Source organism: Dasypus novemcinctus, chromosome 2 (assembly GCF_030445035.2).
Source record: "Dasypus novemcinctus isolate mDasNov1 chromosome 2, mDasNov1.1.hap2, whole genome shotgun sequence".
Taxonomy (NCBI): domain Eukaryota; kingdom Metazoa; phylum Chordata; class Mammalia; order Cingulata; family Dasypodidae; genus Dasypus; species Dasypus novemcinctus.
Genome location: NC_080674.1, coordinates 125676133 through 125820311, shown reverse-complemented (window position 1 = coordinate 125820311; position 144179 = coordinate 125676133). Strand labels below are relative to the sequence as shown.

The 144179-nt window shown below is 41.0% G+C and overlaps 1 protein-coding gene across 5 annotated transcripts; it reads right to left on the bottom strand.

The window, feature by feature from the left end:
• Positions 1 to 25708: 25708 nt before the first annotated feature.
• On the bottom strand, positions 25709 to 143482 carry TNFAIP8 (TNF alpha induced protein 8). Of its 5 annotated transcripts, XM_071209655.1 has the most exons (4): positions 143207 to 143482; positions 87312 to 87396; positions 87103 to 87155; positions 25709 to 27372 (listed from the first exon to the last, which is right to left on the bottom strand). In XM_071209655.1, the coding sequence occupies exons 3-4, from the start codon at positions 87113 to 87115 to the stop codon at positions 26807 to 26809; spliced, it is 579 nt and encodes a 192-aa protein (XP_071065756.1). In that variant the 5' UTR covers positions 87116 to 87155; positions 87312 to 87396; positions 143207 to 143482; the 3' UTR covers positions 25709 to 26806. The 5 variants fall into 5 exon arrangements, with proteins under 5 accessions (XP_071065756.1, XP_023440204.1, XP_004477757.1 ...); XM_023584436.3 differs by lacking the exon at positions 87312 to 87396; XM_004477700.5 differs by lacking the exons at positions 87103 to 87155; positions 87312 to 87396 and having other exon boundaries at positions 143207 to 143477.
• Between the last annotated feature and the right edge of the window lie 697 nt (positions 143483 to 144179).

Sequence of the window (144179 nt, the reverse complement as noted above, 5' to 3'; positions counted from 1 at the left end):
CCAATGCCTCCCTACATTCCTCCTCCCCTCCTTTCCTGGGCCAACTTAATTTTCCTTCCTATAACAATACCATCTGGATGGCCCCCTAGCCAGTCAAACCCTTAGGTATGTTGACTGCTTCTGCTAGAGTTTGGGTGCCAGACGTCTACTTAACCCAGTACCCCATCAATGTCACAATGCTTACCAGCACCAAAGACCCACTCAAGCCTCGACAGCCTAGGACAGGAATAATAAGGGACTCAAACACTAACCAGCACTGTTGGGGACACCCTGATAGATCTTGGGATTCTGTATTTCTAAACACAACTTATGCTGACCAAAACACCCCACCAAAGATGTCACCGGTGTGTCGTGAACTAGACTCCTATGGCCTGAGAGGAGAAATCAACCTTGTCTGGGATACCCAGAGAAGCATCCTGTTTCATGACCCAAGCCCAACAGGTGTATGTCAGTACTGTCTGCTAGCGGGTTATCCAATGAGCTGGTAACTGCATGCTCTGAAGAGGGCTCCACATCACCAATAATTAATCTCACATTTGCTGCTACTTTAAACTATCAAGATGGAATTTTCTTTCTTTGTGGAGACAAAGACCTACTGCTCCTTACCTTCCCTTTGGACCAGCTTATGCTTGCTAGCATACATCATCCCATCTATCTACTATGGTCTTGAAAACCTCACTGTCCCATTTCCTGTATTTTCTCATCATACAATAACTAAAAGGTCAGTGCCTTTCTCATCCCTCTCCTAGTTGTCCTAGGCATAACCACTGCTGGGGAAACTGGGGTTGGCAGTCTATACCAAACCAGTAGGCCTACCACAATCTCTCCTTAGAGTTAGCCAACAGCATAGAAGAAACTATCCATGCCTTAGAAGCTCTTAGACAGCAAATAGATTCTTTTGCCACTGTGATACTGCAGAATCACAGAGCCCTAAACATGCTAACTGCAACACAGGAAGGAATCTGCCTGTTCCTCAAGGAAGAATTCTGTTTCTGTGTAAATTACTCCAGAATAGTTCTAGACAGCATTTGAAACCTTTAAGATGAAACCCATCAACTTCAGGAGGATGCAGCCTCTGGAAGCACCTGGCCTTTATCATTCTCATGGTCTAGTATGTCAAGGTGGCTCCCATTTTGGGCTCACTTACTACCATCTTCTTTATCCTTTCAAAATTTATACTTTCAAAATTCTAACTAAGTTTATTTCTTCCAGAATCAATGCCTTCCAGAACAAGGTATTTCATACAGGGATTTCATCCAGTTCTAACCATGGTGCCAGACCTGCCTTCCCTCAACCTCAACAGAATAGCCAGAGAGTTTCACACCCTGTCAGGGAGGCAAGGACTACTGTCCCTAATCAACAGGAAGCAGCTACAGAAGATTGACTATCGCCCTTCAGCTCTCCCTTAAGAATAAGGATGTGAACTCTCTGAACGCGTTGTTGGGGCAGGTTAGTATAAGGAAAAAGAGAAGACTGAGTGACAGCTGGGAGCCGGCAGACAACACGGCCATGAGACCTCATGGAAATCCCCTGAGGGAAGGCTGCTACTAAGAACAAAGCCAGAAAGACCCCACCCAGACCCTGGGACCTTCTAGGCTCAAGAGGAAGTCAAATAGAAAGACTTCCCTATTGGTCCCCTGAGAGATAACAGGTAAGGGTCAAAAGGCAACCAATCACTAAAGTAAGCAGCTGGGGCCCTTCCCCGACTTTAGAAAAGAGAAGGAGGGAAGAACAGCCTTAAAAAAGGCAACCCGCTCTCTGCCTGGAGGGCACCCACACCCAGGTCAGAGGTATGTAATTTCTATTTTCCCTCACTTCTCCATAAACTCTGTTTACTGGCCTAATTAAACTGGCATGTTCTTAAATTCTTTTATGTGACATAGCCAAGAACCTAGGGGACCCAACATGTTCCAACAACACACACGTAATACTCTTTCTTGGGTATGACAATATTGTTTTGAAAATGGTTACACAAGCAGCACTACCACCAGTGTGTGAGTTCTGGCTGCACCATACCTTCGGCAACAATTGATGTCGTTAGACATCATTTAATTTTTGCCAGTTTAGGAGGGGAAATCTTTCAGTGAAATTTTATCTCACGTGTTTTTTTAAAAATCACAATATATTTTTATTTGAGTAAAAAAATACAAACATACTGACTCAAAAGATCAAAAATTATAAACCATTCATTATTCTGTGGCCAACCTCTTGACAATTTAATATATATTAATATGTTGTATGCTGAGCTGTAAGATCTGAAGCTATAATGTATATGAAATTGGTACACTGAGTTAAATTAACAAGTCAGATGCAGTATATACTGCAAACTTCGTACTGATCAATTATGCCCCAAGCAGAGCAACTGAGGAGTACTGTTTTTAAAGTAAGGATGTTGACCTGGAGAAAGGAGAAACAACACTCACAGTGATTTTACTCCTTTTAATCTGTCTGTTAACACTAACAAAATGAGTCAGCTGGAATGAGTCATGTAACAAAAACACACAGGGGGAAGAAGCAAGTCCCCACCAAGACAGAAGAGTAAAAGAAGGGAAATCGCATTCAAATGAGTCACAGTGCTCAGAAAATCAGGTGGGAAGGAGGGCTGTCTTTGAAAAGGAGCCTCTTACACTTCTCCCTCTTTGACAGACTGACAGTCTCTGCAAGATCCAAACACTAACTTGTTTAAAGAAAAGTATTTGATGATGTTCAGCACAGAAGGAAAATTCTCAAATCCCTTTGCTATGTTGTATACGAATTCCTATCCTTCAAAATCGTGTACTTGGTGCTTGAGGAAAATAACGGGGTGCTTTACTTCTAGGATTTAGCCACTACAACTTTTGAGTCATAGAATGAGAGCCTCAAACCCTATATCTCATGGTGGTTTTAATCTCCATTAACCTAATTGAAATGGGAAATGGAAAATTATCTCTATTTCCCTAGTTAGAAAATAATTTTTTATATGTTTTAAGGAACAGTTTGATGTCCTCTTCTTTGATGTTCCTGTTCAAGTCTTTTGCTCATTTTGCTATGAGATTTGCTTATTGCTTTACAGAGATTCTTTACAAATATTAAGCTCTTTTGTTACTGTACTGCAAATCTCTTCTCCCAGCTTATGGTTTGTCTTTTTACCTTCCTTGTTTCTTGATTTTAATGTAATCAAATTTATTAATCTCTTCCTTTATACTTTGTAATATGATGCCCTGATTAAAGAATGCTTCCCTCTCCTAAGATCAAAATCATATTATCCTATGTATTTCTCTAAAACTTACATCGTTTTACCAACCAAATGTAAGTATGCTATCCACCTGTAATTGGTTTTTATGTATTATGTGAGGAATGGTTCCAGTTTTATTTTTTCCTTATATAGATATCCAATGTCCCACACCACTTGTTAAAAATTCTATCCTTTGCTTTTAATCTCTAACCCAGATCTAATATAAGTCAAGTTTTGTCTTGATTTGTGTGTACATCTGTTTCTGGGCTCTCTGTTCCATTTTGTTAGCCAACTTACTTATCTCTACAAACAGTCTCAAATCATAGCTTTATAATAATTCTTAATATATTGTAAGACAAGTCTTACATTGCTCTTCTCTTTCAGGAGTGTCTTGGCTATTCTTTGCCCTTTTCTTTTCCATATATTGTTTTATAAACAACTTGTCAAGTTTCGCAATTGACAAACAAAATACCCTTTATCAGAAAAGGAAATTGTCTTCTATCCCTAGTTTAGTGAGAATTTTTCCATCATCAATTGATATTGAATTTTAGCAGATGTCTTTTCTGCATCTTTTGACATCTGTATGAACTTTTTCTTTTACTCTGTTAATGCTTTGAATCACATTAAGTGATTTTCTAGAATTAAATCAGCCTTGCATTCCTGAGATAAGCAGGGTTCAGTCTTAGTGATCTTTTTAATGTATTTCTGGATTTGGTTTACTAACATTTTGCATAATGTTTTAGGTAGTTTGAGACTGTATGTACCCCCAGAAAATCATGTTCTTGAAACTAATCCATTCCTGTAGATGTGAACCTGTTATAGGTAGGAGCTTTTAATTAGATCACTTCAGTTAAGAACTTTTGATTAGATTACTTCAGTAGTCTGTGACCTAGGGTGGGTCTTAATTCTCTTATTGAAGTCAGAAAAGACCCAGGAGCTCAGGAAGGAACCCAGAGATGCTGAGGGAGAAAGCCACGAGAGCAAGAAGCTGAAATCCATGGAACCTGGGAAAGGGAAAGCCATCAAAGAGCAGCTAGAAGTTGAAAGCAACAGAGCCTGGAGGAGAATGCAGAGACTGGCAGAGCTTCACCTGATACTTACTTGGATTTGGACATTTTTCTCAGCCTCAGAACTATAAGCCTATAAGTTAATAAATCTCCATTGTAAAAACCGCCCCATTTGGTGTATTGCCTTTGCAGCCATTAGCAAACTAAAACAATGTTGTTCCATCTATGTTCATGAGTAGGATTTAACCTGTAATTTGCCTTTCTCAATTCTACCCTTGTTAACTGTTGGTGTCAGGATTATATCTTTTCTATTTTCTATGAATTCTTTACCCCTTGACTATTTGATTGCATACACTACTAAAGCTAGCTGGGTTTTTTTCTTTTAGGGAAGATTTTTAGATACTGTTTCAATTATTTCAATACTTATAGGAATGTGATCTCTTCTTCAGGAATCCATTTTGGCAAGTTGTATTTTCTAGGAATTTTCCCATTTCATCTATGTTTTCAAATTTATTGGCATAGAGTTATTTATACTATCTTTTTTTTTTTCCAGGCGGAGAAATTTTACTATAATCAATAGCATCTACTCTGGCAGCTGCCTGTTGGGAGAAGTCAACTGGGAAGGAAGATCCTGGAGTCAGTAAGAATGAAATGAACTATTCCTTAAATAATCTAGGGATGATGTAGTGAAGACTGGACTAGGGTGTCAGCAGAGAGAATGGGCTAGGACAACCATGGAAGAGATGTTGGGAAACGAACAAAGGCAGAAAAGGAACTGGATTTGTGAGTGAGGAGGATGAGAGTGTCAAAGGTGATTCTCATGTTTCGAAATAACAGTGATGCCCATGACTGAAACAAAGAAGCTGTTTTTGGTGAGAAAATAATAAATGCAGTTTCAAGTGTGTCAACTAAAAGAATGTCTTATATTTCTTATTTACCTCGCTTGGGTTCAGAAAAGAGCTATGGTTAGAGTGGGAGCTATTCTCAAACTCTTTTATCTTGAGAAAGGAGATTTTCAGGGCTCAGAAGGCCCAAGTGCCTTTTGAAAGTAGGTGTGAAGACAGCACTCTTCTTTCCTTATTTTGATCCCCCTTTCCTGCTTTCTTCCCTTTTCAAAGTTACTGAAGCTTAAAAATGAGAAAGACTTTTAAATAAGAGAAACCACATTAGCACTATTCCTTTCTCTCTATTCTTCACAGAGTGGTGGTATATGACATTCTTGGGACGATGATAGTAAGCGTCATGCTTGTAAGTCCTTGGGTTCATCTGGAGTCAGCATCATCAGTTTGTCCACACAGAGCAGGATGAGGGTGAGAAACTAGAGACTCCAATCAACAGCAGCAGTGATCCAACCAATTTCCCCACTCCAGTGTAGCAACACTGGGCAGCTTGTGAGCTCCAGGGATTCAGGAACTGAGTGGTGGGCAGCCCAGGTTGAGGAGTTGCTGCTGCTTGTTTCTGCCAAGCAAGCCAAGTGGAGGAGGCAGTACCAGGTTGAGGGTCAGGGCAGAGCTGAGACGCTTCCATCTGGATGGGGGAACATCTGCCCACACTATCCCCAGGCTGGTGCTGAATGCCCTGGGCCATGTGTCCTCTGTGTGCCCGGGGTTGTTGGCTTTCCTAACTTTTTAATTTCTGCTGTATCTATAGTTATGTTACATTTTCAATCCTGATTTTTCAAATCTGTGATTTCTATTTTCTTACCCAATCTTGTGAGAGGTTTCTTGATCTTATCAGGTTTTCAAATAGTCAAACTTTAGCCTTGCTGATTTGTGTTGACCTGTTTGATTTGCTATTTGATTATTATTATCCTTTATTTTATTATTTCTAATTCTTTGATTTTATCCTGTCTTTCACTTTCTAATGTTTTGTGTCAGATGTTTAGCTGATTACTTTTCTTCTTCCTTTTTATCTAATATAAACATTTAAGATTATAAATTTCCTTGCAATTACCGCTTAGCTACCTTCTCAACCTTTTTATATATTGTGTTTTTATTCAGTTCAAACTATTTTCTAATTTCTGTTATTATTTTTCTTTAAAGTACTAATTATTTGGAAGTGAATTTCTTCATTTCTATAACTATGGAATTTTTACAGTGGTCCTTTTCATTCTAAAGTAATGTATTCTGGTAGGAGAACACATTCTATCAGATGTTAATCCTTTGAAATTTCTTGATGCTTACTTTGTGGTACTGTATGGGATTAATTTCTGAAAATAATTCAAATAAGCTTGAAAAGAGTGTGTTCTCTTCAGTTATTCAGGACAATGTTCCATGTATGTCCCTTAGAACAAGTGTATTAATTTTGCTGTTCAAATCTTCTGTAGTCTTACTGCTTTATTGCCAGCTAGTTCTAGCAGTTCCTGAGAAAAGTATGTTAAAATCTGCTGTGATTGTGGATTTTTCTTTTTCTCTGTAGTTCTGTCAATTTCTGCTCCATGTATTTTTAGGCAATATAAATAAGTACTGTATTATTCAGCCAAAGGGGTGCAAATACCAGAAATTGGTTGGTTCTTTTTTTTTTAAGATTTTTTATTTATTTCTCTCCCCTCCCCCCACCCCCACCCCCTACTGTCTGCTCTCTTGTGTCCATTTGCTGTGTGTTCTGTGTCCGCTTGCATTCTCAGCGGCACCAGGACTCTGTGGCTCTTTCTGTTGCATCATTTTGCTGCGTCAGTTCTCCGTGTGTGCAGTACCATTCCTGGGCAGGCTGTGCTTTTTTTCTCATGGGGTGGCTCTCCTTGCGGGACACACTCCTTGCGTATGGGGCTCCCCTATGTGGGGGACACCCCTGTGTGGCACAGCACTCCTTGCATGGCAGCACTGAAGACTCAAATCAGGACAGGACAGAGATAGAAACCTCAGTCTTTTTGTAATCTAATCCTGAAAGTGAGATCATATTACTTATGCCATATTCTATTCATTGGAAGCAAGTCAGTAAGTCCAGGGGAGATGATTACACAAAGGCTCAAGTATCAAGAGGCCAGGATCATTCCAGGCCATCTTAAAGTTTGCCAGCCACACCAGAGGGGACAAAAGGTTGCAGCCACCTTCAGCGTGCCCAAGCATCCAGGTTAGCAAGCATCCAGGTTATTTAAAAAATGCTCTTTACAGAGTCTGTGCCTGAAAAGAGTCTACTCTTGTTTTGACAGAGCATAATTTAATAAAGTACCAAAAACTATGTTTTTTTAGGAATTACTGGGGATTGAACCCAGGACCTCATACACTGAGCTACACCTACTCCCCTACCAAAAACTACTGAGGAATATAATAGATTCACTTGGCTCTATTGAGAATGATACTAAAGCAATGTCTAACACTTGAAAACTTGGCTACCAGTTCATTTTCCTTGAAAAACAGAATCTATTTCTGGCACATTTTCTTGGACAGCTGTCTGTCCTATTCAGTTTTTCAAAAAGAACCTCCCATTTAAATTGTGTCATTTGTTCCATTCCTCTCTGTGTTGCAGATTGGAGTATAAAATAGAGGATAAAATACCCAATAAATAACTCCATTCCATGGGCATCATATATATGAATATGTTACTAGAGTGTGTATATGAATTCAGATTCTTTTTACTTTTTTGGTAGGTAAAACTTACACTATTTACCCTTAACTGGAAAGGAAGAGTGAAATCTGATGATTTCTATCTTTTCACAGCCTAAAATTCCCATACTAGCCCAATATTTGGTGGGAAAAATTGTTTGTGTAGAAATCTGTCAGTGAGTACAGAGATCTACATGCTTATTTTTACTTTTTACAAACTGAATTCCTCAACTTTCTAAGAGATATATCCAAATGCAGCATAGAGCCTCTGCTCTTTGCCTTATTTGAATGTTACATCCAATCTAGATGTAATTTCAGTTTCAACAACTAGGTGATTTCTGCCTTAGGCTGAAATGTGAAGGGTAATGCTATTTAGAAAACAGTGACACCACATCACCACAGGAGGGCGCACAAAGCCACAGAAACATCTCATTCAGTGTTTTTAAGGCAAGGTTCTATCATACTGGAAAAACAGAACTTTTGCTGTTTCTATCCCTCCCTACATAAGCTTTTCTTCTTCCTGGTAATACAGAAACTTTCTTCAAGCCATTGGCACAGCCCATGTCTGCAGATCTCCTGTAAAGGGCGAGGAAAGATAGCTGGGAGCAATTTAGTTCTCCTGTTGCAGACCCAGGCTGCCTTCCCCAAGGAAATGCTTCCTGATTCTGATTTGCACAGCGGTGCGCTTTTGTCTCGGTTGCTGTAGGCAAGGGTTTAGTGCCTGTTTCTGCTCTCTGATATGCCGTCAAAGCCCCAGCATCTGGTTTATGATAATACATACTATGTTCGGTGATTCAAATACTTCTTGAATAAATTTATAATAGCACTAAAACATCTAAATAATGTAGAGGCCAATGAATACCTTCCAAAATACTCGGTGAGCAGAAAAGGACCAGATTTGAAGAAAAGGATCAGATTTCTTAGAACGACATAAATAGGAATGGCCAATTAGAATCTACTATCATTTCTGTGTCCTTTGTGCCCAGGGAAGTTCTAAAACTATGGGCCTCATTAATGGTGGCACATTATACCTAATTATCGTGGGAGTTTCTGGTGTTGTTTTTGGTGCACCACAGCCTGGACTGGATGAAGAAATGAGGCATAGAACTGAGTAAGATTGTTTTTCCTCAACAGAGGTAGTCAGCCCCTACAGACAGAATGTCAGGCAAGAAACACAGGGAGAAGTAAATGCAGTTGGCAGCAAGACGATAGAAATAGGAACCCATGTGTGCATGGCTGCTTCTTAATACACATGAACTCAACAGGACAGGTTTCCAAACTGTGATGGGGGGAAAAATGAAAATGAGTTGCAAAATGTCTGTTACAAGTATTCATTATTTTATTTGATTTCTATGATATCTCTTCTCCAAAGAGTTCAAAGTGTTGTGCTGAATGAAAACACAATGTTTTTTAAACACTATAGGGGCAAAGCAGAAGTCTTCCAAGGTGATGAGAGAAAAGATGGGAGAAGGAAAAAAAATAATAGTCAAAGTACCATAAATTCAAGGAGGGCTGCAGAAAGAACAATGGCTAAATCTTTTCGACCTGGGAATATTCAGCTGGCTGAAGGGACGAGAATATAGTCAAGACTCTGTACTATCATGATCTCAAAGGCTTGGGGGAGTTCCTTGTTACTTGGGGGATTTGTTGCATCTTGAATCTTGAAATCCTCCAGCAGATTTCATATCCAGAACATCTCATGACACAATTCCCCAAACTGCTCTCCTTAACACCCTTCTGCTATCAATACCAGTCCCTCCTACACAGCAGACTACAGAGCTGAAATGGTGCATGAAATTGAGCACCTCTCTCCCACTCTGGAAGTACCCAGGATTGGTTCCTGGTCACCTAAAAAGAAGACAAGCAGACACAGAAGAACGCACAGCAAATGGACACTGAGAGCAGACAATGAAGAGGGTAGGGGAGGAAGGAAGGAAGGAAGGAAGGAAGGAAGGAAGGAAGGAAGGAAGGAAGGAAGGAAGGGAGGAAGGAAGGAAGGAAGGAAGGAAGGAGGGAGGGAGGGAGGGAGGGAGGGAGGGAAGGAAGGAAGGAAGGAAGGAAGGGAGGGAGGGAGGGAGGAAGGAGGGGAGGAAGGAAGGAAGGAAGGAAGGAAGGGAGGGAGGGAGGGAGGGAGGGAGGGAGGGAGGGAGAGGGAGGGAGGGGGAGGGAGAGAAAAAAAAGAAAAAGAAAGGAAGAAAGAAGATCTTTTTTTAAAAAGAATATATACTTGTCACTCTCATCTGGTTCCCAAATTAACCACATGTAATCGTATCATTAGGATGGAGTTATTATTCTTCCATAATAAGACAGTTTCTCCAAATTTACAGAGCAACAGCAGATACAATGAGAACACAAACATTTTTTCCCCAGAAAGACATTCTTTTTCCTCAAAGTGATTCAGTTCTGCTCTCACTGGAAAATTCTGCCATCAACTTTGTGGGTGATCCTGGGACTACTGACTCCTGAGAACTAGGCCTCCAGGTGTACTCAGACCTACAGAGAACAAACACGAGCTGAGGGATGGAGGGCTGTGGCAAAGAACTTCCAGCCTGCCAGATTCGAGGGTACCTGGTCACGCAGGGTAGGATTAGCAGTAGATAAGAACATAGGCTCTCAGAAGTGGACTTGGCCCAGTGGTTAGGGTGTCTGTCTACCACATGGGAGGTCTGCGGTTCAAACCCTGAGCCTCCTTGACGCATGTGGAGCTGGCCCATGCGCAATGCTGATGTGCGCAAGGAGTGCCGTGCCACGCAGGGGTGTCCCCCACGTAGGGGAGCCCCACGTGCAAGGAGTGCGCCCTGTAAGGAGAGCCACCCAGCGCGAAAGAAAGTGCAGCCTCCCTAAGAATGGTGCTGCCCACACGGAGAGCTGACACAACAAGATGATGCAACAAAAAGAAACACCGATTCCTGTGCCGCTGACAACAACAGAAGTGGACAAAGAAGACGCAGCAAATAGACACAGAGAACAGACAACCGGGGGAGGGGGGGGGGAGATAAATAAATAAATAAATCTTTAAAAAAAAAAAAAAAGAACATAGGCTCTGGAGCTAGACAGACTAGGCTATAATCCCAGCTCCACAATTTACTAGTTGTGTTCTTCAGTAAGTCCTTTCTTTGTGAGCCTGTGTTTTCTTCTCTGTAAAATGGAGATAATAGTTCTTCCTTCTAGAGTTGTTATGAAGAAGAGGCAAGATAGTGCACAGAGGGTTTAACATATTGCTACGTGCATAATGCTAAATAAAGACTAGTTTTCCTTAGTTTTGTTTTGCTTTTTTAATTTGTGTTGTACTGCTTGGTTTTGTTTGTTTGTTTGTTTTTAAGTGTAAAAGCTTGGCCTGGACATATTTCTTCCATCAGGAGAGGAGCTGTCATTGGCAACCTGTAGAAGTCATAAACTGAGCAAAAGAAACACCTTTGGATAAGCTTGGCATTTTGCTGCAAATAAGAAAGCAACCACTTTTGGGTTTCCCTTTACCTACCAACTTGGAAAAGCTAGCCTTTTAACAAGTCTTAAGCAGCTTAGTAAACCCATTGTCTTAGTTTCCTAGGGCTGCCCTTCATATGCATTCATCCCTGAGTCAATCACTGTGGCCAACGGGATGACTGTGCTCTAATTGGCCACACCTAAATCATGTGCCACCCATTATGAGTGGTGACGTAAGGATAGGAAATGGAGAGTTGGGAACATTCCCTTCCCACATTATCCAGGTAATTACCATGATGAGATGACGATGACAATGAGGATGAAGATGAGGATGATAAGGATGACAGCCAAGAGTAATTAAACCCCTAACATAGTCCGGACAGTCTTCTTTAACAGTACTGCAATCATCCCCACTTAAAAGATGAAAACAACAAGGGACAGAGAGAATAAGTAACCTGCAGAAGGCTACAGCCAATAAGAGGCTGCTTCACCTGCATGTTTGACCAGATCATCCGATCTGTGCATGACAGCAGGAATCTCAGATTTCGCACTTTCACCAACAAGCTCGTTGTTACTTATAATAATAGTCAGCTTACTAGTTTGGATGTGCATGAACAAACTTCACAAACATAAAGCCAGGACCAAGGTGTTTTAGGTAGTTTTTTTAGGAGCAACTTTCTTTGGCTAACCTCAGAACATTCTGCTATTGAACATCTGAAACTAGAGAAGGAAAATTTAAGAATTCAGCACAGCCACACACTCTGGGAACAGTAGGGTGCTACACAAAAAGTACGACTATCACGGTAGTCCTAGGTTCAAGTCCTAGCTCTACCACTTACTGGTTGTATCACAGGGAAAATTTCTTAACTTCTCAGTATCAGTTTCTTTTCTGTAAAACAGGCAATGACACCATGTGCCTCATAATGAGTGAGGGCAATACACAATATCTAGCAGCTTTATGTTAGCCCAAGATAAGTACTCCATGATAACTTCATACTCCATGAGGAAGTCTGAGTCTCTAGGCAACCAACAGGAAATGTCTGCAAAAAGGACAGTAAATTCAGATAGGAAAGGATTAAATTCAGAGATATCTGTTCTCTCTCTGCAAGAAGTAATCTTGACGGAAATAACCTCAAATGTGTCACTTCTTCTTTCTGGAACCAAGAATAATTTTACCATCTGTGAGAAGTGACATCAAAGTTTCACTTGATCCACTATCGAGTGTATTCAGGAGTTTTCCAATTATAACTAGCAGCAAGAGCAGCAGCACTGCTACGTAAGGAAAGGACAGGAGGACAGGACAGGCAATTTTGCCTACACCATTACAAAAGACAATCTCAGAAAGCCTCTACTTGAGGTACCAAGAAAGTTTGGGTGAAGAAGCTGATGTTGATGGCTCATCACACCTCAGGGAAGTATGATGTAATCAACCCTGCTCCAACACATTAGTCCTCCTTCTTATTAATGTCTGCTTCCCCACCCCCAAAGCTGCCTCTGAAGCAGCTGTTCCTCCCTGAATAAGATAAATGTAGGAGGAGGTAAAGAAGATAAGGGGTTGGCTCATTAGTTTATACTTCAGACTATATTTATGCCACAACACTATCATTATCATCCTACATTATTTGGCCATTGGTATTGTTCAGGCATCAGAACTACTCTTGACTTGACTTTTGACATTAAGCCTGAGTGAGCAGGGAACAAAGACTGGTTTTGTACCCTTAGATTTAACGCCATGACATACTAGGAGGAGAGTATCATATGGTATTTGATAATCAAGTTACTAAACACTTGATTCAAAAGAATTTTTGATGACTCTTATGAATGAAAGATGCTAGACACAAAAGAGTATACACTAAATGATTCCATTTATATGAAGTTCAAAAACAGGCAAAATTCACTATTAAAAAGTCAGAAAACTGTAAATGGTGGAGGAGATGTGGAGAGATAGGAATGCTTATTCACTGTGGGTGGGAATGTAGAATGGTACAGCCACTGCAGAGGACTGTTTTACAGTTCCTAAGGAAGTTGAATATAGAGTTGCCATGGGACCCAGCAATACAATTGCTAGGTGTATACCCAGAAGAACTGAGAGCAGAGACGTAAACAGACATCTGCACACTGATGTTCATAGCAGTGTTTTCATGATAGCCAAAAGTTGAAAACAACTCAGGTGTCCATCAACTGATGAATGGATAAACAAACTGTGGTGTATACACACTCTATTAGTCAGCCAAAGGGGCTGATGCAAAATACCAGAAATTGGTTGGTTTTTATAAAGGATGTTTATTTGGGGTAGGCGCTTATAGACACCAGGCCATGAAGCATAAGTTACTTCCCTCACCAAAGTCTTGCCACGTGTTGAAGCAACATGGCTGCCGATGTCTGCCAGGGTTCAGGCTTTCTGGGTTCCTGTCTTCCCAAGTTTCATTCCTCTCTGGGCTCAGTTCCTCTGTTTTCTCCACAAGGCCAGCTGTAGACTATCAGGTGAATGGCTCTGGCTCTCTCCCTGGGGCTTCTGCTGTGTCTAAGCAGCCATCTCTATTCCTCTGTGTTCTTCTCCTGGGTGTTCACTTCCTGGGCTCCAGCTCAAAACTTCAGCATCAAAACTCAAATATAAAAACTCGACTCTGTCCTTTGCCATGTCTTTTACCTGTGAGTCCCCACACCCTATTGACATGGCCCAATCAAAGCCCTAATCATAATTTAACCATGCCTAGGTACAGACCAGCTTATAAACATAATCCAATACCTATTTTTGGAATTCATAACAATATTAAACTGCAACACACAGGATGGAATATTATGCAGCAATAAGAAAAAATGAATTTGTGAAGCATAGGACAATGTGGATGAACATGGAGGACATTATATTGACTGCAGCAAGCCAGATACAAAAGGACAAATACTGTACAATTGCACTATTATGAACTAAATATATTGTGTAAACTCATGGAGTTAATAATTAGAATATATGTCACCAGAAAATAGAGTGAATTTAGAGAACAGAAAGCTGAGGCTTAATCTGTGCAGAATTGGTAAAAATGTTGTTTGTAAATCTTTGGAAATGAATAGAAATGGTGAAAGCACATCATGGTGTTTGTAACTAGCAGTGTCACTGTATGGGTATGACAGTGGTGGAAAGAGAAAGCCTAAGGTCATATATATTACTCTAAGGAAAATTAAAAACTAGCATGGTACTGTATATGACAGTAAAACCTCATGTAAAATACAAATATGTGTGATATTGCATATATAAGACTGTTTTACAAAATACAAATACAAATATACTGAAGAGAAGGTAAAAGAATAGCAGCTAGGTATGGCAGGGGAAGCACAGAGAGATTGAGTGGTGATGAGTTTTGGGTTTTTTTGTTTTTTATTATTATTATTGGAATAATGAAAGTGCTCTAAGAATGACTGATGTGATGAATGCACAAATACGTGATTATGTCAAATACCATTGGTTGTACACTTTGGATGGATTTATGCTTTATAAATATGATCCAATAAAATTGATTTGTTTTAAAAAAACAGGCAAAACTAATCTCTCATGCTCAGGGTCAGAATAGTGGGTATCTTTGGTGGAAGATTCTGGGTGATGGAAATGTTCTGTTTCTTACTCAAAGTTCTGGATAACAGGTATGTTCACTTTGTGAAAAATTCCTTGAGCTGCACCTTATGATGTGTACACTTTTCTGTATGTATGTTCTCCTTCAATAAGTTTATTGTAAAAAAGAAAGAGGATGGGAGAGAAAGAAAAGGAAGAGAGGAAGGATGAAAGAAAGGATGGAAAAAGAGGGAATGAATGGAGATTTAAAACAAGAAAGAAAACAAAAGAATGAGAATGAAAATATGCTCAACATCATTAGCCATTAGGTAAATGCAAATTAAAATCACAATGAATATGTGCTGGTTTGGATCTTTTGTGGACCCCAGAAAATTATGTTTTTAAGCTTATCCATTCCTGTGCATGTGGGACCCTTTGATTGGATTGCTTCAGTGAGGCGTGACCCAGGGTGAGTCTTGTTCCTCTTGCTGGAGTCCTTTATAAAGAGAGAACTGAAAGCAGAGACACAGAAAAAAGTCACAGTGACACAGAGAAGCCAGGAGAGACGATCTGATGCTGCCATTAAGCCCGGCCATGTGCTGATCTCCCATAGCTGAGAGGCAGGCCCACAGAAAGACAAAGCTGAAAGCAGCAAGGCCCAGAGCAGAGGGCAGAAATGAGCAGACTGGCCTCGTGCCCCGCCATATGCCTGATCACCCACAGTTACAACATGCTGAGACAGCATCTCCTGATGATGCCCTAACTTGGGTTCTTTCACAGTCTCAGAACTGTAACCTTTTAACCTAATAAATGCCAAATTTAAAAGCCTTCTGGTACATTGCTTTGGCAGACTTTATTAAACTAAAACTATATCACTATATACCTTTTAGGACACCTAAAATAAAATAAAAATAGTGATAATACTAAATGCTGGTAAATATGCAGAGCAACTGGATTTCTGGTGGAAATGTAAACTAGTAGAGCCACTTTGGGAAATAGTCTGGTAATTCTTATCACACAATCCAACAAGTACATTCATTGGCATTTATCTCAAAGAAATGAAAATTTGTGTTCATACAAATATTCATAGCAGTTTCATTTGTAATAGGAAAACACTAGAAACAACACACACATCCTTCAATGGGTGAATGGTTGAACAAACTGCTGCATCCATGCAATGGAATACTATTTAGTAACGAAAAGGAATGCATTACTAATGCCTGCAACAGCCTGGCAGGACTTCAAGGGCAGATTATGCTTAGCGAAAAAAGTCAATCTCGAAAGTGTTATACTATATGATTCCATTAGTATAATATCCTCAAAATGGCAAAACTGTAGAGATAGAACACATGTTAGTAAATACTGGAGACAGGAACAGATTGAGGATGGGTGGAGTGGGGTGGGAGGTGGCTGTGACTACAAAGAGGTAGGCAGCATGAGGAAGTTCTTTCTTTGCCACTTAAAATATATTTATTAGACAAAGAGATCCTATAACTTGATATGAAAAGCAAAGCAATTCCAATACGTATCTCAAAGGCAAACTGAGATGGTTCTTTTGTGGTGATAGAATAGTTCTCTCTTTTTTTTTTAAGATTTTATTAAAAACTTTATTTCTCTCCCCCACCCCAGTTGTCTGCTCTCTGTGTCCATTCACTGTGTGTTCTTCTGTGACCGCTTCTATCCTTATCAGCAGCACCAGGAATCTGTTTCTTTTTGTTTCATCATCTTGCTGTGTCAGCTCTCCATGTGTGCGGCACCATTCCTGGGCAGGCTGCACTTTCTTTTGCGCTCGGCGGCTCTCCTTACGGGGTACACTCCTTGCATGTGGGGCTCCCCCATGCGGGGGACAGCCCTGCGCGGTAGGGCACTCCTTGCACGCATCAGCACTGCACGTGGGCCAGCTCCACACGGGTCAAGGAGACCCAGGGTTTGAACTGCAGACCTCCCATGTGGTAGACGGATGCCCTATCCATTGGGCCAAGTCCACTTCCCTCTCTATCTTGATTATAGTGATGATTACATCTATACCTGAAAAATTTTCGTAGAACTATACACACATGTACACACATACACACAAATGAATGCAGATTTTAAAAATGGTAAAAACTGAATAAGGTCTATAGTCTAGTTAACAGGAATGTGCCAATGTCAATTTCTTGGCGTTGACATTGTACTACACCTATATAAGAGGTCACCATTGGAGGAAGCGGGGTCAAGGATACACAGGAGTCTTTGTACTATTTTTGCAACTTCCTCTGACTCTATAAGTAATTTTTAAATAGTTTTTAAAAAAAGAAAGAAAAGAATCTTCTACCCTGCCCAGTTTGAATTACGGCCATTCATGCTTATTAATGCTGCTCCCCTCAGGCAGTGCTGTAACCCCAGAACTCCCATATCTCAGTGTTAAACACTGTTGGCTGAAAATACACGATACTTACATGGAAGTGCATCTATGAGAATAGAAATGGTAAGAGAAAGGAGCAACTAAATTCATGTTTATCCTACCCATTGGTTTTCTTGTTCCTTAGATGTACGGTAATTTGCATAACAAATTTCACAACAATGTAGATTTTAAAGCTCTTTCCTAAAATTGGGATCTACATTTATGTGTAGGAAAATTTTCTTAGATATAATGATAACTAAACTGGAGCGTTAAGTGTAAGCTATTGGGGGAAAACATCTGTATTGAAATTGGCACTATAAGGTTGAAACACTTAGATTGCCTTAAATTCCAGACACAATACTTGTTGACAGCAACGGGATGCAGGGCTTCTTACCAATATATGGGCTTTCCCTTTCCCTAAGCTAAAAGAAGTGGGGAACTGATGTCCTGTCCAAGGGACTGTGTCTCTTTTAAAGTGTAGGAGAGAGGAATATGCAAAGGCTACTTTAACATGGATTAAGAAGGGATGTCGGCTGTTTCGTGTGGTCTTTGTGAACTTCTACCATGGCTTACCGTGGCCAGGGCCAAAAAGTGCAGAAGGTGATGGTGCAGCCCATCAACCTCATCTTCAGATATTTGCAAAATAGATCCCGGATTCAGGTGTGGCTCCATGAGCAAGTAAATATGCGGATAGAAGGGTGTATTATTGGTTTTGATGAGTACATGAACCTCGTATTAGATGATGCGGAAGAAATTCATTCTAAAACAAAGTCAAGAAAACAACTGGGTCGGATCATGCTAAAAGGAGATAATATTACTCTGCTACAAAGTGTTTCCAACTAGAAATGGAGTGACAAGTTGTTGAGAAATGAATACATTTTTTTAGGTGTCAGTTGTTAGAAGTATAGTTCTAAAACAATTGTTCAAATTTTTTTTTATTACCGTTATATTATTATCATACCAAAATAAATGCTCTGGGGTTGTTTTTATTGAAAAAAAAAAAAAAAAAAAAGGGATGTCTTCTTTCTCGGCCTTCTATTAAAAGCCAAGCCAACTCAGAACATATGGGAGTTTTTTAAGAATCACCCATGTTTATATTATCATTCGTGGTTGAAGCAATGTGGTTAGTCAAGAGACAGTTACAAACAAAATAAGCAAATACTAAAAGCCCAGAACCCTATCTTTTTGTGATCATGAAAAATAAGAAATCTTTTCATGAGTTAGCAAGTATCAGGAAGAGTTATGTTTTGTCCAGAAAGGACCTGGGATACCAGCTTTCTGAATGTCACCCAGTGAAAAGAAAAAGACCACTGTCTTGTGAGCCACAGAGAAAGCCACTGGGCAAAACACAGTCAGGGTCCAATTCTCCATTTGTTTTTGTCCTCTGGGCTGTACCCCTGGGTCTGATCTCCAATCATTTGCCAGCAAGAAGACAGACTATTGCATTAATATTTCTTGTCTAAGATCCGGGGAGCTCAGGGCAGTGATGGTGACAAGAGAGCAGAGAGAAGCAAATGGTGGGCAGTACCTGCTAAGATACGGGCCAGGGGCATGGCTGGCGACAAACTTGGTCAGAGGAAAGGCCTCCTCACTGGACCAGTTCAACCAGGTCCTCCCGTGTCCTGACCTGAGGCCTCTGGGCACAGAGATACACTTTCACTGAGCACAGTGATGTAACCTCAGAGTTTATCCAAATAAACTCTTCACAAATGGAGCTGCAATCTAATTTCTGGATGAATGGTAACAATAATTTTTTAAAAATCCTTCCATATTGCTGCTTCTCAGATACTCCCGTGTATTAACATTTTATTTTTTAGGTTTCAGTTGCACTCTTCCACTCAGTAGAGTTTATGATCCATATTTTGTCACGGATTCATTTATAACAATTTTTATTTTGAATGAAAAAAAATGTTCTGTAAACATTCTTTTACTTTCTCTCTCTCTGTCTTTCTCACACACACACACACAATTACTTGTTACTGATTTCAAAAGAGAAATTGGCCACTACCTTGAACTTACTGCTTTCAAAACTTCCTTTATAAACTCAAAAACCTGAAAATTTTAAAGCCAGAGAGCCTTTCTCAGGTTCCTCCAGGGTCCTGGGGAGCCCAATTTAGCACTAAATTAACCTGTGCATTGTTGACATCCCCACCAGTCAGTAAACTCTTCAGGTTCAGGAACTTGGTGTTAATATGTAGACCCGAGGCCCATCTTAGTGTCAGACCCATAGTAGGTGTTCAATGATCATTTCTTGAATTAAATAGATTAACTTGTCAGACATAGATGTGACTCACATTTTCACATGGATGTGAATGAAGTTACTTTCAGGTTATCCCACGTTATTTCACGTACTTATTTCCAGTTAAAACCAGACTATTCCATAAAGAACTCCAGTCTCCCTACGTACTCTGCCTTCTTCACTGGAGCCATGAAGGGAAAATAGGAATATGGTGGCTAATCTTCTAAGATGGCCCACAGAACCATGTGTCCCAGAACTCACGTCCTTGCATAGTCCCACCTACACTGAATTAGGACTGGGCCTGTGTACCGTAGAGGTTTGACTCAGCGTCTGAAGTGGTCACACCCTACACATTCCAAAGAAACAACTAGCCCTTGACTGGCTCTTGGGAAGATAAGCTTTAAGCCCTTAGAATATTCTGCCTGATAAAAGTGTATTTTTTACCTGTGTCTTGGGCCACCTTAGAGTTTATACGAACAGCGAGGTTTGGGGGTTGGGCTGGGGGGCAGGTCTTGGGCCACGTAGTATCAGTTTGACCTTTGGAGGGGCAGGAGACTGAATAACAAAGGTCAGGCACACGGGTGTCGGTGCCTACATGACCACCCACCAACAAAAACCCTGGACACCAAGGCTTAGGTTAGCTACCCTGACTGGCAATACTTTGTATGTGTTGGCACCCATCCGTGCTGGGAGAATTACGTACAGACGTCACTCCCCTGGTAGAGGAACTGTAAGCCTGTGACTGGTTTCTCCTGGACTCTGCCCTGTGCACCTTTTTCCTTTGATGATTTTTTTTTTTAAGATTTATTTTTTATTTATTTCTCTCCCCTTCCCCCCCTCCAGTTGTCTGCCCTCTGTGTCCATTTGCTGCACATTCCTCTGTGACCACTTCTATCCTTATGAGCAGCATCGGGAATTTGTGTTTCTTTTTGTTGCGTCAGCTCTCCTTGTGTGCGGCGCCATTCCTGGGCACGCTGCACTTTTTTTCACGCTGGGTGGCTCTCCTTATGGGGTGCACTCCTTGCGCGTGGGGCTCCCCTACGGGGGACACCCCTTCATGGCAGGGCACTCCTTGCACACATCAGCACCGTGCATGGGCCAACTCCACAGGGATCAAGGAGGCCCAGGGTTTGAACTACGGACCTCCCATGTGGTAGACAGACACCCTAACCATTGGGCCAAGTCCGCTTCCCTCCTTGATGATTTTAATCTCTATCCTTCCCATGTATAAATCATAACCACACGCAGAGCAGCTTTTCTGAATTCTGTGAGTCTTTGTAGTGAGCGGGTCTTAGGGGCCCTGACACAGCTGTAACTTAAAGCAGCATAACGAGGCAGAAGTGACATTGCCTGTTCTGGGTCTATGTTTTTAGAATGACTGGGAACTTCTGCTCTTGAACTTTCAAACGCTTTAGTACGTAGAGACCACAGGAAGAGGCAAGGCCTAGTCATCCCAATGTCCCAGTCACATCTCCGGAATGCTCCAGTTCCAAGCATCATGTGACTGCAACTAGATGAGAGAACCCAGTCAAGCTCAGCAGAACTGCCCAGCTGAGTCAAGTCAACCTGCAGCCATGAGAAATAAAATGGCTGCTGTTTTAAGTCATTAAATTGTGGGGTTTCTTGTTATATGTAATAGATAACTAAACCAAGCAGGAATGATCCAAAATTTAATTGGCTAAAAGAAAAAGTAACAGCTTAAAACCATTACTTTCAATAACTCAACCCAAAACAATTTTCCTGAAATAAAATTTTAAAAAGACATTCTTTTAAAAGGAGATTGTGATTTAATAAAATCCTCTTGGGCTACTTTATTCTGTTGCTTAAATTATATTAGGCTCCAGGCTTATTTCATTGCTTATTTGGAAATAGTGAAAGGCTACAGGTTAACAATACTTCACACAGGAATAGTCTTCAGGAGGTTTCAAAGCCCTCTATGTTTTGTCTAATTTTATCCTTTAAGTGAGAATATGAGATGGTTGATTTTATCTGAGTTTTAGAGATAAGGACATAACCCAGAGAGCTCCCTGGCAGACAAGGAGCTGGAAACACTGGTTTTCTGACTGCTCCAGCACACGCCCTCTGTACCCTGCTGTGTTCTACCTGGCTACCCTTCAGTGAGTTCCCAAGAGGAAGAGATGCCAAACTCCCAACACATGGTGTTTGAAAACACCATGGAATGTTTTCACTCGTGGATTTCTCTGTATATTCTCCAGTGAATAGTCTGGCAAGCTGAAAAATGTGACTTCTCAGTCAGGAGAACACAAAGTCCATATGATCAGGAAACAGCAATAACACTGGCATTTTTATTTAGGCAGCAAGTCCTCTTCCAGGGTATTAAATGGCATATAAAACTTCATAATTTACTTGGCAAGTATTTATCTTGGAGGTCTTAGAAGAGAGGAGCAAAAGGTACAGATAAGTCACTTAGAATGGGTAAGTGGAACCTGGGTTTCCTATAAAACATCAATCACCCCAGATAATGGAGAAAATCGAGATATTTATACTGAGTTTTTACTTTCATGCCTTATGTTTATACCTTACACTGGGCAGTTTTAAACAACTTAATTAAGCCCATCTGTAAGCATTTAAATGGGAAACCCAAAGTACAGAGAAGCAAATTGTCTTAGATCATTCTGTGAATCAAATACATTTTTTAAAAAATTCTTTCCTTGTGTTAAGAACAAACCCCAAGTGCCTGTTCAGCCCCCTTATTTCCATAAGGAAGAAACACAGCTATGCAGCTGTTTGTGGAGAGGCAGAGAATGTCCTCATCAGCCACCCACTAAAGAAGGTGAAAGGGACTTATCCATTGGCTGGCTAGTCTTGTAAAGATATCATGGAAATTCAGTGGACACAGAACTGTTCTTTATGCTTGAAGAACATTTCCCAAAGCACAGATGTTTTTCTCTTAACTATGAGTCCTGATCGACTTGCCCACACCCTTTTGCAGTGCTCAGCAGACAGTCTGTTTCGGGGGTTAATATTATTACTAGGTAGACAACATCTTTGGCTAGACAGAAATGAATCAATTTAACACAAAAATATTTCCATTTTGGGAAATTCCCTGAGACACAAATGACCTTTGGGAGCTCTGGGTGTATAATATGACCATATGGCCAAATCCCAGAGAACATGCTTAAGTTATCAGTATGATGATACCTCAATGAGAGAAAATGAATTTTCAATACTTTGTGTTGATGGAGATATGTGGTTATAAGCTTGTAAAGATTTTTCTTGCATCATTTTGGAAACAGTTGACCTATATTTATCTGGATAGTGCCTCGGTGTGTTCATTAGGGAGTTTCTATACAGTGTTTATCTAAATATTAAAAAATAAAATTACTTGAGAGCGAGGATAAACTTTATCTGTCATAAACAGCACTGAATACTAAGACCTGCTCTGAGCTGAACAAATTACAAAGACGCTTTGTATAGATAGTACATAGAACCAGGAAGTTCAAGCAATATATTAAGTAAAACAGTGGTATTTCAAACACTGCAAAGTTAGATAATGCAAGTTTGGAAATTCAAAACTAAAAATATTTTGTCTTATTTACATGCTAATTAAGCCTCAGGTTTTATTAGAATGTTTTTATTGTCTAACAATAGCACTTTTTATTACAAATGTTTCATCCTTGGATACATTCATCTTTCATTTATTTTTTCAGCTTGTCAAGGTTGTTATGTGTGATAGTCTGAAGCTGTGTGTGCCCCTGAAAAACATGTTCTTAAATTTAATCCATCCCTGTGGTTCTGAATCCATTGTCAGTAGGACCTTTTGAAGTTACTTCAGTTAAGGCATGGCCCAGAATAAGCCTTATTCTATTACTAGAGTTCTTTATAAAATAATGAAATTCAGACAGAGAGGGAGAAAGCCCAGGAAGCAAGAACCTTAACCCGGAAGAGAAGGGAGAGCAGGAGGGGATGCCATTGTGTGCCTTGCCATGTGACAAGCTAAGCACCCCAGGATCACTGGCAGCCAGCTCCAAACACCACAGTCTTTTGGGAGAAAGCATCACCTTGATGACACCTTGATTTGGACTTTTTAACCTCAAAACCATAAGCTGATAAATTCCCTTTAAGACCACCGATTTCATAAGGTATTTGCTTGAGCAGCAAGGAAAGGAAAACAGTATGCTAATTTATAACTTAAGTTTCTATGCTCTCAGGAAGCATCTCAAGGATGAATAAAAATTCTCAGTAAAAATCCAACTGGTTTGATATGTACAGACTACTAAAAAATAGTATTTTAAACCACTGGGGGTGAAATGCAATAGAAAGTTCAAGCTTTGCATTTCTTTTAAGTGCATTTACTTGGTATGAACTTTTAAAAAAGAACTTTTTAGATAAGTGTAAATGATACACAGTTGTATAATTTTTTTTAAAAAGCAACATTTCCATACCATTAAAGTTCATAATGTATGCTTTTCTTTTACACAAATTTTGAGTTATATATGAAAGGTCTAAAATTCAGAAAAACACAATATTATTTAATTTACTTCAAATAGTTTCATCTTCCAAGCCCAGAAAATCATGTTGAAGGTTCAAATGGCTGCCACACCTGGCCTGCGGCACACAGTGGTGCACTGTTGCCTCTGTCCCTGCGTGGGCACAGAGCACCTTGCACATCCGTGGACAGGCTGCCTCCCCGTGGGTCAACGTTCAGGTTCATTGTGAGCACCCGGAACTGCAGTTCCAGAGGGGACAGAAATCTGAGCCATTAATGCCCCTAAATTAAAAGTCATATTGAAAACGTTGAAAAATGCCTTTATATAAATCATGCCCAGCTGCCAGAGAGATCTCTAGGGACTTAAATACCCTGGAAAACGATTTCAGAAGCACTCTGCCCACTCCTCTCTGAAAAAATGATGATTCTAGAAATGCCTTTAGCCATCCATCTTCTAATGAAAATAAGATTTTATTGATATCTTTGCTGTAAACTACATAGCTGTGTGACATCAGGCAAATTCCTTGGTTTCTTTTGCTTAATTTCCTCTTTTATAGAATGGTAACCGTTGTGACAGGGACTAAATGAGTTAATGTGCCTGGCACATTATAACCACTCTGTGCTGGCTGTTAACATTAGTATTATCATCCACCTATTATATTACCCCATAATTTTTGGCAAGAAACCATCAGCTTAAAATTAATACAATTATAACACAATTTTTTCAAAATGGACAAAGAGACCATTAAAAAAAAATGTCCGTAAGACCTGAAAATGACTATGGGCTTGGCCTAGAATTACCTACCCCAAGCACATTTGGAATCTTCCTAGCTTCCCCCACACAAACACACACACCTTCCCCCACACAAACACACACACTAAATCCCTGCATGACAGGAAGTCCCCTTGCATCAGAAATGAATCTGTTGATCATGGCTTTACAATCAATCCTTCTAGGGCATGCCTTCCAGGCTCAGGGTTGGTAAGAAATGACAGGAAATAGGATTCTCTTTTACAGGCTACACCCTCACTGCTGTCCCCTCTGTGTGAGGTTAAAGGGTGCTACTGTCCCAGGCCCGACTCCCTCATATACACACTGGATTGGTAGCCTGCAGGTACAACTCTATGATCCACATGTACTGAGCCTGATCTAAATGCATCCTTAGGTACTTCTTCTTTGGTTGGTCCTATGCATAGCTAGAGATAAGCAAGCAGCACCCACTAGCTGCATCTAATGAGAGCCCCTGCACTCGTTCTCCATACCTCTGCTGAGTGAGATCTGGTAGAGAACAGAATACATCAAATCAGTAACTCATGTCTGATCCCACTCTCACCTTTCCTATGTGAAGATAGCAGAGCTGGACAAGGAAGGCTGCTGGACTCAGTTTATAAATTACTTAGCAGGCTATGAAACTAGAGGGGTCATGACTGCAGTCACTACGCTGTTGTACACCTACTGGCTCTGTAAGGTGAGAATGGTACTTTTAGTTTAAAATCTTGGTGTCAGGATTTTATATCAAGCCAGGGAGAAAGTTTTTGCCTCCACTGCTTGTCTTAGCTAAGCAAAAGAGGATAACAGAGAAACTGACCACCTCCTAGGCTGCTGTGGGTTAAAACATATTTCAACCTCTGGAATTTTTAGTTCTGGGACCTTTACTGATGAACTGTTATTTTAATGTCAATATTCTAGGAGGCAGGCAAAATCAAGGCAAAAGAGCACACTAAATCATAAACACAGTGATACTGCAAGTATTTAATGCCAGTGGTTGGGTCTGTTTTTTCCTAGATGTTTTAGTAGGCTAGTAAGTTTCCATTTTTTTTTTCTACAAAATGAACAGATGCTTACTGTATCATCCACACATATAAAACTATGCAGAAACAGACAAACTACACAGAATGAAAATATTGTTTGGTTTACTCATCAAAATAGCAAATAACAAAAGGGCAAAAACCTTATCCCTTAAATAAAAAAGTGACATTCTTTATTTACCTATCAAACCTATTAAACATTTGAAATGCATTCATCTTCATATTCATGTTTTATAGCAATATCCTCTTCCCTTTTACTCCTCCTCCTCCTAAAGTAAGCTATTCTGATTGGCTCTTTTCTAAAATGGTGATGGTTTTATCTTTCTTAATACTATGTACTTTTTATTGTGATATCAAAAACAATCTAGATTTTCTCCTTGTCACTTATATCCAAAATAGATATTAAAATAGAAATTTCATCAGCATATTTTCTAGGTTACATGAAAGTTGAGGCCTAACCAAGCTTTTCAAGGGCATTCCAGTTTTCCAAATTTAAGTATCACCATTGCTATTAAAAAAACAAACAGGACTCAATTCCAGAAACATTCTTATATTAGATATCATTCAAAATGTCAAATATAGTCCATTTCCACAGTCCTGATTTCAGAGAAGCAGTTTTCTGTTTTTCTGTGGGATCAATTTGACTGTTTCAGACTTCTTTAATGTCAATGACAAAACCTTTAGCAAGAGAATCAAGGGTAGACTTGAAAATGGAATTGTTTCTGAAGGAGCCATGACAGCAGGAGAAAGTTCCTGGCTTTTAAAAAGAGGTACATATACGTAGCAAAGAATAGAAATGAATCAAAATACATAACTTTGTACATGGTAGAAATATCCAATGTGCCACCAACACAACAATTACCCTAAAAAAGATGTCTTGAGGTTTGAAGCTATACATATTTTTCTTTGTATAACTCTGTATTTGCATTGCCCAACCAGACAGCTTCCCCACGATCAGTTAACTGTAAGGAAGCTTTTAACTAAAATTTTTGGCAATATGCTTTTTTTTCAAATAAAACAAGCTCTGTAAAAGCACTATCAATAATATTTGACGATTGAATTGGGCAAAGTCTTCCTGAAATATGTGTAATGTTCAAAAAATTTTTTTCTTTTTCTTTTCCTTCATAAATCAGCAGTGCTCCATCTTCAAATAAATCATGAGCAGTCACAATCTTAATTCACATATTCATATGTTCTCTTCATCTAACATTTTGTTGATACCATCACAAAGTTTTTGTAAGTGGGGTTTAAAATTTCCAAAAGGATTATACAAGGCAGCCAAAAATTCACAATCTGAAAAATGATCAAAGACATTATTGACTCGTCCGTGTGATTTTGCAGTGAGGTGACGCTGAATGATCTGGTGGAGCAACTCTCTGCATTCATTAAGCAGCCTGGATAACACGTTCCGGTCAAAGGTGTAATCCACCTGATGGAAACTGACCACGGTCATAGCGAGCTGATGAACTTTCTTCTTAAATTTCTCCATCAGTGCCAGCTCATCTTGATTAAACTGGTTATTCCTGTAAAGAATGGCCAGTTTGATGACTGTTTTGATGAGGTTTTTGATGATTTTCTCTGCCTCCTTCTTGTTTTGGGTATACTCCTTGGTCACCCTGTACAGCTCATCTAAGACCTCGCTGCTTGTGTCGTCTATTAAGGTGGTGGCGATGGATTTGGATACCATTTTACCCAAGATCTTCTTTTGTGCCTGCACGGCCAGGTTTTTGGAATTAAAGACATCTGTGGCCACTGTAAACGAAGGAGGAGGGAAAAGAATAAAAGGTCAGTAAATACCAAAGAAGTAAATTACAAAACAGATATTAGAGAGGTTTTTTATTTCTCATTTTCTTCACTATTTGTGGTTTGTCTTCCATGTACCAACATTAGTCTCTGTTCAGAAAAGAACTTAAGAAAACGTTTTCTACATTTCTGGGCATTTGTGAAATGAAGGGGTTGATCTGTATAATTTTTTTTTAAAAGGAGGCCAAAGTCCAAGTGTAATATACACATGAATTGTATATTGAAAGCTGCCACAATATACAAAAATTTGACAGGTAATCCATTCTTTAAAAAAAAGAGTCACTTTTCTTGGTTACCTGGTCTCATCTGGCAGGATTCTGATAAGCCTGTTATAGAAAGTGGATTGCCGTCCTGCTCATAAGAAGCAGCTTGCACCTATCCATAAATTTCTTCAGATAGTATGAATCTACTTGGGACTATTGATAAGATCTGTACAATTTTTAATGTCTTTGGCAACTCAAGTATTCGATACTTTCTGCTATGCAGTCAAAACTTTCTTTAGAAATTAAAGGCAACAAACTTTGTAATAATAACTTCTTCTGATTATAAAACTGTCTCTTGAGACAATAAGCTTTTATGCAATTATTCCCTAGCTTAATTTGATAAGAAATACATTAAAAATATAAATCAATTCCACAGTTGTCCTCTGGGCAACAGTACCAAAAGCTGTTTAAAGAAATCCATTGAAATGCAAGAGGACATGGCAAATTCATGGAAGAAAATCAGTTGTGATAAGTCAAATTTCCCAAGATACTGACCAGTACCCATCCATTTGTCCATTCTAATTACCCTGAATTTCAATCCGCAAAAGTATTGGGGGAAGCGGATGTGGCTCAGGTGACAAGGCCTACCATATGCGAGGACCCAGGCTCGATCCAGAAAAAGAAGAAGAGAAAGCAGGCCTGTACAGTAAGCCAACTCCCACGCAGTGAGCAGAGTGCCCGCGTGAGTGCCCACGTGGTGAGCAAAGTGCCCCTGTGAGTGCCTGTATGGTGAGCCAGTGCCTGCACAAGCTGAGCCACAAAGCAAGACGATGATGCAACAGAAGAGAGACGAAGAGGAGAATCAAGATAAAGTGCAGCAGAGACCAGGAACTGAGGTGGCGCAATTGACAGGGAACCTCTCTCCACGTCAGAGGTCCCCAGGATCGAGTCCTGGTGAATCCTAGAGGAGAAAGATGAGAAGAGAAGACAAAAAGAAAAATAGATACAAAAGATCACACAGCAAATGGACACAGACAGCAAAAACAGCAGGGTTGAGGTAGGGGAGGGAAAAAAATAAATCGTTAAAAAAAAAAAGTCAAGTATTGGAAAGAAATATTCGTTGGAAAGCATTTGTCACTTGTGATTTCTAATGAATGGCTGTGAACCCATTTGTAACTAGGATCCTGTGAAGAGGTATGATCAGCTAAGGAGTGGACTCATTTGTGAATAGGATCATGGAAGATCCTTTTTAGGTGTGGCCAGACTGAGTCAGAGCGGGCCTTCGTGTGTATTATTACTAGAGGCCTTATAAAGATAAAGGCACAGGAGGAAGCCAGGAGTCAGCGGAAACCATAAGAGCAGACAAAAGGAGAGAGAGATCACCATGTGAAGGGAGACAAAGATGCAAGCTGAGGAACCCCAAGGACAACAGCAAGCCAGCACCAGTATGCTACAACTGAGGGAAAAGGCATGACATCACCTATGCCTCCAAAACCATGAGACAATAAAATTACTGTTTTTAAGCCAACAAGTACGGGGTATTTGTCACAGCAGCCCTGGCAAACTAACACAATGGCCACTGCTCCCTTTAAATTTGTGTATGTTTAGCCATACTTTATGAGCTAATGAAATGTGCCACGTGAACAACATATTTTGAAAGGGCTGATGTCCAGAGTTTTGGAATTATTTTAACTTTTAATTTGATGGATGTTTAGGAAACATGTAATAGCTATATGCATAAAATATTAATGCACCACTATATGTGATACACCTAGCTCACAGCTGGTGCAGTGAAAATGCTCAATAAATGTTTATTAAGCATGCCAAACCAAGTTTAGTTTTTCTACAATTTTCTTGCACTGTGTGCACATTGCAATCTGAAAGTTAATCCTGTATAGCTGGGCTCCTTCCCACTTCTTTCAGGTCCTCAGAGCTTCACTTCACTTCTGGGTCTGAAGGCATTTGTTCTCTCTGCGTATACCAACTCATGAGCCTAGCCTAGGTGTTGGGAAGAGGGCATTTGGCAGTGAGAGTCAAAAGGCTTAGACATAAAGAGACACAGGAATGAGTCAGAGCATCAGTGATAGACAATTATTTCTAGTTTGGATAGAGTAGAGACATTAGCAAACAAAAAGGCAGCTGCTCCTAAATTCAGACTGAGAAAACACATAAGAGGAGTGACTCTTTCAATATGGAACTATACATTAGATTTGAAATTGGGGCAAAAAGGAACCTTGGTCCAGAGTAGCTCATGGTATATAGTATAGGCAGCTGCAAAGAGTTTCTTAACAATCAGATCATCATTCATACACACTCAGTGCCAGCATACCACCGAAAGAACGTCTTGATTAAACCAGATTGGAATGGTGCCCTCACAAACTTCTGAAACATGAACCGAAACTGCAGAAGAAGAACTGAAATATATTTTGGGAAAGAAAAGGAAAGTGAAAAATTATGAGAAACAGCCAATTTTAGGTAGAAAGTTTCCAAGCTTTTTCATGTGTTCATCATTTAGAGAGTAGTCCATTTTGACTCCTATTCTTCAATAGTTTGCCAATGAGTACACGAGTTAATTCATGCTAAAGAGTTTTTATTAAAAGAAATGGTACAGATGTAGCTGATATTACCACATTCAGACCAGGGACCATCTTCCATTACAGAGCTTCCGATAGGGAACACAGTAAAGAAAGAAACCTAATTTAGATAGAATGGGATACTCTAAAGATTTTCATTCACATGGGGGAAAAGTAGGGGTCAGGAATTTATTTAATATATGGTTGAAAAGTTATTCTCTTTTTATTCTATCAGAATGTGGCCCAGTCCACAAATATCCCATCTGGAATTTACTATAATGTCTTTTAGATTGAAACAATGTGCATTGTGAAATTAACTAGAAGTTACCTACTTTTCTTATTAAATGTATGTGTCCCATTTAATTTCAAGCATAAAGAGAAAACAAAACAAAAACTCTACGGTGCAGCACTGTAACTTCCTGCAAGAGAAAGTGTAAAAAGCAAGCCTGCTACCAACTAAGCAAGATCATTTTCCATTTACCGGTAACCAAGTCTAAATTGGAACAGAGAAGTATCTCTGACTCTTTCATCACAATTGTCCTGGGGGAAGTTTAAAACCCTGCTCTAGAAACTCAGCAGCGGCTTCACACTTTTCATTTTTTCTCTGGATTTACATCTGGCTCAGACATCTTTCTAAATGAGGATGAAGCTCTTTCTCCTGCTCTGTGGGAAGACATACACATAGTGGATTTATTTCCCAGCATTAGAGAAGGCTTTCTGGGTGCCAACCAGGGCTTGTGGCTGAAAGTTGCTGGCCAGAGCCATGTGGTCTGTGATCATTAAGAACGATTTTTTTTTTCATGCAAATTAACTTCCTTTAGCCATTCCTGCTCAGACTCATTTGTCAGTTTCACATCTTCCACCAGATCCCTTCAAGGCCTGGTGTATCTCAGAGTTAGTCCTGGACCAAGTTCTTTGCCTTGACTCTGCCCTCACCCCTGTGTGATCTCACCCATTCCCGCGGGCGCAGATACCACCCATGTGCCAATGACTTCCACAATTATAACTCGGCCCTGACCTCTTTTCCAGATTCATTTTTGCAAATGCATTCAAGATTTTTCTTTTCCTTGTTTTTTTGCAGGCATTTGAATTGCACCATGTCCAAAACTAAGTCCTTGATTCCCTTCTGCCCTCAAAGTGCTCCTTCTTTCATTCTTTACTATCTCAATTAATAGCATCCTTTCCATTTGCTCAAGTGAGAGACCTGGAGTCATCCACCATTACATTCTCTCCCTCATAAAGTCCGTCACCAACTTTTTTCCATTCTATCTCCCTTAAATTCTCTAAATTCAGTTCCATTTCCCTCCATCTCCACTGACACCAGCCCTTTTCCAATCTCTTCCTACATAGCAGCTAGTGTTTTTTTTTTTAATGTAAATTTGAAAATGCTGCTCCCATTTTTTGCTGACCATCACACTTCCTTGTTCCTGAAATCACTGTACTTGCCTAAGTGTTTATCGTCTGCTTCTCCCTGCTGAAATCTAAGCCCTTTGAGAGAGGGGACTTTCTAGCCTCTTGTTCACTGGGTCATTGTGGGCCATTCCCTGGGCCTAGATGCACGTGGTGCTTCTGAGAGAAGCAGAAGTCAATTTCTCCCATCTCATTATACTTAAATACATCTCTAAGAAAACATGCTGGCATACAAAACCAAAGTTTTAACACTTCTCTTTGTTTTAAAAACTAGAGAAACAAGTATTTGTTTCACCTTGCTAAAAATGTGGTTTTCTCCCCTTAAATCCACTGCACAGTATGGTTTCTCTTACTGTCATCACTCAGTTCCTTTGAAGAGGAAAGATTTGTTGTGCACAATGGGGAAAGCCCAGAGGACAATACTACAAATATTTAGTTGAGTGCAAGGTTCTGACTTGAACTGCCATGAAAGACTGACCACATGCCCATCCCTACTTCTGGCTGGATGTATGTTTTAAAAATGCAACAGAGGGATGGACTGAAGGAAGCAATTAAGCTGTATAAAGGAAATGCTCTCAAAGGAGAAAGTTCTTGAAGTAATTTACGGCAAATTGTTAGCTAATTTTAAAAAAATGATGCCATATACCAGAAACATACTAAAGCTTACCATCATGTTAAAACGTCATGAAGATAATTTCAACATCATTTTATTCAAGATCATTTTAGAGTAATAGAGTACAAAGGTTATTTTTGCCTACTTATCTTACCTTCCTCCCCTATGTCTCTATATCTCCTTTCCTGGCTTAATCAATTAGCACCACTTTAACAATGTTTGCTATAAAACAAACTCACATTCAGGGAATTCTATTTTAGCATGGACAATTATAAATTTCTGAGGTAAGTATCAATGATGAAAATACACTGATTCTTCTACGCAAGAAAAAATGTGCTTGGAAGGAAAAAAAATCCTTTAATAACATTAATTAATGAAAAACTATAGTCTTCTGGAAATTAACAAAAGTGTTCCACATAACTACTCCCACTAAGAAATTACTAATACAGTAAAAGTACTTAAGTCACTTTCATTACAATTAGTCAGCAAATAGATAATTTCTTCATCCATTAAATTTCTGTTATACTTCGAACTTTTAAACAATGACTACAGATGCATATGTCATTGCTAATACTTTCCTAGTTAAAATTTGATCCAGTGGGCTCAATATTAGGAAGAATAGAAAAGGAAACAATTTGGAGAGCATGCCTGGCTGTTGTGGTCTGTTAATAAAAGTTCTTTAAACAAATTTAAAACTTTAGCTCTCTTATATCTGCATAACTCCAAATATAAATGGAGCTTAATAAAAAAGCAGCTTTGGTTTTAGCAAAGTGGCCATAGCTAACCATAAACACTGTCACAAGAAGTCAACAGGTTAAGACGTGACCTCCCTATCCTGGGATTTGGCATGCTCCAGGAGAAAAGCAAGAACACTTGGAATAGCTGATGATGTACACATCTGTGATATCAACCTCCACATGCAAGAATCCCAAAGTGGGAAATTCAACGGGGTAAAGAAACAAACAGGAATCAAACAAAAAGAAAGGAAGGAAAAAGAGCACCATGGAGGGGAGAAAGCTGCAAGCACTAGAAATAGCAGAGATAACTGTGAGGAGGGCTGCCCCAGGACAGGGTTTGAAGTAATGACCGTGGCAGTAGGCTGGAGGCAACCCTATCATCCAGAGAAAAAAGACAAGGGCCAGTACCTTAACCCCTGCAGAGGCTGCATCCCACACAGGAGGGCAGCACATAGTTTCAGAAGAATGAATATATTGGGGTCCTTAACATGAGGTCCAAAATTGCCCTGGCACTGAATGCAAATTATGGTGTGCATGATTTCCCTGACCTCAAGGAGCTAAGAACTGGTGGTACTATTTTATGCATGACTGTTTTGTAAACCACAACTTCTCTAATAGTAAAACAAAATAAAATAAAAAAGAACCAAGGTATGCACCATCACAAGGACCAGCTAAGTCATTTATTCTATGTCTCTTACCACCTCCAGCTAACTCCTATGTGCTCATTTAGGATGGCAACATAGTAAAAAGACATGTTAGGAATAATGGTCACTATGAAATGGGGGGAAAAACCACTAAGTGTCTTTGCAAGCATTTTTTAGCATTCCTTCCTTCTGGGTTAAGAATACCTTTTATTGTCCTTGACTTAGTTATTTTGCAACTCTGTAAGTTGTAGAAAACTGATGGTATTGCAAATAGCTCCTGTCCATAGAGAGGCAAATTAATCTTGTCCAGTGGAGGTACAACGATTGGTAATTTTCTTGTTTGCCTAAATATGTGTCCATTCTTAGGATTCTTCTCTAAACCAGTTATAGCTGCTACCGGTTCCCTCATTATTGTATTAAGTAAAATCATTGACAGGTGTCCATTTTGGATGAGAAAGTTTACTTTTTTTTTTTTAATCCTTTAATATATATTAGAAATTTCTTCAGCAAAAACATTAAGTTTTTAAAAAGATTAAAGAATAAACCTTTAGTGTACCATAGTATTGTTTTCCTATGGCAACTTATTTTTCTGGGGTCCTGGAAAAGTAGACTGGACTTATACTCTGCAATTAATGGTTCCGTGGACTGTTATATTGCTCAGGGAAATCACCAAGGCTCATTTTCCTCTTCTGTAAAATCAAAATAATGATCCTTACCTCTTGAAGTTGTTCTAAAGATAAAGAGACATGGCACATATAGAAATGTCTCATACAATGCCCGGCACACAACAACCTTCTCCACATGTTTGTTTAAAAAAACACATCAGGAAGCAGATGTGGCTCAAGTGGATGAGCTCCAGCTGCCCACATGGAGGTCCCGGGTTCAGTTCCCGGTGCCTCCTAAAAACAAAACAACTAGCAAACAAACAAAAAAACCAACTCAGGGAGCCAATATGGCTCAGTGGTTGAGTGCTGGCTTCCCACATACGAGGTCCTGGGCTCAATCCCCAGCCCCAGTATCTCAAAAAAAACCCCAAAACCCCAAAAATACCCCCCTACACACAACAAATTAAATGTCAAATGCTTTCTGATGCGGTTTAGTGCTGATTCACATTTGGTCAAAATAATCAATTCCTTCTGTAAATATTATGGAACTGAGAAATGCAAAATGCCAGATGGCTGTGTGAAAAGAGACCTCACATAGTTCAGATAATTAGGATTTATGTTTCTTTTTCCATGATGATATTTATAAAAATTAACATACCTTGAAACTTTCTTCACAAGGGAATTTGTCTCTTTTAAAAACAAAAATGTAAAGCATATAAAATCCAACTAAATATTTTAAACCCATGTTACTTTTTTTAAAACAACATTTCGGTTTTTAGTTTACATGAGGTAAGGGACATCAGCGTTTGAAATGAGAGGCTTGATAGCAATAGTTTTAGTACTACAGGACTCTATCAAGGCATTGTAAGGGTTTTTTCTCCAGAGAATAGAATAGAAGCTACAATGAAAAGAGAAGAGCAGAGACATCATCATCTACACAAAGATTCTGATAAAATTATGTAGATTGCAGGGATTCTTGCTCTTTTTTGTTCCACGGACCCCTTTACCAGTCAGGTGAAAACCATGGCTACACTGTACTGTGTATTATTTAATAAATATATCACACCACACCAACACGTCTCCACAAGAATAATGTTTTTTTTGAATTTCAATTCAAGGTCACAGACCCTTTGTTAAGAACCCCTAATATAGTGAAAGTCCCAAGGAGTCCCAGAGCCAAAACAAACAATCAATCAAACACATCCCCTACTTCCTCTTTGAGCTACCTCTTGAGTTTCCTTTTGATATCTTTTGAAATTTGAAATTCCCACCAAAGCAGCTGACCCAAATAGTCAATCAAGGTCCTAGTTAATTACATTTGAATCAAAATACAGTCCACCTGCCCTAAACCTGCCCCATAAGATAGACAAACCCTTGTCCAATGAATAGAAGTCAAGCTAACTTCCTTTTAATGGTCTATAAAATCATCTGCCACCCTAGAAGCTAGAAGCTGCTTCCAATTTTGCAAGAGATCCAGCTTCTTTGCTTCAGCAAAATTTGGTGTAATTTGCTGTAATCTGCAATCTCGACACCTGTGATGGTTAAATTCATGTGTCAGCTTGGTCAGGTTATGGTGGCTGGTTGTTTGGTAAAGCAAGTACTGGCCTGATTGTTACTGTGAGGATATCTCCTGGATTTAAAGCATTTATCGCTGATTACATCTACACTCAACCATCAACAGAGGAGACTGCCTTCAACAATGAGAGAAGTCTCAGGCAATCAATTGAAGACTCAAGAAGTGATGATTACAGCAGTCAGAAAAGGGGATTTCCATCTCTACTTCAGTCAGCCAACTTCTCCTGGGGAATTCATTGAAAACCTTCATCAGAGTTCCCAGCTTACGGCCTGTCCTATGGAATGTGGACTAGCCCATCCCCACAGTCATGTGAGTCAAATCCTATAATAAATCTCTTAATATTTATATAATACATATATCTCTTGTTGGATCTGTTTCCCTAGAGAACCCTGACTAACACAACTTGGAATTGTCTTTCGATAATTCTGAAGCCTCCATGAGAGCCAGAGTACCATAGGCAGAGCAGAAAGTCAAGTAAGAATAGTAAAGATGGACACAAAAGGTACCGGGGTTGTGAACTTGGATGCATTTTTAACTTCCCTGAACCTCAGTTTTCTCATCTGCTAAGCAGGGATAATTTCAGATTGGTGTGGTTTAAAGACATTTAAAGAGTTACAAATCTGCAAACACCTTGCAGTTGCCTGGCTTGTGAGAGACCATAAAGGAATAGAGAGTTCGTTAACCTTATATAAGATCTCTTGACATAGTGGAGTAGGGGTTCAAATGCAATATTTGTACATACAATGCTCTTTTTAATAATTTCCTTTTATATCCTCTATTTTCCAAATTTGTAGACAAGAAAAATCATGTTCCGAGAAAATACCGTGCAGCCGGTGTGATCTCAGTTGTTTCTGTTGCTTTAATTCTGTAATCTTGTCATCATATCTTTCAGTTCAAGTTTGTGTCCTTTATTCCTTTAACTTAACAGGGATAAGTAGTATGACTTGGGTCCACACATAGTTTATCATCCAAACAGGAAACATTTGAGAATAAAAATGGTGCTACTGAAGTGGGGCCCCACCCTGAACAAGATGGCAAAATGAGACTCTTCAGGGCTTTGTCCCCTGCAGAAGCTTTAAAGCAACCTGAGAGAACTGGCAGAAACTTCTTTCTAAAAGCCCCAAGAAAGAGTGAAGGACTGCAGTAACAAGGAACCAAGGAAAAAGCCATTTAAAAGTGGTAGGATTTTGTTGGACCATCCCCTCACCTGCTCGGCAGGGAAACAGCCCGCACTCCCAGTATGGATACCTGATCCCAGTTCTGGAAATAGCAGAATGACCCTCACGCTCACACTGGAGCATGTTTTATCTGGCCCAGTCTGTGTGGTGGTGGTTTGTGGGACCCACTGTCCCAAAATTTGTCCTGCACGTAGAAGGCAGCTCACTAAGCTCTCCTATAGAATACTGTGGGAGAGCAGTCCACGTGTGCTGCCTGTCGCAAGGAATTGCTGGCTGTAGGAGTGCACCCTGCAAGGAGAGCTGCCCTGCATGAAAAAAAGTGCAGCCTGCCCAGGAGAGGTGATGCAGCAAGATAACACAACAAAAAAAAAGAGACACAGTTTCCTGGTGCTGCCTTATAATGCAAGCGGACGCAGAAGAATACACAGAGAATGGACACAGAGAGCAGACACTTGGGGGGGGGTGGGGGGCGGGGAGGAGAGAGAAATAAATAAAATAAATCTTTAAAAAAAAAAGAACTCAACGAAATCAGGAATACAAAAAATGAACACAGAGTATCAATAGAGAGATGGGAATTATCATAAGGAATCAAAGATCACAGTAACATAAATTAAAAATTCCCTAGTAGGGTTCAAAAGCAGACTGGAGCTGGCAGAAGAATCAATGAACTTGAAGATAAGACAATTTGAATCATCCAGTCTGACAAACAGAAAGAGGAAAGTATGAAGAAAAGTGAACAGAGCCTGAGGAACCTGTGACACATCCTCAAGAGTACCAATATACACACTGTGGGAGTCCCAGGAAGAGAGATAGAAAGGAATAGAGACAATATTCAAAGAAATAATGGCTAAAAATATCCCAAATTTAACAGAAGACGTGAATATACACAATTGTGATGGTCTGAAGCTATAGGAACCCCAAAAGTATGTTTTTAAAGATAATCCATTCCTGTGCGTATAAACACATGGTATGGACTTTTGATTAGGTTACTTCAGTTAAGATATGGCCTAGGGTGGGTCTTAATCCTCTTACTGGAGTTCTTTACATGAAAATATATTCAGAGAGAAGAAAAAAGCCACAGAACACAGACGCTGAAAGAAGCCAGCAGGCGCTATCATGCGCCGTGCCACATGCCAGAGGAGCCCAGGATCGCTGGAGGCCAATCTTCAGGGAGAAAGCATCACCTGATAATGCCTTGTTTTGGGCATTTTCAGTCTCAGAACTCTATGTTTATAAGCTAATAAATCCTCACTGTAAATGCCAACCCATTTCTGATATATCGCTTTTGGCAGCCTAGCAAACTGAAACAACATCTAATATGTCCAATGAACTCCAAACCAACCCAAGCAAACCCCCACCACACCATGTTATAATCAAAGTGTCAAATATCAAAGATAAGAGAATTCTGAAAGCCGCATGAGAGAAACAACATGTCATTCAAGGGAACCTCAGGAAGATTAAATGCCAGTTTCTCATTGGAGAAAGTAAAGAACTGCCCACCAAGAATTCTGCGTCTAGCAAAACTGTCATTCAAAAACAGGGGAACGATTAAGACATACCCATATAAACAAAAGCTGAGGGACTTCATCACCACTAGACGGGCCCTACAAGAAATGCTAAAGGGATTTCTGGGGTTGAAAGGACACTGGACAGTTGACTAAAGCCACATGGAACAAAGATCTCTGGTAAAGATAATGATTTGGGGAAATACAAATACCAATACTATTGTGTTTTTGATATGTAACTCCATTTTTAAATTCCTACAGGATCTAAATGGCAAATGCCTAAATGTAATGATAAATCAATGGTTTTGGACTCAATGCAAAAGTATGTAATTTGTGGCAAGAACTACATAAAGGCAGGTGGACAGAGGGATATAGGAATATAGTTTATGCATGCTATTGAAGTTGTTAAGTCGGTATCACAACAAACGAGAATGTTAAAATTTTGGGATATTAAATTTGAGTCCTGTGGTAGCCATAAAGAAAATATCAGAGAATATACAAACTCAAAGAGACAGAAGTGCAGGATACCAAGGGTTGGGGAAGGACAGGAACAATAGGGAGTTGATGCAAAATGAGTGTAGGGTTTCTGTTTAAGGTAAAGAGAAAGTTCTAGTAATGGATGGTGGCAAGGTACCGTAACTTTGTGAACATGATTAACACCACTCAATGGTATGTTTGGGAGGAACTGGGATGGGAGGGTTTATTCTGTATATATGTTTTCACAATTAAAAAAAAAGAAAAAGAAAAAGAAACCAAAGAGAAAATGATAATTATATGTAATATGCGGTACTGGCTGGGATCTAAGAATGGAGGAGAAAAGGCTCAAAAGCACATACAGGAACATAAGAAAAAATTGGAACATACATTGTAAACTTTATATCAACTTTAAATTTCTTGAACTTGATAACTGCACTTAAGGGGATTACATAAATGAAAATCTTTGCTCTTAGGAACTGTACATGGAAATATTACATGTTCGACGAGTATGATGTGTGCAACCTGCTCTCAAATGTTCAGAAAATAAATAGAAAAATAGATAGAAAGGTGGAAAGGTAGAAAGATAGATTCAAGAGAAACATCCTGAAGACAGAGAAGATACTGCAAGGTTGTCAAGGCCCAGGAAATACTCACTACAGCTGTGCTCAGTTTTTAAGGGTTTTTGGCAGGGAGAGGACAGACAGAGAGGGTGTCGTGGGCCACCTGCCTCAGAAGTGCCTGGGCCTTCTGAGAAATGGAGAGTGCCTGACTCTAGCCCAGGCTTACTGGATCAGAAGGTCCAGGACTGAAGCCTAAGGATCGGCTTAGATAACATGCTCCCTACATGAATCTGATGCAGTCAAGTTGGAGGAGCTCTGCTCTGGTGGACTCTTAGAACACTGTACTTTACATTTTTCAAATAGACATATTTTGGGCACTATGGTATGCAATGGACAGACTATGCCCAGATTTAAGTCCATTTCAAAATTTGTTAACCAAACTATACATGTGAGCTTGTGCAAGGAACCCAGAGAAAATGTTTTAAGAATAGAGCTTACAATATTTAAGCTCCAAGAACTTTGGTAATGTAGTCAAGAGACTAGAGAAGCTAGCCTCTTTCAGATGATACTTTAACCAAATTTTGAACAGGCCCTTACTTTATCACTAGATGGGATTTATTTGGATTTAGAATGAAATAAAAGTCCCTTAAAACTGTTTATACAAAACTGACTTTAGTGAACCATTCTTCCCTTTTTAAATTAAAGAACGTTGACTTATTTATTCTGTTGGATTCGGATACATTATGTTTTTCTTTAATAATTTTCAATTAAGCAGGGCTTATTTACATATTTTCTTAAGGACATGAAGCCCTTCCACTATTGATATAATCCCATCTTCCACCAGAATGTGGAAGAAATCCTCTCAACAAACTTGGTGATTTTCTACACTTTATCATCCCCAAATTCTCCCACACTGCCAGGGACCTTAGCTCCCAATGAATATTTATATTCACGGAGTGCATAGAAAACCAATAACAGATTTTAAAATCCAGCACACTAGAGTGAAGTTTAGTTAAAGCCCTGGCCTCTAAAACTGTCATCAATGATAAATAATCAACACACCCTTTCTGGTCACATCAGGCTGCTCCTGGCTACGTAACAAAGAAAACCATGCACTAAACTACAGCTGACATTTGTGTAGGACTCTACAATTTGCAAAAGATTTTCACTAGAGCACTTTCATACACATCGAGCATTTAGTCCTCTTCGAGGCTCAGGAGTCAAGTGATCTGTCCAAGGGCACATGGTTAGTGAAAAACTGAGAGATAAGTGCCATGATAGCACAGGGTTATACTGTAAGAAAATTGAAATTAAGATAGTTTCATTGTTTATCAAATTTCTATTAAATGCCATGATGTTGCTCAGCCAGCAGAAGGATCCCACTTCTCAGAGCTTGCAGTCCCCCCAGACAAAACAATTCCTTAAACCAAAAGGAAGAGCCAGAGGAGTTAAACATGAGAAAACAGAAACCAAAGAATAGCTATGTTCTTTATCCATCCTCACTCTCTCTTTCTGCCCCTGCTCATAAAATTCCTGCCCATCCTTTAAGGATCACTTTAAATGTCCCCTCTTCAGAGAAATTTTTAAAAATTCGACAGCCAGAATAAATCTCTCCTTCTTCTAATGTGCTTTTCTGCCTTGTGAGAGTAAAATTTCTATCTTATTTTAATTGATTGTAAAGCCTAAGGTATCTACCATGTCTATTCTTCAAAGTACTTAACACGTGCCCTCCAGCTATCCTGAGTGAACTAAACCCCAGTGTCCTTTCTTATCTGCCTCATGGACCCCATCAATATCTTTTTTTGGGGGGGCAGGGGGGGAGGCGTAAATTTCCATCAATATCTTCTACAACAATACTTGAAGAAGTATCAGGAGATTAAGTCAATTTCTTATATCTAGATGTCAACAATGAATTTACTTGTACTCATGGATTAAAAATATAACCCCTACAGGTGGGATATAAAATACTTTTTATTTTAAAGGAGAGGAATCTATATAAAAGAAATGCATTTTCTTTTCTTTCCTTCCCTGCTCTTTGCCAAACATACAGAATAACCAACCACTTTTGTTTGGAGAAGTGACCATATTTAGCTAACAGCAAATGTTCTGGAATCTTCCAAGCAAATATCCCAAACCCATCTGTTTGAGTATTTTAGGATCAGTAACCTCTTGGCCTCAGCTTGGGCATCTCTCAAATATGCATCTTGGCACAATGTCCCAACATTCTTGTCACAACCTTTCCCCAATAACAGTATTAAAATACTAAGCTAGTCAAGCATTTTTTTAGTAATGTCAATGGCGTAGGAGATAAAGTCTGTTAAAGGCAAGCAAATGGTAAAACGGTATTTGCTAAACCCTAAAATGATTCCAAAATTGGGATACCCTGAAGCTCTGAATTCTAGGATAAAACCCTGAGGGAAAAAAAATCCCAGAGGTTTACAGAAGCAGAACTGCTCACCACTGGGTATTTCCAGTGTCTCACTTAAGTTCTCTGGGAAGTAGTTTAAGCTTTTCTCCCCAAATCCTAATGCTCAGTCATCTACCTGTTTTATTTAGATCAGAATGCCTTGTGGAAAGTATAACCCAGAGACCCCAATTTTGCCCTACACAATGTTGTTCTTAGAATTAGTGGTCCTGTTGGAAAATTAGGAAATTTAACTCCCAAATCTGTTTCTGACTTTCTTTGAACAATCAAAAGATCTGACCAAAATGGGCCCACATTCCCACATGGCAATGATGGTCTTGGTTAAATTGGGGCCGCCTTCCTGGGAAGGGAATGCCCTTTCCAGGTCCCTACTACCCACCACCCACCTTTACCCATTTACGTTACTTCCTGGACCCTGAGGGCATTAATGTGTGCAACTCCTGCCTTACCAAAAATAACACGAATGGAGTCCAGAGATGACCTGCAGAATTCTTACTAGCTAGTTAGAGATTTATTCAGAATTCTGCCCAGCAATGTACCTGTATTTCAGAAACCCAAGGACATGAACGAAACCTGTAGATATTAGAAATACTTTAAACACAAACTATGGGTGAGTTTCGAAGGAGGGTTCGCAGGGAGGGGGGTGGGAAGGTTAAAAGTGACAATGATTTGTTTTCATAATACTTATTTTATTTAATTAAAGACTTCAGGAAGCTACAGCAGGCACCCAAATTGCCCCTTTATTCCTGTGGAACTTATTAACTGGGGACAGAGAGATGGTAAATTTACCCACTTTATAAAGATCCTGGGAGAGAGATGAACTTAGATTTTCTGTATCAGTTTGATGCTCTATGCATTAAAGAGACTTACACCAGAAAAGCCTTTCCCCAGTCATTCATTTTTTTCATTCTCTTATGAACAGATATTTATTGAGCACCTATTGTGTGCTCAATAACATCTCTGTTCTCAGGAAGTGGAGTCTAGTAGAGAAATACTTAAGACCTAATCAAACAAGTACAAAACTGTCAAGTAGTGGAAAGGTCTAGAAAGAAAATAAAGTAATGGGCAGTGGGAGACTGTGAGGGGCTGGGGACGATAGGGGCTATGCTATTTTATCCAAATAGTCAATGAAGGCCTTTCTGCGAAGGTGACATTTGAGTAGCAACATGGAGAAAGTAGGAAGGAGCCTTCCTGGGCTGGTGAAATCCTATCCTCCTCTCCCCATGGGCCTCCTCAAATATCACTGCTACCGAGAAGTCTTTCTAGATTATCTCCTTCAGAAATGCTGTATCTATCTTAGCTCTCTTACTGCAAATTGTTTTTCATAATAGTCACCTGCTTGTGCTTGGTTACATTTTATTATTCATTCCTTACCATAATAAAGGTTCAATTAATCTTTACTATGTATCAGCTGGATAAAAAAAAACTCACAGGATTTTATTGCAGGGAGTAGAACAGGGGACAGGGGAGTGGGGAATAGAGTACTCTTATTTATAAAACACAGCAGAATAAAAGGTTATAAATAGGGAAGCGGATGTGACTCAACCGACTGAGGTCCCATCTACCATATGGGAGGCCCTGGGTTCGCTTCCCAGGGCCTCCTTGTGAAGGCAAACTGGCCCACACCCACGGAGAGCTGACGGCCGGCCCCCGCAGAGAGCTGGTACAGCAAGATGATGCAACAAGGGGAGACAAGCAGACACAGAAGAACATGCAGCGAATGGACACAGAGAGCAGACAGCAAGCAAGCTGCAAGGGGTGGGGGATAAATAAATAAAATAAATCTTAAAAAAAAAAGGTTATAAATAAATTATATATTACTATCAATTAAGGATCATACCTCAAATACTTTTACATAAGAAATGATTACTCCAATATGATACCTGGGGGAAAGTTTATTCTAAATTTCTTAAGTGATAACTAAAGACAAGCATCCAAAAAATCATCTCTTGATAATGCCTGCAACTGGTAAAAATTATTGAATAACCCAAACTCTACAGAGATAATTCTGTTTTTAAAATAGATGCTCCTTTTCTAAGATTAAAAAAAGCATATTTCTTCTTTAGGATTAGTTCTAAGAAATTGGAAACTTAAAAAAATGGCATAAACTCTATCTTTTCTACCTTGTTAACATGTTAAAGATTTAAGTTAGGATACAACGGAACATCTTAATTTGTATATGTTACCTTTCTCTAAACTGACTGATGTTCATATATTTAGAAGATTTTTTAAAAAAGACAAATAGTATTGATGCTTCTGACATATACATGGTATATTAAAACTCATTTCTCAGTTAAAAAAATAATTGAGAAGACCATTATACTTGTTCTCCGGTAAGGACTGAAAAACATTTCCCTAAATATAGTAACTTGCTGTCTTGGAGATGAATTGCTTCCCTAACGGTAGGTAGGTATTTGGGTAAAATAAACTTTGGCAAATAACATAGCCAATCAATTTTACGACTCACTGCCGAAAAACAACATAAATTATGTCTCTGAAATACCTGGGCACCTCTTGTAGCTTTGTCTTTTCACCCACTCATTCATTGCTCCAGAACTAAGGCCACCACCATTCCACCTCTCACCACTTCAATCACCAGACCTATTTTTAGAGATGGAAGAAGCCACAGAGACTATGGGCAGAAAACAGAGACCCAGAGGTTAATGCCGGGTCACAGTCTGACATGCTACCCATGAACTCGTGGTCAGTCACTGCCATGTGAAAAGGTACTTTATGCCCAGCTTCTCAAAAGTGGCTAAGAGCAAGTCCTCCATTTAAATGAGGGCTTACAAACTTTGGACAGTTAACATGTTTTGGTTGGTTGCCCATGGATGGTGGTGTTTTTTTGTTTTTTAAAACTGAGATCAAATTCACCTAACACAGAAGTCACTATTGTTAACTATTCTAAACGAGTCTAATTCCATGGTTTTTATTATATTCACAATATTGTGCAACTATCATCACTAATTTCAGAACATTTTCATTACCCCAAAAATAATGGGTACCTTTACTGTTTTGATTTTTCTTTCCTTTTTTTTTTTGTAATTCGTAGTAAATGTAGAGAAGTCAGGAGCTTTCACATAAAAATTCCAATTTCCAGCTTTGCAGGTAACACTGGGGAGCCCGAGCAGGCCCTCTCCAATTCACCACCAAGCCATTCCTCAACTTTGGTGAGTTCCCGGTCCCTGTAGGCATCCGAGTTTGCCATCCCTGATTTAAATGACCAGGGGCATCAAGCCCTTCTTAATCACCTTACAGAGAGTCTTGCGGGTGAGCCTCCAGTGAGATTCAAAGTGCTAAAAGCCCTGGGCTCCCCTGGCCGGTTGCTGGGGAGGAGTGGCGCATTTCCTAGCTTCCCAGCTCTGACTCTCCAACAGGGTCCCTGCATTGCCCCCGTCTGCTTTTACTCACCCTTTCTTCAAAACGCCTTGCCTTTTCCACCCCAGGATCTTTGCTGACATCTGTCTCTTCACCTAAAAAGGCATACTGTGTCTACCTGAGCAATACCCTAAATCCCTGTCTTTTGAGTACCACCTTCATGGCTTGCCTTGGCCTTTAACTTACTATCTATATTTTATTTCCCTATAGTTACTTAATAGTTTTATTTAAAAAGCAAATAATTTGAAAAGGAAATCATGTACACTATGTGATTGGAAACTAATACCTTTCCCCTAAATAGAAGACAATAGTAAAAACTGATTCAATAATAAACTTAAGCCCAATATTATTAGTTTCTAATCAGATCCTGTTGTCTGCCAAAAGCCATGAGCCCCATGCCTACCTCTGAGTTATAAAGGGAGGTAAGCCAGTGTGAGCAAAATGGTAAAGCACTCAGGCCCAAAGAGAGGTTCCTGGAATGCTGCAGAGGATTCCAAGGGAACTGAAAAGGGAATAATCTTCTCATACCATGATTGAAGATGATTTAATATCTTCACCCATCCTGGGGACTCCTAAAACCATTTACTGTGCCACCAGTGGCATATGCGGCATACTTGGGGAAACAACCACACACTCCTCCCTTCCAAAGCTTAACGTAAATGCCATCCATCTCAACAGTTTTGCCTCCAATATCCCAGTCTCAGCTAGCCCATCTCTAGTACCCAGGACATGGCTGGCATTCCCCTTGAGCAGTCCCCACCTGTAATTCGTGCATGTCCAACATCTCCCTTAGACTGAAAACTCCTCAGAGACAGAGATAGGTCTTCCACATTGTATATTCCTTCTCTGGTGAAACTTACTGGATTAACTTCTGCCTACTTAGATTCCTGTCTTATGCTTGTCTTGACATCCCTGGTGAAGAGAGTTTTGAAGTGACTTCTAAAAATTCCAAACCTGCCTCTAGGAAATTGAAACATGTCCTAGAGGAAGATGTGCCCAATATACTGAAAGATACAGCCATAAATATCTGTACCCCTTTGCTCCTTCTTGAATTTTGGGGTATTACAAATGATCGAATACAATTACAGCTGGAAGTCATTCTTGGTGTGCTAAGTAAAAAAGTAAGAGCTATCCTATTTAGGGCAGTTTTGTTTAAGAGGGAAGTAAGTGCACCTAGCAGGCTGAGATGGAGGGCTACAGTTTCCAGACTTGTGTGTCTAGAGGGGGCCATGCAGCTGAGCATACTCTGTGAAGATGCCAGGTGCTGCACACGTCCAAGAAGAAGCAGTTCACACTACCAGTCACGCTACACAGAGACATAAGATAAAGACTGCCATAAACAAATAAAGGCAGTGCTAACTAACACATAATGGGTATTTTAAAATATTAGGATATAATGTATAATGGTCAGCTTGTATTTTTATCGTATCTGGGTTAGTTTTCTAAATGATTGGAACCCTTATGAGATCTGTATATAGATTTAGGTTCCCCTCACAAGGCTAGGAATGTAATTTTACTGAATCCAATGATTAGTAAGGTATACAGTCGTATTTTTGTGCTTGGGAAATATTACTGAGCATATCTAGCAGTTATTTGATATAAATGCCTTGAGGAATAACACAACTCAATTAAAACTTTTTTTCTATGGTGAAAGACAACCTACTTTATTGAAATTTTCTTTTTGATATGATTTCTTATATTCTTATTGCTGTAAAAGGCAGAAAAATCTTAGAAAAGTAATATTAATTTTATCCCCAAGACATAAGACAACATATATTGTAAAGAGCACACTGCCTAGGGGAAACAAATTAATCAAGTCTTTTGAATTGCATGATTCAAGTAAGTTCCTAAATCTGAAAATTAAGTCTACTCTAAATGAACAGTTTTCCCCTTATACTAGTTGCCTGTTAATTTAAAAATTTATGCTGGTCAGTTTACCCCTGCTTTGAAAAGAATGGTGAGGGGAGTTTTAATGGATTTGCCGAAAAGAAGGGCTTCTTTGATGTTTTCACCATCCACATTTAATACCATTTGTTGGTCTTGGAATGAAGGAAACAGATGCTACTGTTGAACATGAAATGTGGTCTCAGTATTTTTACACTGTCATCTGTACTCTTAGTCTTTATATAGGCAACCAACAAGTGCTTCTCTGTACCTTTATTTCCCTGAAGCAAATACACAAATGCCAGAACTCCACCCACATTCCAGTGCGGGGCACATTCTATAGCAAATACCCAAAGTGCATTCTGCCACATTTCCTTACCCATGAATCAAAAGAAAACCTTTCTTCACTACATGCCACAAAATAAAATAAAATCATACACCACAATGCACCTGGCAAAATTTAGAAACCATGTTTAAGCAAATTTTTAGAGAAGACCTTCACTAACATCAAAGGGAACTTTATTCTTGAAAAGCAGTTGTCAAGCATCTAAGAGCAGACTCTATTCCATTAAACTGCCCTTATCACAAAACAGGGCAATCTTAAACACAGAATGTTTGGATAAGCGTCCAGATTACAAATATAGGCCTTATTAATCTCCCTGCTCTCTAGGGTTTTAATGGCATCTAAAAAGTATGGAGGACCAGGGATTGGGTCATCCGCCCCCTCCCCCCATCTCTCTTTTTATTAGAGAAACTGAAGGTTTACAGAACAGTCATGCATAAAATATAGGATGATGCACCATCTCACGGCTCAATACAGTCTTATGGAAGGTAAAGAATCTCAAACATGTTTTTCTTATGCATTTTTTTTAGGAGGTACAAGGAATTGAACCCAGCCTTGCACTCGGGAAACAGGCACTCAACCACCGAGCTACATCCGCTCCCCTGTGTATGCGTTTTTAACCCTTAGGGATAGGTAACTGATGCCTGGAACCTTGGCTGGAGGCTGGTACTGGGACAGTAGAGGGCTCTTTGCAATAGCTATTCTTTTGAGTCTGAGCTCAATGCACAGTGACTGGTTGCCCAGGGTTAGGAGGAGCCAGCACTTTGGGCTCTTCTAGTCTTAAGAGGCAAGATTTTCTTTCCAGGCACAATTTAGAACATTTTAACCAACAGCTTGCTTTTATTAGCCATTATTTGATAGAACTCCACGGCAGGTACATAGTTAAATTTGCTGTCAAAGTTGGTCTGAAAAGTTTGTTTCTCATCTTCCAGGTATAAAGCGACAATTTAAAGTTGAGATTTTAATTGTTAAAAACATTAAAGAGTGTTTCAAGGCTTCCTTTACTCAGCCCAAAGAGTTTTATGCCTGGATTGATCCACTGTTAGTCTGCTCCCTAATCAAGTAATATCTTTCTCCTAAAATTGTTTTTGCCTTGCCGTCTTGCACTGTATTAGAGCATCAGTTTTCAAAGTGTGGTCCACAGAAACTTAGGACATCAATGAGGGCAAAACTGTTTTCATAATACTGCTGAAATGCTGCTTTCTTTTTGCACTAATGGTGCAAAAGCAATGGTGGATGAACAAGTGCTGGAGCCTTAACAGGAAACAAGCGAGGCAGTAAGTAGCACAAAATTGTAATAGGAGGGAGCCAGTTTCTTTTAAGAATGTTTTTGAAGCAGTAAAAATGATTGATTTCATTTAAAAAAATGTTTTTGTTTTAAACTAGCCTTAACTTGTAGTAAGTTCCCCAGGCTGGTTTGCGTCCCAGTGGCTGGAACCCAGAAACAAGTCCACAGATACAAAATTACAAGAAGTGAAATGGACACAGGCTTTTTGGGCAACATAAATACAAAACTAGTTTTTGTATTTTTTTTTTTTTTTAAAGCAGCCGTTTCAAACACAAAGGATCCCTAGAACACTTACCATTTCCTTTTCCATTGCTCCTGCAAGATGAATCGTACATTTTCTTATAAGAAAACACATTCGACCCAAATTTGAAGGACAATTCTCATCGGTTTTCACCACATTTCGGTAGAGCAAGAAGTTACTCAGCTATGGTCCACCATGAGCCTAAACAGACCTCATCTGTTTAAGGCCCTCCAGGGGTTTCTTTGCTTTCAGCTCAGGCCTGACCACTGTGATTCAAACCCCAGAACACAGGTTAGGAGGATTGAACATTACCCAGAGGGCCCCAAAGGAAACTGGACTTCCCAAATTTTGCCCATATTACATTATACTGTAAATGTGGAGAGGAGAGTGGTTTTAGCTGAATGCCAGCACAATGGATGGTACAATTACGGACGGGGTCCTCCTGTACCTGATAGCAGAAGGTGGGGCAAGAGGCATAATAAAAAGTACCAATGTTTGGATAATCCATAAATCTCATGAAAACCAGAGGTTTTTAATTCTGCAAAATATTTTTTTTTGCAAATTTTTATAATTGCCTTGAAAAAAAAAAAAAGACATAGATCACACAAAATGTTACAATAAAAAATATAAGAGGGTCCCTATACCCACTCCCCATGCACCCCCACTCCTCCCACATCAACAACCTCTTTCATCATTGTGGCACATTCACTGCATTTGATGAATACATTTTGGAGCACTGCTACACCGCATGGATTACAGTTTACATTGTAGTTTACCCCCTGAACCATTCGTTTCTCCTTATGCTTTATCAGTCAGTCAGTTATCAAGCATTTACTTAACCTACAATATGCTCCACATCATAAAAGTTGGAAGTAAAAAAAAAAAAAAAGTTGGAAGTATCCAGCCATTCACGTCTACGTCTGAGAGCCTTCGTCATTACAAAGCTGAGGAAATTAGCATTTCATTCAATGAAAGTCTATTTCAGGTAAACAGTTCTCTTTTTCCCCTGAAAGTAATTAATGCAGGGCAGGTATAAGGAATTGGAGTACAGAATTCCTGTCTCACCCTCTAAACGGACATAGAGCAGGAGCCTGCCTTGCCATGAAAAAGGGCGAGGAGACAATGACCGGAAGCACTTCAGATCTACAGGCATGTTCTGCAAAGTAAGGTAATGGTAATGCCTTTCTTTATAAATTTATGATTTATTTCTAAACTTGGCAAAAGAAGCTTAGTTGGGTCCCTAAAGATGTCAGTACCAACGTTACTTTTATCCAAACTAAAAGTATTTGCATACATTTTGTATTTTGAATCATCATTCCCTGGCATGGTTTCTTATTTGAAAAGCAAACAGAAGCTGAGTAGACTAACACTTGTATAGAAGACAAGGACTCAACTCCGAAAGATAAATACTTTTTGTTGTTGTTATAGACTCTTCTCATCAAATAAATTTTGAATTTAATGTAGCATTTCCACAAAACATGGTGTCAAAACTTCTTAAATCATATACACACACACATACACAACCCTGCTTAGAAGAGACATAAGAAAGAAGGGAAAGAGGTATTTTTGGATGAAAGGAGGGGAAATGACATTATTTAGGAAGACAGAAAAAATAAAATATGAAATTATCTGTAAAGTCCTGAAACAATAGCTGTAGACAACAGGATGCCAAAAACCTTTCCATATTTGTCGAAACACAGATTCTTCCTGAGTTGCTAAAGGGCTACCTGACAAAAGAAATCTAAGGCTCGTTAGATTGACTGGATATAACTTTGGGGGGAGGTGGGGGAATTCTACTTCCAATGGGCCTTAGATTCAAGAGGGCAAGTCACATAGTGTATGTACATAGCTGCCCAAGCACATTCTCATTACTTTCAGTTGAATCTGCTTCATAGACACAGGAAGATTATTTCCCCCATCACTTACCTCAAGGTGGGAAAGATTTAAGAACTAAAAATAAAAGAGGTGAGAATACTGACTCTAGCTGACTCTCATAACTGTTCAAATGTTCTCTTATTTACTTAACACACACACACCAACACATAAACTAAGTTTCAATCTGCATAACAGAAAATGTCAGGTGAAGTAAGTGACTGGAAAAAATGAGAACGTGAAGGGGCTGACTTTGAACTTCACCATTTATCTGGCATGTTGAAATGAATGACAAAGACCTATTCTGTCCAGAAATCCCCCGCTTTATTTTTAAGGCTGGAAACTGGTTAGTCATATCTATACTGAACACTTCCTGTCAAGGGGCATGCTGATGGCAGCACACTGCCAAGTTTAGGAGCTGCCTACAGTTAGTCAATTGAGTCATTCACGGAATAAAAAAACATCAAACATTAAAAAAAAAATCTGGCAACAGATGCTTTGAAAGATATACAATTAAAACAGGTTTGATTATTTCACAGAAAAAAGGGATAGATATTGCCATGGGAATGAAAAAAGAGAGAAAACAACAGACAATATTAACCTAAGAGACAACTTTGCTGGTAGTTTCCATGCTGTTCTAATACCACTTCCAAATGTTAAACCCCCTACGCTTTCCGCTCCCAAACTCTGTGTTTAAGCAGTCCAAATGACATTCCATATCTTTATTTACAAAAATGCCTGAAGACTGAGAATGTCTCACAGAAATAAACAACAAAAAAACAATTTATTCCTTCTTTTCATGTATATTTTAAAGGAAGGGTCCCCAGAGAATTGTAAAGAAACAGGAAAGCAGAGGACTAAAATAGATTAGGAATGTAAACTTTACGAACTAATCTACTCTCCATAATCTTACATAAGAACCCATTTTTGGGAAAAAGAGGAAAACAATTAAGCATTTCAATAATGATCCTTTCTCCAGTAACTGTGAGGGCTGCGTCAGGCTTCAGCTAGGCTGCCTCTCCCAACAGCAATTATATTTTACCTTATTAACCCTTATACGTGTTGAAACAAGCCAGCTAAAGTTCCACTGCTGAGAAAAACAATGAACACCTCCCCTCCCCCACACTTTTATCCAATGGCAAAGAGGGGGCAACCCCAAAGCATGCTGGGATCCATGGCAAAGACACAAATGTCAAAGAATCACTCTTGTACTTCTAGGGTTATCAGCTCGATCATCAAGTCAGAGTTATGATCGAGTGTGCCAAATAATTTACAACAGTTCTGCAACCCTCCGCCTGAAATTGTTCAGTAAGCCTGTTTACCATCAGATTTGTTAATGAGTGAAACCCCCAGAATTAGGTATAGCCTCACTGTGAGGGAGTGATGGCACCTCCAACAGCCTTTGAGCTAAAGAACGGCACAATACAGCAGACAGCTTTGAAATGATTCCCACAAGTCTGGCACGATGGCTTTTCTAATTAATCATCCACTGCTTGCAAGCTTTTTGAGGAAATCATTTTTATAACCCAGTAAGAAAGTTACTGGAAATCTAAGCCAACACAACACAGACCTTGCTTTTCAATGCGCCCACTTTAGCAGCTGGAAAAGCAGCAGCATTCTTCAATGTCATATCCTTGTTTATGGGCCCTAAATTAGTTGTGCTTGAGAAGAACTAGAGTTTCTGTGTCCCCCAAATGCTACCATTTTACTGACTCAGTTCCTATAGTACTCTATAGACCGTCACCTTATCATATTTCCTTTAACTAAAAAATCAAACAAAATAAACTTCCAAAATGTCTTAATCCCAATCACAATGGTCTCTTGCCTAACTATATTGCTGCTTACTTCACAAGTTACTTTTTTCCTCCTATTTTTGAGTTATTTCCTTACCGCTCCCTTCCTTACTCTCCACACTCATACATCAGACCCAGAGCCCACTTTCTGGCTCCTACCTCCTCCCATTCCCCATCTCTCCTATTCACTGTTTCTTCCTTGTGTTGCCCTTGGAACTTGCCAAATGGCTGCTCCCCGAACTTCCTTCCCAATTCTGGTTTCCAAATACTAGTTCTTTCCCTTTCAGTAGACTACTTGCCCCTGAATTCCAACTCCTTAAAAACCCTCCTGAGAGAATCCTTCTTTAATGATCTCCTTTCTCTGAAGAACTTAAGTCCGATATTTAGAGCTGTGATACTGGGGAGGGGTGAATTAAAAATGTGCATTTTCATTCTAGCTATTTCATAACTGACTTTCTCAAATCTCACTTTAACCCTTGAAAGGTAAAAATGGTTTATAAGAGCTTTACAAAAAATAGAATGCAGTCAGTAGACTTGTATTTTACTTTCATCAAATAACTTTTTCCAAGTTTCTTGGGGCAAGCCCACCTTTCCCTGCTTTTCACAGAGCATGAAATGATGGCTTCTAAATTGGGTGAAGAGCTTAGGCAGACCACAGTGGGGTTCTGCCTTTGGGTGAGATTATACACCTCCTTATTTATGCAGCGCCTCCTAAGCGAAGCTGTCTGGGCATTGAGCTTTACATAAACATTACCTCACTGGTTCTCACAAGCAACAAGCCAGAATATTTCTGTTGGTGTGACAACCGTTTACCACCTCAAGAGCAATTAAAAATTTCTCAAAATGGCTCTGTTTACCAGTGTGGCCCAAATCCTGCTTAATATGTCATAAGACCAATGCCCTAAGAGTCCCAGATTATATGCCAAGTCTAGGATATCCCTGGCACAAGTATCAGGGGTTTTCTGTGACACTCATGTCACAGAAAGAAAAAGTATGGGGGAAGGGAAGTGAAGGAGAGAGTGACCAGAGAAAAATTCTCTAATTCTCACACTGGCCAAAGATTTTTCTCAGTATGAAGAACTGGATGAAATTTCCTATCTTTTTCATTTGTTTTCCCCATGTACCAGTACATATTTTATCTGATGTCACAGGGAGAGGCCTCTCTCTAGGCAAGCTCTTCCTAGTGGTCAGAAGTGGTGAGGGTGGAGATGAGGAAGGGTATCTGCTGGCAGCTTGGAAGGCAGGCCTACATGAACAGAAACAATGGGTCAGCTCCTGAGGAGATTGGGCCATTTGCTCAGAGCTGGGGCAATCATCTCCCGGGCCTTACCTGCCTTCCATTCCCTCAGTCACCCATCACATACTCATCTTTGAGATGTTCCAATCCCATAACAGATGAGCTTTTCAAATCCAGGCTCTGGGCCTTAGATGAGGCCCAAAAAGAAGGCAAAGCCGTCTGCTGCAGCACCTGCCTCTAGATGCAGCTGGCCACAGCCTTCAGGGGCTCTCATCCTTCTGGCTCCTACAGCCCTCTTCTATCCTTGTTTGCCTCTATCTTTTGAGGGACTCTCTTACTGGTTGCACCTACCTCTTCTCCCTCTATAAGTGGTATTCTCAGAGCTAAGTTAACAGCCCAATCCTCTCTTCTCTCCCTGAGAAATCATATAAAGGGAATCACCTCTCCCCTTATAACTGAGTATTTTTATACTTTCCTTCCCAGACTGCTGAAAGCTTGGTTCCACCTTGTCCTTCACACCAACCCGTGGCTCTCTGTTGGACTGGTCTTCCTAAAATACTACATTGCATATACCTTCTTTCAGCTGAAAACCTTCAAATTCTTCATGATAATTGTTTTTCCCTTCCAGAAGGCACTTTTTGGGCATGCTTCAGTCCGATGTCAAGTCCTGCATTGCTCAGATGAGGAAACTGAAGTTCAGAGAGATTAAGTAGCAATTGAAGACACAGAGAACCAGGGTCAAAGCCAGGGGAAGAAATGGTCTTTTGCTCCCAGTGCTCCATCTGTCACTCAGAGTGTCCCTCTGGGCAGCTGGACTCTAGCGTGGCCCCAAGGCCTGGGGAACATTGCCCACCAATGCCCTTCATGAATCTCCACTCCACACTGCTATAAACTTCAGAACTGATCCCAGCATGCAGCACATGCAAGCCCCTGCCCCTGCCTCTCACACCCGTTTCTCTCCTCCCACTTGCCTAAAGGGCCTCGATGAAGTCCAGGCTGCCCCTCTGTGAAGTCGCTGCTGACCATCATGATTTTTTGTAAACACTCCTTCCTCTAGATTCTCATAGGGCCCATTTGTCTGGTCCCTTCAGCTATCCTCATCCTAAGTTCCCCATCACGTATTTTTGTACTGTGAACACACATGTACTACATGTGATGCCCTGAACCAGTTCTTTTAGGGCAGGGTCACACACACACACACCCCACCCCACAGCTCTGCTTCCCCAGGTGCCTGGAGAGAGACTGCACACTGGAAGCAGGAGCCTGCTGGACTGTTGGAGTGCACAGAATAGTCTGTGGTTCTGGAGATACTTCTGGTCTCCAGTTCCTTAGCCTACCCCGCTGGGTCACATGACGTGAGCTGGCATCATGCACAGAGAGCATATGGAGCTCTAAGGAAAGTTCATGAATTGCTTATTCTCTTCTTGACAGTTAAACCTGCCTTAGGCAAGGGAGGTCTCAAGGCTTTAGGAGACTAAAGTTGTCAAGGTCACTTAGGCATTCTGCTGAGTAGCCTCTTTGCTTCACCATCTCCTTAGAAGAAACTTTGCTTGCTATTTATAAAAATTAAATCTTGTCTGTCATTATAAAGCCTAAGAGTGTACTTTTGTTGAAGTTCACAGATGATTCTATATATGCAAACACAAACCTTCACATAACTAAAAAACCATAAACACCTTAAGGTACCAGCCTAAGAACACAGGCCTTCCCAGAGCAGCACTCCCTCAGCTACTCACTCATTCAGTCTCTCAGGATATGCTACAGGTCTCTATCGAGCTCTTCTTCAAGGTTCTTAAACCCTCAGAACAAGATTTAAGCAATTGCTCTTTCTGACACCTTGGTCAGCGGCTGGGGGAGAAGTGTGGGCTACAGACCATAATTGCCTTCGGAAAAAAGAAATGGGTCTGACTCCAGAATGTTCCAGGCCTGCAGCGTGCTCCAGGCAAAGCAAGGCTGTGGGATGCCCATCTGCTCCTGCAACAGCACGGGAATGCTGACTCCCTGCGCCCCTCCCCCCCCACACACACACCTTCTCCCCAAAGAAGAGTGTCCCTACCCAGCTGGCACTCTCAGTTTTTCCTGACCCACGCTGTGAAAGGAATGAAAACAAGTGACCTCACTGTTTAATTACCTCTCACTTGGTCTACCATTTTCAAAACCAGAGATCTAATAAGGCCTATCGCATAGTTAAATTTTTCTTCCTAATGCCCTCAACTTTTAATCTCCTGAGTCCTAATAGGAAAGGTAAAATAGGAAATCTCCATTTGTTCAAATGTTCTGTTTAGGTTTTGCATATTCCCCAAAAGACAGTTGGAGAATACCTATACAAACAGATCAGGTGTGTTCTGCTTCCAGGGGATCTCAGGCAAAAATCCAAGATGCTAAAATCCATCTTAACAAAAATCCCAGCAAAATGTGCACTGAAAGAAGGGTAGAAAGCATCTGGTAATAACCTCTGTAGGCTATGGTTTCCTTATCTCTAAAGAGAATCCACATATGGATCTGCAAAGTTATTTTTAACTCTAAATCTTGGTGATTCTGCAGCGTTATGTGTGGGGGGAATAATTTACTTACAAAAGGCTTACTATCACAAATTTTCCCTAAATATTACAGATATACAGAATGATTTTTTTTTTTTTAAGTTCAGCTTACACTGTCTTTTTAGGAACAACCTACTAAATGAGGAGAGGTATACAACTACACTCATCTTGCTGTTTCCCAAGTTCTTATTACCTTTCTCATAAGGATGGGGATGTTGACAAATAAGTAGTTGGGGGCAAATTCAGCAACTCTGCATTATTCTGAAATGAAATTCCTGGATGCTGAGATTTGCTGGCCCTACTGCACTTCTTTTTAACCCACCCATTTTTTGGCTACTTCCTGGATTACCAACAGCCAGTGTTAGGGAAGTGAATCATCTAGGTTACCCTGGCTGTCCACTGGCATCACAATTCAGGGGCTGAAAAGTTGTGATGCATATAATGAACATTTGGGAACTGAGGAAGAAAAAGTCCCAAATGTATTAAGTTTATGTACAGAGCTGGGGGTGTTGGGCAATGCCAAGTTATCAGCAATGTGCACTGTAGAGGAGAGCATGGCACAGAGCTTTACATGCATTTTCCACTGTTAGTCCTTATTTGCACACTGTACTTCAAGGCTAATGATGACCTAAAAGGGAACAGATAATCACTTCAAGGTCCAGTGTTTAGGGCATATACTGTTCCTTTTACATTATATCACAATATTTGATATATCAAGGTCAGTTACATCAAGTGCCATACATTTCATCAGAGCAAAGCCACTGCATAACGTCCTTTCCTCTTTATTCCCTCTGCAATGCCAAGGCTAGGGAAGGGAGGGAGGAGGGAAGAGAACTGGTAAAGTAATGGTTGGCAATGCATGATATTATATAAGCTGCATGTGAGGTTAAAACAGTGCCACACAGCAGGGCAGCTTATATAATATCACTGGGTACTTTAATATGGAAAATGATATTAATAAATCCCCACACAGAACAAATGAACTTTTCTCTTCTATGATAACTATGCTGCCAAGTATTGGTCCCAGTGTTTCTAGTGGAAAGATTTCCTTTTTCTTTCCTGGGAGAGTTATAATCACCAGGAGGTGAAACGATGCTGATCGTGAGGTTCTGTAAGGCTGCCTGCTGGCTCAGTGTGCTTGGGGATCAGCCTGCAGGCATGTCCCCATCCTGGCACTTGAGTGACCTCAGTCATTTAACTGGCAAGCTGACTGACCCACAAGGGAACTAGGGACCCAGCTATGATGCAGCCCAAAGAAACTAATACAGAAGTATTGAGGAACAGGTCGGGCTCCAGTTAAATGATATTTAAAAGAGGAGGGCTACAATTCAGAGTGCAAATGCCTGTGCATAGCCCCTAAAGAATATATTAGCAGGAGTTAAAACAAAGTGAACAAGTGAAATATAATTGTGTGGAGAAGCACTCACTTCTGTACACACATCTTGCAGGATTTAAAGAAACTTGAAACTCAGTGGCTACTACGAGGTAGGCAGTTGTTATAACACGCACGCAACCGAACCTTGTCTCACATCAGTGGTCAGAGGAGTCCTGCTGTCTGTTCTCAGGCCGGCCACTGCCCCAGGAAGTGTCCCAGACGTACTGTTGAAAGCACAGGCTTTATAGTCAGTCTGCCTTGGTTCAAATCTTGATTCCTCCTTTTCTAGCTTTGTGGCTCCAGGTGCAGTTTTCAATGTCTCTGAACCTCAAGTTTTATTAATTGTTAAGTGGAATTTACTCAAAGGGCTATTATCCAAATATTAAATAAGATCATATACACAGCAAAATGCTGAGCACAGTGTCTGGCACAGAGAAGAGCTCAATACATTTTAGTTTTTAATATTATTTCTTCAGACTTCAAGGATATTTGAGCTGCTGGCAAGCCACTTTGAACCTGACCCAAGCATCCAAATACACCTGTTTATTTTGCCTCTGCCATTAAGGATACTTCAGTAGGAAAATTTAAGAAGGCCTATGACTGTACGTCTTCTAGATATGGAAGACACTATCCTATGAAGTGAGACTAAACAACTCCCAAGCAATGCTCTCAAAGGTTTTGTCATATTTATCATATCACCTCACTTTAAATTAATTAATTTGATAAAGCTTTATTAAGACCCCCTTATATGAGAGGCCCTAGATCAGGCACTGGAGATTCAGGAACAAACATGTATAATTACTTGTCAAAAAACTCATAATGAAGAAGAGAAAATGAAGAGAAACTAATAACCACAATACAGGGTAAAAACATGGTACAACTGAGGACAGTGTGGGGTGTTATGGGAGCTCCCTGGAGGAGCATCTTTCCCAATCTGCGCCTGGTTGTGGATATTACCCACTTGAGGAGGGGCTTGATCCCAACAAAAGAAACAGCACTTGTTGAGAGAACAAGGAAGTAAGTACATATGGCAACACTAGGCTGGGACAGTAGACATCTGTTGCTCTTTTGGTGACCCACTTCAAAACTCCCTTCCTATTTTTGGAGAAGCCCCGGTTTTGCAAACATGTCAGACCACCATGACATGTCACACCACCATCTCACACTACCACAGCTGACGCCTGGCGTTCCTTCTCCACACCCACCGGCAGTAAGAGGCGAGTACACATCCCACACTTGGCTTGTGGCTGGGATTTTGAATGTTGAGTATGAACAAATATTTAACAATATCTGGAGTCCCAGCAGTAACAGAATTGAAAAAAATAGCAAAGCAGTAAACGCAGTGGTGAGGCCATAACCAGACTATTCCTGGGTAGGCCCACGTCTGCATTTCCTGATACACTTTTAGTCTAGTTGTCTAGCCATTTTGTGGATTCTGTGAATTAGCTAGTAAGTTCTTCTGCTTTTGATAGCAGGAATCAATTTCTATTTCTTGTAACCAAAAACCCGGAAGACAGAGGTGGTTACAGCATAATCAGATGCTGAGGGCCTGAACCCACAGAAGCAGAGGAGATGCACTTGAGAGGTAATGAAGAAGAGGAAGTACCAGGTTTTGCTGACCAGCTAAAGGCAGAAGATAAAGGAGAGGGCAGGGTCAAGGACAGCTTCCAGGGTTATGATTTGGAAGACAAAGTGATGGCAATTACGTTCAGTGAAAATAGAGGAGGATCAAATATGTGGAGAATAGGAAATGATGGGTTCAATGAAGACCTGTTGAATTTGAAGTGCCTCTGTGACAAAGGATTTTATCTACCAGGGAGTTGGCTGTACAGGTAGCTTTTAGTAGAGTTCTGGATGGCAGTCTAGGACAATTAAGGGAAAAAGGAGAGCACAATGTCATAGGAACCCAAGAAAGGAGATTAAGATTGGAAGAGGGAAGCAGCCGTGGCTCAAGCAACTGAGCTCTTATTTACCATATGGAGGACCCAGGTTCAATCCCCGGGACCTTCTGGTAAAAAAAAGAAAAAGGCATCTCTGACCCATGCAGCAAAGACAATAACACAATCAGATAGAAAAAAAAGTAAAGAAAAGAAAAGATTAGAGGGACACTGGTCTCCTAGTATCAAACGCTGCAAAAATAAATAATTTTTTTTTAAAAAGGCGGGTAAGAGAGGGACAAAAAAGTGAATGCTAGATCACTAGTGACTTTAGCATCTGAGAAGTCACTGGTGATTTTGTAAATGCAATTTCAATGATGTGGTACAGAAAAATCTAGGCTGCAGTGAGATGAAGGATGATGGAGAGTGAAAAAGTAGGAACCATACAAAAGTTCTTGACAAAAAAAAGAGGCTCGTTTTAAAGGAGAGGAGGGTAATGCAGAAAGTAGACAAAGTGCTGAAGATTAAAGAATGGAGACAGTTCTTTCACTTATTCATTCTACAAATATTTAATGAGTGCCTCTAACTGTGTAGGTGGAGATACAGTGGGTAATAAAACAAAGAGTCCTTCCTGGTTAGAGCTTGTGGTCTAGAGGTGAAGAGAAGTTTAACAAATGAACACACATTTACAAATATTGTGAGAGTCAAAGAGGAAAAGAAGAGACCCTACAAATCATGGTGACAGGGGCCCTAGGTCAGGTGGGGGTTCAGGGAAAGCCTCTCCAAGAAGCTGGTTCGGGAACTGGGGATGGAGTAGGGAGAAGATATTTCTGTCAGGAAGACCAGCAACCTGTGAAGGCTCTGAAATAGTGAGTTCAGCACCACTGTATGCAGAAGGGAGGGAGCCGGCAAAGACAAGGGGCCAACTGGTGCCATGAAGAGCCCAAGGAGTCTGGAGGAGTGGGTGGAGGGGAGTGCCCTTCTGCAGTAGGAGAGGCACTTGTTCCACAGATGCTGGGAGGGTGGGTGTGGGTGCAGGTGAGTCTGTCAGTCTGGGTGCAGCAAGTTGAGGGAGTTGTCTAATGCCTACTGTTCTCTTTGTGAAATAGCAGGCCTGGTGAGGGAAGAGAGAACTGGGCGAGGTGGTGGCGGGAAATGGCTATTACAGGCAATGGAGGAGGGCCCTGAGCTCACTCTCCGCTCAACCAGTACTCTTCCTATCTTCCAAGTCCTCACAGAGCATCTGCCCTTGACAATGCCTTTCTCATTTCTTGATACCACAGCTATGATGGCCAGGGCACAGGAGCCCTGGATCCTTTAGTGCTGGCACTAGAAATGGCCTCAGAGATCTTAACTGCCATTCATTTGTACTACTTCATAATTAAGTATATTTATTCAACAGGAAGTAACTAAATGCAAAAAATGTGGCCCTTAGCCTACCTCCTCAGGAAGCCCCCAACTGCTGGAAACTGTACATATCCTCCTTTCAATGGTCTTCCTATTTTGTACAAAGTGGGTTTCTTCCTTCATTGCCCTTACTTGCCTATTCATTTTATGCTTGGGCATCTTAAACTCATTCAACTTTTTAAGAAAGCAGGGCCTGGATGGTTTTTCTCTGTTTAACACTCACACATAATCACCAACTTACTTGTAAGCCACCAAAATTAAATCAAATTTTTAGGCAGTAACTATAGACTAAGGAGGGAGACTCAGTATGCTTGGCACAGAGTCAAGTACTTTCAAAGGGATGATGGCTTAACAATATTCCCAGTCATTTGCTCCTACATTCACACACAAACACAAATATGTTGGCCTCCAAGGACTTCTGAATTCAACATGATTTTTTTTTCCAGATTCAACCCCAAACAAAGTATACTTATCCTCAGTGTGGTTCAGAATAATGACTTAAAAGTATCTCCCATTACAGCAAATCAGGCATGAAGCATCCAGAGGCAATTTTCTTGCAATACAGACATGTGGAGAGTTCATGGTGATCTCACTCTAAATGGGATACTTAAGCTTGCCAGAAGGAGAAAAAAACAAAGAAAAAAAAAAAGCTAACTATAAGTAGTGGGATTGCAGGAGGATTAGTAAGAATAGAGAAGATAACAAGGTTTTTACATAGCACATCTCCACTCAGAGATCTGAGTGGTGGTTGCTAAACACAGGATTCTAGATCACAGTCAATGACCCACCCATACCAGATACAACTACACACAATTGGGCACACATCCTTTATTTCCTGGCACAAGCTGCAATAATTCTAACTGGTTAATAAAATATTTGATCAGTTCTCCTCAATATCCCACCCTAAAAGATTTTAAACATTAGCATCTCAGTTTTATTGTAAAGTAAATATTTTGGGCTTTGTATTAAAAGCACACAGGCCAGTTTATTTACTCTAGTTCAGCAAAATACAAATGGAGGCAAGGTGTGTAAAAAGTGTAAGGAGGTCCTTGAAGGGGCTGTTTTACACTACAGTTTGCAGGCTGCTTCCAATCATAGAACCAGAGAGCTGGAAGAGGAGGGAAGACAGTGGATAAGAGAATATATAATACATACTTGAGTATGTTTTTTCCTACTTTCTCCCACTTCCCTTGTCCCAAATGAGAGGAAAAACACACCTGGGAGAAAATTCCAACTAAAATGTTACTTGTAATTCTTAGAAAAGTTTGACATTGAATTTTCTCAGCTTAGTTCCTAACTGCCTTTGACTATTTTTGACTTACTACAAATTGCTGGGAGAGGCAGAGGGAGAGAGGGAAGGAGAGAGGGAGGGAGGGAGGGAGGAGAGGGAGGAGCATCCATCGGCACACAGCTCCATAGGATAGAGGCTGCCGCAAAGAAACATTAATCCCCCCAAGTTCCACATCAAGCTCAAAAACAATGCTCCTGACTGTCACTTTTCATTCATGCCAGGCCCATATTTCTAATTAAACAACCTTCCTTTTTATTGACGGTTTCCTTCACACAGGAGAACAAAGTCAGGACCCAGAGACTATGTCATGAAACAGAGTCTTTACTTTCTTCCAAAGGGAAGTAAGCAAAAGACAGAAGAGGACAAGTTTCGAGAGCTCTCCCTAAAGGAGAAATGATGGAGCTCCTTGCTTCTTGCGACCAGAGCTGCTGTGACTGACTTGAAATTTACCAGTTTCCCGAGAGGTACTTGAAAAGAAATTTCACAGTCTTTAACAGTCTTCCTCTCTTGCTCTCTAATTTTCTCCAGCCATCCATACACTAACCCCACTTACAAGAAGACTTTTATGTATGTGAAATTTCCAGAAACAAAGCATACAAACACTCACACAAATAAACTCCCCCAACTAACACCAGCACATAATTGTGTTTTGGTTGGAGCCTTTCCAGCCCTGTCACCCGTTCTCTGTTAGGCGTAAATGAAACCCTTTGCTTTGGCAAAGTTAGAAACAGACAAACTTTTCTCAGTTTCAAGCTGCACAAGGCCCCCTCACAACTCTCAGGTCACCTTTAGACCCCAACGAAATAAACTCAATGCAGAAAAGTCAGCGGAGTGGGGGTGGGGGGATGGGTGGGGGGATTCCCCCACCCCCCGCCAAAAAAAGACCTTTCACTTCTCCCCCCTCACTCGGCTTCCCCTTCTAGCCGGAAACACGGTAGTTCCAACTTTTGAAACGCCTTTTCAAGAGACCCGTGTCTCTAGGGGCTCTTCGAGGGGATCCAGGTTTTGGCTGTCCAGATGCAGGCAAACAGCCCTTTCCCGAGTACATTTTGTATTCTTGGAGTCAGGCTCGGGGCTGTTTTGTTTCCAGAGAAATCTAAAAACCAGGCTCTGGTGGGCGGCTGAGCCAGGTCACACTCTTTCTCCGCTCTTCCCTAAAAGGCTGTCTGGTGGGAACCGAGCCCAGGGTGGGTTTCGGCTCCGGGCTGTGAAGGCGCAGCGAAAGAGGACCAGCAGCCACGGCTCACTTCAAAACTCCCAGCTGCGCTCCAAGGACTCTCTGGCTCCACATTCCCTCGCAGAACTTCCCCGGCCCCCCGAGAAGAGTCAAACTCATACCGTCCCTGGGGTCCTCCGCCTCCGAGCGCATGCTGTCACAGTAACCGGCTGCAGGGGCGATTACCAACGGCATGCACACGCCGGGGCTGCAAGCTCGCTCCGCAGCCGAAAGCCGCGCACGGCAGAAAATAAAAGGAAGGAAAGCTACTAAAATCAAAACCTCCCCGGGGCGGGAGGGCTGGTGCCGGTGCAGGGATTTTCACGCGGAAAGTTCTGCAACAGTGACGAATCGCGTCTCAGCTGGGCGGTGGGAGACCGCCCCCGGGTCCCGCGCGCCGGCCTGGCAGGGCGGCCGGGAGCAGGCGCGGCTGGCTCGGCCCCAGCGCGCGCAGGTGGGGCGGGGGCCCGAGGCAGCCCCCCGCTCGGCAAATGTAAAAAAAAGTCTACTCTCAGCGCGCGCTTCAGTGTTACCTAAATAATATATACCTATGCAAGTAAAAGAAATGCTCCTGCATCTTTGAGTTACATTTTTCGACACACCTCTGACTTTCCTCGCCTTGGGTTTTAGTCACCCAGAACTACACATTTTAAAGCTGCTTGGGTTTTGTACATTATATTTGAAGGAAAGTCATGTGGCTATCGATGTGGATGTAAGGACCAGCTTCACAAGGCACAGCGAGCCCACGAGCGGGTCTTTGAAGCCGGTGGGGCGGCTCCAGACCTTACCTTCCACAGGAAAAGCAGACAGGGCGGCTTACTCATTCAGCAGAGCCCCGGGGCCAGCGCTCTTACTCAAGCCTCCACCCGAGTGTGCTAACCGCCTTTCAGTCCTACCCTCTGGGAGCTACTGCAATAACTAGCTCAAATGCCAAAGGGGGAGGCTTTCAGGCTTTTGAAATGCTGATAGAATATTCTCTGAGAGCCTGAAGAACAGACCTCAATTGTGCCCCCGGGCCCAGCCCACAAGCTCCGGCAATTCGTGGAGAGCAAGTCACCTTAGGGCCTCTGTTTTCCTTTGCGAGAAGTGAGGAAAATTGCTTCCACGGACATACCTGTTTTATGAAGTTATTTTGGGGAGCAGTTGTTTTATTACTATCCTCTGGCAAAAAGTCCTCAAGTAACATGTCTGAAAGATCATTTGTAAATTATGAGCAACGTTAATATTGTCTTTTCATAAACTTATTCTCCAGGTGTTTTATTTTTCTCAAATAAGCAAAAAATAGAGGCACTATAATAAATTTATTGAAAATAATACACAAAAGATATGAATTCAAAGATTCAAGGAAAATTTCATTCTGACATTTATTAGTCAAATGACCTTGAGCAAATTATTTAAATGCTGAGCCTAGGTTTCCTCACCTGGGTAAACTGAGGATAAAAATAGTATTATTTACCTCACAAGTAAATAGTTGGTATTTATTGCATTATTAAAGGTAAATTTTTTTAAAGATACTGTTGGGTTTTATTTCAATATCAAACACAGTTGGGTTTGAACAGAAGAGAGTGTGTTTGCACTATTCATAAGCAGTGATGCTATTATAAATATTAATATAAGGCCAAGATATTAAATCACTTACTCCCGCTGAGTGAGAATGTAACCAGCCATAAATGGGACTAGAGGAGAAACATCTGGAAAATATCAATGTTGTGGAGCCTCTAGGAAATTGACCTCACCACCAAAAGGGCAACTGGCTACACCTTTAAGGATGTCTGGTCCCCTCTGCCAGACATCCTAGGTCAGGAGCTGCTAAGATGTATAGCCTGCACTCTAACCTGGGAATTATCAGGGGGAAACATGGCTCAAACGGAAATCATTCTGAACCCAAAGAAACACCTTCCTCACTAGTGAAAAGTGGCCTTTCCTGTCCTGCCCAAGGAATCATCTGAGCACTGCCACATGCCCTGTGTCCTTCCCAGCCCCGCCCCCACACCTGCCGCAGCCCAGATGTCCATCATAAGCCCTTTAGGAGGATCTGACTAGGGCAGTGAACTACACAGATAAACTAGTTCCCACTGATCTATAATTAGAGTAAGATACCTTTCAAGGTGATGATTATGCAAATTCGACCAACCCAAATTCCAGATCTGATCCAACCCAGGCAGTACTCACTTTTACTCTTCTTTCAGAAAATGCTCCCATAAGAACTGTTCATTCAATGTCCTTTTGTAAATTCACTTGTGTATAAAGCACATAAGGTGTATTAAAATGCATGCCCTTAATGTCCTTGCTTGTTTTTACACTGGGTTCACAAAAAAAAACCTTCAAGTTCTTCTCAGGTTAAGCCAAGGAGAACTGCTAAATAAGTAGTTGAAGTGCACGGCAGCCTTGTAATTGAATTTAGAGTCATTGGGCATTCATCGTGACCCTCAGGAAAACCAAAGAGAAACTTCTTTTGTATTTAAATACAATACAGCAGTCACCTTGGGGAAAATGTCTTGATGGAGCTCAAGAGCAAGGAATGCTCAGCTTATTTTTAAAGATATGTGGATAAGGATGTTCCTCGGTCATTTGTATAACTTCAAAGCCATCTGTCCTGGGCAAATTACACTGCCCAGCCTCCCACCTGGCAAAATGGTGCCAAAGGACGGTGCATTTTCTAGGGCATCCATGGTCTTCTGCTGAATTTTAGATTTATACTAGGTCAGTCACTTTATCTCTATTTTATTCATAAGGGGATTAATTATTTTTAACCCCAGTGAATAATGTTTCAGTACATCATAATGATTTGTATTTCCTGTAGATGGGAACCGTTCATCACTCTTGCATGTGTAAGAAACACTCCAGCGTCATTCACCTGGCAGTATGCTTGGAAGTTACACCAACAATCTAGTCTAGGCTGCCAGATACAAAGTAGCAAATAAATTAGCAACATTTAATATCAAATTGTATTTAAATACTAAGTTGAGCTACTACTCAATTCTAATAGATCTCTCACTTTCTGTATCAGGATGGGAGAGTTAAAATGCTGGGTAAGATTCTAAGGCTTAGTCATTCAGTCAGTCTTTATCAAATATTTGCATGTGTCACATGTAAGTGAGCCCTAGTCACCATTAAGTGGGTCCTACTCACCATTAAGTATACGTAACGGTATAATTTTGGTAATTTTGATCATATGCCTAAAGAATCCAACCTTCTAGGTCACCTTGTTTCTAATTTTGGTTTATTAATACCAACTCTCAAATGAACTTTATCACAGAGCCGCAGAAAAATAACCTAAGTTATACCCAATAAAACTGTAAAGAAGAGGAAGAGGAGGAGGAGGAGGAGGAGGAGGAGGAGAAAGAAGAAGAAGGAAGGGAGGGAGGAAGGAAGGAAAGAAAAGGGAAAAGGGAAAGAAAAAGAGAAAGAGAAAGAGAAAGAGAAAGAGAAAGAGAAAGAGAAAAAAAAAGTTGGGCCTTTCTTGCTCACAGCTGCCCAGATGTCAGCTAAGATCAGAGGAGGGCAACAAGTTTTCAAACTCGCACAAATAAGAAGACCAGCAGAATTGGAAAGCCGGGGGAGTGGGGGGAGTTATTCAGGTGGAACCATATACTCTGCTCACATTCAAAAGTGTTGTAAGCTCTCTTCAGTGAAAAACACTAAGCATCTCTTAAGCTCATCATGTGACTACAGCTTCTAGGTCCTAAGAACCTCAGATCACAAAAATGGTCATTCCCTCACCATTCTTATTTCTACTCTGCTGATATGAGACTATATATTTAAAAAATCAGGTCAGAAAAAAAAGAGTTGTTTACTTAGTATAAAGAGTGGCTTTCTTCTATTTGACTTTGAGGCTTTCCTCAACTTTTTTTGTATTATTAATAATTATATCTCTACCATTGAAAATCTTTTAAGACTTTTGTGTGCTATGAAGTTGGTTTTAGATCTGTCCTCTCATACCTGGGGAAGATCTGAGTTCTTGGTCTCATCTTGGTCATCTTCTGGGGAGGTCAAGTCCTGTACCTCAAGCAACCTTATGTTTATGCTTTGCTGGGTACCCAGAAGAGGTTGGTGAGTTTGGCGGATGGGGTGGGCAGAACTACTGTGAACCCAGGAAGCACAGCCAAGGGTAAGTGTGGAGATGAAGGAAAGGGAAGGCTGCTGGTGAGCAGCCCTGGGATTTTGAGGCTTGTTATCTGTGAACCCTCTCCTCATCTCCCTACTACAGGCTCAGTAAATTCTGCATAATCACTAATGCTTTCGATGTGAGTGGTTAATTCTGAGGGAATGAAAAGAAGAGCTGTGGTCTGAAGTAAGAGTGTACTTGGAGACAACAATACATCTGGGATATACTTGTTTTCTAGGGAAAGACTTTGATTGTTTGCTTTTATTTCTCTCTTAGGCAATCTTTCTTGTTAAAAAGATTTTAGCCGATGATTAAAGACACACAAACACACAATCAGGTCTGAAAATATTATCTGAAGAATTTCTGACCACAGGGTCTTTCTTTTACAATATTTAGCAGTAATATCTTGCATTTATATAGGTTTAATTTGGACTCCCAAATCAGTTCCCTTGGTCATTATACTCACTTTACAGATATGTAATTCAGGAAAAAGAGGTTACATCATTTGCTCAAGATCACTAAATAAAGTAATCATGTTCTTTAATCTAGGGCTCTTGACTCCTATATCCAGACTTTCTCACTCTATTAAACTACTCATGTAAAATCCAAGTTCTTTATTTTACAGAAGAACAACTCAAAGATTGCTATATGGTGAGGTTCCTAAAGAATTTAATTAAAGCTGGCCATGGTTCTTGCATAGACTGTTCAAATCGCTCTGTGAAAATGTTAAGATCAAAAGCTATTCCTTTCCTAATATCCAATGCTTAAATAAGCTATAAAGTCAATAGTTACTATTTATTCAGCTTCATGAAACTACAAACCATTTTTTACTTAAAGTTAAAAGTTCAGTCAGGACCCTAACTAAGCCTCCTCAGAGATGAGGCTGCCGGCAGCAGGGAAAAGAGCACAAGGTTGCTTTGGGAGACCGGGGCCTGCTCACTGAATCCACTGCAAGCAGAGTAAACACTGGCTGGGCCTCTTTTCCATTAGGATGATTTTTCTTTTTTTCCTATTCTTTCTTCTCTCATTTTTTCTCTAAAAATGGACAAGTTTAGAGAAAAAAAATGTTTGTACATCCGTAAAATGGGAATACGGCCGTCAATTTAACTGGGTAGTTACAATGATGAAATGAGTCAAGGATGTGACAGAACACTGAAAATTACGATGTAAAGTCATTACTTTTCCAAACAGATTTCTGAATAAGGCCAGACGGTTTGGGGTTGTGCATGGTCTGTTTGGAACCCTTAAATGCTGGCCCTGGAGATATTCCAGAGAGGCTTTGTGTGATCTAGCAATGGAAGGTGAAAATAAAGGGCTGAATGTCCTGACTGTGCCCAGATTAATGGGGTCAACATGTGATGACATGAGAGGCTTACAAAGGGAAGTTCACCAGGGAGGAGGGAGGCAGGGTTGAGACTGGGTTGGAAGGACATGGTGTCACATCTTCCCAAGGCATCCCTGGTTGTCCTTTGGAAAAGAAACTGGAGGAAAAAAGTTATCAACAGTCATAGTCACAGAAACTGAGGCTCGGAAGTAACCTTAGAGCTCGTCCACTCTAACCCTCTACATGGCTAGTGAAGCAACCTCCTAGACACATCACTGGTAAGCATCCAACCAGAATCTCCTTTATTAGCTCTACCAACAGAAGTCTCACTCTTTTAAGAGAGAGCTCCAGTTCCTTCTCAGATCATTTTAAGCATTAGAAAGTTCCTCCTTATACTGAACTGAAATTCAAGTTTAAGTACAGTAACTATCTATTTCCACTCTACCAACTGTCTTTACTCCTACCAGCAAGAAAATAATTTTGTGATGAGGTAAGCATAGGTTTTTAACTGAAGGTTCTTTTTCAACAACCTAGTGGAGACCTCCTTCATATTGGCTGACTGATTGCAATTAAATGCAATATGAGTTATGTAACTTTCTAGTGCCAGCCACACATCTGTTATTGATTATTGTAAAGCATTCAGGAGCTAGCAGTTCTGGTTGACATGGCAGCAGTGACAATCTCTTTTCTCTTCAGTGTCCTCAGTCTAAAGAGATAGAAAACAATGCCAATTACAGGTTGGGTAAGGGGCCCTACATAATTGAATCTGAGCAGTATACCACTTTATTCAGTTTCCTGAACTAAATTTGAAATCCACAAGGAAAACAAAAGTAGTGCTCCTATGTGGAATTTGGACCGTAGATTCCTGGTCTGAGATTTGTTTGAAAGTCTAACCCCACTCCCACATGTCGTAATTTGATTTTTACATTGATTTTTTGACATTAGAGTCTTTCTTACATTAACATTTGTGCCAACTTGCTATTTATCAAGAGACAGAAAAGTCCAGGAAGGGAAGCTACAGGGCTGGGACAGGCTTGCCAGGTGAGAGCAGCCAAGGCCAAAACTAAACAGACAAACTCAGCAGGTGGAGAAAATGTGAACTGAAGCAGAACTTAACCAAAACAAGGTTTCAAGGGAAGAGGAGTCTATTTTTACAGATAGCATTGAAAGGCATGGATCAGAAGTTTTCCCACTTGAATGGACCAGGATACAAAACTTCAGTTTCTCCTTAAAGAAAAGCTTTACAAATATGTAATAATTATGATTCATAAAATTGCAGACATCACCAAAATCATGCATTTTCTGAGAAAATGCTAATCTGAATAGTGCTCCTGCTTACCTAAAAAGATACTAAGTTCATGTATTGCCTATAAGAAATAGATGCAAGCTAAAAATGACTAAATTTCTAAATCTGAGATCGATTGCAACAGATCTTTTATACTGAATTCAGTGGTGTCTCATCACATGCCATTTAACTTCCTGATTTTCAGCTACAAACAATTAGCCCAAAACAGAAAGACAGAAATGGTACATCAGCCTCCATTCCACTTAAAGGTTTTATCTGCAGAGTAAATATGAGACAGAACTGGGTATTTGGTTTTCCCTCTCTCACTCTAGTTTCTGCATTGCCTCTCACCGGTGAGCATCTCACACACAGATAGTGAGTGTTGTGTTTAAGACCATGCATTTTTTAAAATATCAAAATGCCTCTAAAGACAAGCCAACTAATCCATCTGGTCCTCAACCAAAGAAACAGCAACCTCTTCCAATGGTAGAGGGAACAAGTTGTCTTTTTCTTTCTGGGAGTCAGTATGTCAACCCCCAATTTGCTAACTTCCTAAGAGATTTGAAAACAAGATTGACATCACATAGTTTTCATTTAACACATGACTCTCCTGTACTCTTAACCAAATTGGCATCTTAGATTCTCATGTGTTAGAGTGGTGTGGTCAAAATTGCTGAAAAAGACTTACAATGACTCAGGCTATCATAGCAAATTCACAGGGATGTCACAGGACCCTTCAAATTTTTGAGGGAAACATCAATACTCAGCATTGGTCAGATGTAGCATGAACAAGCTCAAGCTGGTTCACAATTTCAGCATTAGACTGTGCTATAGTCTTTTCAACCACAGTATTTCTTGGGAAGCTAGGCTGTTGGCAGTTGCTGTGATAAAAAGCAAGTATTAAAAAAAAAAAAAAAAGCAAGTGTTGTTTGAAAAGTAATGTGGAACAGGAAATTAGGATAGTGGTATCTAATCTGATTTCAAGGTTTGAGAAATTCTGAGTGACCAATTAGTTATTAATCTATTGCTTCTCAGCTCCAAATTCACCCTTCACTACCTGTAAGAAAATGGAGACCGAACTTTTAAGATATTTTTCCTTTGTCAGCTGGCCCGATGCTTTGTCAGTGGAGGATCCAGAAGAGGCACTGCAGGAAGAAAGAATGCAGGAAGAATCATCCTGCTTCTGGTGTGATCTCTCAGTAGGCTCCTGCAGTGCTGATGACACCTCCTCCAACAGCCGGCTCCTACCACACGCGGACAGCAGCTTCCTCTGGCATGAATTTCCAATAAATTCCACCAGCACAGCACCACATCAACCTCTCTGCCACCCAGTAAGCCACACCGGCCAGTCCCTCTCCAGCAAGGTCCAGAGTGGAGGAAAGGGAGACTCCTGCTTGGCCATTCTGTCCACTCAGGGGTAGTAGCTCTCCTTCTATCTGTAAGTCCTACATTCTTTACTTTCTAACAGCCAATCCCTCATTACTCCAATCCCTATCATAGTTAATATTTCATTCTATTAAACTTTCCCTGCTCGAATTACTGTGTGGTTTGTCTCCCAAATGAACCCTGACTGATCCTGACTGGTATACGCAATGCCCAACAGGTACACACATTCCATTAGTAACTGGTTCAGAATGAAATAAAATATTTCTTCTTTCAACTTCTATGTTTGAAATATGGCTACTAAGTTATTAAGACGTAGAATACTTATTAAGTTGTTTGGATTTAAACACTTAATAAATGCAACTCAGATATTTCTTTTGAGCTAAAAGTGGCATTAAAAAATTATGGAGACACTAAGGCCACCAGGAACCCAGAATGTCTGGGAGCCTTTGTTCCACTCTATGTGTTTCTGGCTGCCTTTGGGAACTGTCTTCTTGGCTGGTTCTTTAGACTCACCCTCTCGAGGGGTATCCTTATCCTTGAAGGCCTAGATAGACTCCCCTACTTGGCATCTTGTCTTCTTCATAATATTAAAAATTTCTCAGGCAATGGTGGCTAAAAACCTTAAGATTAACATTGTCTGATGCTGATCTTTCTCCCCCTTATTTTATAATCTAAGTCTCACAATCGAAATGTTTCCTGGATAGGACTTTTCCTTTCCATTTCTGCAGGTATATGTCAAGCCATCACCTCTAGCTGGCATTTCCTTAAAGGGCTTTAAGATGGCTTTCCTTAAACAAGATCATGGGTTGAAAACATAAATTGCCCAACAAGACTAGAAATACAAGTCATATCTCAGCTACTGCCCATGAAGGCAGCACAGATAAGACTGGCTGTGAGTGATGCACCATTCCCAGGATTCTAGCTGAAACAACAACCTCTCTCTCCCAAAGAAAGTAACTGCAATGCAAATCAGTGTGAGTGCCACTAATAAGAGGCAAAATCATCAATATGCATCCCCACACATGTAGATATGAATGATTTGAAAGTAGGTGAATCATTCAGAAACCTTGACACTTGGTGCCATTAATTGGAAATTACTGGAAACAAACCTTACAGTGAACCATGACACCCTGTGCAACCTCGCTGTGGGGACAGTTGCTGCCTGTCTATACCACATTTTTTCTGCTATGCTATACTCTTTTTATACCTTCCTGCCCCTAAGATCTGCTCAGGTTCCAACTCCTCTTTTGGAGCCCACAGTAAACTTCTACTTCTACAAGGAACTTCTATACTTAAAGTTGATCATCTTGATATAAGTTATCTTCAGAAGCAGATTGGTAGGCTATTTAAACCAAGAGATTATACCTTACTTTTTTTTCCTTTCTCAGGAATAAAATACATGTTGGACACTTTTAAGGCACTACATGACTAACAAAATAATCATTTAATCATTAAATAATATTGAATTATGACAACATGTAAGAATAAACTTAATTTTCCCTTACCCAAAAAAGTACAGGGAGCTATATACACGAATATTTAATGTGATGGGTAAATATACTTCTTAGTGATCTTCAAAGAAAGAAAATAAGAAAAGAAAACTTGTGTCTGGAGAGGCTAATAATCTGGAACAATCCATAAATCTATCAAGTTTACAAAAAGTTGGTCAGAAAAAGAGCCAAGAAGGAAATAATTCTGACAGCTGCAAACCTTCTGTTTTACAACAAGTACAGAATGGACACACTTCCTTTAACATTCTCATAAACAGAGAGTGCTGCTGAGCAAATGCAAACATCCCTAACAGAAGACTACCAGACCCTAGGCTTCAGCTAATGCACTGTGCTTATCTTTATAATGGCTGTCCTACTAGCCACCTACCAAACCCACCCCAACTGCCCTATGAACCAGTAATTAAGATGGAGCGAGCAAAATTCCACTGTGGTTCATAGAATTTCCAAGGCCAGCAAGGTACTAGCAGCAGCTGCTGCCCACTTTAAAAGAGCAGCAACCTCACCATCTGAGGATAGGAACTTTAGCTAAGAACTAACATCCGACACTGGACCACCTGAATACCTATACTAATACATCCCAGATGGGAATTCCAGACACCTCCCTACTCAAGACATGAAATTTTCTCAAGCACTAAATGGTTTATTCAGCAAGTCTCCTAGGAGCAAGCTTCCTTCAGAGGCTGTTTGCATTCTCAATACCAATTTGGGATCCATCATTGCACAATGTGTAATTAATTTTGTCATCTGATTTCTCACTGGATGAAATTAATCTGTGACTGAAGATTTCACACTTTGGTTGTCCTTAATATCCTATTATCTGGACCAGAGGAAGGAAAACCTGTCCCACTTGGCCACAGTCCCAAATTCTGAACAAGCAAACCAGTTCAGAAACAAATGGTTTTTGTGCCTATATTAAGCTTTGTCTTAATATCACCAACAATTAGTATAATGTATCAAGCACTTACTATGCACTAGGCATTATGCTATGCACCTTACATACTATACCTCTACTCTTACTATGACTTGGCAACGTGGTATTTTCTAGCTCTTGATGTGCTTTCATAGATATTCTCACTGATCCTCAGAACAACCTTGTAAGGAAGCAAGCAATCTTTGGTATTATTGGCTCCATTTGTATCTGTTGAGAATGGGGTGCTCAGAGAACTTAAGTGGATGACCCAAGGCCACTCAGTTAGGAAATGGCACTGAAACTGGAGTGTGAGTCTTCTTACTTCAATCCATGCTATTTTTCTCTATCTAATGGTGCCTCTGAGTAAGCCAGAACACAATTTATTATACTTTCAGTGAAACATGCCATATGCTGCAAGAGAAGAGGGATATAGAGTTATAAGGGACATCAGAGTGCAAAGCTGACTCGGAGGCTCTGAGCTTTGCTAACTTAGAGGAAGAGGGTGCCACACTTTAATAGAAAATGGGAAGTTCAGAGGAGGAATAGGCATGGCTAAGGGGGGTGGGGAAGAGCAGCACTTCACATATCAAAATCTGAGATCTGAGCAGGGCAACTGATGTGGGATATGCTCCAGACCCATTTCTCATAAAACCAGAGCACTCCCAGTGAGTACTGGAGTTTCTATAAAGCTCAATCTCTGATGATAATATTTCTAAATCAGATTACATAAAATATCTCCTCTTTACTAAATGAAGACTATAAAACATACTTTAATTTTCTGAAGTGGACTATCACTGTTAATCACACTGTTCTGTAATATAGATAATATAGACAATAAACCTATTTTTTTGCTCACTAAACTTTACCTCCTTATATACATTCAACAACTTCTGCCAAAAAGGATGCATGTGATCAGGATTTCATATTCTTTTTAAATGCTCTAGAAGGTCTGTTTTATCTTTTTTATTTACAGAAGGGATATAGTTACTTTACATTTAAATACAGTGAACTCATATTTTAACTGGAACACTGGACTCTAAAATCAGTAGTGAAATTGCATATAGTTAAATTACCTTGAAAATTCCTTAAATAGTCCATTAAGTGCAGCACTGTTTTTATACATACACAAACTGTATTGAACTCTTCTCTTAGTCAATATTTCTCTATGTTGTCAATCAGTTCTTCAATTTCTTCATCCATGAAGATGTCAGTTATCACCACCAATTTTTCTGGTCTTCTGACTTATATATTTCCTGTTCTCTTGATGGTTGAGAACCCTGTAAACTCATCCACTCATTTTGTCTGTGTTTCAACATAAGCAATGTTGAGGGTTACTGCCTGGTAAATGAAGTGGCTAAATGCAAAACAGCCAGGATTTCCTGACTGCAGTCTTCTCCCTCACGGTCAGATGTCACTTTTTAATGACAGCATCTAGCAACCTCTCTACAGTTTCTAATCTGAGATCCAACAGACCTACGGGGACCCAAAAGTTGCTAGAGGAAACCAGGGTCTGTAGACAACGCCAGCTAGGCAACGTCTTCATTTACATATGGGTAAATTACAAGTACCCACCGTGGAGAGGTACATGTATCCATAATATAGATACAACCGCTGTATTCTCTACCCTTGCTGGGGTCTACAGTAAAATCGTTGAAAGTACGGGGTGCTATGAAAGCTCACAGGAGAGGTTCCTAACTCAGACCCAGTGAAGGGAGTCATCAAGAAATGCTTTATGGAAGAAATGACACCTAAGCTAAGACTGGAGTGTCATGGAGCTAGCCAACCTCCACGGAGAGAAGAAGGAAGAAGGTTCCAGGTAGAGTTCACAGCGTTTGTTAAGGCCCAAGGGTGAAAGAATAACAGGCCAAAAAAGGAAGGCTGAAGAAAGATTAATGGATGTGTTGATAAGCAGCGGCTGGTGATTTTTGAGACAAAGGATTTAGTAACATGACTGGGGATAGATGCCAGATTGCAGGGGTTTGCAGAATAACAGGGGTTCGGAAGTTAAAAAAAAAAAAAAAAGCATTAGCAGACTATTCATTCAAGAATTTCACTCTAAGGAATAAATGAGAGAGTACCCTGAGGAGAAAGCATCAAAAGAACATGATTTTAGCACACCTTTAATTAAGAGACACTGATGAAAGAATAGTTAAACTCCCAAAACTCTCCCAGTGGCCAACACCAGACACAAAGTAACTGGGTGCCATCAATCTCTTACAAAAATATATTTGCAAAAATTTGGATGTAGGGAAACAGACTTGGCCCAGTGGTTAGGGCGTCCGTCTACCACATGGGAGGTCCGCGGTTCAAACCCCGGGCCTCCTCGACCCGTGTGGAGCTGGCCCATGCGCAGTGCTGATGTGCGCAAGGAGTGCCCTGCCACACAGGGGTGTCCCCCGCGTAGGGGAGCCCCACGCGCAAGGAGTGTGCCCGTGAGGAGAGCCACCCAGCGCGAAAGAAAATGCAGCCTGCCCAGGAATGGCGCTGCCCACACTTCCCATGCCGCTGACGACAACAGAAGCGGACAAAGAAACAAGACGCAGCAAACAGACACAGAGAACAACCAAGGGGGGAGGATTAAATAAATAAATAAATCTTTAAAAAAAAAAAATTTGGATGTACTCTTACATGAGTTTGAATAATGTAAATAAAAAAGATAAAACCCCTCCAAGTGCAGTGAGCAGGACTAATCTAGCAGGTCTGACCTGAGCAGGGACAATACATCTCTGAGGCAGTTACCAAGACCCAAAATACCCTCTAAGCAGCAGAGGAAATACTGTCATTAGAAAGGTGGTACTTTGGGTTAAGCCTTGCTCTATATTCTGATCTCCCATTAGGTTCTTTTTAAAAATACAAGCATCCTTTGAAGGAAGGGCCTGTGGTTGACTAACATCTAAATGTGAAACTGTCTTCTTTGTTCCTTCCCAGCAAAGGACAAGACTAGGGGTGTCCCAGTGGGGACAGGGGGTGCAGAAAGTAAGAGTATGTGTAAGAGGGAGTGGGAACTGGAGAAAGAGAGTGAATTTAAGCTTGTCCCACTCCCAATTCTGCCCTGGCCACTAAGCCAAGTCCACCTAACATCAGGAAAAGACTATGAGGAGTGCATACAGCCAGCAGTCAACACGCAAAGCAGGAGTGTAAGTTTCACATGCTTGCGGTTCTTATCTTCAGTGATGCAAAAATTTTAAATGATGCAAAACAGAACTCTTTTGTTTGAGATTTCCACCTCTGCTTCTCTAAATCAATTCAGCCTCCCAAGGCCACAAACCAAAAAATGACTTCCATGAGGACATGATTTCTTTTGAGGTAGTTCCAATTAGGAGGTGAAATTTATGGTGGCCTTCTTAGCTAGAGATAGTCTTCTAATCTAAGGTAAAAGCTAAAATCAGCTATAAAATCAAAATTATAAAAGGCTCACATGCACAGAATCTGATATCTGACACTGAGCAAACATATCAACTATATATAAAAACAGTTGAAGTTAATTTGTTTACACACCAAGAATTACAAACTGAATCCAGCTCGAAGATTTTTCTTTAGCCAGATAAAATATATTTGTTTCTATCTTAATTTCAAAGCTTTTGGGGGGTGGGGAGAATCTGTTCCCCCTAAGTTTGCCACAGGCCTCACTCTGCCTGATTGTTCATATAAAGCACAATCTAAACATTCATCCTGCCTGTCTGGTTCCAATAGGCATTTCCATTTGTGACAGCTGGTTTACACAGACTAACATTCAAAGCATTCTAGTGTTAACCTTGCCAGAGCAGGGTCACTGGGCAATAAGACCACTGAAAAAAGATGAACCTTGGGGAAAAGTGGGGGAGGGAGTGGGGTATATGGGAATCCTTCTATATTTTCAATGTATCATGTATGGAACCTGAAGCTTCTTTAAAAATAAAAAATAAAACATGAAACACAACGATGTGCAACACAGCTTACAATCAGATTCTCAACAAAAGGAGAGGGAACATACTAGTGGGGCTGGTCAGTCCCTGGATAAAATGTGACGATGGTGTTGAAAATACTTTTTAACAGAAATACCTGCTACCAGTTGCTCTTGGCTCTGGCCTCTTGCACTGCTCCACACGATCCTCAACATCTGGATGTCACAGAACATAAGCCTAGAAGTCAATACCCAAGCCTGGCTTGGCAAAGGAAACAATGCTTCTGTCCACTGATCTGTGGTGGTGAATGAAGTATCTGTAGTGTTCAGGTAACAATGCTAATGCTCAACTTGGAGCAATTAGTACCCAGTCTCAGCCAGTTGGGCCACTTGGTGGCTCTTCAGGACATTCGTGGCATGCAATACAGACATGGTATCATTACCTGTTTGCCCTGTGTCCTGACACAGAGGACTTAAACACCCACTGCTACCCCCAACTCAGTTACCATTTCACTCTGCGCAGACCCAAGAATCAGAAAGTGCGCAAATTAAGTCTCCAAAGTTGTCTCATTCAATCTCCTCATTCCTCAAGCTTGTTCGTGAACGAAAAAATAGGCCCAACATATGAGTGTCTTAGCAGAGGCTACAATATAAATTCGAAATAGGAGTTCAGGGTTCCCTTCTGCCACCAGCCTCCCCAGGGCACAGAATGCCTTTGGGACCCAGAGGTCCCTCAAGCAATCCAACCCAGTGGTACGGGATGTGACTTCTGTGACCCAAGTGGGCAGCCCAGTTCACTTGAGTTCCTCATTAGGGTTTGGGTTGAAGCCCACTGATATTAAGGGGTTCCTCTGCTCTGGTTGGTCCTCTCTGCACATATTTCCCTCAGGTATGTGGCACGGCTACTGACTATCTGGAGACAGGTTCTGGACTTTGGAATCTTCTTACTCTGCCATGGGTTTCATCTATAAAGATAAACTGGCACCTCTTCTACTCCAACTTACCTCAAAAGTGGTAGTTTTCCTTGGGTCACCGTGTCTCTCACTCTACCAAGAGTCCTCTGAACATTGCCCCAAACCCTTTCCTTGCCATAAGCAACCATCTGCTCTATAGCAAATTAAATGAAACTCTGTATGACCGATTGACCTATTTAATTTATTTGTATGCAGTTTCAAAAGCTTTACATTATACAGAGCCCACTTGTATCAATTAAAGTAGATAAAATAATAAGAAAATGAAATGATAGTTTTTAAAATAACATAAAATACCAAAAAATTTTTAAATAATAAAAAATTTTTTAGACATTTTGTCTTTAATCACTGTAAGATTTGTTGTCTTGTACATACAGTGACATTTTCTTCCATATATTCCCCCAGTGTCTTTTTTTTTTTTCATTTTATCTTCAAAGAAACTTTAGGTTACAGAAAAGTCACATAAAGAATATAGGGATTCCCATATACCCAACACCCTCCCCCTTTTCCCCTTTCCCCTATTAATAACACTTTTTATGTGGATGGTACAATTGTTACAATTGATGTACAAATATTGACGCTTTGCTACTTACTACAGTCACTAGTTTAACATTATGATTTACATTTTGGACTGTACACTTTTATAAATTTTGACAAAATTTAAAATGGCCTGTATCCATTATTGTAAGATCATGCAGAACAATTCCGATGCCCCTGAAATGCCCTATATTCCTTCTATTCTATTCTATTCTATTCTATTCTATTCTATTCTATTCTATTCTATTCTATTCTATTCTATTCTATTCTATTCTATTCTATTCTATTCTATTCTATTCTATTATTTTTATTTGGTTATTTTCTTGGCTTCATCTTTGGAGAGGTTTTGGATCATAGAAGGGTCACAACTGTAACAGGGAAGGATCATTGGTGCAGGGTGTTGGTGATAGGGATATGCATGGGACAGGGTTTATCTGGGGCAGGCTTCTAAGGTATATGAATGTGTTCAAGAGTTCAAGGGGCATTATCATGGTGGGTGGAGAGTCACACAATAATCGAAAGAATAATTCCTATCCTGGTGAGTTCTGCTATATTCTCTAATGGCACAGCAAGAATCCTCCGAGTATAGGGGTGGTATCTCATGAAGGAGGATAGGACATTGCGCCAGGTCCTTGATATTGATGATTGTATTTAAGATCCTTTTCTTTTGAAATTGAAACTTAGCCTAGCATTATATGGTGCCTAAGAGTTTCCTCCTGAGGGCCTCCTTATTGTTCAAATGCGGCCTTTCTCTAAGCCAAACTCAGCATATAAACATACTATCTTCCCCCCAGGATAGGACATGAATTCCAGGGATAAGCCACCCTGGCACCGAGGGATTATTACGAAGCACCAACTAGCAATGCATATGGGAAAAGATCTTGACCAAAAGGGGGAAAGGGTAAATACAAATGAGTTTTTATGGCTAAGAGATTTAAAGGTGAATCAGGTCATTCCAGAGGTTATGTTTATGCATGTCTTAGCAAGATTTTATTGACTACCACAGTAAATAGTGCCTCAAATAGTGAGGCTCCTGATGGCTCTGGAGACATCCAGACACTATAGGCAAGGCAGACAGCTGAGGAGTTTGACGCTGTGCCAGTGGGCTTTAACTTGAATTTATGCTCCTTACTGTGACAGAGTTGGACTTATTTGAGGTTTCCCTACACATGGCTCTTCTGCCCCTTCTATTTGAACCTATAGTAAGTACTCTACTTGATAGGTGTATGTCCAAGAAACTTAAATCTTTGGTCCATCCATGTGCCAGTTGGGCCCTGAATCTCAACAAAGTTGCAACACCCATTTTACAGTTCACTGGACTCACTCAGGACACCTAACAAGGAAATGATAATGGACAATGACCATCCCAAAGAACAGAGTGTCTGCAACTTCAAGCAAGATAGTTCCATCCATTTGCCCCATGGAATCTAAGACTCCTCTCAATTAGAGGCAGAGGGGGCATCACCATCCCAAAATCTTTAGGATTGGGGAATGAACAATGGACTAAATTAGATTACTATGATTCTACTATAGACATTGTTATTTTAGCAATGGAAGAACTTTTATCATTGATATGGAGGCAGTGGCCACTGGATGTTCTGTGGGGATGGAGAGGGAAATATAGGTGGAATATGGGGGCATTTTTGGGACTTTGGAAGTGTCCTGTATGATGGTGTAATGATGGATACAGGCTGTTACATATTTTGTCATAACTTACAAAATTGCATGGGACAGGGTGTAAAATATAATGCAAACTATAATCTGCAGTTAGTAGCAATGCTTCAATATGTGTTCATCAATTGTAACAAATGTACCACACTAATGAAAGGATGTTGTTAATGTGGGAAAGTATGAGTGGAGAAGAGAGTGGGGCATATGGGAATTCCCTATATTCTTTATGAAACATTTATGTAATCTGAAGTTTCTTTAAAATAAATAAATTTTAAAAAATAAAGTAGATAAAATAGTCAAATATGTTGGTTAAGGTCATATCTATAAAATATAAGACTATTCTTTGCTGGAATATATAATATAATGATTTGAAAGAAAAATTATATTGGACTTTAGTGTTTTACAGGGACATATAATTGCGATAGGTTGAAGAGCTGTCTGTAAATAATTTTCTCTAATTCTTATTCTCATTGTTCACTGCTTACAAAACCAAGAATATGCTATGGTACCCTGAGGATGCTTTAACAGCTTATGAGAATTCCCCTTTCTGTTTTCTAGTGCTGTTCTGATTCATGGAGTCTATGTCTTCCTGATAGCATCTGTGTCACTTGTCATCTGGGTTCATAATTCATACGTAGGGCACCATTCACTGTATCATATAGCCAATCACCAAATACACAACTCTCTGAAAAAAAAAAATCACTACTACTGTATAGTAGCCATCGTGGCTAACCTTCGACATCAGGTCCATCCCTCTCTCCCCATGTAGCAGTGGGGCCATTTGGGGGAAAAACTGATCCCACCCCCCAGCTCAGGTTCAACCCTGACCATTATAATCCATTGATAGTACTCCCATACCCCCGTGCTATAAAGTGACTGGTTTAGGCAACCCAAGTCTAAGCTAAGCAACACAGCACATTCCATTGCCAATAAACTCGTTTATAGGGCACCTGGCCCAATTTGGGTCAATGAGACATAAATTTGTTGGGGGCTTCTGGAAAAGGTCAATTACTCCTCTGACAGAGCTCTCTCTCCCCTGAACAGTGTATTGTGTGGATGTGAAGTCTAAAATTGCTGCAGACATTTCGTCATAATGAGGAAAGCCAGTTGAGGATGAGACTAAAGCACAGTTGGCAGATTGGGGGGGAAAGGAGGTTTGTGATAGCAAACCTTGTTGGATCTTCTGGTTATGTGAACCAATAAAAAATTCTCTTGTATGAGCACATCTAAACTGGGGTTTCTCTTATCTGATATATGAAAGATATAAAATAAGTAAGAGCCTTATTTGATAGACTATCCTGGGCAGCTAATGAAGAGAGCACTTGCAAATTTCTATTCTTGCTGTCAGCTTTATGGTACTCCCAGCGCCTGAAATACAGTGGGTAAAGGGGCATGAGGATCCAGAGCTGATCAACCCTTGCTCCTCCATCTCCTCAACTTTGCTACCTAAAAAAGGCAGCCCAGAAGGCCAGGTCTTGTCTATGGGCAGTGCGAAGAGAAAGCAGAGTCCCATGGGGTGATGCTGAGAAAGCTCAGTGTCACAGACAGGGAGGAGGGCCTGAGAGGGAGGACCTGGGTCTACAACCCTCCTCTGTAGTTCACAGCAGGGTGCTGCCCTACCAGTGCTGAAGGCGCTTCCTGATGGACCCCATGTAGGACCATCCTTGCCATATGGAGGTGGCTGCATCCCTGACAGGGTAGAAAGGGTAAGACTTGTTGGAATAGAGCACGGCAAACTGCTGGGAAAGTACGTGTGTAAAAGTGAGCAATCCCAATCTGGAGCAAGGAGATAGGAGTGAGGGTGTGCCTGCCCTGGGACAAGTGTAGTGAGAAGCTCAGGGGCACATTGGGTGAAGGGTAGGAACGTAATTATATAGTTAGCAGGAGAAGGGGCAAATCAACAATGGAGAGCACTGATCTCTATTAAAAGGTCAGGCTGGATTTTTGCCTTTAAGTCTCCTTAAGCCTGCTTTTTAACAAGGCCTAAGCACACAGCTAATTGCATTTCTGCACTTCTACTTTGCAGTGTTAGAGCCGAAATACTGAATCCCAACAGAATGACTTCCTGGAAGCTGGGGAAGTCAGTTCGGGTTTTAATCAACCTCTCTTTGGAGGTGGCTTTAACTGAACACTCTCATTCTTCATCTCCCACATGTAGCAAATACTTGTGATGCTACTGCTTAAATTGTAAGCTAGATATGTAGAAATGCTTCTTGTCTGGTTCTCATAAAGCCTCCTGTTCACAGTAGCTCCATACAAATCCCCACATTTCTGCATCTGCAGGTCCTCCAGGCCCTAGCTGTGATCATGGGATTTCTTCTAGCAAGCACACATTTCAAGTTCTCAACAAAACCAGCTCTGAGAGCCATCCCCCCAGAAGCACTACTCTTCTCTAGCCCACAACCAAAAGGTCTGGTAGACAAGTAACTTTGGTGCTGCCAAAGGATGCAAATCAATACTAACCATAATGGTTTAAGTTGGTGGGATTTCAGAGCTCATTTATAGGCAATAGATAGAAATGAAATTAACTTGATTGGCAAAAAAAAAAAAGTGCTATACAAACAAATGTAAGACGTGATGATGATACAAATCCCATATTATCTATAATCAGGGCTTTTCTTTAAGAGGAAGAGAAGGAAGGGGCAAGAACCAAGGATGAGGCCCCTCCACAAGATGGGACTGACCCTGTGCAAACACCTTAAGTGACTTTGTCCACAGAATACAAACCATGGGACGATTTAAAAAGAGAGGATGATGTAGGCGTTAGCACAAAGTCATTCTCCCCTATATTTAGCCCTGGTGTGACCATCAGAAAGTGAGATTAGACAATTTGGCCTGTGTCCAGAGGACAATGGTCATAAGAGCTACAGGAGATGGCAAGAGGAAGAAAGGCTTGGATTGTTTCAAAGTAAAGCCAGAAGGCAAAAAATGTTGGGCAAAAGTTGTCCGCGTCAAGCTGTATTTGATGATGCCCAGTTTATTCTCTTCAACTGATAGTCCTGCTTTCAAATTCGCTTTAAATTACATTTAATTCTCTATCTTACTAACTCTTGTAGTGAAGGTATGACAAACACGGACAAGAAGCAGGGGAGGCTTCATGAAACTGTAAGTTCTTGAACTTACCAGTTAATGGAAGAGTACCACTGGAAAAACCCAAAGGATTTATCTCCAAACCCAAAAGACAGCATTATTTGGCAGACCCCTTTGAGATAAGAGGTCTGATCCTCTCCTGTGTTTGTGGAGGGCCCTCTATAAGGACATGCTGGAGGAATGACCAAGACCAGCTGTGCTGAGCCCACAGCACTTTCCTTCCTCTAGACAAATGCAGTAGGGATGGAAAGAATGCTGGAGGTAGGAAACAGGTTCTCATCCCAGCTCTGCTTCAATGAAGCAGGATGACTATGGGCACCAGGCTTGATTTCTTTGGCCTAAGTTTCATTTGCTAAATGAGAAAATTAGACTACATAAAGGAGATTCTCATCTCAAGCCCAGTAAAGTCAAATTCATTACAATTACCTACAAGGCCCTGCATGATTTGGCCCCTTACCACTCCAGCTCACCAGCCTCCTTGCTGCTTCCAGAACACACTGGGTCCATTCCCACCTCCAGGTCTTTACATCTGCTTTTCCTCTGCCTGGAATGTTCTTTCCTGGGATATCCACACACCTGACCTCCTATGTCTCAGGTTAGTCTAATATCATGTTTCCAGTGAGGACCGTTAAAAAATACAACCCCCCTCCCCCCATAACCCCTATCCCATTTTTGCCTTTTTAAAAAAATTTTAAATTTTCTTCTTAGCACTTAAAAGCATCCAACCTACTATATTCTACCGTATATTTTACTTATGTGTTTTGTTTATGGTCTGTCTCCCCCAACTAGAATATCAGCTCTCACAGGCAGATACTTCTGTTTGCTTTGTTTACTGATGTATCCCCAGTACCTGGAAGAATGCCTGGTACACACTAGGAGCTCAGTAACTGCTGAATGGATGCATGCATGATAGGGAGGGTGAGGGGAAGGACCTCCACAGCTTCTTCTGGCTATGATGTCTGTATGCTGTGGTGCCAATAGTCAGAGGATTCTCTGCCACCACTGCACAGGGATGGACCCTGTAACTACAAGAAAAAATAAGCAAACCCAAGTGAAAACATAAAGGGCCTAGGCCAGATGTGGCATGCTTTCACACAACTGCAGAAATTCTCATGTTCTGCTTCCTGAATGTCCCACACCCTTCACTCTCAGCAAACAATAATTCTACAGGCTCCAAATATTATCTATGAGAAATATTTTTATGGCCATTCAGTTCCACATTACTAGCATTTCTGTGGAACATTGTTACATCCATCTCTTCTTTTTACATTCTTCATTAAAATCCCTAGGGAAAACAGCAGTGAGTTTCCCTACTGCCAGGCTATCACACTGCTCATTTAACCTGAAACAAGAGGTGGTGGGGCTTCCATGTACATTTTAGCCAGTTCCACCAGGTGGCAACAGAGTTTGAATGTGCTGATGTCTAAGGGCTAAATCTACCAGGGACAGGAAGAGAGAAGCTACAACATTCCATTGGATTCTCTTCTCCGTACTCCCTTACCTTCTCTTCACTTTTCGCCTGCTATTTTCAACCAGTCATTTAAATCTGCTCCCAAGAAAAGTTCATGTTTCCCCCCATGAATGCATATGACTTAATCTCACCAGCCTTGGAAGCTTTACATACCTGTCTTCTCTCTGCCAAAGTACATTACTTATCCTCCCTTTGGAACTCTACCCCAAACTTACTTCCTTCACAAAACCTCCTGGCTAAATCTGGCTCTCATCCCAACTTGCACAGTCGCCATAATATACAGTCACAGACACATAACTATTTTTATATATTGCATAGCATGTGCCTATCTACTTATATAAAGAGTCAGAGAATCACATGCACAGCTCCGGGCATCTGGTAGACAAATGTACTTCTAACACAAATGATGTGCAGGTGACCACTTTTCCTACAACTGAAGTCATGGCTCTAGGAAACAGCGTTGGCTGCCAAGGGCTCAATTCTTTGGCCAAGAAACTAGATATACTAATACCCACCTATGTCTTCCAAATTCCAGTATTCCATTTAAGCTCCTGAAAGTCTTTTTGAGTAGAAAACTTTTGGATAAACTTCAAATATTATGCATAAATTTGAACAAAAACGTGTAAATACCCATAAAACTTTACAGGCTACTTTAAATCCTCTCTTGCTTTCAATGCTCAAATATGTTTTCGATTTACCTTAAAAATAACATCGTCTACTTTTGGAAGCATTAGTATTGCTGAAACCAAGCCCAAAATGTTATTTTTAAAGTATAAAAGGCCTTTCATATAAGATAAAATCGCTTACTGGCAGTTAAGAGAAGATGTCAACAGTAATATTCTGACAATGATCCAACAGAAGAGCAGAAATAAGCACCGTCAGGTTTACAGGTCAACATACAGTATTACCACCATTAATAAACACATGGAAATTGTCAAAAAGAGGAACTTTTTTCAATGAAAAAGCTGCCCAATCTTTTCAGAGCCCCATTTCTGAAATACTTCAATCCTTCATTTCTTTACAAATGAAACTGTCTACATGCAAACCAGATGCCATTTTCTTCTACCCACAATAGCCATACCTTTCTCACCTAACACTGGTTTCCCACACCCAGAGCCACAGGAAAAGAAAAGCAGTGATTTGTTAAATATAACCATTTTTAAAGCCACGACCAACTATTATTCCCTCGTAGATAGCAACACCATCTTATTTCGTCACCTGAACATTCCGCCAGATTCCAACAAAGAGTATATTCAAGAGAGTCTGATGGCAGTTGTAACTCACCGAGTTTCAGCATTTTCCTCCTGTACTCAATCAGGTGGACAACTTCACAGCATCTTGGGAGAGACACACAGATTTGAGGAACAGACACAGCCACCCCACTGTTATTTTTTCTCTGACATTTGTATCTCCTTCTGGAAGAATCATTCTTCCCTGAGAATAATTTAAACTAATTTATACTGTCTTGTTGTAAAAATCCACCACAAGCTTACCAAACAACTGCACAAAAGACACTGGTCAACAACAGTCACTTTAAAAGTTGTCTTGCTCGTTATTCTGGGAGCTGGGTTTCGTCACCTGTAGTGGAAAGCATTATGTAGCCTTTAATTGTGAAGCCACAGAGGTCTCCATGTTCACAGTGGGGATGGACTGGTCGCTGCCTGCCCTTTCTACCTATAAACTACAGCTATGCAAAAAACACTCCACATGATTCCAGAGATTACCTGTGATAGGCGAACGGGAGGTATTTTCAAAATCAAGCAGAAACAGGAAATCTAACGTTTCAACGTGCTAGAAAATAAGGAGTGGCTAGTTAAAAAAAAAAAAAAGAAAAAAGAGCGGCCTCAGTCATAGACGTCTGGAAGAAAGAAAATTTAAAAAACACATTATTCCTACCTGGCCAGTGTTAACATGAGTTTCTATTAATAGTGAGTACTTCTTAGAGGTGTTCTTGCACTCAGAACTAAAAACTTTGCTACATAAAATTGTTAGCCTTTTACTTTTGAAGAGACTATAAAGTCTTTATAGAGACTATAAGTGACTATATACAGGCACACACAATACACACATATATTATCTAATGTCTCTCTAGACACATATTTACTTACTGGGACATTTGACAGTCATCACCACCCCACAACCTTTCCCTTATCCATCCTGATCCATGAGCACCCTGAACTCCTTCAAGGCCCACTACAAGGGCGCCTCGTCCATGAAATCTTTTCCTGATGACCCTAACTGCATATGGGTGACCTCAGCCTTGAACCCCCAAGACTCCTCATTTGCACTTCCTTGGTAGCACTTTTGGGTCCTTATCGCAGTTGTCCTTATATTATTTTTGACTCTATGCTATCTTACTCCCCACCACAAGGTAAACGTCTTGATTTTATTTTTATCCTCTGTAGCAATAACATCTGCCTTGAGCTTTCCCAACATGCAGCAAAAAAAAAAAAAAAAAAGATACCAATTGGAATGCAATGAACCTGACTGAAATTCCAGCTATGCCACTTTTTGGTTCTGAAGACTTGCAAGCTATGTAACCTCTCTGAGCAATTTTGTTCTTCTGAATAATGGGAATAACATCATCTACCTCATAGAATTGCTGTCAAGATGTAATGAAGACCATTTGAAGCAGATAACATATTGTCTGATGCACAGTGAATACTCAAACAGTAAATAGCATTATTATTAACTTGAATTGAAATCAAGTCACTCCTACTAATTTGGGAAGAAGACTGAAAGAGATACCATATCAATATCAATTCACAAACATATCTATACATTTCTTACTTTTGTTAGACCACCTCAACATGCAACTACCCTGTAGAAGATTGAATTTTACACCTTAGAAATGAGCAGAACTATCATTTTGTGTTCCTTTGTGTTATATCCCCAAATTCTGACTGTCCCCTTAATGTTACGACAACCTCATCAGGGACTTAATTTCAAAGAAAACGTCAAGAAAAAACTCTTCCTAGAAGTGTGGAATTCGAAATCACAAGGACTTCCCAAACTCTGATTCACTGGCAATTCCAAAGAGCTGAATGGTACATCTAAAGAGAGAAACAGGCTTCCCTAAAATGTGGCGCTGGTGTTAGTTGCCTGGCTAGGTGTCCAGGGAACCACTCTGTCCTCTCCCAGCACAGGGGAAGAATCTGACAGCCCCACAGGAAAACCTGTGACTATGGTGGCAGAGCCCTCCACATGCTCCAGGAATAGTCAAGGAGGCAACCAAGAAGGTAAGGGGCAGAGGTAAGGGCAGACACCAGGCAAGGGCAGAGAAAGCTGTAAGCATCACGTCCCGTTCATCAGCTGGGCACCTACACACCCAGCGGGATGTTTTTAATTTTGGAGAGTTCTCCAACAGTAGGAGAACGAAAAAGTAAAGCATCTGGATGGGTTAAACATCTGCAGGAATCCATTTTTCACTTAAGACATCCCTCATCTCTCACTTGAGACAAGAATGTCCAGGTCTTTCATGCTCAGATCTATCCAAAGTGTGATCCTTAAGCAATCCCAGTAGTTGGAACTACATTCGGCTCATCCTACTTTAACTGGCAAGAAAGAAGACTCACAGACCGAAGCTAAAGGACAGGGAGATTCTCACAGCTTTTGAGATGCAGATATCTATTTGTGGAGTGGCCAAGCCTCACAGAATAAACTTACATAAAGAACTACTTAACTCTTTGTGGTTGCCCCTGTAGATATGAATACAGCTCTTCAATACTCCCCTACGACTTGCAAATTAAGACACTAGCAGTAGATTCCAGGATCAACCATTGTAATGCAGAGAGTTATCACCTCTACTCTGAAGACCGGAAGAGAGGAGGTAGCTGGTCCTCTCAGTCCCAGAAACTCAGGCTGCTGGCCTTGTGGCTGAGAAATCTGTGCAGACCTGCGTTTGTTGAAGCAATTTGTGCTCAGGAATGTAGGTTGCTCTGTCTTTGTTGGTGATCAGCCAAAGAAAAGAGCCAAAGCACAGTGTTGGTTGACACCCTGGGGTGCCAGGGACACATGCCAGCTTGCAGAGCTTCACAGAGATACTAAATAAGCCATCCTTGGGGAAGTCTGTTTCCATCTTCTCTAGCATTTCTTCTCCATCTATCTGTAACCAGAAGACAATCGCTGTGGTGATTTGAAGCTGTGTGTATCCCAGAAAATTATGTTCTTAAATCCAGTCCATTCCTGTGGGTATAGACCCCTTGTAACTAGGACCTTTTGATGAGGCTACTTCAGTTAAAGTATGACCCACTTCACTCAGGATGGGACTTAATCCTATTACTGGAGTCTTTTATAAATGGAATGAATACACACAGAAAGAAAAAAAGTCATAGAAGCAAGAAGCTGAAAGCAAGGAAACCGGGAAAAGAAGGGAGACCAGCCAAGGACCAGCAGTCGGTCTTCAGGAAGAAAGCCTCACCCTGATGATGCCTTGGTTTGGACATTTTGTTAGCCTCAAACTGTAAGCTAATAAATTTCTATTGTTTAAACCAACCCATTTCATAGTAACTGCTTTAAGTAGCCTAGGAAACAAAAACAATGGCTATTAGAAAGCCAGATTCTCCTCCTCTGTGTGCATTCACTACACATTATCCAGGCATCTCAGACCAGGGCACTATCATTTAAATCATTTCACTCTCCCCACACCTAGGGAAAGTGGGTGGCAATCCCAATTTCCAAAGAGTGACAAAGCAAAAGAGGTTAAGCAGCATATTCAATGCAGCCCAATAAGACGAAGCAGGGCTGAGAAGAGAAGCCAAGTGGCCCATACCCTCCCAGGGCAATCTCCAGAACACACATGCTCTCTCTGGCCTACTTGACTGCTTTTTACTTACCCTGAGAAAAATATTTCCTTTATAGCCACCCACATCCTTATCAGCAGCACATTCAAGAAGGATAAAATTTGTGCCTGCACAAAAAAGATATTCATTTGTTTATCTAATCTGATTCTATAGCCTCAAAGACAGAACTGAAAACATCTACAAAACACAAAAACACCTCAACCTTTCTGCTGTGGCATTCTCTAGTCCCCAGAGGACGACCATGGGGCTGCCAAGAGCAATTTTGGTTTTTTCGTTTGTTTGCTTAACCCTCCCCTCTCTCCATCAGTCTCTGCAGACCCTCCTCTTCTGCCAGCTCTCAGCTACTTCATGTCTTCCTTTCAATGGCCTCCCTGAAACCACAAAGTCCCCTCCTTCATTCAACTTGCTCGTCTTTGTCCCTTTCCTCTCTTCTTCTCGGAGGAAGGAGTCATTTGGCAAAGTGGTGAGGAAGGCAGGCTGAGGGAGAATTGTTCCAGGAGCCTCAGTGCCCGCGATGGGCATGGTGCTCCGGAAGCCTTTCCAGATGTTACAAGAGATGGCAGATCATCAGACTCACCCAAGGGAGGCCTCACCTAGGCAGGAGAGTACACGGTTCACTCCGAGAGAAACTGGGAAATCACATGGGCTGAGCACCCACTAGACGCTGGACAGTGTGCACAGTGCATTATGCATGGTTCATGAAGCCTCACCCAAACCCTGGGAGGTGGGTATGTTATCCTCAGGTTACAGGTGAGGAAACTGAGCTCTGAAAGTTAACACACCTGTTCAGGGGAATGCCACAATAGGAACCTAGCTATGTTTTACTTCAAATCTGTTGGCCTTTTTCTCTTCATATCCTATCACAAAAGTACCCTTGGTTCACCAGACAGAAAGCACAAATATGGGACTGTCTGGAAAATAAAGAGAACACCTGGCAACCCACCTTTCAAGGTCAGAGAGATCAGAGAGTTAAACAGTCTGAACAGGTGCTGCTGGGAGCCAGCACAACACGGCTGGAGTGGGGTTTCTCCAACCTGTCATCACCTCAGCGGCCATGCAGTGTGGGTAGGCAGGACTGTCTATCATGCAGTGTATGTTTCTATGTTTTAAATATAAATTTTATAAAATGTTACTCTTGGAAGCAAAAGAAGATTGACTTCTCTTCTCTCTCTTAGAATCACATGAATTCAACGTCAGTGATACTCAGGCATCATCTAACCTCATTTCACAAGCAAAGAAAGTGAGGCAGCCCAAAAGGCTGAAAGGCATATCCAAAAATCACACCGCTAGCTGATTAGCAGTGCAGCTGGGGTGAGAGCCAGACCTTAGGTATGTCTTCCTGTATTTCAGGCTCCAGTGGTTCTTCACACTTGCACCACCGATAAGAACACTAACTTAGCAATTACAAAGCAAAGAAACACTGAGTACCTGCTGTAGAGAATATCCTGGCACTTGAATGTGATTTATTTTCTACTGAACTGAATATAAACAGAATGCTAAAATTTTATAGCATTCTTCCATTATAAACAACATGTAAAACAAAACACGATTCCTAGTAATAAAATATCAAACTAATTAAACTCTTAATTTGCCAAGAAAAACTCTCCAATGGTGGAATAAATTCCTCAATAAATTCCTAGAATTTTTAGTTAATAGAGCAACATATGATATTTCCCAAGCTGAAATCCTCATCCTCCCTCCATTGCCAATTCTGCTATTTTTCTCTCTTTGTTTTCACTTCTCTGGACACCATCACTACCCCATCATCCGGTAATCAACAATTTATCTTTGGTTTGGATGGTCACTCATTCACCAAGTTCTGCTGGCTTCTCATTTGTGCTTCTCCCATTCTCATTTCCTTTTGGACTATGTTAAACCCTTTCATTTAAAAGTGGCCAAAAAAATAAATGAAAATAAAAGTGGCAGAAGGTGGTTTCTTGAAAAGATGACATTTGAGAGAATGGCAGCAAAGCAGCTCTACTCCTCAGGCCCTCTTCAGAGTACACAGAGTTTTGTCATTACAAAGTTTTACCCTCGTGGCTAATATCAAACCTAAATTTTAAAAAATAATAATTTTCAGAAACTTTTTGACTCAGCCATCTGAAATTACAGCATGTTCTGAGAAAAAAATTTCCCTTTGATTTTTTTCCCCTTGAGTAAAGCACACATCATTTTTGATCATTTGCAGGGGAAGGAGTCCTGGGCCTATTCTATTTTGGACCCAGAGCCCACATACTCCTGTATCCAACAGCCAACACATGTCCTCCACCCCCATTTCCTCAGCCTAACAACAAACAAATTACCAAACAACAAGACCCACATCAACAAGCTCCTTCCAAATGGTGGCCTGGGAGCAACATTTCCAGCAAACTCTCTCTCATCCCCAGGGGAGAGGTGGGAGCCCTGTTTTCCCTTCCCTCCGATGCAGTCCTACTCTCACAGATGAGATTGGGGCCGTGGAGCCCCAGGTCCTCTGCCCTGGGTTATATATTTCTGTCTCTACTCTTCTATCTTCTTGCCATCCAAGGCATCAGTTGAAGGAGGGCACATAGGCTGGTTCAATCCGAAAAATGCTAATCACCCCAGCAAAGGGGTGGACTACGGCTAAACTTAGAAGCTTCCTCCACGCAAAGCAGCTTCCTTTCTGGGACTCCATATCTCACCTTCTCATCAGACACGAAACCTCAGGGCCATCATGGGCCCCACCCTCCCCTGCCAGCCGCCAAGTTCTGGTGCTTCCCCTCATTTCTAATGGCCCACTCCACGTCAGGCCTCATCCTCTTGCCTGAACTCCTTGCTCCTTTCATTTAATTGCTGTCATGGCACATGTGCTCACAACACAGCTCTGCTCCCCACCACATCCCCACAAGGGCTACAGCGAACAAAGTAAGCTCCTCCACATCCTCACTTAACCACGACACTCTTTGAAAAGAATATGCAATGCTTCCCTACAGCCCATGGAAAACATCCGAAATTGCAGCATAGCATTTAACGCCACCTCCAAAACTGACCCACCGCGCTGAACACTGTTCCACCTCTGGGTCCCTGCTCACCCATTTTCCTCAGCCTTTTGTCTACAGATCGTCATCTGCAAAACACAACAGTCCCCCAAGGCTCAGCTCAGACAAGGCCTTTCATGAAGCCTCTGGACAAATGCCAGCACCCACTCCTCTGGCTCCCCGTGTCAGCTGGAAACTTTCTTATATTTACCATGTTTTGCCCGAAGAGATGGACGTTGTCATATATGACATTGGACTTATTAGATTGTACTGTTTTGGATGACCAGGAGGTTTTTTCATGCATTCAATAAAATCAATGCACATTTATCTGATACCTACTGTATGCAAAGCACTAAATTGGATGCTGGGGACATGGTGGGGAATAAAACATACAGGGTTGCCTGTCCTATGAAACTGACATTCAGTGGGAGAAAGAGATGGCAGACAGCAAACATGTAAATGAATGAACTGCAGCTTGTGATCGATGCTAGGATGGAAATGAACAGAGGGCCCTGATGGAGAAACGGGGTGGGCACTGGTGCTGAGAGCCCCTGTGCCAAGGGCTAGGGGAAGAATGGTTCAGGCAGCAGGAAGGGCAGGTGCTACAGCCTGAGACAGGACAAGCTTGGCTCCTTCAGGGAAAGGAGAAGAAAGGTGGACCTGCAGTGTTGGAAACAAAGGTAAGACGGGTGCAAGATGCAGTGAAAGGTAGGCAGGGCCAGCATTTGTAGGGCCGTATAGAACATTGTAAGACAAGTATATATGATATGGAAGGAAGGTAAGACAATCAAACTTCTGAGAGGCAAAGTGGCAACAAAGATCAAAAGCCTTAAAATTCCACATGCCTTTTGAACCACTTCTAGGAATACATGCAGTGAAGCAGACAAGTGTGGAAAGCTGTGTGCAAGGAAGTTCACAGTGGTGTTTCCACAACATGAGAAGTGAAAAGAGCCCAATTCTCCCAATGGGGGCAGGATAAGTGAGTTACACCACACCCATAAAATGGCATATAATAAAGTCTTACAATGATCTTTTAGAGTAAATAATAACATGGGATTGTTATTCACAAAGGTTACAAGGCAGTATTTCTGCTTTGTTCACAAAGGTTACAAAGCACTATGTAAAATAAATGAAATTATATAAAATAGTATGAAATTTTTGTCAAGGAAAATTATAGGTATACAGAAAAAAGACTGTAGGGATATTCACAAAAATATGGTTTTCTTGGTAGTGGAATCAAGGAGAACCTTTTTTTGTGTGTGGTCAAATTGTTATTTATAAATACACTACACAGACATGTAATACTTTTGCATTAAGAAAAAAAGGTTTTTATAAAAGTCTGTGAGTTACAGACTGGTATAGTAGGATAGCTATCCTATGATACCATAGATATAAGTAGAGGTTGCTGATCAAGAGATGGCTGGGGCAATCTGTCTTTTCAAGGAATCTTCAAAGCAAAACAGAAAAACAAATCATAAAAAAAAAAAAAAAATACCCTAGAACTTAGGACAGGAAGTGTGTCATTCCTTTCTAGCTTATCCCTCTGACTCAGCACTAACTCTTAGCCTGGCCTCTCAGATCTTCCTTGTGTAGAAGTTAGTGATAGGAGCTCTGGGAGGTTGGAGACTTAGAAACCTCACCCCAGGAGCTCCTAGCCCTGAGGGGAAAGTTTGAAATACCAGACCAGGATATTTTCCAGAAAAAATTTTCCTTGTTCTTCTTTAGATTCATTACAACTGAGAACAACCGCCCCACCTATATTATTATAGGTCAAACATGATTAAATTCTATTATTTCTTTTAAATAAGATTTACTGCACAAGACCTACACACACTGTTGTTTTAAGCCTTCTTCCCAAACAGGTTTGAAAATTTAATAAACAGTTTAGACAAGTCACAACACGTCTCAGGTATTCTGATCCTGACTTACACATGCTCAAATTGAAAAAGTTCAACCACAAAAGCTCCTTCAGCCAATCTGTCCCCTTGTTCTTCACTGGCTGACAAAAGTGATTTGGTTGCTCTATCTCTGATGGCAGCCTCATAAGCTCAGCACTCAACAGTCATTCAAAGAACACTGATCTAAATGATTTGATAAGGGAATTCCACATGCTTCTTTTATTTCCATTTTTAATAACCTTCTGGAAAATACAGAGCTGAGGGAGACATACAGGACCATAAAACAAAATGGAAATTTTTGACCCAGGGAAGCCTAAAAATTAGCATTTTTAAGGCAAATTAAATCATAATTTAATTACAGTTTAAATAAATTATAATACAGAACCACTGCTTTCCAATATTCATTCAACAAATATTTTTTGAGGCCTTACTGTTCCCTATGCTAGACCATAGGATAAAATGATACACAAGGGGTGTGGATGTAGCTCAAGTGGTTGAGTGCCTGCTTCCCATGTGTGAGGTCCTGGGTTGATCCCCGGTACCTCCTAAAAACAAACAAACAACAAAACCAACACTCATTGGGGAGCAGATGTAGCTCAGTGGTTGAGCGCCTGCTTCCCATTTAAGAGTTCCTAAGTCATACCCTGGTACTTCCTAAAAAAGAAAGAAAAAAATACACACACCAGAGTTCCAGAGGAAGCGTGAAGAGGTGTATGTGTGCGTATGTGTTGGGGGTGCAGGACGGTGGGTAGAGTGGGAGGAGACAGAAACTTTAAGAAACTCCAAAAAAGAAGTACAGTCAGTCTGGGAACAGATTATTAAGAATCTTATTAGCCTTGTTAAAAAGTTGGGGCTTTACCAAAATTCCAAGAAGGAGGGGATAATACATTCTGACTGACATTTTATAAAGACCAATGGCAGCACAGGAAGCCAGACTAGAGATCAGTCAACTACCCTTAGAGTAATTTAGGTAAAAGGTAATGGTGGTATCCTGGACTTGGTTGGTGGCAGTGGACAGTAACAAGCAGTGTACAGATTCTACAGCTAATTAATGGAAGAACTGACAATTGTCTGGGCATAAGGGTGAGGTAGAAGAAGATGCCTTCCAGGTTCTGGATAATCAACTAGACAGACAGTTGAATCATTTACTGAGAAGGGAAAGACAATAAGAGAAGTTCAGATTTCTTCACAACAAATATGAGTTGCCTGTGAGATATCCAAGTACAGATGGACACTTTACACCTAGATATAAAGGTCTAGAATTTAGGTAAGAGGTTGGACTTGGAATATAATTTGGAAACCACTGACACATAGAAGAATCTGAAGCCCTATAACTGGAAGAAATCACCAAGGACAGAGCAGATTAAGAAGAGCAGAGACCCTGGGCAGAGTCCTAAGAAACATCAATGTTGAAGGGATAGGCAGAGGAAGAGGGAGAAGCCTGCAAAGGAAGCTGAGGAAAATCAGGAGAGGGGATCATCAAGGAAAAGCTTGTATAAAGAACACAGGACCTGCACGGATTTGTACAGAACAGCCATGAAGACTGACCTGAAAGGTGCCCATCTATGGTGCCCACCAGATGCTGCTCTACTTCTTCCTCAGCTCTCTAAATATCTGGAGTCATCTGTGAGAAGGCAGGGGCCAAATGAAAGGCAGCACGTCTAAGATAAACTTAGCAGTAGATCTGGCTATAGCCAGCTGGAAAGGGGGCCAGGGGCTACAGAAGTCACAAAATGCAGAAGTTCTGAGACCAGGGCTCAAAGAGAGGCACTTCATTATTCAGTCAAAAATATTAATGGTCATCTACTATGTATGGGCTCTGTTCATAGTCCTGGGGATAGAGCAAGACAAAAATTCTAGTGAAGTAGTCAGAAAAACAGGATGCCAAATAGAGATAAATGCTTTGGGGAAAAAGAATCCAGAAGAAAGGAATAAAAAATAGAGACTAATTGGGGGATGGATGGGGGAATTTTGGATGGGTGACATCTGAGCAAAAATTTGAGAAAAATGAGGGAGAGAGTCAAGGCAGGGGAAGGGTAGGTACAAAGGCTCAGAGGTACGAACAAACTTGGAAACAGCAAGATGGTCTGACTGGAGCAGCGGAAGCAGGGAGTGGTAGGAAATGAGGTAGAGAACTAGTCAGGGCCACAGGAGGAGAAGGTCCTGTAGCTCCTGGTAAGGAGTGTGGACATTTTTGAGTATCATGGGGAACCATAAGAGAGCCTGGAGTAAGGGAATTACATGATCTGGTATGTTTTCCACAATCACTGTGGGTGGAAAGTGGGCTGAGAGGGGCAGGGCAGGAGCAAAGGGGGGCATTAGGAGCCTACTGAGGGCATCGAGAGGAGAAACAGTGGTGGCAGGAGAAGTAGTGAGATGTGGGAGATATGTATTTGGAAGGAAAATGGACAGGACTTGCTGTTGGAGTGGATGTGGAGTGCAGAGGGAAAAAGGAATCAAGACGCCTCTTGGGCTTGACCTGAGGCTTGTGTAAATGGTTGCTGTTGATTGAGAAGGACAAGCCCAGGGGAGAAGCAGGTTTGGGACAGGTGGAATCAAGACCCAGATCCCTACCAGAAATGTCAAATAGACAACAATATTCAAGGCTGGTGTTTAGAAAAGTTGTTATGCTAAATACATGAATTTGGGAGGCAATAACTAGTATTTGGTATTTATCCCATGAGACTAGATGAAATCACCTGATTTCTCAATCCTGGCTGCACATTATTATAACCAGGTAACAAAATAATAAAAACATTTGGGGTGATAGAAAACTTTTGGTAATGGATGATGGTGATGGTCGCACAGCACTGTGAATGTAATTTATAGCTCTGGATTATATATTTGGATGCAGTTAAAAGGAGAAATTTGAGGTTGTATGTATGTTACCAGAATAAAAATTATTTTTAAAAAACAAACTAACCTGTAGGACTATACAACATAAACAAGGAACACTAATCGAAATCATGGACTACAGTTAATCTTACAATTATAATAATATTCTTTCATGAATTGTAACAAATATACTACACTAATGCAAGGTAAAATGGGATGGGGGGGACGGTTACTGTGAAATGGATTGTCTTAAACAATGGGACTTTATTAGCTTACAGTTTAAGGCCAACAAAATGTCCAAACCAAGGAATCATCAAGGCAATGCTTGCTTCCTGAAGATTGCCAGGGATCCTTGACTCCTCCGCCACATGGCAAAACACATTGCAGCATTTGCTGGTCCCTCCCTTCTCTTCTGGTTTTGCTTATTTCAGCTCCTTGCTTCTGTGGCTTTCTGTGTGTATGATTCCATTTATACAGGATTCCAGTAATAGGACTATGTCCCATCCTGAATGAGGTGGGTCACACCTTAACTGAAGTAGCCTCATCAAAAGATCCTACTTACAAGGGGTCTATATCCACAGGAATGGATTAGAATTAAGAACATATTTTTCTGGGATACACAGAACTTCAAACACCACAGGGGGTATATGGGAACTCTGTATTTTCTGCATGATTTTAATATCCAGGGAGGGTTTTTTAAATTCAATTATAAATTAATTTGAAAGCATAGTTTAAAAAAACCAGGATTAGACTAAAATTAAAGTACTCCTTGGATTATGGAGTCTCTACTAACACTCTAGAAGAAACAGCATATGTTATTCCAAAGCTGAAGTTTGGATACTCATGCCAAATATTACATGAGTTTCATTCTTCTAGTCTTAATTTAAAACATTCATCTACGGAGTATGAAAGGGACATAGCACACATGAGTATTGGCTTGGTGCTTCAAATCACATTAAACTTGGCTAAAATAATTTTTAAAGACATTTTAGTAATTAGTGCAACCTGTACATAGTAGGTCCTGAAGTGGGTAATGAATGAATAAACTGAATTACATTGGAGTCAAAGGGTTCATATAATGGCAAAAAAAAAAAAAAAAAAGAGAGAGGAAACTAAAACATTACTATGGCCACAGTCCCAGATTCACATATATGAATTTAGTCCTAGGACAAAAGGCCAACTGAGATCATTAAAGGTATCACTTGAAATCTCTTTAAAGGGACAAATTAGGGGAAAAAAAGTCAAGAGTTGATGATAAATCATCTGCATAAGATCAATGAATTCAAAGCAACTTCAAAAGCTGTGATCAGCAACTTAAATCCGATTTTTGAATACACAGCTTTGAGAATATTTAATGTGTTTAACTAAATTCATTCTCAATTAAATACTTTAAACTTGAAAACCACACACAGAAGGAAAAAAAACTTATTTATGACCCATGTGTCACAACCTGGAAAATAGGGTGTGTCCAGTAGAAGATTAAAGCTCATGGTATAAACTACACAATATAATAACATAGGTTAAAATTAACCTGCCATGAAAGCATTCCTGAATGTCTCAAAATTAAGAGAAAAAAACAAACTGTGCTGAAATTAAAAACGACTTTTCTAGTTTCCTGTTATCCAGCCAAAAGGAAGGAACAAGAGAAAGAATTGTCCACAACCTGTAAAATTAGATTTCTTATAGCCCACTTATAATCAGGTTTGAATGGCTCACCTCTTAATTTTAGAAAACCTTATTATCAGGCCTAGCAATTCAAAAGCTTATTTAAAAATTATTTATCTTGGCTATTTTCCATGGGTTTAGTTCTCTTACTTTTGGTCCTCCTCCAAGCCATTTAAGTGCGATAAACTTACAGAACGACAGGAAGAGATCCAGCCCAAGCAAAGGAGATACACCAGCTCCAAGGGCAGGCCAGAACTACATCATCAGGCCACCCCGATACTATGAAAGGAAGAGACTCAAGGGGTTTTCTCTCATCATCTTGTCAGGAGTCAAAAATGTAAACTTCTGCATGCTGTGATTTCCCCACAAAGGGTATAAGCATTGCTCTAGTACCTCTCATTTCTGAGGCCTGCTCATTCTAGAGCACTGTTTTTCAATCTCAGAGCCACTGACATGTGGGGCTGGATAATTCTTTGTTGTGAGAGGCTGTCCTGTGTCCTGCAGAATGTTCAGGAACACCTCCAGCTTCTACCCACTAGATACCAGTATCCCCCTCCCATCCCCAGGTATGACAACCAAAAATGTCTCCAGACATTGTCAAGTGTCAGGGCAAAGTCACTCCTGGTTGAGCTCAACTGATCTAGAACACTAGTTCTCAAAGTTGAGTATACATTGAAAGCACCTGAGGAGTATCTTGAAAATGCTGATGCCTAGGTCTCATCTCCAGAGATTTTGATTTGATTTCTTTGGGGCAGGCCCTGGGCATCTGGAAAGCCAAGAAATTCTAATGTGCAGCCAAGTGTGAGAGTCTATATATATAGCATTTCAATGACATCAAGTTAAGTTACTGAATGAATTTAACAATACAAAAATGCATTATCTTCTGACAAATTAGGATTAGAGGAAATGGGAAAAAGTAAGGGCAATGGAAAAGGCTAAATGCAGCTGTAGTCTGTAAATGCTTTTCCTTCTTGGTTTGAATGGAACTAGTGCATAAAGATGTATTCAAGTCTAGTCATTGCATCTAAAAGCACTTCACAGTTTAGGAGATTTAGAAAACAAGCATCACAGGCAGGAAAAACAGAACAATTTCCTCACGGGGTAAAAATGCCAGGTCTACAATTGTGCTCCACTAAACCCACCTTGGTAAAATGCTGAACCCATTAAAAATGATAAACACAGTGGGCTGGGCAGGTACCCAGAGGACCACATAGGAACCACAGTCCAGCCTCTCCCTAGGGGGGGTTCATCCTCCCAGCAATGGGATAACATGACCAGGGACCTGCCTGACTTGACAGCAAAGCTTCTCTCCTGTAGAGCACAAAAACTCCACAGCTATGTACAGCCCTAACCTTCCCTCCTCCCTGTTACACCTAGGAGTCCTCCACTAGTTTGCTCAGAATATACAACAACACTGGGTCTGAGGCCAACTTTTGCTGTGCACAGCATGCCACTGCCCTTGAAGGCACTGTTTCCCTAACAGCTAGTCCCTCATACAGTTTCCCCACCAGCCGCTGCCTGCCTACTGGGTGTGCTGTCAGATTGTCTGCCCCTTTAAGAAAGAAGCAAGTGTACACATACATACATACATACATACACACGTGATTCTTCTCTCACTCCAGAACTAATGATCAGTGTGCACTGAGTGCTTAGAATGGGTACTTGGCTAAGCACCTTCCATGCGTTATCTCATTAATCAGTCATCCTGACAGCACCATTGTACAGACAAAGGAACTGAAGCTTAGGTAGTTTAAGAAACTTATCCCAGGCAAAACCAGGACTTCAACTCATTTTTCTCTGACTCCAAAGCCCATGTTCTTAACCATTTTGCTATATGATCTCTCTGCTTCTCCAAAAGGAACCCAAATAGTGACTTGAACTCTGCCATGGGTGTTTCAGGTTCTCACTGATTTGGGCTAGAAATGGTAAAGTTAGGAAATGGAGAGGATGCATGATTTGCCCTGGTAACTTAAAGTAGCCTGAGTACCCAGATTTTGTTCCAGACTCCAGGGAACTGTGCGAATCTCTGAACCTGCTTAATTCTAGAGTTGAGCTTTAACTCCTCACACTGCTTTAACCTTCAGTAGCCACGCTTTATTCTTGTAAACCTTCTTTCATGTTTCTCATTTCCACTTCTATTTTCCTTGCTAGAACTCCCTCTTATATCTCATTTCTGGATTTGTAAGTGCTTCTGAGCTGGCTCAGTCCAACTCTCTTCACTGTGATCCATTTGGCCCATCGCTGCTAAATCTCTTTTCAAGACCCCTGTCAAGTTGTCCCTCTTCTACCCAAAAATCTGCAACAGGTCCCTCCTTCTGGTTGTCCCATCTCTTCTGCATAACTCGGAAATCTCTTTTTGCTCAGACACTATACTAACCATCCAGTGCTTTCCTTATTCTTTCCTATTATAAAACTTCTACTCTAGTCTGACCATTTTCCACTATTTCCCACCAAACACACTGTTCACACCAGCCTGAGATTTGCTCTGAGAATCTGACTCTTCATGCCTGCACCAGGCCCCACCTTCATCATCTTGAACCATCATTGTGTTCATTCATTCATTTAGCCAATAAAATACATACTAGGAAAAAAGAAGTCTAAGGCAAAACCATCCTGCCAAGACACCGTGATCTTCAGACCTAGGGTGTTCTCCCCCTGGTCCAAAATTTTGCTAAGCAGTACCAAGCGCTGTTTTAGGTGCCACAGATAGATCAGTTGAGTATAAGAGATAAAGATTCCTAAAAGTACTGGAGCCTGGAAGTAGTGTTCTTCCTTCTTCATTTGCCATGGGACTTTTAATGGCCAAATCAACATTTCCTAAAGATACCAGGCATGCACAGGTTTATGTTCAAGTGAGTTTACTAAATGCTACATGCTATATCCAGCACCACTCTCGAGGAATCAAAATGAGAAGTCCTATAGAACAGAGTGCTGCTTTAACCTTGTGTATTAGTCAGCCAAAGGGGTGCTGATGCAAAATACCAGAAATGATTGGTTTTTATAAAGAGTATTTATTTAGGGTAGGAGCTTACAAATACCAGGTCATAAAGCATAAGTTACTTCCCTCACCAAAGTCTATTTCCATGTGTTGGAGCAAGATGGCTGCCAATGGCTGTGAGAGTTCAGGCTTCCTGGGTTCCTCTCTTCCAGGGTCTTGCTTCTCTCTGGGTTCAAGGTTCCTTTCTTCCCAGGGCTTGCTTCTTCCTGGGGCTAGCTTCTCTTTCCTCTGTGAGCTTACTTCCCAGGGCTCCAGTTTAAGGCTTCAGCATCAAACTCCAACATCACAACTCCAGCATCGAAACCCCTCAACTCTGTCCTTTGCCATGCCTTTTATCTGTGAGTCCCCACCCCTTGGTGGGACCTCAACATCCTAATGATGTGACACAATCAAAGCCCTAATCATAACTTAATCATGCCCAGGTACAGACTAGATCACAAACATAAGCCAATATCTATTTTTAGAATTCATAACCATATCAAAACCACCTGGCGTAACCGAGCATATGCCAAAGTCATGGCATATTTTCTTTGTGTGTGCATGTGCATGAGAAAGAGAGAGAGAGAAAGAGAGAAAAGGGGGGTGGGGTAGGAGAGGAGAGAGAGTGTATGTGGGAAAAGCTGGTCTTATCACCAGTCTGTAAATTTCCAGAGGGTATGAAATATTTCTGTCAGCATTTATTCAGTCAACAGCAATTACAGAGTGGTTACTATTGGCCAGACCCTGACCCACATGCTGGAGTTTCATGAGTGAACAAAACTGACACAGGGCATTTTAATCACTAAGCTATGCTGCCTCTACTGTATTTTATGCTAGTTACATTTTGAAACAATTATTCTGTCTACGGCATGGAAAACTAAATTTTTTTCTTGACTAATCTCACACCCTAATACATGAATGCCTGATGCATCATAAGCATTCAAATACTTGTTGAATAAATGAATAAGCAATACACACAATTTAACATTTAATTTACAAGCTATACCACTTGCATGAAAAAATGTTTCATGTGCTTAAGCCTTGTCTTTCCAGCTAAAGTACAAACATCTTAAGCACAAGGACCAACTTATGTTATATGTACCAGCTAAGACCACCCATCTTTAGGCTGCTTCACGATACACCCAAATTTAAAATTAGCATACATTGTCTGTACTTTAATGAAGTTTTAAAGGTGCTGAGAATTCTATTAATAAATATTGATTGTTAATAAGATTGTTACCATCTTCCAGAGAGCAATAAACTCTAGCAAATGTTGTATCCTTCCTGGTTAGGGGGCACAGAGTAGAGCAAAATGGCAAAAACTGTGTCCATTGTGGGGTCCTCAGTGCCCATTATGGGGCCTTTTGTGACAGCCTCAGAACGCTGGCTCTGGGAGTTTGGCAGCTCTGGTAATGGTGGTATTGCTGCTGCAGAAGCAAAAGCTCTCCCCACTCCCATTTCCCGGCCAACTGCACGCTGGCCCCTAAAGCACCCACTCCAAGTTAGGTGCTAATTATAAGCTCTCATTTTGGCAACTGCCTTGAAAGTTTCTGCAAAACTTCTAGTTTGTGGATGATTTTTAAAATATGGGTCTTTGAAATAGGCAGAAAAATAATTTTCCTTGGAGCTTTAAAGTAGTCTTGAAATCAAAAATGCTTGGCTTTGAATTAATTATTTGTAACAAAAAAATGACAAAGCAGCAAAAGCTCTCCATTCTTACCCAATAGTTCTGGAAAGCTTGTGAAGCCCTGTCAACCATTTTCATCTTATATATTCTCTTTTGGGGATGGTCATCTTTTTTTTTTTCTTTATTAGAGAAGTTATGGGTTTATAGAACCATCATGCATCATAGAGGATCCCATATACCCCTCTATTATTACCACCTTGCATTGGTGTGGAACATTTGTTACAATTGATAGCACATTTTTATGATTCTACTATTAACTATATGCCATGGTTTAATTTAAGGTTCAATGTTTGTGTAGCATAGTTTCATCGATTTTTTAAAACTTTTAATTCTGTTTATGATATATATAATCAAACATTTCCCCTTTCATCAGATATATATTTCAATGCTCTTACATTCACAATGTTGTGCTATCATCACGACCATCCATTACATCTATGTAATCTACTTTATATCTCTATAAATTTGCTTATTCTAGCAATTTGATATAATTGATATCATATAATATCTATCCTTTTGTTCTGGCTTGTTTTACACAACGTGTTATCTCCATCCATGCTGCTGCATGTATCAGGACTTCATTCCTGTTTGTGGCTGAATAATATTCCATTGGAGGTATATACCACATTGTATTTATCCATTCATCTATTAATGAACGTGTGGGCTGCATCCATCTTTTGGCAATATATTATCCTTTCAATATATTTAATCCCTCTTAATATTAAGGCCAAAATAAAGATCACAATAATCAAAACATATATCTGGCCTGATTTTTATTCGATAGACTTTTTTCCATATATAGATTGTCCTAATAACTTCATTTTCTCTTTTATTGAGTATCTATAGAACTTTTAATTACCTTATCTTCTTTCTCTCTGTCATCTGAGAAGTCTCACAGGAATCTTAAATGTTACCTCTACTGTTAACATTATTCCACTTGTAGGTCTTCACATTCTTATTTCTCAAACTTTCCAAGTCCATACTCTTCCCTGTAAACAAATCTGCCAACTTTAGCAGTTATATTTTAGTCCATAAGACAGTCACAAAGTTTCTTCACTTGAACCACCACTCCCCACCCATTGAAATAGCTTTATTTTCTTATTTCCTAAAGATAAAAGACATATTTTTCGTAAAAATTAAAATATGCTGAGAACTTGCTATTTTACTACATGCCAGTCATTGAATTAATAAGTATTATGTATTTTTATCTCATTTTAATCCTCACAACATGGGATCATTGCTGGATAAGTTCCTTATTACAGATAAAAGAAGTTAATTAAATTGCCAAGGTCATAAATGCTAGGAAATAGAAGGGTCAGATTTTGAATCTAGATCTTTATTTCCAAATCCTGGCTCTTAACCTCTGTGTCAAAGCATAGAATTCTCCTCAAATTTTCCCCAGTTGGAATCACTGGTAAAAATTTTTTTTTTCTTCCAAGTTTTCAATGTCAAATAAGCATGCCTACCCCCTGCCCACACTCTTCTCTCTTAACAGGATCATATCATACACAATGCTTTGGAACTATTTTGTGAACATCTTTCAAAGTCAATCTATATAGCTCTTTTTTCTTTCTGTCACAGCTCCATATAAGTCCACCATGTGACAGTACCACAACTTAGTTAACCTATCTCTAATGGTTAAATGTGATGGCCTCTTACGCTGTTTCCAATTTTTTTACTATTACCTGCAACATTGCAATGGCTATCCTAATAGTACATTTGAACACAATATATTTGCTCATTTATCCAATTATTATCCAAGAATAAATTCCTAGAAGTCGAATTGTTGGGTCTTTAAGTTTTGATATGTATTTATATACTGTTCCTCAGAAAGACTACCAATTTACAATCTTATCAACAGTGTTTGAGACTGAAGTTCCGTTTGCCCACTTTCTCTCCAAACCCTTTGCCCTATCAAACTCTCCTTACCAGATAAGTGATAAACAATATCCCATGGCACACAGACCTAGTACTACTCTGTAGTTGCCCAGCATTTTCCATCTGACAAATTAAAATGTTCTAGACAAAAATTCTGCTTACAATGATTCTGTATTATAATTACAAGGCTGTCAGCTAATGTTATTTTTAATAGTCCATATGCTGATACTATTTTGTAAAAGCCCAACAAAAAGGGCCCAGGGGGGAAAAAGCAATAGAACAGATGCAGAAGAAAGAGAATTCAAAAGGGAGGACATAGTAGAAACTGGTGAGGAAACAACATGCTGCAGAATGGCAAAAGGGTGCAAGGAGTGCGCCCCGTAAGGAGAGCCGCCCGGTGCAAAAGAAAGTGCAGCCTGCCCAGGAGTGGCGCCGCACACGCGGAGAGCCGACACAGCAAGATGATGCAACACAAAGAAACACAGATTCCCGTGCTGCTGACAACAGAAGCGGACAAAGAAGATGCAGCAAATAGACACAGAGAACAGACAACCAGGGTTGGGGGGGAAGGGGAGAGAAATAAATAAATCTTTAAAAAAAAAAAAAAAAAGAATGGCAAAAGAACCACGTAACTGTGGATACTTTCATTTCTCTGCTCAACACCCAAATTCCACATGCCAGCACTTTGTTCCCCCTTCCTGAATGAACACTCACAAAGTTCTTTTAACACTTCATACTATTTTTTTTAAAGGTACCAAGGAATGAACTGGGGACCTCGAACATGGGAGGTAGGCACTCAACCTAACCATATTTATTATTATTATTGCTAATCACGTTACTTCCCCATCGTATTGATATAAAATGGTTAATCCATTAAGTTTGAAATATTCATTTCACCCTTCAAATTTCATGTTGCCATTTCTTCCCTTCCCTTGCCTTTAAAATGAACACAAAAATAAGGCAAGGAATGTTGAAACCTTTGGTATATAATTGTTTTGTTTGAAAACACTTAGGTGGACCTTGGGTACAAGAGAGCAAAAAGAAAAAAGAGAAAGAAAAAAGAAGCAGAAGTGAGGGAGTTGGGGGGAAGGAAAGCAAAGACAAGAAATGAAAAGGGGAGGAAAGGCGAGAAAAGATAAGGTCAACTCTGTTCTCAGGGTATTTTAATCAGCCTTAAGGCTTTGGCCCAGACCACCACCACCACCCTCACCTACCCCACCCTACTCACCCCTCACCCTCTTCCGGCTTCTAGTTTCCTGAGCACTTTCTTTCCTCCACTGTGGAGAGCGGCCTTTGCCTACAGCCTGGGACCTTACCCACACAGAGACCTAGCTGGGGCTAGATTCAGTTTCTCCAGCCAGCGCAGGTACTCCCTCCTCCCACGGGCCTCCCAGGACCACACCCTCCTCCTGTCCATCCTTGTAGCGGCCGCAGGTCACCCAGACTGCTCCTGCCAGCCTCCAGACCCCCGGTGGCATTGTGCCTTTACGGGCGGGGAGGGTCTGAAGAGTGACTATTTCCTAACCTTTCCAAAGGTGTCTGAGTTCTGAGAAAACACAACTAGCCTCAGTCCAGTTAGTGATTTCTGTCGCTATGAAATCCATCTCTTTGGGAAAGAAAACCTTACCCCACGGGATAAATCAGAGACCAACAGAAGGACGGGAAAAGAACTGCCACGTGTTGAGATCCTATTAGGTGCCAGGTGTTTTCACGAGGTTCTACCTGTTAGTCGTCCCACAGTCCTGTGTGCCTGCTATTATTTCCTCCCATTTTCAGAGGGAAAATGGAGGCTTAAAAGGCGTGAAGTGCTTTGAGCAGTCAGGCCTCAGCTGGTGAGCAGCAGAGTTGAAATTCAGGTAACGGTTTGCCTTAGGTTCCTGGGCCCTGCAGTGCTTCCATTGATCCCTAGGACAGAACTCTCCACACTGAGGCCGCAGTGCCTGGGTGGGTTTTGGGGGTGTGAGAACGCCCCGAGGCTGGACTGCTCCCCCTCTACCTCCTCTGCTCCTCCCACTAGAACCCCAATGTGTCAATCCCATGCAGAACTGCCTTCTCCTGCTCTCATGCTATTTCCTCTACTACTATCTTTTCATTATAGTCTTAAGAGCATCTTGTTAACATTATTTAAACAACTGTTGAAAAGGGCATCCTCTCAACTTCGGGAAAATATGCTGGAGTGAGCCCCGTCTGCCCCTCCTTACCAAGCCCCAGCCCCACCCAAGCCTTTATCAGATTCTCAGAAAGGTCTGTAACCAGAAAAAGGGTCAAATCAAATACGAGCAAAGTCTTTTTTCCCTTAAAAAAATAAAACAGGCTTCTGAATGGCTCATTAAGTGCCTCGTGCAAGGGAGTCCATTCAGAACTGCAGAAGGTACCACAGAAAAGCCCTCTAGTGACCACATTTCATCTCGGTCCAATAAAATTATTATCTGCCACTCAGGGTGAGAAAGTAAAATACTTTATGCATGTTGCAGAGGCTTTTAATACAGAGGAAGGAAGTTGTGGTTCAAGTAGAGGAGGAAACTCAAAAAAAGTCTTTGATCTTCCTATTACACAAAAAGCAACTGAAAATGTAAAAACTGCCTTCAATACCAGTTGACAGTTGACAAGAAACAGTTTAACAATTTTATCACACACATGCACAAGTGCTTTTGCCTTTTTAGTAAGGATATGAGAGATAACTGGAGAGATAATGCGAACTTCTGTGGGACAGAGAGGAGCAAAGTATCTCAGCCACCCTTATAGTGCAATATCAGAACAATCTTAACAAAAGACTAAAAAAAAAGTTCAGACAGCCAAAGACACTTATTAAGTATCAACTGCTTAAAACCTACTCCTGATGCAACAGAAGACTTTCGTGCCAACAGGCAAGAGAGCACAGCCTGCCTGATGGACTGTACACACAGCTGGAAAACCAAAAAAATTAAGGTTAAGGAGAGGAAAATATAAGACATTGCAAATCTAATTAAACAGAAAGGAGGAAACAGATGTGAGAGGTCAGACTTGCCAAATCAAGCTCCTGAGAAATGACTCAGAACACCATAAGAGAATTCATAGGTAGAAGATTGCCAGAATGTCAGCAAGAAAGAAGAGAATGTTGTCTTTTGCACCAAAGCTATCATTTTATAACTCAAATATGCCTTTGAGCTCTGTGATGTTCATTTAATAATATTAATTTAATATCAGTTATCAGTTGGGAAAGATGCACGAAATACCATATGTGCAGCCGTAAGAAGTTTCCTCATCTGTAAATTAAGGGGGTTGGGATGAACTTCTAAACTCTGCAACTTGAAGTGTCAAGACATGAGTATTTCTTACTATTTTGTGACTTGATTTTTTCCCTTGAAATGAGGCTCTTCAGTATATGAAGGTTTGCTTTTAAATTACATGAACAGATGACAAAGGAGAGTAGTGGCTATTGATAAACACGGGGAATCTACAAACTCTGACTTACTCTCCAGATCACTTCACTAGGAAAACAACTAAAACTATTTTTTTTCATCACTAACTTAGAATGCCTTTCAAATTAGTTTTGAAGGGTATAAATATTCATATGCACACATTTACTAAAATAGACCTTATTTATTTTATTCCAAAATATCACTGATTTTTATGTTGGAGTTCTCTACATGGGTTTTGTATTACTTTTGCAACTCTCCTGTAACTTTGAATTTTTTTTCAAGATAAAAAGTTTAAGAAAAAAATACCATTAACTGTGAGATGCACAATATAATAGCAGTTTTTTTGGGGGGGAGGGTGAGGGTAAGGACTATGTTACCTGTATACATCCATTTTACAATGTATCCCCAGTTGAAAGTTGTTTAAAAATAGAAAAGATATATCTTACAATCAAAAGAATATGATATGAATGGATTACTATAGATGCTTAACTAAAGGTTTCTTTTTTTTTTTAATTGATTTTGTAAAAATATTACATTAAAAAAACAATATGAGGTCCCATTCGACCCCACCACCCCCACCGCACCCCTCCCCGCCCCCCCCCAGCAACACTCACTCCCATCATCATGACACATCCATTGCATTTGGTAAGTACATCTCTGGGTATCTCTGCACCTCATGGTCATTGGTCCACATCATGGCCCACACTCTCCCCCATTCCATCCAGTGAGCCCTGGGAGGATTAACAATGTCCGGTGATTGCCCCTGAAGCACCATCCAGAGCAACTCCAAGTCCCAAAGGCGCCTCCACATCTCATCTCTTCCTGCCATTCCCCATACCCATCAGCCACCATGTCCACTTTTCCCACTCCAATGCCACCTTTTCTCTGACGTCCTTGGATTGGTTGTGTCCGTTGCACCTCTATGTCAAGAGGAGGCTCAGATTCCACATGGTTACTGGATGCAATCCTCCTGCTTTCAGTTGTAGGCACTCTAGGCTCCATGTTGTGGTGGTTGTCCTTCTTCAACTCCATCTTAGCTGAGTGAGGTGAGTCCAATAAATCAGATTGTAGGAGCTGGAGTCTGTTGAGGCTCAGGGCCTGGTTATCATATTGTCAGTAAAAAGATTCAATCCCCTAAATATATCTGAAACCCCAATACCAACTACAATTCCAGTAAAGTAGCATGATAGTCTTATGAAAAGAGATCCCCTCTGGGTCCAGTTTCATCACGCAGAAACACCAGCTCCAAAGAAGGGCCATCTGTCATGGCAATGAACCCTATCTGCCATGACCATAGAACCCGTGGGTCCCTTTATCCCTCAAAGGAACTAATACCTGGGGATTGTATCTACTTCATCTGTCTCTTAGATTCTGCTCAGTTGTGCATAAGGGCAATCCTTCTGACAGCCTCCAGACTCTTTTTTAGAGACTCGTAGCCATATAAACTCATTTCTCTAACTAAAGGTTTCTTACCACCTTTTCAGACATTCTTTCTACAAGGGGCCCTGGCTGAAACTATTCATCTGTATTTGGTTTCTTCCTAATGATGAAAAACACAGAATCTAGTAAAAGAGTCTTATAAAAGTTGTACCAAAAGTATATATTGTATGCATACTACTTATAAAAATTTACCTTATAAATATATTTATTCATATACAGTGACATATAACCAAGGATGTTTAGTGCAGCATTATTTGTGATATAAAAGCCATTAACATGAATGTTCAATAATAAGAGATTTCTTAAACAAATCATGGCACATTTAAATTATGGAATACCATGAAATAAAATGAATAAATTAGATGTCTCTGCAAATTGGAGTTTGAATTCGATCCTGAAAACAAGAGGTGCAATTTGGGAATTTCTTCCATTGCATCAGGGAGTAAGTCTTAAACAGCTGACACTTAGGTGTCTTTGGCTGTCTGAACTTTTTTTTTTTCATCTTTCTTTAGGATTGTTCTGTTATTGCACTAGTAGGGTAGCTGATTCAAGATATTTAACATGAAAAAAAGTGAGAAACATTCTATATTTCATTGGCTGTTAAAATCAACATTTCTTCATATCTTAAAATATTTGAAATTGGGGTGTACCATACAACTAATGATATTGTAGAGTCCATGAAAAATACTAGTATGAGTCTTTGTACATATATGTATAAAGCATACATGCTTGGATAGGTATAGAAAATTTTTCTGGAACCCTACTTCTCACTGTAGATTAGGGGAAGGGAAAGGTTTTATCTGCTTTATTTTACTTGCCCACAGGAGGCCACTCAGAAGGCCATCACCAACCACCAAGGCAACTCAGACCATGTTTCAGCAAAAAGACAACAAAGATTTTTCTTAATAATCAAGGAATGATTAGTAGAGATCACCTCAAAAACTACCAACAATGGGGAAGGAGTCAAGTTAAACAGCCAAGCCAACTCGACATGTCCCCTTTCCTGGATCAACTGGCCTCAGTGAGCTCGTGCCACATCCCTGGACAACCGCCCATCCTAGAGGCTGATGTTGGTTCATTCACCCATTCATTCACTCCCTTGAGCACAGCATGCCCATTGCACGCCCAAACCAGGGATCCAGTCTCTGCCAACAAGGCCATGGGCACTGTGGTTAAGGTTCTGGAGCCAAACTGCCTGGGATCAAATCTTACTTTTACCCACTAGTAGCAGTGAAACTTTGGATGAGTTACACAATGTCATCATTAAAATTGGGGGGGAAGAAAAGCATTTATTGTAAAACGTGTGAAGATTGAGTTAAAACAAATAAAACCTTCAGAAAAGTGCCTAGTACTTAGTAAAAGCTTGATAAATGCTAGCTAGGATGATTGTTTTTGGAAGAGATAGGCCAATAGTCCCATGAGTACAGAACAGCATACTAAGTCCTGTGATGGAGGCACTGGGGAAATCCAAAAGAGTGGCATGTAATTCATAGGGAGCAGCAGGGGTATGGCTGGAAGGAGGGCACCCTTGGAAGCATCTCAAAGAATGGGTCCAAAGGAATTAACTGGATGAAGGGAATAAGGAGCTCCAAGCAGGGGAAACTCTATATGCAAACAATTAGCAATAGTTCAGAACAGCTGAAGCACATGGTGCCTTTGGAAGAGGGGGAGGAAATGAGGCTGAAAAGCTGCGTTGGAACCAAGTAACCAGGACTTTAAAATGATAGGTGAAGGAGTTTGGACTTGATCCTGAAAGCAGGGGGTGCAGTTTGGGAATGTCAAGCCTGCAATCACATTTGTCTCCTAGAATGCTCATGCAAGCATGCAATGCTCACGCAAGCCCTAGGGAGGAAGATGACGAGGAGTGCAGCCTTGCCATTTATGCTCAGAAGGCAGAGGGAGAAAATGCTTAGAAAATTTGCACTTCAAACAGGCTAAAATACTGACACTTGGAAACCCTTACTTGGTAAATTTACTTAGGTGAAATATTTCATCCCCTAACAATAGTAGGAAACTATTGCACAAGGCTCTAGAAACTAAATGTGGCTGTTTCATATTTACTTCTTACTGTTGGGTTCACTTAAACAATGTGGCTGGCAAGAAATTCTGGGAAGTGTAAGCATCTCATAAATGGTCTTTGCTGGGGAGAAACTCTCCCTTTCTCTCCTATTGTTTCCTATTGCTACCATGGTTACCGTTTTTCCTGACCATACACTGCCTATCATTTCTTTTACTTGAACTCAAATTTGTTTTTCCTTTCTGTTCTATTTGTCCTTCCACTTTCTGTGTCATTTTAGTTCTCTCTGGATTTATTTCACCCTCTTCCATACCCCATGACAGCAGAAGAGAAAGCCTTCAGTCTTTGAGGTCTCCAAGTAAAGATGAATCATCTTAGTGGCCACTCACAGGAGGCTCAGGTGCATCTACCTAAGCCCACCCAGCACACACAGCCTTGCTTACATTGTACACGCAGGGGGAGGGAGAAGCAGGTTAAGTGTTATCTGCATAAGACCTTGTCAGTGGCAAAACATTAACTGAGACCCAATCTTCCAGCTTCCAAAAACTTTAAACAAAACACAATGCTCATTACAGTGAGCATATTCTTCATGACCTCACTGGAATGAATAATGGAAAACCACAAAGTTATCTCTAACAGAATTGGAATGTTTATTCTGGCTGCAGAGTTGTTCCCCTAAAGAAATCTATAGGAGAGCCAGGCTCTAATTTCCTAATTTCCTAGTCTGTGATTTTTGCTCTGTAGGGCACTACAGCATAGAAAGCAGGCTTTCTCAGACGGAAGAGAAGGTAAGGAGAATATGGGAGACATAACAGGTGAGTCTTTCCAAGCACAGCTCTAAAACATAATAAAATCGAATGAAAACCAAAATTGTGTTTTTAACAGCTCCAAGTATAATAATTTACAATATCAAGCCACCACCCAGAAATGGGAAATCTCAATTAGACATCCTTGAACACTGATGCAAAATTAGAGTAGGGAGAATGTCCAGGGATATTTTAAGTTTTTTCTTCTCCTTTTCTTCTCAGCATATGACAAGAAATCTGCTTTGTTTTCCTAGTTTGGGTTTTTGTTTGTTTTTACATGTGATCCATCTTAGATAATAAGCTTTAAGTGTTAATTAAGAATGGAAACTAATGCAGTGATCCAGCTATCCCTGATGAAAAGATGATGTTCAGGTGAGCAATGCTCTGTGGCTAAGCTCATAAAACACCCATGAAGAGAAGAGGAAAATCATCCATGTGGAATCTAAGCTCTGTCTTGATGTAGAGGGGGACTGGACATAACCATCCCAGGGTCCACAGGATGGAGGAATAGAGTATGGGTTAGAGTGGACTTACTGGTGTTCTGCTGGGAACTATTGTGATTAGTAAGGGAAGAAATTGTAGTAGTGATGTGGAGAGGGTGATGGTGGCTGCTGATGGTAGGGAGATGGAAGAAGAGATATGGTGTGGGGGGCATTTTCAGGATTTGGAATTGACCTAGGTGGACTGGGGGAGAGTGTGGAATACAGTGTGGTGCAGCAGAGCTCCAAAATGTATTTGCCAGGTGCAGTGGATGTTCCACAATGATGGAGGAGGTTGTTGATGTGGGATGGGTAGGGGGTATATATGGGGACCTCTTATTTTTTGAATGTAACATTTAAAAGAAAATAAAGAATTTTTAAAAAGTAAAAAAAAAAAAAAAGAGACAAGGAGAAAAAAGGGAGAGGGAGGGAAGATTATGGAAAACCAGATTCTGCCTCCACATGATATATGTGAATAATTTGATAATATGGTGGAATTAAATTATCAAGAGAAAAATAACTCATTTTCAACCCAACCTTCCTAAAGAAGGGTGTACTTTTACTTTCAACATTTACCGAGTGATTTCCCATATTGTTAGAGTTCTAGCAGGAAAGAAACTAGAGAACAAGATGAAAGCGTTCTCTAGAAATTCTTTCCCTAATAAAGGGACTTCCATACTTTTGGATCATCTCCCTTGGAATGTAAGTTTGAGGTCATCAGACACCTCTGTGAGCACAGTTAGCAGTTATAGACAAGTTATACCTTAGAACCAAATGTACTGAACATATAACAGGTGGTTTGAAGGTCAAGTACCGTGCACTGGCCAGCCTGACCCCAATCAGGTCAACTAAATTTGGTCCTGTGATTCAAAATTCATGGTGAGTGAGTAACTAACACTTTATCTTATTTGCTAAGAAATGAGACCTTAGAAATTAGGGAATCTAAGAGGTGCCTTCTTTTCTGAAGACCTAAAAAGATACAGTAGAAATTTCCTAGAAACATCTATCTCACCCTCACCAATTCCTGGGCTCTCATTTCTCTGACAGGTGCCCACCTCTTCCCCAATACAATTAAAAAGAAGAAAAAGTTAGATGAGACATTGAAGTTGGGAGGAGTAGGGCATATGAATATCCCCAGTATCTTGGTTAATACATGGAATATATTTTTCCCTGAGAAAGAGGACTACATGTCTGGTACATTATGAATATTTCCATGTCAGTTTCAATTTTTTCACATAAAGATGATTTATTAAATATGTCTTCATTTTACATGTTTAAGACTTTTCACTTTAAAAATCATAAACCAGGGTTCTACAGAAAAATTCATACCACCCACACTTCCTGAAGCCCCACCATGCATCAGACACAGAACTGGATGATGTGGATACAAAGATAAGACTTCAAAAGTTTCCAGTCTGGAGGAGCTGCAGCACATAGATAACCAATAAGGCAACATATAATAAAGATGTGTAGACAGTGTCATAGGAAACCCAGAGAAGAAGCAACTGGTGCTGCTGAGGGAGGGTCAGAGAAGTCTTCCTTCCAAAGGCGATGACATTCCATTGGTGCTTTGAAGACCAAGTAGGAGCTGGGCAGTAGAGAAGGGGGACAAGGGAATTACAGTCAGTAGGAACAAGCCAAACCACAGAGGCGTAAGAAGAACAGAGTATTCTAGATGGCATGTGCACAGGCACCCAATGAGGAACATTGGGAAGGGAAGATAGAAAGGCAGGGTGGAGCAAGACATGAGACGTTCCCAACACCAAACTATGAAGTTTGGACTTTAACCTGCAGACAATGTGAGGCCATTTATAGTTTTTACTCAAGGACCTAACACAAATGGGTGGCAATTCTAAGAATGAAGAGGAACCAGGAGACTGGTCAGAAGCCTTGTAATAATCCTGCAAGTAAATGTGGATCTGAACCCTGAATTCCAAACAATGGTCTCCACAAACTTTCAGTCAAAGCTTGGGACACACTTGTAATGTTTGCAGCAAGAGGCAGCCCAAAACTGTGCCTCAGAGATGGTCACTTACTAGCATCTGCACTTGCCCGGGGAACTCCACATCTTCTTTCTCACCTTCCTCATAAGGAGTCCATAAAAAGAATATATCACCTGAGTTACACCGAGGTCTGTGGAAGTAAGTCCTTTGATGGAAAAATATATACTCTATGGAACCAAGAGAGCTCAGCTTATAGTTGGGTGGTCCCTGCACTAACATTAACCAGTTACTCAATTATCAAGCAAGGTATTCTGCCTCTTTGTGCTGAACTCCCCTCATCATAAAATGGGGACAAAAATCTACCTTCATTCTTCAGAATGTTGGTATGCAGATTAAAAAACTGATTCTTGGCCAAGTACACAGTAAGCAAAGAAAAAATGGTAACTATCACTCTATTCACTTTTGATGAGCGACCATGTCTGGAATGGAACACTGCTTCTAAATTTCAAGTATAAAAAAATTCTGCTATTCAAAGGTATTACAAATGACATTGCTTTAGATGGTCTTATTTTCTAAGACCAAGGGTTTCCCTGTAAAACAGTAAAGCTCATTTTAGTTGTTCTTCTTTAAAATGTATCACACACTTATAAGACTTCTTAAACAGAACATCCTGAACAAAATTTCACTTCTTTCTGATGATGTGATCAATGTGTTTTTTTCCAGTGCCTGTTGAGCTATCTCAGGAAGAGCTAACACATTAGAAGTGATCTGATATCCTATGGATTTGGGTTCAGTGGGGGGGTAAGTTAGAACCAAGAGTGCTCAAAACATCCTCACTATAAAATGTTTGTTTTTGTTTTTGTTTTAAGATTTATTTATTTCTCTCCCCTTCCCCGCTCCCCCCACCCTGGTTGTTTGTTTTCTGTCTTCTTCTGTTGTTGTCAGCAGCAAGGGAATCTGTGTTTCTTTTTGTTGCATCATCTTGTGTCAGTTCTCCGTGTGAGCAGCACCATTCCTGGGCAGACTGCACTTTCTTTCGCACTGGGCAGCTCTCCTTACGGGGTACACTCCTTGCGCGTGGGCTCCCCTACACGGGGGACACCCCTGCGTGGCAGGGCACTCCTTGAGCGCATCAGCACTGCGCATGGGCCAGCTGCACACGGGTCAAGGAGGCCCGGGGTTTGGACTGCGGACCTCTCATGGTAGAAGGACGCCCTAACCACAGGGCCAAGTCCGCCACCTCTCACTATAAAATGTAAAACATGTGTTGCAAGTGTTACCTGACATCCACACAATAACAAGCTGTGGCTGTTCTGTTTTTCTTTATCCTTATACTTTTTAACTTTATTATGCAAAATTTCAAATACACACAAAAGTTGTTCACCTTCAACAATATTGAATATATTGCCAATCTTGTTTCATTTACACTTCTCTGCTCCTTTTTTAAAAACAGCTTTGTTGAGGTATAATTTATGATTATTATTATCTTTTCTCTCTGGTTGCATCATCGTCTTTTTGGTACATCACTTCACTGCACGGGGGCCTTGCAACTCACCACGCAGTTTGGGACACCTGTTTTCTTTTTTCTTTTTCGCCAGGACGTCCTGGGGATTGAATCTGGGTCCTCCATATGGTAAAAGGGAGCTCAATTGCTTAGGCCACAGCTGCTTCCGTAATTTAAGATTTTAAATGTACAACTCAATGATTTTTGTGCAACTATCACCACAATCCAGTTTCAGAACATCTCCATCATCCCCAAAGTGCACATTCACAGGTAATCCATTCTATTCCCCACCTCAGCACAAGCAACCACTAAGGAACTTTCTATTTCTACAGATTTGCCTTTTCTGAAAATTTCATATAAATGGAATCATACAATATATAGTATTTTATGTCTGGTTTCTTTGACTTAACATAACATTTTTGAAGTTCACCCATACTGTAGCATGTATAATACTTTGTTCTTTTTTATTGCTGAATAAGTATTCCATTGTAAAAACATACCACATTTTGTTATCCATTTACTGAATGATGGATATTTGAATTGTTTCCAGTTTGGGGCACTTATGAATAATGCTTCTATGAACATTTGAATATAAATCTTTGTGTAGACACAAAGACTTTCACTTGAATAGATACCTAGAAGTGGATTGCCTTTTACCCAATGGAATCACATATAATCAGTGTTTGAACAGACCTTAAACATCATATGATCCAACCTTTTATTTAATAAATGAGGAAATTAAAATCCAAAGATATTAGCTGATTTGCTCATGTTCACAGTTTATTGCTGGCAGAAAGAATTCAAACCTAGGGCTTCCTGCCTTTTTTCCTTTTTTTAAAATTAAGTTCATTTCCCCCAACATACCTCTTTCCTTTGCTCCATTCTAGACTGAGGTCTCTGGGCCAGAGGAAGCATCAGGGAACTTCCCTCCTTAATCATTCTAGGAATCCCCTTCACCGCCTGCAGGCTTTCACACCCGACCCCTTCTGCCTGACTCCACCTCAGCAAAATCTAGAACACTAATTTCTGAGCCTTTCTGGGATTCTGTGGGCAAATCCAGCAGCTTCTGGTCTTCTCCTCCGATCCCCTGCAGGTATTTTATTCTTGACACTCCCCCACCCCTGCAAACTCACTTGCCATCATTTCATCTACTTTCTATCCTCAAGTTCTATGAAGGCTGGGGTTGCAGATGTCTCCTAGTTTTATGAGAATACAGTCTACATTCCCAGTTATTACTTTTTTAGTTGTTTGAAGGATACTGAAGAGAAGAAAGCAAAAATGTCTTTGCTAACTTGCAACCAGAAGTCTCTAACTTTCATTTAGGTAAATCCATATTAGGTCAATGAAAAAACACACTGACAATGATCATTTCATTCAAACTGGGGGAAGGGGGGGGTGAAGGGGGGGCAGGGAAGACAAAAATCTACCCCAAATCTTAAACAAGAATTTTATTCCATAACTGTCTTATATGTGCATGAAAGAATTGGTCCTTCACTATTTAAGATGAAAGCAGCCTTACTTTATACTGTGGCTGGGTATTATTCCATTAGTCTAATGTAGGCAAAACAGTAACTATCTTTGAAGCTCAAAATAATCCAGGCATTATTGAAAAAAATGAAAGTACTATTCCAAGTTTCCTATAACTATTTTGGCAAATGCCAAGCAGGCAGAACTGATTCTGAAAGCTTTTTTCCATTTAAATAAATCAAATCTGCTAAATTGCTCTCTTTTGAAAAAATGTTTTAACTTTAAAATGATGCACTGCAGGCCAGAAACAGTAGCTATACACATATATTGGATGCTATTATACAATCATTTACAAATATTTATTAGGCACTCAGTATGTGCTATTATATAATCATTTACAAATATTTATTAGGCACCCAGTATGCTAGGCACAGCAGGGGAAAGAGAAGTGGATAAAGATATGGCCCTATGGCCCCTGTAATCTAATTGTGATAACAGCAAATACATGAAAAGTTAAACACTACAAGTTAGTATGTGATCAAAGGGCACAGGCAGAAGGGTTATAAAATTTCAGATATCAGAGAGATGACTACCTGGATAATACTGAGAAGGGCACCAAGGCCCCAAACTACAGCTAATATGCCAATGATTATGTCCCTCCTTGCTCAAAAGCCTTCAAATGACACTAACAAATAAAGGCCAGACTCCCCAGGGCGGCCTTCGAGACGTCACAGGGCCTGGTCCCTTTCCACCGCTCCGCATTTTGCTCCAGCCAAGCTGCTCCACTGGGGTCCCTTGAACACAAGGGCACATGTTGCTGTCCAGGCCCCTTTGCCTCTGATGCCCTATCCTTCTTCACATCCTTCCCCTCAACCTTAGCTACCGAAAAGCTATCAATTTAACACTCCACCTCCTCCCGAGGCCCCTCAACACTTTCCTCATTACCACACAGATCTCTGTGTCTGTGGTAGTCTCAAAGATGGCCCCCAGCGACTCTCGCCCTCTGGTGTTCACGCCCTTGTGTAGGCCCTCCACACGGAATAGGGATGCTCTGTATAACCAAGACGATATCGGGGGAAATGACTGTGTGTGATTTCCAAGGTTTCACCAGAAAAGAAATTAGAGGCTTCACCTTGTGCTCTCTTGAATCACTTGGTCTGGGGAAAGCCATGTCTAGCACACGCCAGTGACCCTATGGCAAGGTCTGCATGGCCAGGGACTGCGGCGTCCTGCTGAGGGCCAGCACTGATTTGCCAGATACCTAAGTGAATCATCTTGGAATTGGATCCTGCAGCCTTAGAAAAAGGTCTGTAGACCTGACTACTCTTTGGCTACAGCCTCATGAGAGACCCTAAGTCAGAACCACCTGGCAGCTCCTAAATTCCTAAGCTGCAGAAATTTTATGTAACAATAGATTTTTATGGTTGCTTTTAACTGATAACTTTAGGGGTTATTTGTTACACAGCAGTAGATAATTAATGCACTGCTCTTACAGTATTCTGCATTGCCCTCTAATTATTTGCTTCTTCACCTTCTTCTTAGAACTAAATTAACATTTCCCAGAGGGCAGGGATCTTCTCTTTAATTTTCTGTAAACATTTTCTGTAAGACATTTAGTAATCATTAGTTCCTTGACTGAATGAATGATAAAAGACTTTAAAAAACTAAATTAAATAGTTGGTGAAATGTGTTGCCTTCAAAGTGGTTTTGGAAAATTAGGCTTTTTTTTTTTTTTTTTTTAATTTAAGAACTTGATAGTGTGGAAGTAGTAACAATTGCCAGTCTGGATTCTGGCCCCAATCCTGCATTTTAGGGGAAAAAAGAAGTGTTTTTCTTGTACTGATTTCTTTTACTCCAAACAGACTCCAAACAGGAAGACCTAACCTCTCCTCCACTTGCCTCTCACCCTGACATTCCTAACTTTTCTCCAGGCAAGAATGATTACAAAGTGTCACCACAGGTAAATGGGCTTTGGGACAGGACCAGAGTTAGTGACGGGAATGGGGAAGGGATAACCCATTTCAATAGCTTTGGTATCAGTCTGCCGTGCCCAGATAGCTTGAAGCCTGGCAGAATCTCCATTCCAGACACTCTGACCCATTCCAGGAACTGATGGCATTTCATGGGTTTCCAATTGAAAAGATTTCCTCTGAATCCTCCAATATTTTAAAGGGTTCCAGTCCAATGCAGGTCCTCTCTTGAATTCAGGGTTAAGTTACTGTCTGCTAAAGTCCTTCTCATAGGTCTTCTGGGGACCCATGGTAGCCGGTCTGGGAGACTAGTATGATTGAATACCCTCCTTTAGGCCTTAAACCAAAGCATAAATAATAGCACCAATCTTTAGTGGGTTATTCCACAGACCAAACCATAGATACCACACAAAGATGCAATCCCCCCTTTAAGAAACACAAAGAAACCTGATAGTCATTTCTTTGCTAAATTTTAGGAGATCATACATAAGAATAGTAAGGAGAGATCACTATAAAAAACCTAATTCCTATCAGGTAAGCTGACTCAGAAGGCAAATTCATCTAGAATCAACATTCATATTAATGACTCTGAGTGATGAAAAAAATAACAAAATAACTGAGAACATCCATAAAGAAAACTACAAAACCACACTAGAAAACTATGGTTCTCATTGTAAGAAAGAGTGAGAGTGGCTTTAAAGTAACAAAAGGAGAATAAATCTAGTCAACTTTGCCTAAGGCCAAATCAAAAGATAAGTTCCAAGAACAAGTATATAGTACTTGTTATAATTCTGAACAGTTTCATTTTAAAGGCCCCCTCTCCCTTCGGCCACAGACCTCAAAGAGATTCTGGCATTTAGTTTGATTATTTCCATATGTTAAGCACATTTCAGTGCATATAGGAACCAGCTACATTTGTTTCTTCTAAAAAAGGAAGCTGGAGATCAAGATCGATTCTTTTAGGTAAAATTATTCCATCCTATTAGTGTTAGAGATCTGAAACAAGGCGAGACTGTTATCCAAACCTGTTAATAAGGAAAGGCTGCCTTCCAGCTGTTCCCCTAATGCCTTTGTAAATAAAGGGCCACTGCTTGGGCAACACGATGCCTAATCTCTTAAAGATGTGTATTTATTATAGTTAAAGAAAACTTTTAAAAGTGGCTCATGATCTTAATCTCATTTAATGTGCTGCAAACTTTGATCAAAATCATTTGTTAATATTTTTGCTCCAGTACATCTCAGCACTATCAGAATAAGACATTGTCATTTTAAAAAATACAATGCTGACATTCTCGCAGACCACATCTCCAGTCTACAGCCTCTTTGCAGTCTTTAGAACCACCTCATTTAGAAACAGAATCAAATGGCCCCCAAAATACAGGAAACTCTGCAGGAGAGAATGTAAGAAAAAAGTAGAATAAGTTGTATACATAGTATGATCACAACTATATGTAACTATAGATAGGAAGGGAAAGGAATGTGAAAAATGAAACAAGGTGTTTTCACACACAAGTACGTAACCTTAATTTTTTTTTCTTTCTATATTCTTTCCCTTTTGCTGGGAGTTGTTGTAATAATGGGTGTAGCTTGTTTCTTTTTTTAGTTATCAGGATAAGATCTCACAACATCAGGCAAGAAACTGTGATCCAGTTACTCACTTAAAGGGCAGTGACTGCCCAGACCATCCTAGATAGATTCCTGCCTTGTCTCTTTCTAAACTTCTTCAAAGACAGTAATTTCACAATTTTCAAGTTGAATCCCTTTGAGAGGAAAGAAACTCTAACCTGCTAATCATAGTGGATTCAAGGAAATGTTCTCATTTTTCAGCATTAAACTAAAATAATCCTTTAAATAAGAGTAAAACTGATATATCTGGCAAATCATACAAATGACTTCACTCATTAATGCAAATTTACTGAGACCACAGATACAGAGATGGCTTCTAGAGAGATGCAAAATTAATTCCTGCTCTGAAGCAGCTAATCTAGTAGGGTACAGAGAACTGCAAACTAAGGTGGAATGTAATAAGTGATATAATCCCTGTATTGACAAGAGACCAGAATGAGCTTTTCCAATTAATGAGAGGAGATTACATCTGGACTTTTTTCCTCGTAAAGAATAGAGCCAGGAAAGGTTTCATGGAGGAGGCGCTATCTGAGCTGGTTCCTGAAAGATAGTCTAATTTTGTCCAGAAAAGAGAAAGGATGGGCATGTCAGGAAGGGTCTGCAGAGCTAGCAAAGACAAAGACAGGGTGTGTTCTGGAACAATGCACAGTTCAGGAATGAGGATCAAAGGAAAACACAGGAGGAGGTAAGGGGATTAGACCAAGCGTGAACACAGGGAGGGCGGGACCAGAGGGTAGATATTGTCCTTTGGGCTGTGTGCGCGGAGGTTTGCTTTCGCTATTCTACTTAATCCTGACAACTTGTTTTACAAGTGAGAGGGCTGAGGCTCAGAGAAGTCAGTTTCTGAAAAGCACATAGTTGATCCACGTATGCCCGCACTAGCACTGTGCTGTGCGCACAGCGTACACAGCAAGTTCTTCCCCAATGCTCAGAGGATGAGCTACAGGCCCAAGCTCTGCCCACTCTGCTGCCTGTTCGTCTGTGTTGTTGTTTTTTTAAAAATAGACTTGGGGAAGCCATCGATTATTCTGAGTTAGAGGAATACAATAATCAGAGAGCTGTTTTAGGAAGTGAACTGTGAAGGCTGGGGAGGTGAAGTAGGGGAGTTCCCTAATGTTGGGAGCCTAAAAATGTTTACATACCTCATCTTGCTTTCCTCAGCATGCTTTTAATAGAGATATGTCTAGGGGAGTATTAGATGTCTCAGTAGCTCAACTGAAATCTCACTTTTCTCCTTTACCAAATTTATATTTATTATAAAATTTAAGCACTGTGGAAGGTATAAAATGAAAGATTAAACTCCTTTCCACTATTCCAACCCATAGCTCTTTTAACAGGATATTGCTTGTCCTTCTAAAAAGTGTTTATGCACCCATAAACATATAACATGCCTTTTTTTTTTTAAGATCAAGAGACGATTATTTCAATTTTTAATTTAATCTGCTTTGGAGATCATTCTGTATCACTGCACATGATCAAATTTGTTCTAAAACTGCATAGTGCTTCATCTCAAGGAAGTACCACTAGGTAAACAGGCAATTGACTCACATTTAAGTTGTTTTGAGTTTTATTTCATTCCTTAAAAATGATGCGGTAATAAACCCTTTTTGTACCAAAACAATTTCACTTGTGGTCCCTTGTATCAGCTACTTCGATATTGTCACAGATGGAGCTTCCTGTGTAAGACTTAATTTAGCAAAATTTCCTCCTATGTAATAGCATAGTTAACAGTTACTTATCTTGGCAATGAAGGGGATCACAGTGAAAACCTAAAAATAAGGTTACTCACAGGAGCATCCCACAACAATGTGCAGCCCAAAACCTCCTGGGAAGACTCAGGGTCAGTTTCCTGGCTTCCCACCCTGAGCATGTTATGCAGAATTCCTCATTCCACGCTGGGGCTGAGCGGCATTCCTTCCCAGAGGGCACTGACCTTCTTGCTCTACTAGTGGCTTCAGCTTTCCCTGGTTTTCCATGCTTGAAAGGACAATGAAAAGTGCAGGTGATAATGGTCAGAATCACAGAATTCAGAGGTGAGAAAGAGTAGAGAATTTCTAGTCTACACCCCGACACTACTTACATGTGGCCATTAAGACCCAAGCCCAGTGGTTAGGGCGTCCGTCTACCACATGGGAGGTCCGCGGTTCAAACCCCGGGCCTCCTTGACCCATGTGGAGCTGGCCCACGTGCAGTGCTGATGAGCGCAAGGAGTGCCGTGCCATGCAGGGGTGTCCCCTGCATAGGGGAGCCCCATGCGCAAGGAGTGCGCCCCGTAAGGAGAGCTGCCCAGCGTGAAAGAAAGTGCAGCCTGCCCAGGAATGGCGCCGCACACACGGAGAGCTGACACAACAAGATGATGCAACAAAAAGAAACACAGATTCCCGTGCCGCTGATAAGGATAGAAGTGGTCACAGAAGAACACACAGCGAATGGACACAGAGAAGAAACAACTGGGGCGGGGCGGGGGGAGGGGGGAAGGGGAGAGAAATATATAAATAAATTCTTTAAAAAAAAACAGACCCAGAGGGGTTGGCCACCTCAGTAAGATCACACAGCCAGCTGCTGGAGAGCCCACCTTCTGCATTCTTTTCCAGAGCTTTTCCCATTACACAGTGCCAAATAATGTCTATGTTGTTTGGTTTATAGCTTCAAATGGACCGTGTAAGAAAATCTGTCTTTAATATTCCCCTACATAGAAATTATGATGCTAGCACTCACACACACACCAGACCATTCTGATAACATGTCTAGAGACAGCAGATAGAAATTCTGAAGCTTTATTTTTAGATAATTTTAACTTTTCTCCACCAAATTCATTACTAGAATGACTAACAAGCTTCAAAATTGACACATTTAAGTTTCATCTCCCTTCTCCCGCCCTGCTGAGGCATTAACAAGCATATGCTGGTAACACTGCTGACTTATCAGACAGACACACAGCTCTCAGGTTGTCTGTAGCCCTGACAATGGGTTTACAAACCTGGGGCCTCTCAGTACTTGGAGACTCTGGATCCATATTCTTATTACTCCTCTCTGCCCACTACACATGCTGCAGAATCTAAATGAGAGACAGGAGCAGGAATCTTAAAGAGCTCTGTGAAAAGTCTGTTGAAGATCTAAACATCACGGAGTAGCCAGCTCTACTCTCCAACCTCTGGAGTTCTGCTCTGTCACTGATCTACAGCAAGCACCTGCAAGCTGGCTAAGTGGAGCCAGAGGCACAGGTTCTGCAAGAGGAAGCACAGTATTATGGTTAAGAACCAATGGACTTAGTGGTGGAAGACAGACTGTGGTTAATAGAACAAAAAAGAGAATGTTCTGTCATAAATGATAACAAATATATAATACTAATACACGGTGTTCATAATTGGGTGGGCTAGGGGAAAATATATCAAATGTAAGATATGAGTTATAGTTAATAGCAATATTTTGATGATACTCTTTCATAGTTTGTAACAAATGTTTCACAACAATGCAAGGTATAGGTGGTGGGGTCTTATGATAATATGCATGTTTGTTTTGTAAGTTCACAACTTCTACTATACATTTATTGTATATGTATATTCATTCATTCATTCATACATCAATACAATTTTATTAAAATAAAAAAAGAACCAATGAACTTGAATATAAGCTTTGCCTCTGGCCTTGGGTAAAGCCTTAAAGCAATCACAGCCTCAGTTTCCTCATCCTTAAAATGGTGATAATAATGATAGAACCTATTGCAAACTGCTGTCGAAGGATTTGGCAATCCTGGTAAGGAGCCCAGTACAGTGTCTGGCTCTTAGTAAGTGTTCATTAAATACCAAGCCTCTTTCATCATACCTGGCCCATGCATGGGCAACCAGAGCCAAAAAGCAAAAAAGTAGGCAGCTGAGAGTAGGAAAAGGAAAAAAAAAAAGGCTTCAGTATGATTTTTCCTGAATGAAAGACGAAAGTGGCATAGAAAATGGTTACATTCACACAGCCTATGATTGTCTCTGGAGATTCCCGGGAGCAGACAACCATTCCCAGGACTTTTTCAACTGAGACACGGAACCGAGATCTTGGTTTTGCCTCCCATGGGCCCAGCCCACACAAGTGGAAAGCTGTACGATATCGCTCTTGTCTTCAGAGGTGCTGACCAGGAACAGAAAAGGGGGACAATCAAAGCAATTTCTCATATCACAGGCATGTTTTTCATGTCAGCTACTCTGTTATTAGTGAGATCTCAAGTGTGGTCAAGGCTACAGAGTTTCTTTTTTTTTCATTCCTGAAATAAGCGAATCACTCCCGTATTCACATCCTTCAGGGAAGAGCCACTATTCCATTACTTCTTGATTATTCTCCTCATTCCTTTTGTAAGGTGAATGTTTTTAAAAGCTATATGTCTTCAAGGTTTTATTTGTTTATTTATGTTTCCTTTTAATTATACATGACTGACATAGTCAAGAGGAAGAAAAAAAAAAAAAGTAGGCCTGACCCATGGGCCAGCACATAAGAGAAAACAACAGGGCAAGAATGTCCCGCTGGCCTGGTACAAGTCAGGCATAAAACAGGGCAGCCCAGGCAGGGCCTTGCACATATGGCAAGTGCTTTCAGAAGTATGAGATACCAAAGGTCAGTGGTCACAAACTCAACTGTCTGTAGGAGTCAGACAGATAAAAGAAATGTGTAACAGGCCAGGTGGAATCCAGCAGAGAGGTGGAGAGTCTTTGGCCAAACTGGCATGCAAACCCCACCAGAGTTTAAAAACTAAACACGGTGTATAAGTTGAAAAAATGTACGTGTGGTTACATCTGGGTCGAGGACCTCCGTTCTGTAATGCTCTCCTAGGTTCTGGGGGCCAAGAAGTGAAGAGCAGAAATAGCAGCCACGAATGGAGAGGTCAGGCAGGGCCAAAATGTTGGGTATCTTCAGCAGCCGGGGATGCAGCAGAGGTCTGAACAGAAGGGCCTCAGAGAGGCTGGGGTCTAGGCACCAAGGACCAGGGGCCTGGCCCATAAGTCCAGGAAATAAGAGGTCAAGGTATGAACAAAGGGGAGGGCAAGCAGGCATGGGAACCACATGGCATTCTATGTGGCGTCAGATAATCTGTGAACCAAGGGTTCCCTTTATGCTGGTCAAAAAAACGCAATAAATTGAGACCACACTCTAACAACCTGTCACTGTGACTATATGGGACAACCAAGGACCAATGGTAATGCACCCACACACATTCTGCTCAGAGTAACAGCCTGCCTCAGTGAGCCCAGGTATGTCTAAAGAAAAAGGTTCACCTGATTGTCAGAGAAGAGTTAAAGGAACAGGGCAGTTTCTAACAGGCTAATAAGGAAAGGAAAATAAACCCACATCCTTCCACATCATTTATTTTATAAACAAGTATATAGTTAGTGCTAACTTTGTGCATGTTACAAGGTTCAGCTGAGGTTGCAAAAACAAACAAGCTACAGTTCCTGAGAGTAAGTGGCTTATCCTGGGGTTAACAAGAAGGAACGATTACTTGGCACAACGGTTGACACCAAGTCATAAACACAAGAATTTTTTTTAACATAACAGCTCACTAATCACAGTGTTGGAATATGACATATATTGTTAATTGAATGAAACAGATACATATATATATACACACACATATATATATATATGGTTGTTCTCAAAAGTACTAAAAGAGTAGATGATATAGAAGGGAAAGTAAGTTAGGTTATCAGACTTTTTGACAATAATACTGTATGTCAGAAGAAAATGGTGTAATACATTTAAGATTCTCAAGGAATGAAAATGTGAGCCAAGGATTTTATATCCAGCAAAACTGACCTTTAATTATAAAAGTCACAGACAACGAATTCTCAAGAAATTAGGAAATATTGTTCTCATGAGCCCTTCTTTTTTTTTTTTTTAAAGATTTATTTATTTATTTCTCTCCCCTTCCCTGCCACACCCCGGGGGTCTGTTCTCTGTGTCTATTTGCTGCGTCTTCTTTGTCCGCTTCTGTTGTTGTCAGCGGCATGGGAATCTGTGTTTCTTTTTGTTGCATCATCTTGTTGCGTCAGCTCTCCGTGTGTGCGGCGCCATTCCTGGGCAGGCTGCACTTTCTTTCGCGCTGGGTGGCTCTCCTTACGGGGCGCACTCCTTGCGCGTGGAGTTCCCCTATGCGGGGGACACCCCTACGTGGTGCGGCACTCCTTGCGTGCATCGGCACTGCGCATGGACCAGCTGCACATGGGTCAAGGAGGCCCGGGGTTTGAACCGCGGACCTCCCATGTGGTAGACGGACGCCCTAACCACTGAGCCAAAGTCCGTTTCCTCATGAGCCCTTCTTAAGGAATCTACTAGAAAAAGAGCTTCAGACAAACAAAATATCTAGAGACACTCATATAAGGACTGGTACTAAGCATGACATATAAAATTACTTGTAGAAATAAGACAAAGCAAGCATTAAAAGGGAGATATTGTGGTATTAGTATATAATTGCTATATGATCTGACAATGTAGATAGAGTATAACCATAAAAAAATTGAGAATGAAAACAGCATATGCCAAGTAAATTTTTTTGCTATTTTCAGTAATCATAGCTGGTGACAGTTGTATTTATGTTACCTGGGGATTACTATATGTGTACTATGGGGCAATCAAATGGGTAATTTTGGCATATTCTAATTCTACTTAGCCTGTGACTAAAGAACTAGGATTCTAAAGTGTGGAAGACAGGACCTAAGAGTGTAATACAAAGAGGTTAAACAAAAACCTTGATGTCTTGAATTAGAATTGGAAATACCAATATGAACTCACAAAGTATTTTATCTCCATGTTTGTATGTTTGTATGTCAATGGATATGAATTTCCCAGCTCTGACAGGTGAAAAAACCTGGAAACAATGAGTCAGCATCCATAGTGCCTGAACTGTGATCTGGAAATACTGTTTCTCACTAAGGGAAACCAGGGATTCTTGGAGAAACAGCTGATTCCAGGTCTAGGGCAGGACATGAACAAGACAAGCTGAATCATCTTGACATACCAGACAGCATGAAGCTATCAAAGATTATTAAGATCATGTCACAATGACTCAGGAGCCAACTATTACAGAAGAGTCTCCCACTGGTCAAAGATGGAATGGGTTGAGTCTCAGTAAGAATAAAAATTTCAATGGATTGAAACCCAACAAATATACTTAAATATGTGTTATTTATAGTATTAAAAAACAACCTAATGGTCACCTGAGAATAAGAAACCAATTCTTGAGAACTGGGTAAATCAAAGGAAAGAATCAAGCATTTATCCTACTCTTTCCCTATTAACTGGGTAATCAAATAACAGACTGAAGGGAAATGTGTCCTCAAGACATGATTCCTGCTAATAAATAAAAATGACAGAATATCACCATTCGGCAATCCCCAACAAATTAACAGATCTAGTCATTGAGGAGCAACATTTGCTAACATCAAAATAGAGTTGAAAACGCAGACACCATGTGCCTCCCAGTGAAAGAATACAACCACATCTCTAGTCTTACCAAAGGGGTCAAACCTGAGTCTGATCAAGTTTCTGTATCCTGAGGCAGGAACCAGAAGGCAAAGAAACAAGTGACCTGCTGCATGAGTGTGTATCTTTCTTGTTATCAAGACTGTGGGAAACTCTACAGCTCAAACAGGCCAGGTTCTTCAACAAACAAATTATTTTTAAATGGTGGTGGAAAGGGAATCTGTAGGTTTAAGGAATCTTAAAAGACATATTAAGTTTTTTAAAAATGGGCAAAACTAAACTACAGTGCATTAGGATGCTCACATGGATGATAAAACCACAAAGAGGTGCAAAGAAGTGCTTACTATAAATGCAGGATGGTGGTTACTTTTGGAGGGACAGAGGGGAATGTGACTGGGGCAGGGCATACAAAGGCACCTTTGAGGTGTCCAGCTAATTTCTATTTCCTAACTTGAGTGATGATTACAAGGGTGTTTGCCTAACAGTAATTCTGTAAGTTGTACAATTGCTTTGTGCTTTCTTTTGGTATTCATGTTTTATTTTACAATAAAAAGGTAATAAAAAAAAAAGGAATTAAGAAATTTTAGGTGTTAAGAAAATCTGCCGGGAAGAGGACTTGCCCCAGTGGTTAGGGCATCCGTCTACCACATGGGAGGTCCGCAGTTCAAACCCTGAGCCTCCTTAACCCGTGTGCAGCTGGCCCATGCACAGTGCTGATGCACACAAGGAGTGCCCTGCCACGCAGGGGTGTCCCCGGGTAGGGGAGCCCCACGCTCAAGGAGTGCGCCCTGTAAGGAGAGCCACCCAGCGCAAAAGAAAGTGCAGCCTGCCCAGGAATGGTGCCTCGCACATGGAGAGCTGACACAAGGTGACGCAACGAAAAGAAATACAGATTCCCGTGCCGCTGACAACAGAAAGCGGACAAAGAAGAAGCAGTAAATAGACACAGAGAACAGACAACTGGGGGGGGGGGGGAGAGGAGAGAAAATAAATAAATAAATCTTTTTAAAAAATTAAAATTAAAAAATAAGGAAGAAGATCTAGGCATGTCAGCATAGCAATGTCAAATGAATGGAAAGGAATGTGAGGTGTACAGGGTAAAGGGTCAATCAGCCAGAAACCTGTTATGTTTCAATGAACATTTCATTTCAAGGTAATTTCATCTATGCTACTGTGACCAAAATATGCAGTATTATTTTTAAAACATATAACAAATAACATGCTTCAAAATATCCCAAGGACAATCTTGATTCCAAATGACCTCTTGGATGTCTATTGGAATCACAAAGAGCTGCGAGGTTGCCACAGACATGAGATTAAGCACTTGATTCAAAGTTGTAACATTCAACATACCGACCTAGGGCAGCTTCAAGGTCCTGGAATTGGGCATGGAATTAACACTCCTTCCTCACTAGTTCTTAGTTTCCAAGGATTGCTGTAACCAAGTACCATAGACTAGACGGCTTAACAGAAACTTACTTTCTCACAGTGCTGGAAGTTAGACGTCTAAATCAAGGTGTTGCCAAGGCCATGCTCCCTCAGAAACCTGGAGGGGAAAATCCTTCCTTGCCTCTTCCTAGCTTCCAGTGTTTGCTGGCAATCCTTGGCGTTCCTTGGCTTGCAGCTGCAGCACTTCAATCTCTGCCTCCATTGTCACATAGCATTCTTCCCTCTGTGTCTGCGTGTCTAAGTGTTCAAATTTCTCCTTATAAAATGTCAGTCATATCAGAATAGGGCTCACCTTAATGTGGTTTGGCTTTATCTTAACTAATCACATCTTCAAAGATCCTATTTCCAGGTAGGGTCACAGTCACAGGACCAGGGGTTAGGACCTGAACACATCTTTTCGGGGGACACAAGTTAACCCATTACACTCTCCTGCCAAACTCTCTATGCAAGTTAATAGCAGCAGTAGATTAAAAAACAAATATAGGGAAGCAGATTTGGCTCAACAGATAGAGCGTCCACCTACCACATGGGAGGTCCGAGGTTCAAATCCTGGGCCTCCTGACCCATGTGATGAATTGGCCCACGTGCAGTGCTGATGCACGCAAGGAGTGCCATGCTACGCAGGGGTGTTCCTGCATAGGGGAGCCCCATGCACAAGAAATGCGCCCCGTAAGGAGAGCCATCCAGTGTTAAAAAAGTGCAGCCTGCCCAGGAATGGCACCGCACGCACGGATTGCTGATGCAGCAAGATGACGCAAAAAAAAGAGACACAGATTCCCAGCGCTGCTGACAAGAATGCAAGTGGACACAGAAGAACACGCAGTGAATGGACACAGAGAGCAGACAACTGGAGGGGGGGGGAGAGAAATAAAATAAAAATAATCTTTAAAAAAATAACATATATATATATATTTTTTAAGATTATATATATATATATATATATATATATATATATATAGGGAGTTCCAGCAGGATCGGACAGGGTCAGCTTAGTTGGTGCTGGAGTTAGTAGGTGTACATCCAAGAGACTTGAATCTCTGGACTATCCATGTGCCAGCTGGGTCCTGAGCTTCAGCAGAGATGTGACACCTACTCTCCAGTTCACTGGACTCACCCAGGACAATCAACAAGGAGGTGAGGATGGACAACCACTTTACCGAGGAACTGAGAGGGTCTACAACTGCAACAAGAGAGTCCCATCCACCAGCTGTATGGGAGTGAAACCCCCTCTCAGTTGGAGGTGGAGTGGACATCACCATCCCAGAATCCTGAGGATTGGGGAATGAACCACGGACTAGAGTGGACTTACTGGTTTTCTACTATGGACTTATTGTCATTCTAGCGATGGAAGAAATTATATCATTGATATGGAGGCAGTGATTACTGGAGGTTCTGAGGTCAGGAAGAGGGAAAACAGGTGTAATATGGGGGCATTTTTGGAACTTGGGAGTTGTCCTGAATGTTTTGGGGACAGATATAGCCCATTGCATATCTTGCCATAGCCTACTGAATTGGGTGGGAAAGCATGTAAACTACAATGTAAACTATAATCCATGCCTAGTGGCAATGTTCCAAAATGTGTTCATCAATTGCAATGAATGTACTACATTAATGCAGGATGTTGTTAATGTGAGTAAATGTGGGCAGTGTGGGGAGCAGGGCATATGGGAATCCCGTATATTTTTTATGTAACATTTATGTAATCCAAGTATCTTTTAAAATACAAATTAAAAAAATATATATATATATATAAACACACAAAACAATTTTTCCCTTTAAGTAACCTTAATTCTATATGAATTTCCAAGTACAAGGCAGCAGTTAAACTGCTTTAGGAAAATGTTTCTGGAACTAAATGAGGAAATACAGGCACCCAGCATGGGAGGAGCTACTTCTGAGCTGTGAGCAAGGGGTCTTAGAGCAGCAGTTCTGTTGCATTCCTGTCATCAAAGCCACAACACAAGAACAGCACAATCACACTGATCTATCAAGGCCAACTCCCAGCTGCCCAAGCATCCTGCAGGGAGCAGTCTCTGCACAATGACCATTAAGAAATTGTCTAGGCTTTCACAGAATTTGCCCCACGCAAAAACTCTATAAATTGGGCACAAATTTGTCATCCCACAGATTGGTAATGTGCTGCATGAGACAATAATGAAGGACATATTTCTTTGGGTTAATATTTTCTAACTACATCCCAATATAGAAATAGGAGATCGTTGTCATTTCTCAATTTGGGAAGTGCAGCTCCATTGATTGTGAACCTCCAGACCTTAATTTTCACCTTGGAATGTGAACTATATCTGAAATAAACTTGAAATTTTGATGCAATCTGCAGATGGAAATAGGTCTATGAACAACCCACTGTAGGATGCAGTTCCACAGACTCTTTGTCTCACCCTACAGAGGAGACTGATGGTCACCAGCTGAGTGCATGCCAGGTGCAGGTGGTTCATCTTTCCACTAATAAAAAAAAGTGTGTGTGGGGGGGCAGGGAGAATAAAACAGGGACATAGACTATGTAGTGAAAACTGACCGATTAGAGAGCTAACAGCATTTGAGAGTTCACAGAAAATGAGGGAGCTTCGCAGCATTTGATTAAGGGATAACAGCCTATAGCAGTTCAGTGCAATGTATGGGAGACAGCTGAACTGCCTGAGTGTGAATCCCAGCACTGCCAGGCAACTACCAGTGTGACTCTGGCAGATTATTTAACCTCCCTAAGTCTCAGTTCCATATGTAAATAAGGATTAACAATAGTGCCTTTCTCAGAGGACCATTATGAGGATGAAATGAAATTATGCACATAAAGCACTTAGGAAAGGGTCTGGCACATCCTCAGCACTTAATAAACGTTTGCCATGATTATTATTATTGTTGTGATTGTGAACATTTTCAGAAAAACAAAGAACTCTCCATTTGATAGAAATCTTTCAGGTTTGAATGCAGGACTCTTTCTCCAAAGTAAATAGAGCTATTTTTATACATCCAAGATCCTTAATATCAGAAATCACTGCTAGCAAGAATTAAACACATGTGATTTTCAATACTTTCCATCATTGTGTCCCCCCGACACACACACTATTCATTATCAGTGATTAGTTTCAATCCCAAAAGAACCTGGGATTATTATCATCAGTAAGTTATAGCCTTAGCCGGGCAGCTTCTAGAGTATGGCACAAATGCATGTGGCAGATGCGACTGTTTGTCTACCCAATAACCATTTCCCCTTCTCACTTCTTCCCAGTGGCACAGCCAACCTCCCACAATAGAGGCTGTCTGTACCCACTGCTCACTTTCACAGCTTCCCTTGCATCTGTGCCTCAGTTCTAGCCAATGAGGTATAAGGAGGCTTTGGGGAAATTTTTACCCCTGATGAGAAGAGAGAGACAATACATGAGAACCTTATCACTGCCCTCCCTGTGTCCCACCCTCTCTGTGTTCCCTGACATACGCATACACTTTCTGCCTTTGAGTGAGACTGGGAGAAGTATGTGATACCCTGAGCTGAGAAAGCCATTTTCTGCCAATGAGGTGGCAAGTCTGCAGAAAAAGTGCAACATGCTAAGGATGGAGGAGATATTCAGAATAGAAAGAACCTGGGTTTCTGATGACATTGACTGAGTCACTGATCCAACTCTGTATCTGTCAACCCCAGACCATCCTTCATGTAAGATAATTTACTATTGAATTTAATGTTCAAATTGCTGTTAGTTGGGCATTTTCTTAACAGCCTAATGCAATCTGACATAGTATACTACTGTCATGAACATACAAACATAAGGGTATTCAGAAAAGCAAGCAAAGGGTAAAATTAGGGACATGCTTGTAGGGAACTCAGAGGCAAGTATACCAGGAAGACTGGGATGGTTAATTCTCTCTGCCCTTGCCATCTCTCTCCACTGCCCAGCCTCCTCCATCTGCCCCAGTTTCCAAATTGTGAGGCTGGAAGGCCATGCTGTGCTGTTCTCTGGGGCAGCAAACCTGGAGGATGACTAGCTAGGGAGGAAGGATCAAGAAAAAACTCAAATTAGTTCATTTTCATATTTATTGACCCCTGATTAAATATTTAAGTCTAGAGGGAAAAAATAGAGGCTCTACTAAATTTAATACTATCTATCCTCAGTAGCAGGCCTTTATTATTCATAATTTCCATGACTCCATTTGTAATGATATATTGAAAACTGACCAGAATTCAGAAATAGGGAAGAAAGTCTCAAGTACTGGTACAACTCAAAGTGAGAAGAAGGGGGAGGAAGAGAAGGGGAAGAGGAAGGGGAAAGAGAAGTGACAGCAAAGATGGCTTCAAAGTAAAAGCAGTCTGTTCCCTTTTCCTGTTGTTTACCACTATGAAATGAGAGGAACCCTCTGAGAACAGAACAGATGCCTCAGGACAGGGGGCTAATCCTAGGGGAGAGAAAACTGAGGACTCCACAACCCAGAGTCTTGGGCCGGCGGCTCTTCCAAACAAGTGCTCCATCCCATATCACTGATTTTCGAGAAAATGTGAGCTCTTCAAGTCAGCCCACACACTCAATTTATGATGTCAGCCCTACCATTCTTCAAAATTTAGATTTTTTTCAACTAATGAAAAAATTTTGCCAGTGTCTTTGTTTCATGGCTTTCAACTCCTGGGTCTATTTGTGGAGCACGACTATTGGTTTTGATTGTTATTTTTTGTTCTTGACCTGGTTGCTTGTCAGCATTTTTCAGTTCAGGGAAAACCTACTTGAGAAACCACTTTGTTATTTCTTAGGGTGGGTACACAGGTGTTCATTTTAATCTTCTTGAAATTAAAGTCATTCTGTACTTTCAGGATATTTGCTCTTTCCACTGCCATAAAAAATCCCACAGATATCTACTGCCTGAGTAACCTTCATTATAGATCAAGACATGAGAAATGGTTTCCCAGGTCAGGGGGTCTCAGTCAGTCACCTGGAGGCCTTGTGAGAAATACAGGTTCCCAGGCCCAGCTTTTGGTGATGCTGGATGGAGTAGATGGGAGCCCAGAAATCTGTACTCCTTATAGGAAGCTTCCCAGGTGAGTCTGACTTGCAGTCAGGCTGGGAGCTACCACCCCAGATGAACTCTAAAATACAGCACACTGGACAAGTCCAAAGTTTCATTTGGCATATCACCTTTGTGGCTGTCAAGATAATCACATTCTCAAACCACCCCACCTGGGCAGTGCCTCTGTGCCGGAAGGTGATAGGCACCACAGGGCAAGGACTACCTGCTTCCTCAGGAGACTCCCTATTTATACATGGTCTCGTACCGTGGCAAGTAATAGTTGCCATTCCTTGCAGGCACTATCAGTCATTCCAGACCATTAAGGAAAGGGACAAAATGGCCAACTATGTGCAGAGACCATCACTGACACTTGGGGAGGCCTGAATTCATTTGCCCCTCCCATGTGCACTCCATGAGTCACTGAGAGCCTATCTGCACTGAGTCAAAAGGAATTCCATCACTAAGTCAATAATGCTCTGCTCTTCTTGGGCAGTGAAAGCAATACTGAATCAGGAACACCTGTCATTTTCCAGAAAGCTTCCTCAGAGAGAGACAAAGAAAAACAAAGGAGACACTTCCTTATCACAAAGAAGTAGACCATTTCTTAAAGGTTTGAGTCACCAAAGTTTGTTCAGGATGTTGCAATCTGTTGCCAAGTTTTCTCCTGCAATTTTTTTTAGGTGGTACCAGGGATTGAACCTGGGACTTCATACATGGGATGCAGGTGCTCAACCACTGTGCTACATCTGCTCCCCCCTGCATTTTTTTTCTCAGAAGGTGGTGGCATTTCTGAGAAGTTTCCTTAATATGTCTGGAGGTGTGTGAGTCTGAGCACAAGTCAGATGAAGAATCCAAGGAGGGAAAATATGAGTACAGTCATGTCTCCACATGCATCCATCACAGGCCCTGCCTCCCTCACCTTTGCTGACAGTCATATGGTAAGAAATTCATTTCTATTTAATAAATAATATTTGGGGGTGGGGAGGAGGAGGCTTGAGCTAAGCCAATTTGGTTTTGAAGGAGTAAGAGCCAAGCTTAAGAGAAGATATTGGCTGGGTGGGCTGTTGCTTACTTTTCTGTTTGTTTCACACATTGGAGAGTGAGCTGTGTGCAAGGCCAAGCACTGCGTTACCAGAAGAGCTTGCAGCAATGGACAACGGTGTGGACAGGCGTGGTTCCTGCCCTCAGCTTACCGGAACTCACACAACTTCCTCTGCGGACTTGCCAGCCTCTGGCAATTTGCAACACCGAGGGCTGCTGAGGCATATCTTGCTCAGTCTGTCTCTGGTTTCATTCATTACCTGATTTAAACATGGGCCTCGAGACGTGAAAGGCCAACCCACAGCTCACAACTTAAATGTGATTGGTCTTTTTAAAAGTTTCCCTTACATAGGTTGCGACTGATTGGATACGGTGGCTCTTCTTCCTGCTCAGACACAAAAAACCCCAATGCCCTGCTAGGGCTCATTTATCTTTAGCAGCAGCAAGATTTCCTTAGTCACATGACCCTGCAGCTGGGAATCATTGAAAATGTTCTATATTCACCCCATTCTCTGGGCTCCTCTGGCATAGAGTTCATGCTAAAAGCACATATGGTTCAAGTTACTACTCTGCCCCTCTACTCCTCTATGACCCAGTACAAACACCACCCTCTTGAAATGAGACCTATTTGGCCAACCCAATAAAGTCTACCACTTACGAGGTACCTTTCGCACTTTGGAAAATACGAGAGGAGCATTTCTGGTTTACCACACAACAACCCTATAATGTAAATACTATCCCTGGGTTTTATGTGAGAAAACAGGTTCAGAGAGTTTAAACAGATTATCCAAAATCACACAACCCGTGGTGGCTGAGACCAGAGCAGCTGATTCTAGCTAACGCCATTCTGGGGAAGTGGACTTGGCCCAATGGATAGGGCTTCCGTCTACCACACGGGAGATCCACAGTCCAAACCTGGGCCTCCCTGACCCATGTGGAGCTGGCCCATGCACAGTGCTGATGCGCGCAAGGGGTGTCCCCCGGGTAGGGGTGTTCCCCGCGTAGGGGAGCCCCATGCACAAGGAGTGCACCCCGTTAAGGAGAGCCGCCCAGAGCGAAAGAAAGTGCAGCCTGCCCAGGAATGACGCCGCAGACACGGAGAGCTGACACAATAAGATGACACAACAAAAAGAAACACAGATTCCTGTGCCTCTGATAAGGATAGAAGCAGTCACAGAAGAACACATAGCGAGTGGACACAGAAAGCAGACAACTGGGGGGGCAGGGGAGAAATAAATCTTAAAAAAAAAAAGTCATTCTGAACCAGCCCAACTTGCCTAGACTAAAAGTCATCTTTATTCCCAATGGTGAAAATTCTACAAGTAGAGTATAGAATTTAATTCCATTCTGTTATTAAAGAACACTGACCCAGATTTGTTTACAAGTTACCATGGAGTGTTCCACAGGGGGCCCTTTTCTGTACCTCTTTTTATTTTTTGGTGGGGAGAAGCTGTATGCCTAGATCCCAGCCACCTTGAGAAAAATATTACACATTGGTCTACAGTAGAGCAAACCTAGGAAAACAACCTTGTGGATGCCTATCCAAATAAAATCCGATGAAATTAGGTTTATTGTGGTTCCACCACTAGTTATTTAGAACAGACGTGATAAAAAATGTATTTATCTCAGTTTCTTATAATAATTTTGAAAATGTTCCTACCCATGGACCTAAGAAAGAAACTTTCCTTTCGTTTATGAAAGACAGGAGAATTATGAATCCATTTTGCCACTATCAGCTTACCTTCAGGGACCCCTTCTTACTGTCAGACATTGTTCCACAAGTTACCCAACCTCTCAGATCAAGACCTGTGTGTCAGCATGAAAGGGTAGTGCGGTGCCAGGTACAAAGTAGGAGCTTAATAAATGCCTGAATGAATGCCTTCTGTAAGTCAGGCTGAGGCAATACTCCTCCAAACTTGCATTAACAGCAAACGTTATGGTCTGGGTGGTTTCAAAGGTGACTCTGGACTCTGATATTCTATAATTATCTGCACTCCACTTGCAGCTCATTTCTTACTTTTTGGGCCAAAATGTAGACTGAAAACTAACTGGATAGTATCTGACTTCACTGACATTTTGCACCAAGTTTCTCTGATCTTTCTCAAACCCCCAACATCAGTCATTTTCAGCTATTGAGAAGCACCACTGATGACAAAGTTTAGAAACTGCAGTAGGCTCAGCCCCCTCTCATCAAAGCCAGAAACCAGAGAGCGTGAAGTAAACCCTCAGCGACAGAGAATAAAAAATGTGGGGGTGTTAAAAGCTCCTTTTCTGTGTCTGTCGAGTTTTTACTGTGTACATTTAGCATGAGATGCAGGATGTGGGCAGCACGGGGAAGGGGTGAGGTGATAAAAGTTAATTCTGGCAGAGTACATCCTTCCCAGAATTTATGTATCAGAACCAGAGCTCTCTGAGAACACCAAAACAGGGTAAATCATCCTTTTTTTTAAAATCCCATTTGTCTCCTGTCATGTCCTTCATTGCCAAAATCAGTGGCTCCAGTACTGTGGTTGCAATAATGCCCCCTTTGCTCAATCACATTAGCAGTCTCTGAAAAAACACGTGGCCCTTATTTTTTATGCTGTTCCTCCCCTTCTTCTTAGAAGCACCCCATGTTCATTTCCATTAACTTTTATCAGGCAAAAAATGGAGGGAGTGGGGAAAGAACTATTCCTCCCCATGTGGAGCAAAGCTCCCTTCTGATTGAGAATGAAATCTCCAAGGAAGTGTGTTGCTTCCAAGTCTGGCTATCCCAAACAGAAAAGGATTGACCAAATCAGTTAACTAAAAGCCCTCTGAAGTGTGCAGCACTGTGGCAGATTCAGCTTCAAAGATAACGTATTTGGATTTCCCCAAGTCATAAACCATCTAGAAATCCACCCCACCCCCAACCGCAGTATTTCCTAATGAGTACTGTTTGGATGCAATCGTTTCTCTCCACACACCCTTTCCTCCAATTTCAACAGAATGAAGAATTGCAGAGAACAGGCCTCGTAAAATACTCTGTTCCTAGCCCTTGCAGTATATTCACTCCCAATTCCTGACATTATGTTTGAGATCCCAGAAAAGGCAGTCTTCATAATGCCTCACAACCCAAATGAAGAAGACTATGTCAGAAATAATGGGATCAGAAACAGAAAATTAAGAGACAGTAAAGATAAGATTTTCCAGTTCACAAAAGGATTTTCCAGTCCTTTTCTTGTTAAATTTTAAAATGCTAGAAGAGAAGGCCTATACATTAAAAGTCTCCCTCAAAGAAAATTGTTAAAAGGCCCCGGATCACTACTATTTTAGGGGAACCTTCCTATATCCAATGATTGACAAATGATTCTCAATCACCAGGTAATCTATATGAATATAGTGACTTATAAAGTCTACATCTACCAATGCAAATAGCTTAACACAAAGCAGTCGGCATCTAGCTATGTGAATTTTACAGGGAATTAAATGGTATACCAATACCTTAAACTTCACTCAAATTACACATTAAAAACTCAACAGGGCAGGGAACAAGTAGTGTGTATAGAGAGGGACAGACAATCCAAAAAACTATATTAACAATAACTTACTGGTTTAACTCCCCATATCAGATCTAATTAGGTGGCAAATAAATGTTTCCAGGTGTTTAATTAAGTGTGATAATTATTTCTTTCCTTAAAGGGAGATGGAGTCATATGTTTACATTGCAAAGCATGTTTCCTTAGTTAAAACAGTGTGGAAACACTTTTGTGTAACACAGGATTCAAACCAGGATAAAAATACCTGCTGCGATAAGCAGCACTTAAAAGTGACTTATCAATTCTTTCATATGCCAATGCACAATGGCATCTGAGACTGCCCTGCTCTGCTTCTTTCCTTTAGTCAGGCAACGATGTTATCCCTACACCTCAACAAGTAACTTCTACTCAAAATGTCCTTAACCTCCTAGCAGCTCTTAAATGGACTCTTATCAAGGAAGTGGGAAAATTTTATGGGTATCACAACTTTTATAACAAGAATGTAGAATAAACTGAGATGTTCAAGAATTCAGAGACTCAGAACTGGAAGGGATCTTGGGAATCTGAGAATCATTTTATAGATGAAGAAAACCACTTTATAGATGGACTAAAGTATAGTACTGCTGCTATAATAGCAAAGCTATCTATTATTTTTAAATGTATAAATATGCCCTGCATTGAGTGAGTACTGATCCCCAATAAAAATAATATATGGAGTGGTGGAAATATCAGCCTTAAGCAACCCATGGATTTTGTTGTTATAATCCTGGGCACTCTAATGTACCAGTTCTTCCACAATTCCACTCAGGGTACTGTGCTTATTACCTAGTACTGTGTCTTAGGAAATCGGCTGACTTTAAAATATGGTGTCACTGAATCAATAAACATCTTTTAGGTGCCCAAGCCTGGTTGGTCAACCTGGTCTTGAAGTGCCTATCAGCCTCAGTCGCCGGAGGTGGAAGAAGTCTGGGCGCTCCCTCACGCGCACTCCCACCCTAACCCCAACTCCCCCACCCCCACCCTCCACCCCACGTACAACTTTCTTCTCCGAAGGAAGTCTCCACTGAATAATCTCAAAGCAAAACTCCGGTCCCTGCCCGTTTTACAATGCAGGGGTGGATTACAATCTCAGGCCAGCATCGCGGTCTGCAATCTGGGGCATCCTGATAACCTGGGCAGTCCTCTGCCAGCATGTGCGGTTACCAGGAGGGCGTGACACATGGAGGGGGCCGCGTCTACAGAGGAAGGAAGAAAATGGAGAGGGGGGCGCAGAGCAGGAGGAGATTAAGGGGTAGGCAGGAGTCGGTTAGGGCTTTCAGATGGGGATCTTGGATCCTCACCGAGACGCAGGATCTCGTAAAACTCCCGAAAGTTTCCAAAGCCACGCGTGCGCGGACGCACACACACACAAGCACCCACATACAATCACTACCCAAACTTTCGGTAAGCGGGAAGGTCTCCGGTAGCAGCCGTCAGCCAGAAGCGGGGAGAACGGCTTGGGTGTGCACCGGACCGGCACGCCCTGGAGGCACTTACTCGGAGGAGGGGGCGCGGTGGCGCCGGGACACCGGGAGGCTTGCTGGGCGGTCTGGTGGTGAAGAGTCCCCTCGCTCGCTGGCGCCCTCAGACCTTTCAGCGGAGCGCAGGCCCGGGCGAGCGGGAGAGGAGGAGCCTGAGGCCGGGAGGGACCTAGAAGGAGGAGCCAGGAAGCCAAGGGTGGAGCGGGACGCGGAGGAGAAGCCTAACGGCTGGAGGCAGGACAGGGAGGAGGAACCAAGAGGCCCAGGCGGGGAGCGAAGGAGGCCGGAGGCCGGGCCTGCGTAGCGGGGAGGAGCCAAGAGCCAGGTAGGAAGGAGGAGCCAGAAGGCTGGAGGCGGGCAGGGAGGAGGAGCCAGGGGCCCGGGGGCGGGAAGTTGGCGGCGGAACTCGAAGGGGCCCCGGGGGAGCGGGCGCTGGGCGGCGGTTGGGCTAAGGGTGGAACGCGAAACCCAGCGCGCTGGGCGCCTACGCGCAGCGCGCGGCCGGTCTGGAAAGGGGCAGCGGTGGCCTCACGTGCTGCAAGTTCGCGAAACGCCGCGGCGGGGCAGAGCAGCAGCGGGCCGGTCTTGACGCCCGGGCACGGTCTCTTCGCATCATCCAGCTCTAGCGGTCAGGAGTGATTAGTGCGCGGCGGGAAGCACAACAGGGAGTTGGAGCCCCACCGCCAGGCCCAGACCTCGGGGTTGATGAGCCAGGATCGTCTTGAGAGATAGGCACGGAAGCTGGGCTTTCCATTTCTTCATTTGTAAGAAATGAGAATAAGAATTCCAATGTATGTCAAAGTTAAATGAAGTCATGAAGTCATGCGCGTTTGCACTGTGCCTGGCACCCAAGTACGCACAAATGTTAGCATCTTTTGCCATTATTCTTGATTATTGTTAATATCTGTGAGAACCCCTAAATTCCGCTTGCTCTTAACAGTTTTTGTTTGTCTGTTGTTGTCTGCTCGCTTTGTTTTTACTTTACACCT

Excerpts from the sequence above, each read along its gene's own strand:
- TNFAIP8 (XM_004477699.5), bottom strand. The coding sequence starts at position 63,866 with ATGCCGTTGGTAATCGCCCCTGCAGCCGGTTACTGTGACAGCATGCGC. Across the intron at positions 27,373-63,793 it reads GGCGGAGGACCCCAGGGACG|TGGCCACAGATGTCTTTAAT; the intron begins GTATGAGTTTGA and ends CTTCGTTTACAG.